We start from the raw sequence: 116,260 nt of genomic DNA, 5'->3' as shown, positions 1-116,260 counted from the left end.
TAGTCAAGCCCGGTGTGACTGTTCCCTGGGGGCGCAACCAGCGTCAAAGGGGCTCTGAGCCCGGGGGGTCCCTGGAAGCGGGGCCCAAAGCGGCATTTGTGTGGGTGCCTGTGCTCCTGGGGGCTGAGCCGGTGCCCAGGCTGGGGAGAGCAGGGAGCTGACCAGCAGGACCAAGCCGTGAGAAGCCCCAGGGCAAGGAGGCGGGTGGCAGTGGCTGTCAGCCCCCCGAGAAGCAGCCCCAAGGGTCGTCCCCAGTTGTGCTGGGGGGCTCAGCCGGTGCTGCTCAGGGCCCTGGTGAGAGCTTCTGCTGGGGGCAGCTGCACGGCCCACCAAGCCCCAGGGGAGCAGAATGGGGGGAAAGGCCAGGGGGGCTCCAGGCAGTTGGGGGAAGGAGGCTGCCCCCTAGGCGCTAGAGCCTGTAGGAGATCCTGGCTGGAGCCATCCCACTGGGCCGTGAGCATCGCCGCTACGTAGGGCAGGCAGGGTAAGGGGTTGATTTGGGGCTCCCAGCGAAGGCCCCCATGGTGCGTGTGCTAGCCAAGGGGGGCAGCAGGCCTGGCTCCTTGGGGCTACCCCAGCCCATTCACCCCTTTCTAGGCTCCCAGCACCCTGCAGCGTGGCTGCCACTGGTGACAGATGGGAAACTGAGGCAGAGCGTGACTTGCTCCAAGTCACACCTGGCTTAGCTGGGAATCGCTCCTGGTCTCGGAGTGCAGGGGAGTCCTCGGGCCCTGCACCCCCAGCCGCTGCCAGAGGGGACTCTCAGGCGGCAGGTAGAAGAGGAGGTTTACTGGGGCCCAGGGACACAGCGCAGCTCAGACTTGTTAGCAGAGGAACCAGGAGGCGTCAGGACGATCCAGCTCGGGGATGGGGGGCCCAGAGTCCTGCCCGGCCCCCCAAGCCAGCTAGACTCCCCCTCGCTAAGCCAGCCGAAAACTCACCCACCCAGCAACTGGTCCCAGCCCCCCCCCCCGGGAGCTTCCCGGGCCCAGGTGGTATCTGACTATCACCGGCTGCATCCTCCCCCTCGGGCCAGGCCGGCCGGGCCATTCCCTACCTGCCTCCCCTTAGGAGTCTCCCCAGATCCCATCCGCCCCTGGGCACTGCGCCCACGCGGAGTCGCTGCAGGGCAGCAGGGATCACACGCAGCACGACAAAGCCTGGCCAGTCCCCACCGCCTCACCCTCCCCTTAACCCAGCTCATGGAGTCACATGGCTGGAGACCTCGGGCACCCAGCGAGTGCAGGGCGATCGGTTCGCAGGGACCCAGCGCGGCCCAGACTGGGCAGCTGGAGACCCTGCCCCTCCCCCCCCATGTGAGACAGACCCACTCCTGGGCCCAGCCCGGCTTCTTCGCCAGCCTCTGTCCAGCTTCCCTGAGCAGGTGTCACGAGGTGCCCCCCTTCCGGCTCAGGTCACAAGGCCTCGGCGGGGGAGGCCGTCACAGCCAAAGTTCCATCCCCTCCAGATGCCGGAGACAGGGGCTCCCCGAAGAGCTGCCAGCAGGCACTTGGACGTCCCTGCACCGCACCTCGGGCCAGGGCACCGGTGCAGCTGTGCGGGGCTCGGGCTGCCAGACTCCGCTTCCCTTGCTCCTCCAGGGCGCTGCTCTTTCGCTCCACCCCAGAGGTGGCTGCATTTTGGGGGAGGGGGGAGAGCTGAAACCCACCACAGGCAAGGCTGGCACAGCTGGGGTGAAGTACCCAGCATGCGGACAGAGGGGCTACTGCTGAGCTGGGGCTTGGAGCCCCAAGAGGGTTATGGGCAAGGTCAGCCAAGGCAGGGGCCAGCTAGTGCTAGCCCCAGTGGGGCCTGACAGTGCCCAGCCCCCTGCGGTGCAGGGACGTGCCAGAGCAGGTTAAGTACAAGCCAGGCCTGGAGGCAAGATAGGCAAATGGTGCTGCTCTATCGCTCCCTGCAGCTGCCGCCCACCCAGGCAGGAAGGAAACCGCAGCAGCCAGGAGGGAGCTCTGGGCCTGGCAGCCGCTGGAGGAGTCGGTTCTATTTTTAAGCAGCTCATGGGGGGGTGGAGTGCACGGAGCAGCCAGACCCTGTGGTCCAGTGTCCTGCCCCTCTTCCCAGCTCTGCCACTGACCTGCTGGCTAACCTCAGGCAAGTCCCTTCCCCTTCTCTTACCTAGAGAGGTTGGGAGCTGGGATGGGGAAGCCCCATGCACACTGGGATCTCTCCTGCCAGGCACTAGTGCTGTCCCAAGGGACTTGTGCCCTGAGGGAAACAGAGACAGGGCAGCGACTTGCAGGCCTGTGGCAGAGCCAGGGAATGCTGATTGTGCTACCAGTGGACACGCTGCCTGCTGCTTCCTCAGGCCCGGCCAAGCTCGTTTTTGGTAATTGGCCGGCAGGAGCCCTGCATCCGGCACCTGCGGCAGAGAGAATCATCAAGTCCAGCCCCCTGCTCTAGGCAGGACCAATCCCAACTAGATCAACCCAGCCAGGGCTTTGTCAAGCCAAGAGAGACCCACTGTGGCCCCACGCCGCCCTGGAGCCAGTCGGAGACACTGGCAGGGCTGGACAGTGAATGGACGTTCTCGCGGCGGAACCCGGCCTCCAGCCGCCGGCAGGTAAAGGGAAGCCCCCTTCCTTAGTGCACCGGTGGTTTGTGAAAGCGAAGGAAAGGGGAGGCCGGCGCAAGGGTTGGGGGAGGGGCTGGGTGGCTCAGGGCAGGGGCATGGGAGGCGCAGGGAGAGGGAGGCGGGTGCCAAAGTCAAGGCAGGTGGGAGGTGCAGGACTCAGGGCTGGGGCTCTGGACATGAAGCGGGGGAGCTTACGGGGGCCCTCTGGCCGCAGGCCCAGTCACACGCGCCGGTGCATGGGGCAAGCGCCCGCTGGGGAGGGAACTCGGCCCTGAGCTCAGGGCTCGGTACAGCCCCAGCTACCCTGGGCTCGGCCCGGAGCAGGGCCCACTTGGGGCATCAGGAGCAACCAGCAGCACGTCCTTCCGCTCCTGCCCCAAGGCTCTGGCGGGCCGGCAGGCACCCTGGCTGTCATGCTTGGCAGGGGCTCCAGCCAGCAGCGACCACACCCCAGCGTGGCGAGGCCGAGGGCCCCTCTCAGTGTGCAGCCTGAGCAGATGGGCTCCCAGGGGCAGCTCCCACCGCTGCTGTCTCGGCTTCCTGGGCGTGGCCTTTTCCTGGCAATAAGCAACTGCTCACCCCCAGGGCTCCCTCTACTGAGCCCCTCCATGTGTGGAATCAATTCTGTTCTATGCACGGAGGCGCATGGTTGTGCACCTCCAGTAGAGACATCTGCTGCCGGCTGTGGGTGCACATAGGGAGCGCAGACACCTGCAAAGAGCTCTCCCAACAGCAGCTTCCCCCTTTCCTGTGAGGGCCCCCGACGGTTCTGAACGGCGCCCTCTGCAAATCTTCATCTGACCACCGGGCTAGAGCCGCCGAGGGCTGGGCTGAGCAGGCTTGAGGGAGACGGACAGTTGCTAAGCGCCAAGCTGATCTGGAGCCAAGGCCACTGCCGAGGGACAGGAACTTCAAGCCAAGCCAGCCCAGCCTGGTAGAGAACGGGATCAGATGTGGCCAGGAGGGGGCATTTTCCAAAGGATTGTTCAGCGCTCGCTGCAGCCGCACACACTAAGAACGAGGGGCTGCTGGAGGCCTACAGAAAGCAACAGCTTTGGTTAAGGATTGATCAATATAGGGCTCCCCGTCTCCACACCCGACACTTAGCTAGCCCGGCCAGAAAAGCTTTTGCAGCAGGGGAGTCAAGTGGCAGCGAAGGCTGGGTGGCCGGGCTCAGATCGGCATGGAGATGACAGGAGCGATTTCTCCAGCACAAAGGAGTTCGCACACTCCAAGCTAAGCAGCTCTGTAAACCAGTTGCCTGTTCGTGGAGCCAGCCTGCAAAGTCCTGGCAGCCGCCATGGAAAGGGAGACAGGGGGCTGAGGTTTCCTGGACACAGTGCATAGCAACGCCAGGGAACCAGACAGAGCTAAACCGTGCCAAGTGCACCCTAGAAACTGGCTGCACCACAGGTCACCAGCTCCAGTGACGAGAGCCATGGCCCAGCCTTGGACAGTGTCAGGGGCCCAGAGCCGCTGCTGCTCTTTCTCCAGAGCAGGGCTGCCGTACAGAACCTGGCTGGACCCAGCCTGTTGCTTGAGGAAATGAGATTTCAGCTCCCCCGGCTAAGGTGGGCAGAAAACTCCAGCGGCTCTGGTGGGAACTGAGACTAAAATTTTCCATTTACATAATCAAACAAGCCCTCGCTGGGAGAGTCCCCGGTGCAGTCGGAGATTTCTTCTCTAGGAAAACGATGAAAATGGGGCGTGTCCCTACTAAGATTCACCACCAGCTGCAAGAAGGTCTCGTGTGTGAGGGGAGCACCCCCATTCCCACAAATCATTGGTTTATTAGAAAGTTTTTCCCCTCATTTTACAGCGTCTCTCTCGTACGTGACAGTTAAATACAGTCCGGTAAGCAACGACAGGTTCATTCTGAGTCAGCCTCCCGCGGCGGCCACTTGTACGGTGCCGGAACACGCGCACTGAATCTAAAAGCTAATGAAGCGCAGCACTGAAACACTCATGCCGGAGCTGCAAAATATTTACAGCAATTAAAAATTGAGTCCCTCTGTTAACAGGTGATTTTTTCCAGTGCTATTGGTTCAAAATGCAGCTCTCTTTCTAAGCGAGAAGCCCCAGGCTCCAATTACTGTGAATTTACCCCTCAGATGTGGCAGTTCCACTGGCTTTCAGGGGAGGACAGGGCAGGGCAGGAATGCTTGTGGCTCCGTCTCTGCTCTGAGGGCAAAGGCCACGTTTCCCATATAGAGCGGGGGGAGAACGGCTGGCTCCCTACTCAGACATTTGAAAAATGAACTACAGCAGAGCGCTTGGCAGGGCTGATGCCGAGGGACCCCACTTCCAGAGCCAGTCCTCTCTAGGCAAGGGGCTGATCCGCAGACCAAGGAAGAAACCCTGGCCAATCCTCAGGTGAGAGGAATCCAATTGAGTTTCCACAGCGCCCCCTCCAGAAAGGAGACGGCCCGGTTCAAAGCCAAGGTCCGTGTGGCCTGGGAAGAGCGAGGGCGACATCTGCAAGTCAGTGGTTCACACCCAGAACAAACATGGACAGTTCTGGGCCATGTGGAACTTAGCCCAATTTCCCGACTCTACCCTCAGGGTCAGGCTCCTAGGAAGCCGGCAGCGCAGCTGTGGACCGTGTGCATGCCACATACGCCGAGGTCTCCTTTGTACAGCGCGTTAGAAACCCCTTCCAGTGCGATGCAATTCATTAGCTGTTAGAGGCACCCATGTCTTCAATGCACTGCATTTATTCCAGCCTCACATTTCCCTTCAGCAAAATGCTAAATGAAGATTTTTTTTTACATTTTATAGTACATAAAAACTTCAAAAATACATGAGTCTGATAAAATATACATGCTTAGTCATTTTGTATCTAGCCGAAATGAGGAGTTTAACCTTTACAAGTGTCTTATTTCAACTACACAGCAAACATATTTACACAAAAGCCACCAGAACATGTACCACTAAAAGAACTGGCTGTAAAAAATATTATTGCAGTATACTACAAATATGTAACCTTTGTATGAGCTACAAAAAGCAGCATTTTTACGTTTACAGAGTTCAGTGCAAGTGTTTACATTTTAAAAATCCTATAAATTAATAAAGAAACATCAATATTACAGAGTAAAGAATACACTTTACATATCCTGGTTAATTTCTCCAGATAGTTATTGGGTTCCAGTCCCCCATACGGCTTCAGCTCTGGAAGGGATTTTCCCTTTCATTCTCAAGCAGATGCCTCTTTCACACACTTTGGGAGACTGGAGCACGAGACCCCTCTCTCAAGAGTCCAGTGGTCAAAGCAGAGACCACAGTCACAAGCCAGCAATCTGAAAGCACCTCTCTGTTTCACACAAAAGGCTTCGGCATACAGTCCTCACCTGGGAGCAGACTGCTAATGCAGGACAGAGACGGGCCCAAGCTTTGAACATAGAGCTCTCTTGTTCAGCAAAACTTTAAAAATTAAATCTCATTTTCACCTTCGCTGCTCACATTAGCAATGTGGTATTGGGCATCAGTTGCCAAGAACTCGTCCACAAATCGGGCACTGCCCTGGCAAGCCGGGATTGGCAATGCCATGCCGGAGAAGTCCTCTTGGCAGGCCACAGGCTGTCAGTTAGTAAATGTTTTACACATGCTGCATCACTGATTACAAGCAGGAGTCAATCATGTAGACCATTTTAATTAGACCTCATTACAAGGGTTTGGGACAGACAGCCATTAGCCACAGTATGAAATACTGTATGTCATTTACAAGAGGGCAGAAGGAAGATGAAGGCAGCCGTAAGAATACAGAAAAAATCTTTCACAAACCATCGTCTGTGAATTTGAGAGGACTCCTCTGGGCCGGGATGCTGCTACAGAAACGTTCTCTCAGACGTGGGCAGGAGAACATCGCGAACAGGAAACAAATGCACAAAAGGGAGCTGCCGCACCGTGTGCACGGCCTTCCAGCCAGGCCCACTTCCTTGCAGGCTAAGAGGGAAAGGAAAAGTGCAGATCTCACCTGGCAGCTGGATCAGCTTCGCCCCCTTTTGGAAAGGCGCGAGTCTCTGTTCTCAGGCCGAGTCACCCTTCATGTGCCATGACTGGGAGGGTGCTGCAAGTCCTGCCCTGAGAAAATGGGGTGCAGCAAGGGGTGAAGATGCAAAGCTGTAGCGGCGGCAGCGGCGGCAGGGCGAGGGGCAAGCAGCGTTGGGTACAGAGCAGCATGGGGAACAGGGTGGAAGGTGAAGGGCCCGGGATGGATCGCCGAGGCGGGGATGATGTGGATGGGGTGGCTGGCGAGGAAGGTGGCAGGGTGCCCTGGGATGATGGAGTGGGTTAGATGGGACAGGGAGATGGGGGTCAAGTGCGGCTGGGGGATGTGGTGCACCTGCGCCAGAGGCTGGGGGTGCGGGTGGGGGTGGATGCCGATGGCGGCGGCGGCCGCGGCGGCGTGGTGCTGCAGGATGGCGTGCTGCACTGTCGTGATGGAGGTGGCGGAGGCGGCCGCGGGCTGCTGAATGTGGATGGGCTGCAGCGCAGGTGCTGCGGGGGCCAGCGCTGCTGACGCTGGGAAGGGCTTGACCTGCTTTGCGAGAAGCTGCTGCTGGATGTGCTGCTGTGCGGCTTGCTGGAGCTTGCTGTACTTCTCCATCTCCTCTGGCGTGAAGGTGATGGGCTGGCTCTCCAACGGCGCTAGGGAAGCGTCCTCTGCGCCGTCCGGGTCTCCGTCCAGGCTCGGCTCCCCACCCTGAGCTACATAAGCCGGGAAGTGTTCCACCTCGGGGACCAAGGGCAGCATGCTGGGCTCTGCAGGGCCAGGCGGGGTCCCGCTCTCCCCCGGCGCCAGGGCGTCGCCCTCCCCGGGCTCAGGGAGATAGCGGGGCGGCACCACCAGCTCGGCAGAGCTGTAGCACTCAGGCAGCACCTGCGGGTCAAGAGGAACAGGCGGGGTTTCCACGACAGGCTCAGCACATTTCTGTTCTTCCAGAGGCTTGTCCTGCAGCAGAACCACCTCTTCTTCCAGCAAGGGAAGGCCGACTAACTGACTGTCCCCGCCGCTCCCCTGGGAAGCGTCCTCCGGCTCCGACACCTCCTGCTCCTCCCCTCTCTCCAGGCCCGCCTCTTCGCAGCGCTTCGCACTTGGCTTTCGGGTTGTAGGCAGCTTCCCAATCAAAGGGAGAACTGGTTTGTTCCCTAGAGAGGGAGGAAGCTTAGGGCCAAAATACCCCTGGGGAGGATCTTTAAGTTTTATCCCCACCTTGCCTGCCCCTGCTGGCCCTTCCTCGTTAGCACCGGGCTTCTTTTCAACCTTCCTGGACTGAACCTTTTCCAGCAGCAGCTTTGCTGTGACCGAGTTCCTTTCCTCCGGAGCACAGTCGCTGTCAGGAGCCTTCCCCAAGCCGGAGCTACAGCTGCTCTGGGGGAGAGCGCTCACTGCCTTTGCCCCCTCCCCTCGGCTCTCTCTTTTCAGAGACCCTTCCCGGCGGCCCGCTCTGAAATAGTGAGGGGACTGGGAGCGGTAGATCTTGGATCTGATGAAGTCTCTTCGGCCAGATCGCCTGTCTTCAGGGCTCTCGTGGTCCCGAGAGCCCTTTCTGGAAAGGGATCTCTGCGAGTGGCTCCTCGTGCTCCGGCTGCGATCTCTGCTGTAGCTCCGGCTCCGTTTCCAACTGCGGCCAGTTCCGCTGCGACTTCTCCTCTTGCTGCGGCTGCGACTGCTGCTCCGTGTTCTACCCCGGCTTCTCGTTCTGGACCTTCCCCTCGGGTGGGTTCGGCTCCTGCTCCGACTTCTCGACCTGCTCCTGCTAAGGCTGTAGTCATCGTCCGAGGAGGAGTACTTGTGCCTTTTCGCTCTGTGCTTGGAGCTGGTGTAGTCAGAATCCTCGGAGTCATGAGACCTCTTGGAATGACACCGTGACCTGTCACTGTAGTCACTATAGCTATCGTCGGAGTAACTTCTCCTGCGACTGTACCGACTGTGGTCTGACGAGGCATCAGAACTCGTGGAGTACGACCTTCGGGAGGACCTGCGAGAAGAATGCCTTCGCCCTGACCTGGAACGGCTTCTGGAGTGGTCGCTACCAGAGTCGTACTCATCACTGTACTGGGACACAGATTTCTGTCGGGAGTCTTTTCGGTGAGAGCCTTCATCGCTGTCGTAGTCCCCACTGCTCTGCCGGCTCCTGTGGCTGGACCTGCCAAGGGAAGGTGCAGAACCCCGCCGCCTCGAGGCACAAGACTGTTGCTGCAGGTCAGTCTTGGGTTTTTTGCTGCTGTGCTCTTGGGAAGAGTTCCCGCTGTCCTCTCTCTTGCTACTTGCCCCTTCTTCTGCAGAAAGCATCTTCCGCTGAGCGCCCTGGAAGCAGGGTTTTTTCTTCTGCAAACGGGTCCCGTCGTCAGGCACATCAGGGTTGAGCCCCCGCTCGGCTTCAGGAAGGACAGAGGGTTTGCTTTTTTTGTGTTTGTGTTTCTTCCGTTTCTTAGGCTTTTCCTCCCTCACGTCTGTTTTGCGGCTTTTCTCTTCTGCTTCTTCCTTGTGTTTACGTTTGTGCTTGCTGGACTTTTTGTGCTTCTTTTTCTTTTTATGTTTGTGGGATTTCCCAACCTTGTCTTTTTTATTGGTTAGAGTTTTACTACTGTCATCTGCTTCTTCCAGCTTGCTAATGCTTGCCAAGTTAGACTCCTGCTTGCTTTGGGTACCACAGGCAGCCACGAGTTTAGTTTCTGGTTTGACAGCAGAACTGTTAGCTATGCTTCCTTTTTCCTTGCTTTTGCTTATGTCACCACATTCCGTGACCTGTAGATTTTCCTTAGACAGACCTAACGCGTCTTTAGGTTTTTCTACCCCTTTTGCTTTAGCATCTTTGTTGCGTGACAGCTTAAAATCGAAATACAAAGGGTTACAGCTATAGGAAACAGATGGCTCTGCCCTGGTGAATATCAGAAGTTCTGAAGGCCACTGCAAAGTAGTGCTTTCATCTTTACTCAACACAGGGAAAAAGGGTCCCATTGGGTGCTTTGGTCCCTCAACAACTTCTTTACCACTTGGGATAGGCTGAGCGGCTTCTTCAGTAGTGTCTTGTTCTGGGGGGTCACTTTCTGTGCACGGCTGGCTTTCCTGTACACTTGCATTTTCTGGAATTTCTTTTGCTTCTGTTTTGGTTCCCTGCTCTGTAAGTTCAGCTGCACTTGGCTCCTCCGGCTGCACAGTGCACTCAGCTGCTTTTTCTAGGTGCTTGGAGGTTCTGGGTTTTGGAGAATTACTCTTTTTACTTTCATGCACAGTTTTTTTACCTCCGTTTCCTGCTTCCATTTGCTCTGTGGACTTCATGAAAAGCAGGAACTGGAAGTTTGGTTTTACTTTACAATGGGCTGGGGGAATATAATGATAATATTCTGGCTCAACTGGCACTGGTCCATCTTCTCTTCTCATCTTTTTTAACTTAGATAATGTAGTGGCAAGAGCACCACTGTCCCGTTCATGCTGGTCATCCTCCTCCACTCTGTTGTCAGGACTGTGTGTGTTCTCGGCTTCACCAGTCTTCTGCAAAGTCCCCTGGTCGGAGGAGGCTCTCTCGTCAGTTTTGGTTCCATCAGTGGGGCTCGATTCCTCCACATGGTCCTTGAAAACAGATGCTATTGACTCAAGCTTTACTGGAGCCTTCTTGGCAAATGAGAACGACACCCCGATCTTCTGCAGTGGAGCGCCCAGATTGTTCTTAATGCCAAAACTGACTGCCTGGGTGGTCTGGAGGGGCATCTGGCTGAACAGCACCGCGCTGCTCGCTTGCCCAGTGCTCAGGACTCCTCTGTCCGTGGCGATTTCTGCGGCCTGGCTAGAAGTTGTGTGGATGGAAGAGCTGCTGTTAGGTGCTGCTGCTGCATCGTCATCATCCCCACCTTCTTCATCCACAGCCACAGTGGTAGGTTTGAACATGGGCCCACTCCCAGGAGCACTACAGAGTTGTTTGAAAGAGGGGAAGGCTGATTAGAGATTCACATCAGAGCCACGGGTGGCCTCAAACCTCCATTTCTCTTAATTATGCTAATAACAGGCATACAGGGAATTAAAAATTAAGTGCACAATAAATACATTAAAACACAGAAACCCGGAGGGGAACACTTTAATCTCCCATATCATTCAATCATGGATTTAAAAGCAGCCATTCTTCTACACCCGGAATTGTATCACCCTCTTGCAAAGGGAGACAGCTGAACTGGAGTTTGATCCCATCAACTTGGGCTTGAACACACTACAAAGGCAATTTCCCCTGCCTCTGACATTTGCATTTCCGTTAGTTCAAACCAAAGGGGGTGGTTCGAACTAACGCGTCCCGGCGCGCACGTCCTGGTTCGAATCTGCTGTGATTCAAACTAGCATGCAGCGAGATCATGCTAATGAAGTGCCGGATATTTATATCCCCGCTTCATTAGTGATTTCAAATGCCTGCATTTGCATCCCTAGTCCGAACTAGGGTGCATGTGTAGACATACTCTAAGGTGCCAGGAACGGCTTACTGATATTAGAGCAATCAGTGCTGCCCAATGTCTTGCATTCTTTCATACTGAAGAGCTGTCATCTCTAGCTGGTAGGGAAGACAAGCGCCCGTTTTGCATAGGGATTAATTTACTCATCTGAACATCAACAGAAAAAAAAGAGAGGCTGAGACAAGGGGACACTCATGTCTGTGCTGTCCAGCTATCGCAGGGGTGGGGAACCTTTTTTGGACAGGGGGCCACTGAGCCACAGAAAAATCAGCTGGGGTCTGCACACAAGTGAGAAACAAAACCAGAGCACCCTCCCTCCCTGATGTGGCCCCCGACTGAGAAGGCGAAAGACCCTCCCCACATTCCCTCACACACCAGAGCCTGGGGGCACCGCCTAGTAGACTGTGTGCTCCAACCTCGCGATGGGGCAGCAGGGGGGCTCCTCGATGCCAGAGGGGGCCCTGAGCTGAGGGGGCCAGATCCAGGCAAGCCAGGGGCTGCACCTGGCCCCCAGCCCTGAGGTTCCCCCTCCCGCCCGAGCTATAGCCACAAATCTCCACCACTCACCATTCAGACTGCTTTCTCTGCTCAGCCAGCTCGTGTAAACGCCGGAGGGCTCTCTCTTGCTTCTTCTCATCTCTACGAGATCTTGAAGAGACATTGCGAGCAAATTCCCTTTGCTTGAGATCTTTCAACCTCTGTGGCAAGTGAAAAGGCAAGTGAATCAGGGCATTAGTGGCTCTCTACTGTAGTACCAGAAAGTGCAGTGTGGTGCCAGCCCCACCAGGCAGTACAAACGTACTGAGCTCAGATGGGACAACAATGTCTTAGCCCACCAAGCCAAACGGGACAGTGCCAGCGCCCAGCAGTGAAATGGAAAAATGCCTGTTCCACCTCATACTTGCTATTCCACTCAGGGGTTACACACTTTAACATGTACAATAAAGTGGATTTCAAAGAAACAAGCAAAGTCTGGGAGAAAAAAAATGACCTGACTCTGCTGTTCTTGCAAGGTTGCAAATATACTCGACAGTGCCTGACAGATGTCTGACAGTAAATGCCAAAGAAAGAAAAGGGATTAGCAAGTGCAGAAAAATTATCCAGAAACATACTTTGAAAAGCAATGTACAAATTACAGTTGGGGGAGGGGAGTTACTACAACTGAACTCATTACGAGAGGGAGTTTACACAACACAGAAGGAATTTGTAGCATAAGCAGTAAGCCACTTAGTAAGTCACTGAAAAAAGACTCCGAGGTGAGCTGGCTACTGGAGCGCCACAGACTTGAAGCTTGCGATGGAAAGGGGACCAGAGCTGCACCCGAGAAGTTTCATATTTTCTTGAAATACGAGTGATTTTTCAAAGCCCTTAGGCGAGCATGAGGGCCACAGCCCATTCACTTGAATAGGGACTGGGCTGTCCAAATCCATGGGGCAGCTTTGAAAATCTCAGGCCTGGTCTACACTGGGAGTCTAGGTCGAACTTAGCCACATTAGGTCGATTTTCTAAACAGCGAGTTCATCCCGCCAAGCCCTTTCCATTGACTTCAAAGGCCGTTCAAGTCGATTTCTCCTGCTCGCCCAAGGAGTAAGTGTTAAATTTGACGCTGCTTGGTCAACTTTGTAACAGTGCAGACGCAGCACTATGAATGTCCATGTTCGTAGCTTCCGGGAGGTGTCCCACAATGCCCCATGGTGACTGCTCTGGCCAGGACTTTCAACTCTACTGCTCTTCAGGTGGACAAGGAAACCCCAGGGAAAATATTAATTTAATTTCCTGTATGGCCAGGTGGCAAGCAGACCTTAGAGCAAGCAGCTCACCCGACCTCCCAGAGTCGCAGATGAGCACTGACATGGAGTGTGCAGGAGAGCCGGGACCTCATTGCTAAGTGGGGAGAGAAATCTGTTCTTGCAGAACTTTGGTCCAGAAAACAAACAACTGATCCCTATGCCAAGACCTCACAGGGCAGGGAGGAGAAAGGCTATGCCAGGGACGCCCAGCAGTGCTGAGTGAAAATCAAGGAGCGGAGGCAATCCTACCCAGAGAGGACGGACAGTCTGGAGCCTTGCTACACACATGCTGCTTCTGGGGGGGAGAGGGGGGGGAAGAGAAGAGGAGGAGGAGTGCTCCCTGAGCTGAAAGCTTGGGCAGCTGCCCAGGAGAAATTCAGGTGCCACCCAGCTCATTAGCAAAGTATCCAGAGCTGCCCACAGCTGGCAACGTGTTTATTGGTGGTGCCCATCTGCACATGCCTCAGTGCCCAGAACAAAATGTATTCCACACAGACAAAAAAAATAGCGGGAGCATTGGGAGGGACCTGACCAGCCTCCCAAGCCTATTCATGGGTGGCTCCCAAGACACCTCTCAGCAGGGCTCCTTGCAGGCCGGGCGCACCTGCGGCCTCTCGGGAGAGATTCCAATGCCGCCCAGCAGAGCGCCCACAGCTGGGTGTTCGTTTCTACTGGGGAGCACGCGCACTTGCCTTGGCGCACAGAACAAATTTATTCTGTACATGGATGGAAAAAAATCCACCCATGGATGAAAAAGATTAGCGGGACCATTGCTTCTCAGGCAGCCTGGTGCAGACGCATGGAGGCGGAGAACGGCTGGCAGGCGAGCGGGGCGACGCTTGTCATCAAGACAATCCCCCCCTCCCAGGGCGGCTGGCGGGTGCTGGTCCTGGGAGCGCACTTCTGGTGAGTTCACGTTAAGGCGATCGGGTGCAATCTGTGGCAGCCACTGGGCCTGCAGCCAGGGAGCTCCTGCAGGAAGAGAGCGCTGCACTCTTCCGGCAAACGGGGGTGCTGGACACAGGCACCACGCGAGCCCCTGCCCTGCCCCCATGTCTGGACACCCCCCGTCCCGCTCTTGTGGGAAGAGAAAGCTGCACTTTTCCAGCAAACAGGGAGGTGCTGAACACATGGACACCACATAAGCCCCTGCCCCACTCTGCTGCCCCTCACAGACTGGTGCCCCAGCCTGTCCCTTACCATGCCTGCCACCAAACCAAACCCATCTGCTCCCTTAGGCGAACCTGCTGCATAGTGGGAGCTTAAAAGCATAACTGTGGCCTTGTACATTACACATCCCCACGGTCTTTAGGCAGATCTGCCTTTTATTCTAACAGATTAGGCTGTGCCCTCTACAGCATCCCTCCTGTAAAGTCTGCCCTTCACTTTTATTCCAGCAGGGAAAGCAGTGAGCCTGTTGCACATCCCCTCACCCCACCAGCTGGCACAAATCCACAGGCGAAACCGGAGCAGGGCGAAACGTGTAAGGAACAAGTGCAGCCTGCCAGCTCAGCAGGGAACATCGCTGGAGGAGATGCGAGCGGAGCGCGTGAACAGACCAGGCAGGGGCTGGAGCGAAGCACCAGGAGAGTGTCTGGTCATCTCTGGGGGACAGGGTGGACTGCATGGCAGCCTACATGGACAGGCACCCCCACTCCTTGGGCACCAATGTTCTGTAGCAGAAGGGTCTTGACTGCCTGGGCCACTTGGATCACAACAGTAGGTTCCCCCAACTCCGAACTGACTTCCAGCTGTCCGGTGCTGCAGGCTTCCGCAGGGCAACTGCCACGTGCTTCTCCACTGTCCGAGCCGGTCTCGGGCTGGTATCCTTGCGCTTCAGGGCAGGGGAAGCAATTCACAAACTTCCATACAAGTGGCTGCATACACTTCCGGAAGTTTTGCAGCCACTGCTGACCGCCCCATACCTGCACCACAACGCAGCCTGGGCTTGCCCGACCGCCCCATAACCACAACGCAGCCTGGGCTTGCCTGTCTGCCCGCCCCAGAAGAGTCTGTTCCTGGCCTCCCGAGATTTTTCCTCATTGTGGTGGGCCCAATACGCTCTGGCCAAACTCCAGCATTAGTCGCACCATGGCGAACATCATCATGGCTTGATGCACAAGGGGACCCACGATGGGTTCCATGCCCATGTAGCTAGCTATAGCCTCTGCGCAGATAACCAAGGGAAACAAGGGTGCGAAAAGACTGTTTGCTGTTGATTTCAAGCTGGGGTGGGGGTGGGGGTGGGGGAAGGCGAGGAGAATGAGTGCATCATGGGACACTGATAACATGTACCCAGAACTCCCCTGCACAGTTTTGGCCCAGTGGGCACTGGGAGAATAACCCAGAGTGCAAAGGGGCACAGGCAATGTGAGAGTTACCCACAGTGCATAGCTCTCAAAGGCGATGGCAGCCTCCCCACTGGGCATGCACCACTTCAACCTGCATCCAATTCTCGCGCACAGTGAGAATATGCACCTTCGACGTCACCAGATGAGGTGTTACAAAGTCAACCTTCATGAATTCGACCTTTTCTCATCGTGCAGACGTAGCCTCAGCTTGCAGACACAGTGAGCGTATGGGCGGCGTCCTGACCCACGCAGACGGTCAGCAAGCAGCTCTGGTTTTCAACATGGACTAGTGAATCTGGCTGCCTGTTTTTTGGGGCCCAAACTGAGACACTTTAAAGGACCCGGCTTTCAGAAAGAGCGGAGCACTCGCCTCTGAAAAACCCATTCTTGTAAGGGGGCTCACGTGGAGCTCCTACAATCCGCAGTCACTTCTGAAAACCCTCGGCCTAAAACTGAAAAACTGTTTAATTCAAAGTAACATTTCCCAAAGGCTGACTCTTGCTTAGAGCAGAGCTACAGAGAGATTCTTCACAGGCTGGGATCTGAAAATCCAAAGGGCTCAAATGTGAGGACGTGATTTGACCCAATGTAAAGTGAACATTGCTTTGTGAAAGAGATGAAGATTTCACAAGACAGGGAAAGGGGTCTCTTACCTAGTAATATTTACTAAGCATGGCTGAGCTTTCAGAAGGGAAGACATGTGCACACACCAAATTAAAAGAAAGAAGTACAGCTACAGACACTAGTAGAAGGACACTCACTCTTGTGATCTGTTCTCCAAAATTAGGATTTGCTTTCAACACATCAGCTGAGAATGTCACATCACAAAGAAAAAAAGAAAGCAAAAATATAAGAAGAGTGGAAAGAGAAAACAAATCAAAGCAAACATTACTACACAAGCTCTCAGTGTCTCTGCAAACTAAACTGAAGCAGCAGCTGTTCCATCAAAGTGAAAAGGCTGTTTTGGGAATAAGAGGAAGGGAAAGCACGTACATACACACACACAGCAACGATCCCACCTGGAATAAAGGCTACTTGGACGAGGGTGAAAAGAACTTAGGGCTTGGGAAGTGGGGGACTATGTTAAATAATGAATAGTAAATTTCTTCCTAGAGGAAGAACAGGCTACACAACGGAATCCGCTTTTTTATCCAATTTAAACTGCTTATCTAAATGCTCCAGGAACGTAAAAGTCGCCAACGGGTGGCAAACCAATTGAACTGGGGTTTGATGCCAAATGTCTGGATTTGTCATCCACTTGGGGAAATGACCCAGCTATTTACAATACAAGAAATCACAACTTTTCACTCTGTACGAGTAGACGGTGAGTGAACACAACTCCCAGAAACCCACCAACATCCCTCAGATGTGGATTTAAACACCCACCTCGAGAAGGAAAGGCAAGCTCCCTAGTCACAGGTTCAAACATGGCTGCCGTTGCCTGGCACATAGCCCTGTTTTTATTACACCGGCAGTTTAGCCAGGCGAGGAACCCGTCCTTTAGCACTGCTCCTTCCCCTCTGTACTAGCACTCTGGATTGGGAAGCGAGCCACGCCATGTCCCCCCCCCACACTAACATACCACACACTAGACAAAGGCGGCACTGACCACTGACCTGGATCTTTACCTGCAATGTGAGCAGACAACAGTAATTCCTGTCTGAGACAAATCAACAGTGTCCCAACAGCTGCGCCTTCAGGAAAACCACCCTGATTTTCTACAGACATGAAGGCGGGCATACAAACTCAGAGTGTGTTCCAGAGGCGCTAGCTATCCATACAAAAGCTTCCCTCTGCTGTCGACTCTCTCAAGCAGTGAGCAAATAGAAGCAAACAGTAGCATAATGGGAATTTCATTTGGCATATGTTCTTGACAACAATGACGTGTGAATACTGGACAATAGGACATGTGGCCTACTTCTTCTAAAACCAACAGACAATACTCAGGTTAAGCTTAACCTAATTCAGCCACCCTGCTCGCTCACTTGCTTTATTGCTTTGCTGGATGGAAAGATGATTTAACTGCTAGCCCGAGCATTTTCAACTCGCCCGTACTGCACCATCAGTCTTCAGGAGTGCACCAAAGGAGATGCAAAAGAAGAAACATTAGATGTAGTCAGTTCCTCCGGCTAACCTAATATGTACTAATAAATTATGACATTTTTCAAGCAAAAACAAAGTTTGGACGTAGCCAAATGCCAGGAAACATGGCTAATTGCTAACACGTTTCATAGACAAGTACAAAAGACAAAACACAAAAGACCAGTTTGCAAGCCTATAAAAACAAATGACAATGAACAGAAGATCCAGAAGTCTTTGTTCGCTGGCAGTTTGGTAAGTGCAGAACAAAGTCCTGACATGAAATGAACACTTAGCCCAAAGGAGGGCAAGAGGCTGCCATCGGATCCAGCCCGCAGCCAGAATCCTTATGCCCATGGTCCCCAACCTGTCGATCACGATCGACTGGTCAATTGCGGGGCGTTCCGGGCCCCCCATTTCCCCCCACTCCCAAGGAGCCCCACTACCTACCTCCAGTGACAACAGAGGTAGCGGCGGCTTCCTGCTGGGTGGATGGAAGTCCTGAGCTGCGCATCACTTCCGGGGGTTCCGGAAATGCGCTGGCTGCTTCCTTGCCCCAGGTCTGTGGTGGAAGGGGTGTGCGTGGGGGTTTCCCTGCTCTGCAGGAGGCTCATGCCAGCCCCAGAGGAGGCACATGATAGGGCTTCCTTCCTCCACAGGTGTGTGTGTGGGGGGGGGGGGGGGCCCAGAGGGGGCGGGCAAGGGTTTCGCCGCACCGCAGGAAGGGGGACTTGGGCCTGGAGGGGGCAGCTTCCCTGCCCTGTGAGAGGCATGCGCCAGCCCCACAGGAGGCATGCGACAGGGCTTCCCTCCTTTGCAGGGGAGAGTCCTGGGAGAAGGCGGGTGCACTGGCACCCTGTCCCCTGCTGCAGAACCCTGTCCCCTTTCCCCTGCTCCAAGCCACAGAACCCTGCCCCCACTGGCACCCTGTCCCCTGCCCCAGCACCCACTAGCACCCTTCCCCAGTACCATGTCCCCTGCTCCCACAAGCACAGTTGGGGCCACATTAGTGAGGCTTGGGGGGTTTTGGAGGAGTTATTCTTTGGCATCTCACTTGTGTGGCCCCAACTGACCTTTCTGTGGGTCAGTGACCCCTGACTCAAAACAGGTTCCCTTCCCTTCTCATAAAGACAATGCAGAAACTTTTTGTTTGACACAGTATTTTATTTAAAAATGAAGCCTGGCTAACAAACCCCCAATTGGGGCCAAGCCCCCATCTGGCCACAGCATCATAACACTCCTGCACCCCCCCTTACCCGCAAACCCTAGATCTGAGCCGATCATACTCTGGAACCCCCTGCCCTGAGCCCCTCATATACTGCAACCCAAATTCCTGCACCCTCACATCCACAAACCAATGGCTTGCTTAGTACCCCAACACTGCCTGGCCTGGAGCCCCCTCCCTGAGCCAGCATCCCCTTCTCCACCTCCTCCTGCATCCAGATTTCCTCCCAGAGCTTGCACCTCACCCCCCTTCCCACCCCCAAATCCCTCACTCCCACCCCAGAGCCTACACATCCTGTTTCAAACCAGGGAGGGTACGGCTAGACTGCAGGAGTTTTCAGGATTCCAGAGATATCCCAGAAAACCTCTTCTGCACCCAGGGTTGCGTTTGTTCTTCCGCTTTTTTTAGTAGAAGAGCAAACATGCTCTTTCGGTCACCCCTATGTTCCTCTTTCCACGAGGAATAAGGGGGCTTCCAAAAGAAGGGGGTTTTCTGACATTTGGTCCAGTCTAGACAGGCCAAATGTTGGACAAACCTCCTCCTACAAAAGGATTGAAAAAAAAAAAAAGAAGCAGCGGTATAAGGGTTGGGGATAGCAAGTGATGGGGAGGAGGAGACTAGAGAGGGCAGGGCCAGGCTTTAAGAACGGGGCAGAGCTTGGGGGAAGGGCGGGGCAGTAGATCTTGGCTTGTTCAGTCATGTGTAAGAAGGTTGGAGACCACTGCCTTAGGCAGAGAACAGCTCACGATTGAAAAAGCCAGCTGCTCTCCGCTCTGGACGGCTGGGGAGGGAGAAAGGAGACTTCTCATGCTCTTCCCACCCCCAGCAAAATATCTCCACTCCCAGCAGCCAGCCTCTCAGTTTCAGGCCAATGGGAGCGGAGGATTTTTGCTGGGAGCAGGGGCAGTGGGGGAAGCCTTCTCCCTCCCTCCCCATCATGCCCAGAGCGGAGCCACAGGGAGCAGCGAGCAGCCTGCAACAGACAGTCTGCCTCAGGTTTCTGCAGGTAAGCGCCTCTCAGCCACAGGCTGCCTCTGGCATCCCACTCCCTCTCTCCCCTCTGACTACCTGCCCCAGGCCACCCCCCACACCCTCTGTATCCCTTTCCCCCTTCCTCCCCGACCCTGCAACCCATTCCTCTGCCTCAGGTCACCACCTAAACCCTCTGTACCCCCCTCACTCAGGTCAACTCCCTCCCAGAACTTGCACTCCCTCTTAGAGCCACTCCCCCAGGCCAAAATCCTCTCCTGCACCGATACCCCCTCCTGGACCATGCACCCCAAGTCCCTGCCCCAGATCACAGCCCCCTTCTTCACCAAAACTCCCCTGACACCTCACCCCCTCCTACACCTCAGTCCCCTACCTCAAGTTCCCTTCTGCACCCCCCCTCCAAACAAGTGCACCCTTAACCACTTGCCAAAATCTTGGAGTGGCCCCCTATTAAAAATTATTGCCTACCCCGAATTAGCCCCTTCTTTCGAAGTCCAGAAGTGAACTAAGTAGCGCACATGAACACAACACCCCCAGTGGAATGCAATACTAATAAAACCACCCACCCAGATAAATGATCGGTAGAGGGACAACCAATGCCATCGAGGCCTAAATCTAGAGGAATCCATGACTGGATGTCAATTTAAACTTTTCAACAAACAAGGCCTCAAAATTTCAGAAAACTAGCCCATAAACAATCTTTGTTATGCTAAAACTACTTTTTCCCCATCTAAAATCCCTAAACAAAAACTCATCATCTAATTCTAAGATCCATAAACTAATCAACAAGAGCACCACTCCTTTCTTAAATACAGATTCATACGAGACTTTTCTGTTATGAGCTTTACTACCTAGTTACCATTTCATGCTGCAAGAAAGTTGAGAGCTCAGGACATATTTTTCCCCTCCAAAAAAGGCAGGGCTTGAGGAACTGTCTTTCCTAGGAAGCCAAAATGCTTTTTAAGGCGCAATAAATAGCAGAAAACCCACAGCATTATCCACCGTTTTCTTACTCAAAATAATAAGCTTGACCTTCTGCTCACAAACAGGGAGGAACTAATAGGGGAAGTGGAGGTGGGTGACAACCTGGGAAGCAGTGATCATGAGATGGTTGATTTCAGGATCCTGACCAAAGGAAAAAAAGAGAGTAGTAAAATACACACCTTGGACTTCAAAAAAGCAGATTTTGACTCCCTCAGAGATCTGATGGGCAGAATCCCCTGGGATGTTAACATGAAGGGGAAAGGAGTCCAGGACAGCTGGCAGTATTTTAAAGAAGCCTTACTGAAGGCACAGAAAGAAACCATCCCGACGCATAGCAAGAGAGGCAAACATGGTAGGAGACCGGATTGGCTTACAGGGGAAATCCTTGGTGAACTTAAGCACAAAAAGGAAGCTTACAAAAAGTGGAAACTTGGACAAATGACCAGGGAGGAGTTTAAAGGTATAGCTCAGGAATGCCGGGGGGTTATCAGGAAGGCGAAAGCGCAAATGGAATTGCGACTGGCTAAGGATGTGAAGGATAACAAGAAAGGTTTCTACAGGCATGTTAACAAGAAGAAGGTGATCAGAGAGGGTGTGCGGCCTCTGATGGATGAAGGAGGTAACCTAGTGACAGAGGATGTGGGGAAAGCTGAAGTACTCAATGTTTTCTTTGCCTCTGTATTCACGGACAAGGTCGGCTCCTGGACTTCTGCGCTAAGTGACCCAAGATGGGATGAAGATGGACAGCCCGTGGTGGGGAAAGAACAGGTTAGGAACTATTTAGAAAAGCTAAACGTACATAAATCCATGGGTCCGGACTGAGTGCATCCGAGGGTACTGAGGGAGTTGGCAAATGTCATTGAGGAGCCTTTGGCTATTATCTTTGAAAAGTCATGGAGATCGGGAGAAATCCCAGATGATTGGAAAAAGGCAAATGTAGTGCCCATCTTCAAAAAAGGGAAGAAGGACGATCCAGGGAACTATAGGCCCGTCAGTCTTACCTCAGTTCCTGGAAAAATCATGGAAGGGATCCTTAAGGAATCCATTTTGAGGCACTTGGTTGAGAGGAAAGTGATTAGGAATAGTCAGCATGGATTCATAAAGGGCAAGTCGTGCTTGACCAATCTGATTAGCTTCTATGATGAGGTAACTGGCTCAGTGGACGTGGGAAAGTCAGTGGGTGTGATGTACCTTGACTTTAGCAAGGCTTTTGATACAGTCTCCTACAATATTCTTGCCAGCAAGTTAAGGGAATGTGGATTGGATAAATGGACGGTAAGATGGATAGAAAGATGGCTAGAAGGCCGGGCCCAGCGGGTAGTGATCAATGGCTCGATGTCAGGATGGCGGTCGGTTTCTAGTGGAGTGCCCCAAGGTTCGGTTCTAGGACCGGTTTTGTTCAATAGCTTTATTAATGATCTGGATGAGGGGATGGATTGCACCCTCAGCAAGTTTGCGGATGACACTAAGCTGGGGCGAGAGGTAGATATGCTTAAGGGCAGAGATAGGGTCCAGTATGACTAGACAAATTGGAGGATTGGGCCACAAGAAATCTGATGAGGTTCAACAAGGGCAAGTGCAGAGTCCTGCACTAGGGACGGAAGAATCCCAAGCATAGTTACAAGCTGGGGACCAACCGGTTAAGTAGTGGTTCTGCAGAAAAGGACCTGGGGGTTACAGTGGATGAGAAACTAGATGAGTCAACAGTGTGCCCTTGTAGCCAAGGCTAATGACATATTAGGTTGCATTAAGAGGAGCATTGCCAGCAGATCCAGAGATGTCATTATTCCCCTTTATTCGGCTTTGGTGAGGCCGCATCTGGAGTAGTGTGTCCAGTTCTGGGCCCCCCACTACAAAAAGGGTGTGGACGCACTGGAGAGGGTCCAGCGGAGGGCAACCAAAATGATTAGGGGGCTGGAGCATATGACTTATGAGGAGAGGCTGAGGAACTTGGATCTGTTTAGTCTGCAGAAGCGAAGAGTGAGGGAGGATTTGATAGCAGCCTTCAACTTCCTGAAGGGAGGTTCCAAAGAGGATGGAGAGAGGCTGTTCTCAGTAGTGACAGATGGTAGAACAAGGAGCAATGGGCTCAAATTGTGGTGGGAGAGGTCCAGGTTGGATATTAGGAAAAACTATTTCCCTAGGCGGGTGGTGAAGCACTGGAATGGGTTACCTAGGGAAGTAGTGGAGTCTCCATCCCTAGAGATGTTTAAGTCTCGGCGTGACAAAGCCCTGGCTGGGTTGATTTAGTTGGAATTGGTCCTGCCTAGAGCAGGGGGCTGGACTTGATGACCTTCTGAGGTCTCTTCCAGTTCTATGATTCTATGATTCAAACTGCAGCAATGGTTATACCAGGGCTACTCAACACGGCCTGTTTGTCTGCGGCCCCCGGTACGGTTTGGGTTTATGCGGAGCTCAACACATGAACACGGCCTCCACTGGGAACACACTCCACAGCAGGGAGGTGTCTCCCGGGCAGGTGAGCACTGAAAGATGCAAGCGGACGGGCTGGGGGGAACAGACGGGTGCGGGGTGTCAGCGTTTCTAGCCCCCAGGGAGGAAGGTGCCGGAAGCACCAGGACATCGTGGGAAGTGCTTTGTATTCATGCCAGTCAGTGTGAAAAGCTATTTGCAGATATAAGCAACCACACAAATTGCAGCCCTCAGCATGTGCTGTGAGTATCATTGTGGCCCCCAGGGCTTCCAAAGTTGAGTAGCCCTGGGTCATACTAAGAGATCTAGCAAGCTGGCCAATTGAGAACACACACACCTCTAAGCCTTGAAATGAATTTTACCAGAATGTGGATGCGACCACTCCAACTGCACTGAGGAGAACACCACAACATGCTTTGAAATCCTCCACTCCATGGAACTGGTGGCATTTTTCTCCACAGCCCCCTACCTCAGCTTGGATGAAGAGTGAGTGTGTTTTCATCTGTGACTAGGTCTTGAGCCTGCACTCAGGGAAGTCAATGGCAAAACTCTTGATCATTTCAAGGGATCATGATCAGGACCCTTCAGAACAGGTTTCCTAGAGATCTATTGTTGCCATAGTAATCTGGTGCATAGCACGGTAAAGGAGTGTCTCTCAGGAGGGCATGAGATGCTGGCATTTATAGCAAATCTCAACTCTCCTACGAAATATGCCCACAGACTTCTCCAACCAGCGACATTCATGCTACATACACGACTCTGGAGATGTGCCCATCACAGACAAACGGTCCAGGCAAAAAGTTGTTCAGTAGCGTGTGTAAGAAGGAATAATAAATCTAGAATGCCGACCCAGTAAGTAACCAAGAGCATTCCGGAGTGAAGTTCACTTTACACCATTTAATCTGGTAGTTATTTTATAAGAGCACAAAGACAGTTGAGTCTGTGGAGGATTTCTTTTCAGGTCACAGCAGGCGGGAGCTGGTGCACACGGATTTTAAGCCGGCTCCCCACACAGCACCGGCTCTTGCAAGCTGCAGATCCCTCTGTATCAGGAGGCACCAGCATGGGTGGAGGTGGTGGAAAGGCAGGAGCCTGTGCTGGCAAAGATCCAGCTTAAAAGCGGTCTTGTATCAGAGGGGTAGCCGTCTTTAGTCTGAATCTGCAAACGTGATGAGGAGTCCTGTGGCACCTTACAGACTAACAGATGTACTGAAAGCTTATGCTCCATGGGCAAAGACACAATTCGTCAGATGCATGTGACGAAGTGGGTCTTTGCCCATGAAAGCTCATGCTCCAATACATCTGTTAGTCTACAAGGTGCTACAGGACTCCTTGTCCCCCTTAAAAGATGGCTACCCAGGTGAGAAGGGAAGGCAGGGGTGCAGCGGCTCTGCCTTTTAAATGTTGTAAGAGCTGCCTGGCTCTTACTACATTCAAAGGCAGAGAGGCAGCGGTCCGGCCCCGGCATGAGCCCGCCTGAAGCAATCCCGGCTCCCCCCTCTGCAGTTTACATGTAGTAGGAGCTGGGCTGCCTGCACACCTGGCTCCTACTACCTGTAAAATGCAGAGCTGCTGCAGCTCATGGACTAATTGTGTACTCGATACAAATAATTAGTCATTTCCTCAATACTTAGCATCTGTACTTGTAACATCCTTATCCTCAATACTGAATGACTTATTAAAATAAGGCTAAGCCAGTGTCCCTCACCCAGTGGTATGAGTACCCTTAGGGATACTTGGGAGAACTCCGGGGGGTACAACACCACAACTGAAATTTGGAGAAAACTGAATTTTTGTTTTAAGTTTTACAGCGCTTTCCTATTTTTGTACTTTTTACACCCAAAAATTTCATCACCTGCCTGGCTATGATTAAGTTGTTTAAACAAATGTGTTGCAACGGTAGAAAAAACATTGTGTCTGAAAACTGTAGGTACTGGGGGTATTTTTTTTTTGTTGAAAAAAGGGGGTACTTTATAAAAAAAAAGGTTGAGAAACACTGGGCTAGTAGGCTCCTAAGGAAAGAGAATATTGCCCATTTTTGCTCCTTAATGTAAGTATTTTTTAGAGACTTGAAAGCCACATGCACCCACCATTTCAAAGTCACATACAACTGGTTTAAATTCAAAAGAGACTGCGATAGCACCACAAATAGAGGGAGAAATCTGCCATGAGGTCTTTGGTGATCTCCCTGGATGCCTAATGGCATGCATTTGAATTGCGGGATTAACTACTGGGGGGAGGGGAGGTTTCTTCTGCTTTCTCAACCTAAGTCAGCTGTTAGCTACCATTTTGAACCTTTACTAAAAGGCTGCCATCGGGATTTCTACAGCGTTAGAACGGGTAGTTCACACAACTGCTGATCTTTACCAAGACCTCATTTAGAAATCTCCATTACAACTACAATAGCTTTCTGGGGTACAAAGCAAAAATCACCTATGGCAATAACACTAACTGCTCTTTGAACGTACGCCAAAAGGGAGAATCTGAGTCATTTCCCCCTTTCAGCATGACATAAGCTGGCTCAAGCTTTTCCTCAGAAGAATGTACTACTCTGAGGATGGAATTGTACTCTTTAAAGCATCTATTAAATGTTAACCTCAGTTTTAAGGACAAAGTGTCAAAGCCTACAAGTGTTATTTCCCAGATATTCTGTTAAAATGTAATTAACTGGCCAATGGGTATTGGCAGCCATAGGACTATGTACGTCACAATTCAAAATCTGAAAAACAGAAATTCCAAATAGAGAATTCGGCAGTGCTACTGGAGAACTCAAATATGTCCCTCATTAGCAAATCCACAGAGCCAGGACTTGCCCTTTAGTTTGAATGTTGACAACTTGGTGGCAGATCAAGTTTACTGGGTAGGGATCACACTTACCTATCTGTCTCTGATTTGCAATAACCCTGAGATCCTTCCTAGAATACAAGAAAGTGTCTTTATATCTCAAGAACAGACGGGGACATAGGGAAGGAAGATCTACTTAATAGGAATAAACTAATGTCCACTGAGCAGTTAAAGAAATAACCAAACTGCCAATTTAAAATATTTAAGAGCAAAGACTAGTCCCTTGCTCTGCAATAATGTAAACTAAAGTTACTGTCTTAAGAATTCTCCCCCTCACACATCTGTATGGTCACTGCTGCCAGATATTGGCACGCATGCCAAACCTCAGGGACTATAGTGGTGTGCCATATTTATCACTGAGGATGATGTGGGGTCTTGTTTCCCCAGCAATAAAGCCAAATGGGAAATACCAGTTCCCAGACTACATCACTCAAGTTTTAGTAGAGAAGAAAAATGGTCCAAAGCAAGTATGAATTAGGAAATCAAGTCTGCAAGTGCTTTATTTAATCTGTCTCCTCTACATGCTGGCAATAGGCAGAGGGTGATTCACCTTAGCTGCATCTTCTTTTCCTACTGGAATCTCTCTCCTTCAGAGAATCAGACAATAAAAAGTCCAACTTGGTTCTAAAGTGTCGTCTATAATCCACCTTTATGACTTCTTTAAAAGGGAACCATCACTGCTGCCTTTTCCTTGAAGACACTGTGCACACCTAAGGAAAAACCTTCTAGAAAATGGGCAGAGCTTTTTTAAAAAAAATTAAAATATTTTCAACGTCAATGAAAGTCCCACAGAACAACTTGCATTTCGTTTACTTTAGCACAAATGGTCCTTCTGGGCTACCTACCCTAATTTACTTTTGATAGTCTCTAAGGTGCCACAGAACTACTCGTTTTTAGAGTTACAGAGTAATTCCCCCTCAGGCTTTTTAACCTACTTTAGTAACTACTTGTATAAGTCAACGTACAGGAAGAAATGTGCTTTTGTCCTTACCTCACTTTGTTTCCTTCACAGCTCAAAGATGCTCCTAGGAAATTCTACTTTCTATTGTCTGACATCAAACTTTCAGATTAGTATTTTAAAACCTATCCTCGTATTTAAGGATAAATTGGTCCCTCAGAAGTGACTCTACCTTCAATTGTAATTAGTAAAGGTAATGGGACATGCTTAGATACTGCAAGGCACTATTTCAATTATTCCCTGGCAGTTTCAAGTTTGCTGTTCAACTCAGATCTTCTACCATGCCCCGACTGCACCTTAACACTACTGCATAGGCTACTCTCCTAAATTCAGCTTGATTTCTTCTGCTCTTAACTTTCTATAGATGACTTCCTGAACTGTTGGTTGGATGATTTCCAGGACTCATTCAATACTGGTGACAGCTGAAAATCATCAAGTGGCATCATACACTCATCAAGTGGCCAACACCAAAGAATTTTTCACCAAAAGCAGAAATCCATTTGTATAGATGAAAAGACTGTGCCAGCATCAACTTTTCCCAAAGCAGCTTTTGCTTCTGCCACCTTTCTCTCGCACAGTGGTGAACAGTCCTTCCACCCACATGAGATTGGCCATGTTCTGCAGGTCATTTTTTCCTTCGTAAGCGCCTCTAAGCAGCAGCTTTGAGAAACATATTGTCAATTCAGTCACTCCACTGTAGATCTAAGAGTTGCCATTAATAGGATTCAGAGGGATAGTTGAGTTTTTGTGTTTTTTCCAGTTATAGACTAACAGTCTTGCAGCACCTTCGAGACTAACAAAACATGTAGATGGCATCATGAGTTTTCATGGGTGCAACCCACTTCTTCAGATGAACCCTTTAATAACCCCATTCATCTGAAGTGGCTGTGCCCACAAAAGCTCACGATGCCATCTACATGTTTTGCTAGTCTCTAAGGTGCTGCAAGTCTGCTGCTGTTGATTAAGTTTTTCCATTAATATGATCTCATCCCACTGAAAGACATGGTTTTAAACAGCCTGTTGCCATACTACTGCATGCCATGCACTCAAATTTCAGCCAAAAGTGATGAAAAGGCCAAATTATATTAAAACAAATGACTGCAACAACTCCACCTATTAGTAGCCCCATGTGTCCAGTGACTAGTCAAAGTAGCCCTCATGTAGCTGTTTTTCATAATACAACAGAAACTCGTTAATTTGTACTTTGCTAATTTGCAATTCTTTGTTTTCAGACAATTAAGGTTTCACATTAAGACATTGTAGTGAGGTTTCACATTAAGACATTGTTTTACTTTTAAAACATGCTCAATACATTGCACAGTATCTAATTCTACACTTAAATGAAAAGATATTTTGCAATGCATTCGCCTTGGTTGTAACACTGTATTTATTGCTCACTTGTGGTTTTACAGAAGTGAGAAATCCACAATACTTCTCCTAGTGCCCAGCACAAATGATGTTCTCTCAGATGTACCGTCACAGAAGACCAGAATCGCCTCTCTGAGAAATGTCTCTAGACAGAGCTGCTGCTGCAGCTGTGTTGGTCCCAGGATAGCAGAAAGTAGGTGGGTGATGTAATTTCTTTTACTGAACCAATATTTGTCAGCGAGAAAGAGGCTTCTGAGCTACACCGAGCTCTCTGCACCAACAGACATTGGTTCAATACAAGATATGACCTCGTCCAGCCACAGATTTCAAACAGAAAGCTAGCTAGTACCTAAAGCTAGGCCATCAGCCCAAAGGGCATTAACAGCAGCCATCTTAGGCCTGAACTGGTAGCATTAAGAATATAGCAAGATGCCTGTAGCTATCACAGCACAGGCCACGATTTGACATCTAATCTGTTTCAACAGAGAATTTTTTAGAACTCGCCAACACAATGGAGCTCCAGGTCTTGGATATTCCTCTGAAACACTCCTCCTTGCTGCCGTAGCCACTCTTGATAAAACCAAGCACGATGGCCAGGTTCACAAGTCTCTACTCCACTGACAGTCTAGTATGTGAAGCCAGATATCCCAATTACTGCAGCCCACCATGGAGAGCCTAGTTTTTGGGCCTCAAATCACATTGCTCATTCAAAGCACTGATGAATTAAGAAGGACCTACCCACCCTCGCTAATCTCCTTTTCAGTCAGACTGCAGCCTGCTCCTGAACAGGGTTAGATTAAAGCTTAACCTTTGGATGCTGACAACAGTCACATTTCTTTCGATGACTATTCCATTATTGGCAACGGGACACATCTCAACCGAGAGCAACAAGAAGCTTCTCCTGGGGATACAGGGACATTCAAGACAAGAACATGCAAGGGCTCTGCAATGAGAATACCATGGTATTTATCTACAATGCCAGCAGCTGTTTACCTGTTTGTGAGCGTGGTCATAAGAGTTTATATGGTTGTCAAACTCTTGATGCTTTTGATACTGTTTGTCACAGAGTTCACAGTAAAAGTTTGCTCGGAGGTCTTCCAGGGCCTTGGCAATTGCCTTTTCTTTGTCGACATAATCCTGCAATATTAATGAAAGTCAGTGTTAAGTTCCTGTACAATAATCAGTGATGCTGAACAATTCCTTTAAGGAAAAAAGCCTTCATACAGAAACCTTAACATGATGCTGGTTAAAATATAAACACTGTTTCAGGGCCACTCAATGGTACAACTATGTCCTTTTACAAACTACAATGTACACAAGTGCTGGGAGGACTTGCACTATAATGCAGGGGTTCCCAAACTTTTTGACACGGGGACCAGTAAATCCATTCACAAACTTTTGGAGGACCGGTAACATTCATTTGCATATTTGCATAGTCATTAATCAAATGATGAATATTCGAATAAGTTGTTTCTGGTCCTCCCAAAGCCCCCAGTGCCAGCTTTAGCAAAGCTTTTGATACAATCACCCACAATATTCTTGCCATCAAGTTAAAGAATATGGACTGGCTAAATGGAGTGCAAGACAGACAGAAAGTTGGTTAGACCAGGGTTTCCCAAACTCTTTACTTTTTTTTTTTCCATACTGTTTTTTGCAGTCCAAAAATATAAACACATAAAAAAAGAAACTGAGAAAATACCAGACACGTGTCTGGTATTTTCTCATTAGGTCCGTTTTATTGTTACTAGATGTATCAGTTTGTAGTTTCGAACTCCCTGGCTGGTAAATGTGCTCAGGCTGCATGAGTGTGTCTACCAGCCAGACAGCTCGCACCTACTCGAGGGGGGTGTGTGTGTAAGGGGGGGGGTGCCACAATAGAATCCCCAGGCCGGACTCACTCGTGCTTTCGGGGGGGGGGGGGGGCAGCGCCCCAAGATCTACATATGGCCGGGGTCAGTCCCGCTTCCCCTGCCGCCTCCCCCCCCCCCCCGCTGCGCCTCTGGCCAGCCCCACTTCCCCCAACCTCCTCCCGGACAGCCAGTTCTCCCCCACTTCTCCTCCCAGTCTCCCTTGGCCAGCCCCGCTGCCCACATCCAGCCCTGCTTCCAGCAGCCGCTTCTCTCCCTCCACCCCCATCTTCCCCAGCCAGCTTCCTATCCCCAACTTTGCGCCCCCCCGTAGCCCTGCTTCTGCCAGCCCCCCAATCTCTCCCGGCCAGCCCTGATGGCCCAGGCAAGCCCTGCTTCCAGCAGCCGCTTCTCCTCCTCCTGATCTCCCGGCCAGCCCTGCTTCCGCCCCCCACAAATCTCCAAAGCCTGCCCTGATTCCCCTGTCCAGTGCTGCTTCCGGTGGCCGGCTCTCCCCTCCTCCTCTTCCCCCGACTTCCCCTAGCTACGCCTCTGCCGGGAGCTGGAACATCGGGCTGCAGGTTATGCCCAGGATGGCCAAGGGCTTGACGGACCCGGTGCCACACGGGCACACTGGGAGCCTGGAACACCCCAGTAGCCGGCAACCATGCTGAGGCCCGGTATTTTTTTCCTGCGGCCCGATAGCGGGCCGCAGCCCATAGTTTGGGAAACACTGCTATAATATATTCTCTTTTTAATGTGCCCTTTAATGTTCCACGTCAGCAGGCAGCATTCCAACAGAGTAATGCATTTGTTATAGCAAGCATGGCCCATGCTCACCACTCTACAGAACAGCACCTTCACAGAGAAACTTGCAATGTACAAGAGGAACTAACATTTGTGATTCTGTAGCTGGAGACTGATAGTAAGTAGAGTACTCAAAGTGTTAAGTCCACCTTATGGATGCAAATAAAGTGTGTCAGATGGTCTGAACCCATGAGAAAAGCAATTCAAATTTCCAAGACAATTAATACAAAATTTAAAAAGTGGCAGCTGCTACTTCACATAGAGCTATGCCCAAAATGCAGATTGGACCTTTTTAAATGCCCAGAGATCAACTTTATTGCCATGGAATAGAAAACTCCATGTGCAAGGCCTGACATTTCTCTCCCCACCCCCCCGGGGGAGGAATAGCTGGCGCTTTTCTAGTTCATCTTCCTTACTGAATGACATGCCAGTAAAAACACATGCACCAGCTAAGAAAAGCAATTTGGTAACGCCTCCAAGATCACGTGCATCCCTGCTGTATTTCTACCAAATTCAATTCTCTCAGGAAAGAGGCAGCCTGGTAGATTTCGTTAAAGCCAACGTATCTGTGCCTACCACAATGATGGCGGCACAAGGAGGCACACAGAAGTTGGACTTAACAGAACTATGCTCTGCAATCTCTCCTGCAAAATCAGCTGACAAACAAATGCACCTGAATTCAACATTCCAATGGTGGAGGAGATTTTGGGGGGCTGAGTCATCAGTTAGCCCCCTTAGAAAAGAGTTATTTTCTGCATAGTGGTAATGCCAAAAGGCTCTGGGTCTCATTCTCTAGTACAAATCCTAATCCAGCCAAGGACACACACAACACAAACACCATTGTTTATCTCCACAGTGCTCCAGTCCGGATCTGCTGGGTACAGCCTATAAAGGTGACTTTCCTACTACACATAAGTGATCTGGACACCAGTTACTCGATGATTAGCCAAAGTGGCTGCTGTATTTATTGTGAAATGTAGTTCTGAGCTGGACCTGCTATAGGAATTGAAAGGCTGCAACTACCTAAAATCCTGGACCTACCCATCCTTCTTCACAAACCAAATTATTCCAGTTGGCACATTAATAACAATACCAAAACCAAGGATGATTAAGTTTTGTCTTTGGGAGACGAGAAAAACATGTTTATTTCAAGCAAGACTGACTGGAAAATGTTGTACTCCCATCCTGAAGAATAGAAAGCACACTGTAGCAACAGTATTACATTGGATATATTAGAATCCTAGAATTGGAAGGGACCTCGAGAGGTTATTGAGTCCAGCCCCCTGCCTTAAGGGAAGGACCAAGCACTTTGCTAGTTTAGACCATATCTGAAAATGCCTATCCAATCTGCTCTTAAATATCTTCAGTGTTGGAGATTCCACAATTGGCCTAGGCAATTTATTCCAGTGTTTAGTCACCCTGACCATTAGAACACTTTTTCGTAATGTCCAACCAAGGGTTATAAAGTTTAGATTAATTAGCTAATCGAATAGTAGATACGATTTGCATCAACTATTCGATTAATCAATAAGGGCACTTCCAGCCTTTGAAGTGAAGCAATAACCCCAGGGCTGTTACTCCACTTCAAAGGTAAAAGCACTGCAGGGAGCACAGAGCCATCTTTCTTAAAATGTGCTGCCCAGAACTGGACACAACACTCCAACTGAGATAATCAGCGCAGAGTAGAGCGGAAGAATGACTCCTCGTGTCTTGCTCACAACACTCCTGTTAACACAGCCCAGAATCATGTTTGCTTTTTGTGCAACAGTGCAACCTAGAGCTTGAATCTATCTAGCTCTTTTCTGAACCCTGTTAAAGTCCTAATCTTCACCACATCCTCTGGCAACGAGTTCCGCAGGTTGACTGTGCACTGAGTGGGAAAAAAAACCTTCCGTTTGTTTGTTTGAAACCTGCTGCCTATTAATTTTGTTTGGTGACCCCTAGTTCTTATATTGTGGGAATAAGTGAATAACTTTTCCTTATTCACTTTTTCCACACTCGTTATGATTTTATAGGCCTCTATCCTATCCCCCTTAGTCTCCTCTTTTCTAAACTGAAAAATCCCAGTCTTTTTAATCTCTCTTCATACGGGACCTGTTCCAAACCCCTAGTCACTTCTGTTGTCCTTTTCTGAACCTTTTCCAATGCCAAGATATCTTTTTTGAGATGAGGCGACCACATCTGTACGCAGTAGTCAAGATGTGGGCATACCATGGTTTTATATACAGGCAATAAGATATTCTCTATCTTATTCTCACACCATTTCTGAGGTAAACAGTGCTTTGACCCAACCTTCAAAGCACTTGCAACTCCTCCCAGCTTGGTATCATCTCCAAACTTTATAAGAGTACTCTGTATGTCATCATCTAAATAGTTGAAGATACTGAACAGAATCCATCCCAAAACAGACCCCTGCGAAACCCCACTTGTTATGCCCTTCCAGCATGATTGTGAACTGTCAATAACTACTCTGAGAATATTTATCCAGCCAGGCATGCACCCACCTTATAGTAGCCCCATCTAGGTTGTATTTGTCTAATTTATTGACAAGGTCACGAGAGACCATGTTAAATGCCTTACTAAAGTTTAGGTATATCACGTCCACTACTTCTCCCTTATCCACATGGCTTGAAATTGTATCAAAGAAAGCGATCAGATTGGTTTGACATGATTCGTTCTTTACAAATCCATGCTGCCTGTTACCATGCTGCCTGTGAAAATGCTCTGTAGCATCTTGGAAATGGCATTTGCAAAAAGTTAAATCAGTATGAAATTAAATTCAGGGTCTAATGCAAATTTCTGTACTCAAGAAGCAATGCTTCATACCACCCAAGATTACTATGTGCTAGCATTTCCAAATATTTTAACTGCTTAAAAATACACAAACAAGAAGGTTACTCACCCTCTGCAGTAACTGACATTCTTCGAGGCGTGTCCCTGTGGATGCTCCACCTTAGGTGTTTTGGTGCTGCAGTGCGCCTGGCCGGAAGATTTTACTAGCAGTGGCTTTGACAGCTAGCTCGCACATGCGCAGAAGCGCTACAGGCTCTAGGCGGCTAATGCGCATGCGCGAGATACAGTCACCTCCGTTCCTTCTGTGCCCTGGAAAAGTATGGCAGTAATACCGAAGCAGAGGGGAGGACGGGTGGGTTGTGGAGCACCCACAGGGACACCCATCTCAAAGAAAGTCCGTTACTGCAGAGGGCAAGTAACCCTCTACTACTCTGAGTGTCCCTGCAGGTGTTCCACTTTAGATGACTATAAGCTGTTTATCCACTGGAGGTGGGAGCTTCAGACGGTGTAGTGTCCTTTTGGACCGAGGTAAGGATTGTGTCCCCGAATGCAGTTTCTCTGGACACGTACGAGTCCAGAGCATAATGAGCAGTGAACGTATGAGTGGAGGAACAGGTAGTCAATTTGCATACATCGGACAGGGAGATGCCCTGTACACAGGCTGTTGACGCTGCCATGGCCCTGGTCGAATGTGCAAAAGTTGTGAAGGTGGTTCTTTACCAAAGGTTGAATATGCTGTTCTTATGCATTCCACTATCCATTTTGAGATCCTCTGGGAGGAGATGGGGAGTCCCTGGGATTGTTCAGTGGTTGATACGAATAGCCTGTGGGTTTCCCAAATTTGCTTGGTTCTTACCAACAGAATGCAGTGGCCCTCCGTAAATCAAGTGTGTGGAGTGTGGCCTCTGTCTGGTTACCATGGGGTTTAGGAAAAAAGACTGATACATTAATAAGTTCGTTACAGTAGATAGAAGAGGGCAACTTCGGCAGGAACTTAGGGTGAGACCGGAGGACTACCTTGTCCTTATGGAAGGTGGTAAAAGGAGGGTCTGCCATGAGAACTGCAATTTCACTGACTCTCCTGGCAAATGTTATTGCCACTAGTAAGGCCACCTTCATGGAAAAGTGGAGTCTGGAGCAGGTCACCATAGGCTCAAACGGTTTAGGAGTTAAGGCCTTCAGAACCAAATTGAGGTCCCAGGCTGGAGCCAGAGGTTTGACTGGTGGATTAAATGTTCTGCAATTCTTTGAGGAACTTTTTGGTCATGGGATGTGTAAATAGCGGCTTACTGTATATTGGCTGATGTAAAGTGGTTATGGCAGAAAGGTTATGGCAGCTCCATCAGGGAGCTGAGTGAAAGCCCCAAATTTTTGAGTTTGGTTATGTATTGTAAGACTGCAGGTAATGGAGTTGAGATCGTGGAAGTGAGACCAGGTGGAGAATCGACACCACTTGTCCAGGTAAGTTTTGCGAGCGGATGTTCTCTGACTGCTAACGAGGATCTGTTGGATTTCATCTGTGCATTCTGCTTCTAGTGAAGACAGACATTGAGGAGCCAGGCCTGAAGGTTCAGGGTGTGGAGATGAAGATGCTGAAGAAAACCGTGACACTGAATGAGGAGATGTGGGAGCTGTGGAAGACGTCATGGGCGATCAGCTGACATTTGTAGTAGGTACATATACTACGGTTGTCTCGGCCAGTCCGGCGCTATCAGTATGACATCAGCATTGTCTAAGCGCACGTTGGTGACTACTCGATGGAGAAGCAGTATGGGGGGAGGGAAGCACATAGTAGGGCTGTCCTCCAGTGTATCGTGAATGCGCCCCCTAGGGATTGTGTTCCAATGCCCGCACGTGAACAGTAGCGTGGACACTTTTCATTGGCACTGGTGGCAAACAAGTCGATCTGCAGGAAGCCCCATTGTGTGACGATTTGATGTAGAATGATGGGGTCTAGTTCCCATTCGTGACTCACAGGAAAGTTCCTGCTGAGGCTGTCTGCAGTTATGTTGTCTTTGCTGGGGTGTATGAGACACAATGAACATGTTGTGAGCTATGCACCAAGTCTATAACCAAACTGCCTCTCTGCAGAGGGGGTAGGACCTGGCCCCTCCCTGCCTGTTTATGTAGAACATTGCAGCTTGGTTATCCGTAAAGATCTGCACTGTGGAGTTGGAAATATGGCTCATAAAATGCCAGCAGGCATAGTATACTGCCCGAAGCTCGAGCTCACTGATGTGCATCGTGATCTCTGTGTGGGTCCACCATGCTTGTGTGGTGAGGGTACCCAAGTGAGCTCCCCAGCCCTGTATGGTGAACGATGGGGCTTGCCTCTGGAAGCGGACCCCAGTGCACATATTTTGTACTCCTGACTGCCATTGGAGGGAGCATTTGACCATGTTTGGAAGTGAGACCAGCTTGTGTAGGCTGTTTACCCAAGGTCTGTATACTGTGCTCAGCCAGTGTTGTAGAAGCCTCACGTGTAATCTGGCATGCGGGACAACTCTCGTCGCTACTGCCATATGGCCTAGTAGCTGGAGACCCAACCTGGCAGGACAGTGTGGAGCTGTGGTTTGAAGTTGTACTAGTTGGGGTAAGGATGCGATAGCACAGATGCAATCGAGTTGAGCTCCTATAGACTCTAGTACTGGGGTTGGTTGGAGCTGCATTTGGTGAGGTTGATTTGGAGGCCAAGTGAACAGAACAGTGACATGGTGGCCATGACTGAGTCCTGAGTTTCCTGGAACGACTTGCCCCTTACGAGGCAGTCATCGAGATACGGATAAATTGACACTCCCTGTCTTCGCAGGTGGGCTGCCACAACTGCCAAGGATCCTGGAAGAGACCCCTGCACTGTGGATAGGCCAAAAGGCAGTGCTGTGTACTGGAAATGTCCCTGCTGTGAATCTTAGGTGCCTCCTGTGCGCAGGGTGCATGGTGTGACGATGCACTGGGGAGCCCTGACCCTGCACCTCCGTCCACAGCCAGCCCATAGAATAGAAGGTCTCTTGGTTCTCAGATACAGCACAGCACGGGCTCGATGAGGACATAGGAGTCAGGGTAGACAGCCTTAGTCCCCTTGGGGAGGAGCGTTTCACAGGCCCTTGAACCCCCCCGTACTCGCCTTAGTCTGCTCCTTTCATGCTTCCCCCAACCAAGACTAAGCAACCCCCAGCAACTGGTCCCTGAGCCCCAGGCAACTCTGCCTCCTGCATTGTCCTGCTCCCAGACCAAAGGTGAATCTTTTGTCATCTGATCCCCAGGAGGTGAGACACTGACATACTTCCACAGAGTCTCATGCCTGGCCTCTTCCTCCCCATGCAGAGAGAGCTGCAAAAGGGGGAGGAGGAGAACTGAGGTACACCCACCCTCCCACCCACCAACAGCACCCCCGCTTTGTCACATATGGGAACATGGAAGTATGCGTCTTGGAGGTCAAGAGTCGCCAGCCAATCGCCTTTGTTGAGGGAAGGCATGATGGTGGAGAGGATAACCATCTTGAAGCATTGGCACAGGACATATCTGTTGAGTGCTCTGAGAACGAGAATGGGTCTCCAGCCCCGACTTCTTCTCTGAGAGAAAATATCAGGAGTAGAAGCTTGTGTTTAGATACTGTTGTGGGATTCTTTCCACTGCATTGATATGGAGCAAGTGGTAGATCACTTGACACAGAATACTCTCATGAGATGTGTCCCTGAAGGGGGATGGGGTGGGTGGTTGGGTTTGGGAGGAGATAGTCTGGGTACTTCCTATCACATCCAGAACCCATTTGTCTGTCGTTACGAGGCATCTCTGATGGTAAAATGGTGCTAATCCGTGGTTGGATAATTGGGTTGGATAAAAGGAGGCTTGGGTGAGGGAAGACGAATCAGATGGCTCTCAAGCAGTCCTTCAGAATCTTGGCCTAGAGTTAGAGGGCTGAGATGGAGTAGGTTGGTCGGCTGGCTGTAGCCTTCTCTCCTTACACTGGCGCTTTTATAGGGTTGTATTGTCTTTGAGAATGACCAAAGAGAGAAGGTCTGTATCTTTGAACATAAGGTTTGTTTTGTTTGCGTTTTGGTGCAGGAGCCAGGATGCCCAGCATTTTAAGTGTGGCCCTGGAATCTTTGAGGGAGTGTAAAGAAACATCTGTGCCATCAGCGAACAGCTTCAGGCCCTCGAACGGAAGGTCCTTCTTTGGGAAACCAGAGAGGTGGAGCCAGAAAGCTCTTTTCATCGCCACAGAGATGACCAGGGCTCATGAAGCTGAGGCAGCTGAGTCCAAAGCAGCTTGGAGAGCTGTTCTGGTGATCAAGAGACCCTCGTTAGTGTTTTCTCTCCTTTGTTCTGTTTTTTCCCCCTCTGGGAGGAACTGAATAAAATCAGCGATTTGCTCAAATATAAGAGGAGTGTATTTCGCCAGCATCACGGTATAATTAGCGCTAAGTAGCTGTAGGGAGGCAGAGTACGACTGTCTGCCCATTATGCCTAGACATTTCTACTCTTTATCCGGAGGCCATGCCCCGCTCACTCTCAGATTCAGTGCCTCAGTCGCTATGGAGTTAGGGGAGGGATGTGAGAATAAAAACTCAGCACCCTGAGGAGTCGTGTAGTATTTCCTATCTGCCTTCTTGCCCACTGGGTGAATGGTGGCGGGTGTTTGCCAAAGTTGCTTGGCGGGATCCATGGGGAGAGCGAGCCTTGTGAATGGAGCGGTCTGGACGATGCTCACACATTTATGCTGGGTCTCCGGCAGTGGTTAACGAGACCTCGAGGACCTCAGCTACCCTCTTGGAAAGCCTTGAAATCATCCCCAGAGGGAGTGTGGAGGCATGCGTGTCCCCTGGGGAGGGAGGAGATAGCTGTGTAAGTGGGTGAGAGGAGTTTAGTGGATTCCTTGTCACTTAGTTGCTGATCTAAGTCTGTCTGGTCCCTTGAGGTGTCAAGGGACGCAGCGGACATAAGCCTGGAGCGAAGCTGAGCAACATGATGCTGTTGCTGCTGAGCCTTGTAAGGTGCCCAGGGGTCCCAGCAGGGCCACTGGCGTAGGTGATGATAGCAGTTTGCCACTGTGGTAAGGCCAGTCATGCACCTCGGCGTAGAGTGTCTGGAAGGAGTTGGGGTCATGATAGAAACCTGATCCTCCTCACCAGATAATGGAGGTATGGAAGTGCCAGGCAGAGACATGGAAAACCCCTCGGAATGGGGAGAGGAATCAGTGCCAAACAAGGGTGTCACGGACACTGAAGAGATCATGCAGTCGTCTGTGGACCTGTAAGGGCAAAAGGGAGGCACAGGTGGTAAAGAATATTGTACCGGTGTATGCTTTGGCTTTGCCAGCAGAGGGGATGGTGCAGGTGATCCAGGGGTGGTAACAGCGCTCTGGTCCCTGCGCTGCCCTTACGTACCGCACTGGTTGGTGCTGGTGGGACCGACAATGCTGTTGCAGCCCTGTGCTGCTCAGCCGTGACAGGCTTGGGCTTAGCAGCATGTTTAGGCACACTCCAGGTCCTTAGACCCCCGGGGCACTGTGGGTGAATGCTGCCCCAGTAAGCGCTTGTCCGGAGACCCAGCTGCGGACAGAGCTGGCTTAGGATTCAGGGATCGCCCTTTCTTATGTGAAGGGGATTCCCTGTTTGCTGCTATATGTGCTCTCTTGTTTGGAAGAGGCAACACTCACAGCTGTCTTATCCCACATTGCCGCCAGTGATAGTAATAGCAGGGACGCGAGGTCCGACGCTGGTCTGAGGGACATCAGGTTGAACTGAAAACCCTCTGGCTCTCCTGGCCCCCGCTGCCAAATTTTCCACTGATGGCAGTAAACTTTGCTGTAATTGTCCAGACAATGTATGCACTGAGTGCGCTAGTCTGGCAAAGTGATTGGCAGTCCGAGAGGAGAAACAGCGTTTAAAACAGAGCCCCCGCTTGGGAGAACGCTGTGAAAAAAGATTAAGAATTTTTTTTTTAAAATCTGTGAAAAAAAAAATCTCAGCCTTGTGTGAGGAGGCTGGAGCTGAAGCTGGGGGGGGGGGGGGGGGGAAGGAACTCCTCAGTGCAGGAGAGGGGAAGCGTGGGGTGCAGAGCTCGCGCCTGTCTCCGTGTCTGAGGGAGACACTCGGTCATTGTCTTTTTTTTGGAAGGATAGTAAAAATGTAATAAAAAGGAAAGGAAAAGGACAAGGACTAGCTGTCTCTGAGGAGAAGTCTGCAGAGCACACTGCGAGTTCCGGCCGATGCCGGCGGCAGAAGAGAAGGAGCTGAGGTGACCGTATCTCGCACATGCGCATTAGCTGTCTAGCACGCGTAGCGCTTCTGTGCATATGCGATCTAGCTCTCAAAGCCACTGCTAGTAAAATCTTCCGGCCAGGCACGCTGCAGCACCAAAACACCTAAGGGGAGCACCCACAGGGACACTCCTCGAAGAACTATTTATCTAGCTACACACCCACCCCTCTCTAGATTTGTCCTGCTTTCAAAGTTAGCATAGTAATCTGTGGGGAAGCAATGGCTGCAGTACGCTAGACTGTTTGGACTTTGCTTTCTGAATTATAACTACCGCACACATTCGTTTGGGCTAGTTAATATATAATAAAGGTCTGAGGCCTCAAGTTAACGTTGGAGCTAGGGAGACTGATGCTCAATCTGGCACTGGATTCCACAAAGGGCTCCAGATAACAAGCCACTTTTCAGCAAGGTAGCAACTACCAGATGCACAAGCAGAAGTATCCATTTTAATTAGGAACAGCAGGCCAAATTCACCCCTGGAATAAGCAGGCGCAGCTCCACTGAAGTTTGATCTGCCAATGCATGTGGCCTTCCAGGGCTCCCACAATTCAAACCATCATGTGACATTTATTCTGGCCCCAGCCTGTGGGGCACTTTGGTCGCCCAGCAAAGCAACTCTCTTTCGTTGTTCTGTTATTTCACCCTCTCAAATCTGTAACTCTTAGGGGTTCTATACACAAATGTATGCAGGCAAGAAGAGGGCCAGGACAGAGATGCAACCCAGTAAAATGCAAATCAAGTCTTACCCTCAAGTGATGTTTATCCATTTGAACCACGTAAGTGACATCACAAAACAGCAGTTTCACTTAAGAGAGCTGATACATTCTCCATTAGCTGTGAACCAGAAAACCAGATAGTCCCTGTATCTAATACAGCACGGGGGATAGATTATTGCGTTTTCCGTCCTGAGCTAATCATGCACCATGTGCTCATGCACATTAGGGGTGTGAAAGGTTAACCCATTAACTGGTAAGCGCTTACCGGGTCTGATTACCCATTAACCGGTGAAGGGGGGAGCAGCTCCCTGCCTGCTGCAGGCAGGGGGCTGCTTTTCCCCCATGGGGCAGCCCACCATGGACAGTGGCTGCTCCTGTAGTCCGGAGCAGCCTCTGTCCACAGGGAGCCTAGGTACTCCGCAGGCTGGGGCTGCTCCAGCAGGGTTGGAACAGAGCTGCCTGCAGTGGGGAGGGAGGAAAGGGGGGCTGGAGCCCGTACTCCCTTTTAATCGGTTAACACATTGAACATAGTGTTTATCTGGTTAACCAGTAAAACCGCGTTTTACATCCACCCCCCCCCCCACACAGAGTCTTTTTTAATCCAGTTTTAAGTATTATGTATAAAAATGACATTAAAGAACTGTAAGGCTGTAACCTTTATTAGGTCCCATTTGATTAAATCTTTATATGACCTAACCCTCAGTCAGTGCAAAGCGAATAGGCAGCTATGCAATACATGGTTTTATTCTCGTTCAGTCTGTCACCCTCAGCCTTATTTATTGCACCACATCCAAACCTACTTTGAGCATAGAATTAACTTCCTCACGGGCTTCTCTTATCACAGCAGTGTGCGAGTTCCTTACCACATTGTAGACTCAGAACTGAAATAACAGAGATTAAGGCCTAACTCAACTGAGCACTAATTTTGGGCATCCAGCATGAGCTGCACAGGGCCTGAATTTTCAGAGCAATTGGATTTTACAGAGCTGCGTGTGCTCGAAGCACAGCTTTCAGCTTGGAAGGGTTATTTACATAAGAACGGCCGTACTGGGTCAGACCAAAGGTCCATGTAGCCCAGTATCCTGTCTGCCAACAGTGGCCAGCACCAGGTGCCCCAGAGAGGGTGGACCGAAGACAATGATCTGCTATTTGTCTCTTGCCATCCCTCTCCAGCCTCTGACAAACAGAGGCCAGGGACACCATTTCTATCCCCTGGCTAATAGCCTTTTATGGACCTCACCTCCATGAAAATTATCTAGCTTCTCTTTAAACATTTATAGTCCTAGCCTTCACAGCCTCCTCTGGCAAGGAGGCCCACAGGTTGACTACACGCTGTGTGAAGAACTTTCTTTTAGTAGTTCTAAACCTGCTACTCAATTTCATTTGGTGTCCTCTAGTTCTTCTATTATGGGAACTAATAAATAACTTTTCTTTATCTGCACTCTCCACACCACTCATGATTTTATAGACCTCTATCATATCCCCCCTCAGTCGCCTCTTTTCTAAACTGAAAAGTCTCAGTCGCTTTAACCTCTCCTCATATGGGACCCGTTCCAAACCCCTGATCATTTTAGTTGCCCTTTTCTGAACCCTTTCCAAGGCCAAAATATCTTTTTTGAGGTGAGACCATCACATCTGTACACAGTATTCAAGATGTGGGCGTACCATAGTTTTATACAGGGGCAGTAAGATATTCTGGGTCTTATTTTCTATCCCTTTCTTAATAATCCCTAGCAACCTATTTGCCTTTTTGACCACCGCTGCACACTGTGTGGAAGTTTTCAGAGAACTATCCACAATAACTCCAAGATCTCTTTCCTAATTTGTCATAGCCAAATTAGCCCCCATCATACTGTACGTCTAGTTGGGGTTATTTTTCCCGATGTGCATTACTTTACACTTATCCACATTACATTTCATTTGCCATTTTGTTGCCCAATCACTCAGTTTGGTGAGATCTTCTTGGAGTCCCTCACAGTCTGCTTCTGTCTTGACTATCCTAAACAGTTTGGTATCATCCGCAAGCTTTACCACCTCACTGCTTACCCCTTTCTCCAGATCATTTATGAATAAGTTGAAAAGGATTGGTCCCAGGACTGACCCTTGGGGGACACCACTAGTTACCCCTCTCCATTCTGAACATTTACCATTTATTCCTACCCTTTGTTTCCTGTCTTTTAATCAGTTCTCAATCCAAGAAAGGACCTTCCCTCTTATCCCATGGCCATGTAATTTACACAAGAGTCTTTGGTGAGGGACCTTGTCAAAGGCTTTTTGAAAGTCTAAGTATACTATATCTACTGGATCCCCCTTGTCTGCATGTTTGTTAACCCCTTCAAAGAACTCTAATAGATTAGTAAGACATGATTTCCCTTTACAGAAACCATGTTGACTTTTGTCCAACAAATTATGTTCTTCTACATGCCTCACAATTTTATTCTTTACTATTGTTTCGACTAATTTGCCCGGTACTGAAGTTAGACTTACCGGTCTGTAATTGCCAGGATCGCCTCTAGAGCCCTTTTTAAATATTGATGTCACGTTGGCTACCTTCCAGTCATTAAGTACGGAAGCCGATTTAAAGGATAGGTTACAAACCACAGATAACAGTTCAGCAATTTCCCATTTGAGTTCTTTTAGAACCGTTGGGTGAATGCCATCCGGCCCCGGAGATTTGTTAACATTAGGTTTTTCTATTTGTTCCAAAACCTTCTCTAATGACACTTCAATTCGGGACAGTTCCTCAGATTCATCACCCACAAAGGACGGTGCAGATTTGGGAATCTCCCTACAGTCTTCACGGTTGAGGACATTAGCAAAGAAATCATTTAGTGTATCCGCAATGGCTTTATCATCCTTGATTGCTCCTTTTATATCTTGATCGTCTAGGGGACCCACAGGTTTTTTAGCAGGCTTCCTGCTTCTAATGTACTTAAACATTTTGTTATTTCTTTTTGAGTTTCTGGCTAGCTGTTCCTCAAAATTTTTTTTTTTTGCTTTTCTTATTGCATTTTTACACTTGATTTGACAGTGTTTATGTTCCTTTCTATTTGTCTCACTAGGATTGGACTTCCACTTCTTAAAAGATGCCTTTTTGTCCCTCACTGCTTCTTTTATATGGTGGTTAAGCCACGGTGACTCTTTTTTAGGTCTCTTGCTATGTTTTTTAATTTGGGGTATACATTTATGTTGGGCCTCTATTATGGTGTCTTTAAAAAGTTTCCATGCAGCTTGCAGGGATTTCGCTCTAGTCACTGTGCCTTTTAATTTCTGTTTAACTAACCTCCTCATTTTTGTGTAATTCCCCATTTTGAAATTAAATGCCAGGGTGCTGGACTGTGAGGTGTTCTTCCCACCACAGGAATGTTGAATGTTATTATATTATAGTCACTATTCCCAAGCGGTCCTGTAACGGTTCTCCTGGACCTGATCCTGCGCTCCAATCGAGAATTGCCTCTCCCCTTGTGGGTTCCTGTACCAGCTGCTCCAAGAAGCAGCCATTTAAGCCATTGAGAAATTTTATGTTCCAGTTGGAGGTTCAAGGTTGAGAAAGGGCTTCTGAACAAAGCCTCCATTCTAAACTACAGCGAGCTTAATGCGGCACACTGGAGCCAGGCATTTATGTGAGAAATGAGCCCTTGTTTCCCCGGAGCTGCTCCGGACCAGCTGCTTGCTGTTGCTCTGAAGTTACAGTTCTCATGGATAACCCCCTGTCTTTCTATCCCAAATCACTGGTTGGGGATGTCATTAAAATAAGCCTATGACCCTTGATGGGGAATAAATATCTGGTTCAGATGAGTTCTGAATCCTCATGCTAATATCCTTAAAGAACAGAAAGGACAGGAAATAGAAAAACTAGCAGTAGTGTACACGCAAAGCTGCTTCTGAATCCACTAGCTAAGATTTGCTCAGAGAAATTAATTGCTTTTTAATGTCTTGACTTCTCATGAGTGTTTTATGGTTTGTTTGTTTTTTTAATGTTAAAGGTGAGCATTACACACTGTAATACAAGATTAAGTTCAAATATTTTTTAGACCACATGGGAAAAATCCTCACTAAGAACTTAGTTACAATATTTTTAAAGAGATTATGAGCAGTTAGGTAAAAATCTATTCTAAGTTCCAGCTGCAAGATGAAGGCTCTGTCTACCATCTAAGGACACTGGCATGAAAAATAAGGGTTTGAGTCTAGAGCTGCTCAATATGAAGACACCAGAGAAGGAAAGCAAAGCAATGTGAGGTTTGGGGAACAACGGCATTCCAACACTTCCTCCTCTGAATCAGTGTTTAGAAAAGGTTAAAAAGCATCCTGTGGCCTAACAATATATTTCTTCAAATAGTCCTGTTTAGAATCTACACCAGAGCAGGAAACTAAACAGTTTTGGGCTTCACTTCTGGTTAGAGCCATCTGAAATCCCTGAGGCCCCATGAATGGGTAATAGCAATGTGGCCACAGTCAGCAATTACATAATGGCTTACTCCAAAGCAGTGAAACAACTGTGCTTGGGGAAAGCTCCACAGATGAATACAGGAATGTAATGGCTAGTGACAAAGCATGCCAACAGCCCTGCCGACGGGGGAGGTGATTCAAACACCGCCAGAGCGCTGCACTGCACACGCCAGGTGTCTGAGGGCTGGGGACAGGGAACACTCTGCGTGGTGCAGAGGGATGGCTGCTTCTGGCCCCACTGTTTTCCACCAGCTCTGTGATTATTGGGGAACCAGAACATGGTCACCTGTCAGCCTTGTGCTCTTGGGGAGTCAGGGAGTGACATTCATGGAAAACCATCCCCCTCCCTCAGGCCTCTGCTAGAATCAAAGACAAAGCAATGACAAGGCCGGGGAAGACACACCTAAACTGCTTCAGACAAGGGTGATAGAATTAAGGAAACACCCCAGCCTCATTTGCATTAAAGATGGAACAGAGGGACATCTCATTAGCATACAGAATGGAGAGCAGCTCTTCCAAGGCAGGAACCGCAGTGAACTAGGGGACACCGAAAGCAGAGAAGCACTGCCTGATGGGAAATCCCTGCTCCAGATGCTAATGAACCTAAGCCTGCTCACACCCAAATTAGTCATTATCAGACCAATTCTAGTAACAATCCTACTGACATCCAAAATACTGACACTGCCTAGTTGCATTGTGAGCTCCTTCAAGGAACATCACCCATAACCAGGGGTGATCAGTCTCTATTGTCTCTCCTCTTTCTCTTTGAACTATCCCTATAAAAACTCCTCTCCTTGCCCCAAGAAAACTGTTCTGATACCTGGACTTAAACTGCATCAGTCCCATTGAGACTTCTTCATCTCCTGTCTGATCGTGCTGGGGGCTCTGTCCTGCTTTTCTCCTGCCCTCTGGACCCCCAGCTACCATCATCATCTGGGAACCCCGATCAGTGCAAGCTCCATGGAGTGGTGAGGTCTCTCTCTCTCTCTCTCTCTCTCTCTCTCTCTCTCAACTATCTCTCTAAGCATAGCCTCCTGACCCTGCCCTGTGTAAACTGTTCTATGGTTACCTAACATTTGTAATCAGTTTCAATTTAGATTTAATATTGTAATTGTTAGATTTAATATTGTAACTGTTTGATATCTATTCACTACTCAGAAATAAATCACTTTCATTGTTAAGCTGGTTGCTTCTCTCTCTTTCTTTCTCTTTTGCTCACTCTTCCTTAAGGGGTGTTGTTTTGGCTTCCCCATTCGCTCTGCAGCAACGCTTCTTGTACCCAAGCAAAAGATCCCTGTAGTGCCCAAAATCCTGTGGGGTTTGCTCATCGTGTGGTTTACCAGTGAATGACTGTGGTGTGAAAGTGGGGATAGGGGGTGCTGAACCTGGGGGCTTATGAGGATGGCAGCTTAAAGTGCTGTTTAATCCAGCCCACGGAGTCCAAAGGCACATGAGGGTGCAGTGTGGCATTGCTGTGAAACCCAGCCAGCTGAGTCCAGGGACATATGAGGGGGTCAGCTTGTGAGTGCTGAGTACCCAGTACTCTCAGGCATGCTCTGTTAGTGGGTGTGAGTGTCTGTGTGTGTTGCCAAGGTGGGAAGAACCCCATCCTGAGGAACCTAGTTCCTGCAGGAGAGCTCCAGTGGGAGGGGGAATTGGCAGCAGGGAGAATTCAGCTCCATATGAGAGCCCAAGTAAGCACCAACAGCACACGGATAGAACTGTTAACCTTCCCCCAGTCCCATAAGGGTAACCCTGATAAATGAGCATATCCCAGAGTATTGGGCAAATCTGGTAACACCACAGAGCTGCCCCCTGCACTGCATCCCTTGCTCTGGGGCCAGCGCAGGCTGTCAGCTTCCCTGTACGCTAGTAAAACAAATCTGTATTTGGAGAAAGTGTCAACCAGTATCTTAAGAACCGCTCTGAACACGAGCACAATGACAGATTTCAAAGAGTTACAAAAGCAATACACACATGCCATTGCATTTGAAAAGATAAAAGGGAAAACCTCAGAGCTCTGCTCTACAGACAGCAGGGCAGAAGACGACAAGACAGCATTACACAAGTCACAGAAGAGAAGGGCTTCCTGCCTCCCAATATTTAATGAAAATATAAAATTGTAGCCTTCAGCTGTTGCTGCCTGCAGATCTTTGGCAGCACAGCTAGAGGTATACTATAGGAAAACCATCAGCAAGGAAAACAAAGTCCAGCTTGTAGTCACACACTGCCGTAGAGCAGCTGATGTCAGCACTAAAACCCTCTTCTTTCGGCAGCATGTGAATGGTTTGTTGGACAGTATGTCACCCCAAAATGAAAGACTATATTGAAGTGGAAGTGTGCCAAAGGGGCAGAAGGAAATACACTATTTACCAAGGCTCCCTGTAAGCTGGGCACTTCTGCGGCTGCCCAGGAGAGAGTCCAATGCTGCCCAGAAGGTCAGCAGAGTGCCCACAGCCAGGTTTTTGTTTCTGCTGGTGGGCACGTTTGCACATGCCTGGGTGCACATACATTTATTCCGCACATAGATGGAAAAAAATCCACCCCTAGAAGAAAAGGACTGGAGGGAACATTGCTGTGTACCACGATCTGCATGTGCCCATTTAAAACATACCCTTTTAAATGAGACAAAAGACACGTTTAACTCCTCAGTTCAGAAGTACAGTAAACTTCCGATAATCCGGCACCTTTAGGACCCAGGGGGTGCCGGATTATCAGATATGACAGACTATTGGAAGGGGGGGCTATGATGGGTCTGGGGTGGGGTGATGCCACCCCAGACTCCTCATAGCCCCCCCTTCCGATAGTCTGGCTCTGTCCCAGCTGTCCCCGATTCAGCCGCTGCTGATCAGTTTCAGCAGCGGCTGAATCGGGGACAGCTGGGGCAGAGCAGCTGGGGTGCTGCCGGGTTGGTCCCATAGCGCCGCCCCTCGGTGCTGCGGGACCAACCCGGCAACACTCCAGCTGCTCTTCCCCAGGTGTCCCCAAGAGCAGCTGGGGTGCTGCCAGGTTGGTCCCGCAGCTGGCGCTATGGGACCAACCTGGCAGCACCCCAGCTGCTCTACCCCCGACTTCCCCAATTCAGCTGCTGGTCAGTTTCAGCAGCGGCTGAATCGGGAAAGCCGGGCACAGAGCAGCTCCAACTGTCCGGCAGCTGGATCACTTCCGGGTTCCTGATGGTGCCGGACCATCAGGAGTGCCGGAGCACTGGATGCCGGACCAATGGAGTTTTACTGTAATAGGTAATTCAAAAAGTAATTAGCCGGTCATGTACTTTTATAACCACCAAATCTCTCAGAAGCTCATGTTAACAGGCAGATTAAGGCCTTAATTTAGTAGGGAAAAGCAAAGTAAAAGGGAGCACAGAGACATTACAGTTGACTAAACTGCTTTCAGTGCAGTGCTCTCTGCACCAGTGCAGTGGTGGGTATTTTATAACTGAAATGGCTTTGTTTTGCTTCAATGACATCGGAAATCTACCACTCCAAAAAGCAACAAGCTTCTGGTAGCTCTGATCCCTTAAATCTTGTATCTGATACTCTTCCGCATCCCCATCAGCCTCTACTAGCCCAGGACAGCGGAACGAGCAAGTTTTGCCATGATGTAACGTGCTTCACGGAAAATGGCTGGTAAGCAAAAGAAGGGATATAGAACAGTGCTCTCCCCTGGAGGCCCCGCACCACGAGTGATGTTGGCCTATACTGCAATGCAGCACGTTCAGTGCCAGTAGGATAGTCCAATTTTACTATTAAGCAGCAGCAGTCCCTTGACTTGCTCAACATAGACTTTTGCAGACTATGTAACAGGAAACTTCTTGCTTCAGAGCGAATACTAGAATACTGTATATTGGAAGCATATACAAATTCTGCTAATTAGATGCATTCAATCTGTGTACAGCAGACCAGTGTGCTACCTTCTTGAAAACCTGCATTTATGCACCATTCCAGTGATGTTCCATGTACTATTCCATTCCCTACTATTCATGTGAGGTTAACATGAATGACACTGCTTGATTCTGCACTAATTAGCCCTCTTGTGGCAGGTTCAGCCGAAAGCCAAGAGCTTGGAAATGGGCCACAGGTCCGGGAGGAAGCCCGGGGAAGAACGCAGTGCTGTGGAAGCCTGCATAGCTGCTGTGCATGCTGTGGCTGTTCTGTGACTACCTGAGAGGTGGTCAATGGGCAACGCCGCAGTGCAGCACATTTCAGCAGCCCAGCATCCGTATTACAGAAAAAGGAGCACAGCAAAGTGCAAGAGTTTATACCATGAATCCTGGAGTTCCATGACCCGATTGCTCTGTTCTATCAGGACTAAGTCTCTCCCATTCAACCCATAGAATCTCAGGCATCAATCTGTCCATTTGCATACCTTGTACTTCTGCCTCAGCTCTTCAGTGTCTTCTTTTTCCACCTCCAGTACACGCCTCCGTTCAGTGGCATCTTCGGCATAATCAAGCTTAGCAATAAGAACAGATGGAATTACTCCTGTAAATTCTTGGTGGCACCCAAATAGCCAAGAAAATGTTATTTATTCCATTGTTCGAACACAGAATCTGTGTGTATTGTGCTTAACTCCCTGCTTCATCATCCCGTCGCCTACAAAATAGTTCATTAATCCTTCCATGCTGCTGCCTTCCATTGCCAGGAAAGGATTTAGCTTCATGAAATCCAACCCCCAAAGCCAAGGAATCAAAGAAAAGTCTCCAGGCCTCAAAAGTCAGTTAGCCATAGGTAACTAACGTATGTGTTGAGGAGAAAAGCTTGTCCTATAGTGCAGATTTAAGGCCAACTGTTTCTCCGGCTTTGCTGCTCAAAGTTCATACTTCTACATCACTCTCCAACTGCACTCTGGGACCCAATGCAAATTAAGGAACATGTTTTAGCATCAGGATCAACTTACCTCCATTTCCATCCGGCCCATGCCCATGACATCATACTTGACGACGATAGGGATGGGATCTGTTCTACCTGTAACAGAAACACCCAAACAAGGTGAGAGGCCAAGTCTGCTCCAGCAGCTCACTTTACACATTACGCTGGGTGGTTAGAGATCTTGCCTTTGAGTGCAGAGACCAGAAAGCTACAGTGAACCAAACACAAGCCATTCTCACAGCTTACATCCAAATGTGCTTCTCAGCTCCAAATCTGTTAGCCCATTGGTGCTTACTACTGGGATTCTCAGAACATTAACAAAAGGTACATTTGGCATCACTGGCTAATGTTCCACCACACTGCCAAGGCTTGGTACCTGGAGAGTCAAAGTTGCTTTCCTTATTCTCCTGACACCATGAGCTTATAACCCTGATCCATCAGTCGAAAGACAAGCACTAACCATGTGTTATTGTACAACCACATTAGTTTACCATCAAATTTTGTATCTTACTAAATTTTAAAAAATTAATGCCATGGCAGGCATGGTAGGCCAGAATTTTCGCATTAAAAATAACTAACTAAATAAAATTTTTAAAAAAGGCACGAGGTCCAGAAGAGATACTTAATCATAACTGGCTTCCTAATGTTCCCACTAAAAACTGCTCTATTACTGACTGTGTAACCTGTAAGCTGTGAAAAGGACTAGTTGCGAAGAAAATTGACTTTGAACTAATCAAACTATGCTGGAGGATTTTTACATATCTTTAATCCACTCATAACCAGCCAAACAAAGCAAAATGGGGCAGACAAGCACTTTACTACCACAGCTTTTTTACATCACAACTTGCGCTGTTTGTTGTGATGTAAGCCCACTGAAAATTACTTACCTTATCCGGAGCATACCTTGAGTAAAAGAACAGAATATTTACTTCCCTTATGATTATTCTTGGGTTGGTTGTGTAAACAATTGTTTTGTTATACACACATACACATATATTATACCTTTGGGCTAAAAGATTTCTTTTTAATCATGCCAAAAATAAAACTATATTAGGACTACTATTTTAATCCACATGCACCAAAAAAAGGCTTAGTTCTTAAGCCATGTCAGAAAAGCCGCCTCTGATTTACATCAAGTTTCTCTGTTCTGCAGGGGAATCTCTTTCTGGTTCTTTCAAAAATTATTAAACCACGGCCCTCCAACTCTATGGGCACATCCAAGGGGACATGTGTATTTTTAATCATTAAACTAGGAAATAAGTATGATGAGTAATTTCCACTTTGGAGAAAGTTAGTTTTATATTTATAACTGCAATTTGTCTTTTTGTACATATGCCCAGAGACCATTTAGATGGGCATACTACAAAGCCAAAGATAAAAATATTCATTAAGCCATCTCAGCCAATCCAAAATAGCTGTTAGCTACTTAGCTGTCATGTTAGGTACTTAACAGTAAAATTTTCACCCAGAATATGCATCTCTGGCGCCCAATGGTATAATAAGTAAGCAGTGACTGCAATCTTTAGCAAAAGGACCAAATGAAAGACAGGTTATAAAAATGACTTCCTAAGTGCAATATCACTTTCATAACGTCTCAGCCAGGGATTTACTGGTAAAAGATAAATCCAATAGAATGATTCAGAACAAATGCAAAAAGAATTTTTGTTTTCCAGTTTTTGTTTTGTTTCTGCAAGAATCATGATCTTTATGTGCAAGTTCATTACCTTGGTAAACCCCTGCATACAAACAATGAATCAGTACTTTTGCCTTCTAAGGCAGTCAGAGTTTTTTAAATTCATAAATTGCAGTAGCAAGTGCTAGTGCCTGTCATGTTGGGGAAATCAAGTTTGGACAGTATTAGAATTTTATGTTTAAACTGATTTTTGGCAGTTCTAACACAAACAGAAACATCCCTTCTTAGCAATACCCTTTAATGAACAAGGATCAGACAAGTGTGCATAAAGAAAGGAAAGGAAATGAAAGACCAAGCAGAAGGATGAAGGCTACAACAGAGAAAGTAAGCCTAACATATTGGTGCACTGATGACAAAAGGAGTAATTCAGTCTGAAAATAAAAAATTACCACTGCTAAGTTTACCATCACCACAACAAGTCCAGGATCAAAATGCTGTAAAAAAGAAACACCATTTGTTAGGCAGAAACCAGTAGGGGCAGACAACAGGCCGTTTGCAGTAGGCAGCCAGAATGAGGCTTCTTCCTCACTCCTCCTACCCAACTGCCACACTTCATCCTGTGGAGTGGGGGCGACCGGAGGTGGTCAGTTTGGAGCAGCTACTGTTTGTTTTCACAACTGCTCTTGCCCACGATTTATGAGACTCGTGAAGAAGTTTAGTTCCTGGTGATGAATCAGTTTTAACAGGTGCTGCATTTTTTCCAAACTCAAAAATGTATGTGTATTTGTTACCAATCAAGATCTTAAGGTCATTAGAAATATGTTAAAGGGCATGAAGTCAAGGAGGCATTCCCTCAGTCTTCATACAAGGAGGGGAAGTTACTTTTTAGCTATTCAGAGTGCCACCTTTGTTTCAAATGTAGCCATTATTATTTCACTGGGAGCTAGCACAGCTGACCCTGGCAGCTGACCAAGCAGCCTGCACAGCCTGGTGTCTGACTGACAAGCACCAGTTCCAGCAGCTCAAGCACAAATTGCAACTACCCGCAGTGGTGACTGCTCTCACCAAAATACTGAAGCATGCCCCAATGGGTGGGGGCACACAACATGCTAGCAAGCAGAAGACCCGAATTTGGGTCCCTGGCTCTGAGCCCACAGAAGCTAGAGTGTGTTGTTTTGTGTCCTAGCAAACTGTTTTGGTGCACTGACTAGCTTTGGAATAAAAACACATCCAACTCGGCTGACTGCCATGTGAAGCCTAGTGGGACAGAGAACAGTCAAAGGGGAAAAGTGAGAGGTCTCTGACGACCAGCGCAGGGAAAAACAAATACTACCATGTGATCGGAAGCATTTGACAAGTAGCCATGGTTTTGGGGTATCTCCTTAGAGCTGTGCTTATCTCCTCCAACTGAACCCTTCCAAGGCAAGCCAGTAGCTCTCAAAAAGTACTGCTGTTGACCTCCCAAGCAAGGCCAGGAACTCAAAGTGCTGGACAGCTAGAGAGAACTGGCACCAACAACCAGTGCATCACAGAGATGGTGACATCTTATTTTTTCTCCAAACAAATCTGAGAAGTTGTACTATCTCCAGGGTCACAATCCCTTTTCTTTCCCGATAGGAGTCACAGCAAGGATGAAGTGACCAATGCCACAAGGGGAGGTGAAGGGGTGGGAAATGTTTTGACTTAGTAGGAATGTCCTGGCCCACATTAGCACACTTTCCAGTGGGGGAAGGAAAAGCAAACAGTGTGTTAAGTTACACTCTAGGACGGTCAATCTCTGAAATTAAATAAATGCAAGGGATTCAATTATTTCTTTGTTTCTAGAATGCAAGTGGCATTTCAGAACAGGTAAGATATACCAAAGATTTATTTCCTCCCTCCTCCAAAAGAAAGCAGGACTACTCTAGGCCTTTTTTGGGTGAGGAGCCGCTGACCCACAGAAAAATCAGTCAGGGACCGTACACAAATGTGGTGGCCCCTGACAGGGAGAAAGACCCTCCCCACATTCCCCTCACACACCAGTGCGGGCTTCCCAATGCTGGGGGGAGCTGCATGCCTTGAGGGGCAGAGCCAGGCAACCCAGAGGCTGCAGCAGGCCTCTAGGCCTTAAGTTCCCACCCCTAGACTTTTGAAAGCTGGTCAGCCTTTAAGCCTGTACTGTAAGTTATATTCCTTACTGAGACACTGTGTCTGCTCAGTGATCTGCAAAGGTCTGAGAGAGAATCCAGCAAGTGGGGAGGAGGGGGGAGAAGATGGAAGGAAGACACCTTGTGGAGCCTCAGAAGGTGTCAGTTCCTCCGAATTGAGTTACTTTTAATCACACATTCATTTCTTAAAAAGGGATAAATAAATGTCACTCACACTATTGGATGCTGTTACTAGCACAATTCAGTTCTTCCCAAATTTTGGAAGGGATATTAAACCTCATGCCTCAGAGTTTAAGACAATCTCTTCACGAACAGTGACCAAGAGGAGAGCTATTGTGAGCAGCAAGCAGATTAGCCCACATCCCATACTGGAGGGTTCCTGCATCTTCCTCTCAAGCATCTGGGGATGGCCACCCGGGGAGACAGGATACTTGTCAAGAGGGCCAGCCTGATCCAGCCTGGCAGCTCCTTTCCTCTGAGGAGGGTATATTTATTTCTAACGGAGACGAAAGGCACTGCAGCTAATGGTGACCAATATCCCCCTCAATGCTCTTCTGACTAGTATTAACCTAGCAGAGGTTCAGGAAAAGAGCGATATCCCACGAGAACTAACTTGGATCCTACCAGGCCTTGCAAATAATTTTTCTAGTAATATGCAATGACTGATGCCTTCGATTTTAAAAACAGGTTTAATATAAAAATCAGAACGTTCCAGCTAACAAACATGAAAACATCAGGAGAGTGATTCATGATCAAATTTTCATGCACTTAAATACATTCTCCTTACTAGAAACCCTTTAATGCCTGATAAGACAACCATATATCCAGCAAAACGTTACCAGCCTAGTCCTGATCACTACATGCCACGCTTAAGTAGACGAGATGTCTGGTAACTACTTGATACCAAGAGTTTGATTTCTGCCACAAAATGCATTAGTGCTTGGGTCTCCTTCAAAACACAACTAGCTTACAGCTACACAGGTTGGACCTGACTGTCCCAAACGAGGGGATTTTCTGGACTAGGGAAGGTCCCTCCCCTCATGGCCGTGCTGCCACTGGGCCAGAGCTCTCGCCTGACCCCGCTGCTGCCTCGGCCCCCCAGGGCTCTCCTTGGCCCCACTACCACGAGGGCCAGAGCACCACAGCCAGAGCTGCACAGCTGGGGCAGAGCTCTGCAGCTGCCTGGCTCAGTGGCTGGGGCCAGAGTTCCCTGGCCACTAGAGTCAGAACATGGCTGGAGTTCTGCGGCCAGGGGTGGGGCCGGAGCTCCCTGGGTGGGGCTGGAGATCCACAGCTGCAGCCAGGTTAGAGCTCCCCCACCGCTGGGACCAGAACTCTCTGCTATGCCACCCATCCTCCCCCCGCCTCCCTATGTTCTGGGCTCCCAGCTGAGTCACTGGTGCCCCTTACGGCATTCCTGTTCTGCCACCAGACCTCTGTGGCCCAGGAACATCCGTGGTCCATGTCAGATCACAGATGTTGCCGAACCAGGGAGTCCCAGTTAAGGGAGATACGACCTGTACTATGAAACAGAAGACGACCTTGAGTGCAGAGGGCTTTTTGATTGGATTGCTATTCTCAAGTCACTAATGGTAGCGAAACTGGAGAGAAGGTGGATTTTTCAAGGGGGTTCTAAATTGGATGTTCTTAAGCACTAAAGCTTGGGAAAATGGTGAAAGCTAAGAAGCAAAAACTAAACTAAAATCGCTCTGAGGAGACAAGTCTGCTTGACAATGGCATTACGTTTTATGTTTGTCTCAATTCATTTGAATGAATCTGCACAACCCACAAGTACACAGTTCTATTGAACTACTCGTTCCACAAGCTCAATCTGGACTCAGTCTCAATAATGCAAGAGCACCAAAAGCAGTTACTCTGTGAGGAGTTAGACTGCTAACTGCTAGACCATTCTGTCTCTGAAGTAGGATTGAAGAGAAGAGGCACCTTTTATTTTCATAGTTTTTTGGATTTCACTCTAAAATGAAGATTTTTTACCAGTGCTCAGACTCACGTGGCAACAAGAGCTATCTGGTCATAAATGTGCTACCAGGTGGGAAATTCCAGATCTCTCCTTCTGCATGCCACTAAGGAGGCAGCACAGTCCATTCCTATTGGCGGGCAAACTTTCAGAAGTTCAACTCCTGCTGCCCACCCAGAAGCAGTACTGATGAGTTTAGAACCATGGTCTCCAACCAGCAAACTAGCCACACTATGGACCAAATAGTCACATTGTTCAAGCCAACTAGCCAGACTCAACCAGACAAATAGAGGCAGCAGTGGGAAGGTGGAGGGGGCATCACAGAGACAGTGCTGGGGGAAACCTGCTTTTGATACAGAAGCAGAAAGGGGTGTGTGGGGAAAATGTGAGTAGACTACAAACCACCAAGAATCCTAGGCTTATCTAGTAGACGACTACTCTCTTACATCCCTACTTCGCATTTGTTCTTATTGATCTTCTTATTTACCTCAGACCATTTCTCCAGTTTGTCCAGATCAGTTTGAATTATGATCCTGTCCTCCAAAGCACTTGCAACCCCTCCCAGCTTGGGATCATTTGCAAACTTAATAATCGTACTCTCTATGCCAATATCTAAATCGTTGATGAAGATATTGAACAGAACCAGTGCCAAAACAGACCCCTGAGGAACTCCACTTGTTATACCCCTCCAGCATGCCTGTGAGCCATTAATAACTACTCTGAGAACAGTTAACCAGCCAGTTACTCATCCACCTTACAGTAGCCCCATCTAGATTGTATTTCCCTAGTTTATTGATAAGGTGGTCATGCAAGACTGTGTCAAACGTCTACCACTTCCCCCTTATGCACAAGGTTTGATATCCTATCAAAGAAAGCTATCAGATTGGTTTGACATGATTTGCTCTTGACAAATCCATGCTGGCTGTTACCTATCACTTCATCATCTTCCAGATGTTTTCAGATAAATTCCTTAATTACTTGCTCCATTAATCTTCCCTGGCGCAGAAGTTAAACCAGCTGGTCTGTAGTTTCCTGGGTTGTTCTTATTTCCCTTTTTATAGATGGACACTAGATTTGATTTGCCCTTTTCCAGTCTTCTGGAATCCTCTCCTGACTTCCATGACTTCTCAAAGATGACAGATCAGCAATTCATCAATTAACCACTCAGCCATCTCATGACCCTTGATGTGGTCATTGCAAAACAAAGAAGATTTTCTAAAAGGCAAGTCTTTTTTAGTAAGGTGTATAGCTGTGATACAGCTCCAGCTCTGGATATCCTGTACAAATCATGAAGCCCTGCAACGAAGGGCAGAACTAGCGAGCCATACCATAGTAAATATGCATGTCTATCTGGACTGCATTGAGCGTTTTTACCTACAGAGCAGCAGGGTTTTCCTGTGTGTCTTGTGCAACAGTGAGCATGGTGATGGTGCCTGGTAAGCAGCTGAATGGATTAGGGAAGTGACAGAGTAGTTGAGTAGTCAATTAAATGACAAGCAAAAGCTCAGTGGTTAATGCTATCAACTACACGCATTCAATGCGAAGCCAGAGGGCGGGACCTACCCCCACTGTGGCTCTGTATTTAAAATGTAGGAGGAGCGGGTGGGCAGACATTCTGGTTCCTACTCCAGGATCCTACATTCACTGCCTCATGGTCCTTTTCTAGGGAGCTCACCACTGTGGTATTTGAGGGCCCACCCCCGCTGTGAGAGGACTGCATTTTCACCTCTCTTACATCCGGACTGACACCACTGAGTGAATCAAGGACAGAGCCAGGACTGGCATTCAGGACCTCGAGACTAATTTCTCCAGACCATGCGACCTTACTGCTAGAGGAAGCAAACATTCATAGTGTCCTTGATTTCAGCTGCTTGAGAGCTCAGAACATCTGTAGATCAATTCCCAGACGTTTCAAAGGTGGGTACCCAGAAAATGAGATTTGCACAATTAGTGGCCACCTACCAAAATTAGGTATTAGTGACCTATGCAGTAGCATATCAGAAGATGGTCAGAGGTAGGGAGAGAACCTAAGCTCTTCTGCAAAGGATTCACTTTTCTTAACCACAAGCCCATCCTTTCCCCTTTCGGTCTCCTGCCTTGCTTTCTATACACCTTTGAACTTCTCATTGGGATGCTTTCCTTTGCTACCATATACCCTGTGCTTTGAAAGAGGAAAGGGTCTGGCACAAAAACAAGGCCTTCTTTATACAAAGTTTTTGAATGGACTTGGTAGCGCTCCTGTAAATAAAAATCCATAATGCATATGCACAAGAGGCAGAAGGTTGCATAAAAGTGCTTGACTTTGGAACCCAAACAACATTCCTTTTAACAGTTGTGTACGCATAATTCACTAAGCTTTTATTAAAGGGTTTTTTTTCCTAACACATCTCCCCACAGCATGCAAAACAAGAAAGGTGTGTACCATGAACCTTCAGCACAACTTGGACCACAGAAATATTAGTTGGGCATGCAAAGGCAATTTCTCTTGCAGAAAGAGCTCATGGCCCCACATGGCGCATCCAAAGAGGAGGACTGGTTACGAGGTGCATATGGTGGATCCGGAAGACTGGGCTATTCAAAAGAGCTCAACATGGTGGCTCTTTCACTCAATCAAAACTGAGGATGAGAGAGAGATTCCCACACCTGAGCTATTCTTTTTAAATGACAAATCTCAGGAACTGTCCCAGATTGAGGTGTCAGAGGAATTTTTGGAACAAATTAATAAAACTAAACAGTAACAAGTCCCCACGACCAGATGACATTCACCCACGAGTTCTGAAAGAACTCAAAATGTGAAACTGTAGAACTACTAACAGTGGTTTGTAACCTATCCTTTAAATCAGCTTCTGTACCTAATGACTGGAAGATAGCTAATGTGATGCGAATCTTTAAAAAAGTTCCAGAGGTGATGCTGGCAATTACAGTCGGGTAAGTCTAACGTCAGTACCTGGCAAACTGGTTAAAACTAGTAAAGAACAGAATAGTCAGACACATAGATGATCATAATTTGTTGGGGAAAGTCAACATGGATTCCATAAAGGGAAATCATGCCTTACTTATCTACTAGAGTTTGAGGGCATCAGCAAGCATGTGGATGAGGGGGATCCAGTGGACATAGTGTACTTAGATTTCCAGAAAGCTTTTGACAAGGTGTTATGGTGGAGTGGGGAGTCTCTGGGCCCTGCACCCCCATCCGCAGCCAGACGTGACTCTCAGCAGAAGGTTTATTTGTTCACAGGGACACAGCGTGGCACATACTTCTTGTTCGCACCGGAACCAGGAGCTGCCAGTACAATCCAGCTTGTGGAGAGGGGGACCCAGAGCCAGTGCCCCGCCCCCCCTCCATGCATCCTAAGCCAACCAAGACTCACTCTCACACTCAGCAACCAGCTCCGCCTGCTCCTTTCTCCCCTTCCTGGGCAAAAGGTGTTATTTGGCTGCACCCCCCACCTAGGCTCAGGTTATAAGAGAGCCTGATGACTACCTTACCCATTACAAAGATAGCTTCCCCAATTATCACCTCTAATACCATTAGCTCACAGACATCTACCTTTCCCCACCTCTAATATCATTAACTCACAGACATTTACCTTCCTTCCCCCCTTCCTCCCCCCGCGTCCCCTTTCTGTTCTGAAATGTGATTTGTCCTTTTCATATGTGTTCATTTTTTTAAAATTGTATCCTTTGGTATATATGGTTGTGACTATTTTCTTCCACTATTTGATCTGAGGAAGTGGGTCTGGCCCACGAAAGCTCATCATCTAATAAACCATCTTAAGTCTTTAAAGTGCTACATAGTCCTGTATTTTGTTTAAGAGAGCCTGAGACATTGTTTACATGATGAGCTGGGCAGCCTGGGGCAGCCTCCCCTCAGTGAGTCACACCCAAAACTCCCATCCCCAGCAGGGCACAGGTGCAGTGCCCAGGGAAACTGAGGCACACACAGAATTATAACAGAACAGGACGGTAGAAATCACATATAGCATATCAAACAGAGTGAACATAACCTCCACTTCGTCACACAAGATTCCCCACCAAATGCTCTAATTAAAGTAAGCTGTCATGGGAAAAGAGGGAAGGTCTTCTCATGGATTGATAACTGGTTAAAAGATAGAAAACAAAGGGTAGGAATAAATGGTCACTTTTTAGAATGGAAAAAGGCAAATCATGGTATCACGCAGGATTAGTCTCAGTATGGAGCCCTATTTAACATATTCATAAATAATCTGGAAAAAGAGGTAAATGGTGAAGTGGCCAAATGTGCAGATGATACTAAACTGCTCAAGATAATTAAGACTAAAGCAGACTGTGAAAAGGTCACAAAACTAGATGACTGGACAACAAAAAGCCAAATGAATTTTAATGTTGATAAATGCAAAGTAATGCATATTGAAAAACATAATCCCAACTATATGTACAAAGTGAGGGGAACTCAATTAGCTATTACCACTCCAGAGAGAGATCTTGGAGCCATTGTGGATAGTTTTCTGAAAACATCCACTTACTGTGCAGCAGCAGTCAAAAACCCAAATCGAATGTTAGGAAGCATTAAGAAAGGGACAGAGAATATTTTCTTGCCTCTCTATAAATCCATGGTACGCCCACATCTTGAATACTGTGTACAGATGTGGTCACCTCATCTCTAAAAAGATATCTTAGCACTGGAAAAAGCTCAGAAAAGGGCAACAAAATGATGAGGGGTTTGAAACGGCTGTCATCTGAAGAGAGATTAAAAAGACTGGGACTTTTCATCTTAGAAGAGAAGACTAAGGGGGATAGGATAGAGGTCTATAAAATCAGGACTGGTGTGGAAAAAGTGAATAAGGAAAAACTATTTACCTGTTACCGAAAAAAGAGCTAGATAGATTCATGGAGGTTAGGTCCATCAATGGCTATTAGCCAAGATGGGTAGGGATGGTGTCCCTAGCTATTCGGTTTGTCAGACGCTGGGAATGGGCAACAGGAGCGGGACTCACCATTATCAGTTCCATTCATTCTCTCTGGGGGCACCTGGCATTGGCCACTGTTGGCAGACAGGACACTAGGCTAAATGGACCTTTGTTCTAATCTGGTATGACCTCTCTTATAGTAACCACAGAGATGCTGTCTGCTCCTGGGATTCCCAGCACAGCATGCTGCTGCTGCTGCTGCTGCTGCTGCTGCTGCGGAGGCAGGTGTGGTGGCCTTTCAGAGTGTCCAGGTTCATGGATTCTGACATGCCATCAAAATGTTGCTGATAACAAGGGCTCAACAAATCACGTAATGTACTCGCATGTGGCTAGTAGATTACAAGCTGGCACAGCTGGTGCCGCGCAATCTGCGCATGTGAGGCTCGCCGCCGCTTGGCGAGCCCTGCTGATAAACAACAACTAAAATGATTTCCTACAGCATCTCAACTAAGCCTGAATGACATTTCATGGGAAACAGAAGTGGGCCAAAGGCCTTCTCCCTGCTGCACAGAAAGGAAGTGTTTGTGCCCTTCTCCCACGTATAACAAGTATTAGGAAACTTAAATATTACTAGTTCCTTAGTGAACTGATTTAAGCAAAGAACCCCGAAGTTATAAGATTGCCACTTTCCTCAACGCTTCTCCCATAATCTCCACACAGTTCAGCTCCTTGAATAACTGACACAAAACAGATACATCACTGGATGTTGCCATGCCACCTTTATGTAAACCACATATTAACACGCATTCTCTGCTTTCTACACAGACATCTCACACAATACCAAATCATTTTTAAGGTATTGTTGCTCCTCTGGCCCAATGGAACTTTCTATAAGAAGGGTAGCATTCACCTGCATGGGAGATGGCACAGTTTGGGGGGAGGCGGGGGGCACTGATCCAATACTGTAAAATGAGCTCTTCCCTCCTTCCCCCAGAACAATGGGCCACCCCAAACCTCACCACCTCCTGTTCTCAGTGCATGGCATTTCCTCAATACTATTTTTTTCTAACAAATACACGGTGAGGCTTATGTTTGAGAAGACACTACCAAAACAAAACACTCTATACAGCACATACTTCTGCTCTAGAGGAGGAAATGATAGAGCAGATAAAACATGACAGATGTTATGTCACTTAATGCTCTATTGGAAGGCACTCCAATACTATGGTGATGAGCAAAGGTAACAAACCATATGGAACAGAAAGTAGCTAAATATTTCCATGGCAACAGTAAAGATCACAAGAGAACTACCTCAGCCACACACAGATCCCCATGCAGATACAAGATTGGTATGTGCATCTTCAAAAATGATCCACAGATGCAGGTCCTCATAGATATAAAGTGGATATCCACAAATTTGCAGGATTCTAAATACAAAAATTGTATCCACATCCGTATCTGCAAAAATGAGTTGTGGATATCGGAATCCGCCTTCACAGATGTGATTATCTACAGATATGCAGGGCTATACTCATGAAGATTTGAGAAGCAAACATACTTAAGCACCCAATTTTTACTGACAAGAACTTACTTTTTAATAAAAAAAACAGACAAAATTAATTGATTCAGCAGAGAAATGTTAACTTACACTAAAGCCACCATTACACTGACAAAGTTAGCAAGATGCTAAATTCTGATTCACATATCTATAAGAGGCCCCAGTTTAATACTTTTTTTGGACAATATATGAGGAAGTCAACAGCTAGAGCTGGTACCTACAATCCAATGGGAACAGTCTAAACCAGGAGTGTCCAAACTTTTTTCAAAGAGGGCCAGATTTGATGAAGTGAACATGCATGAGGGCCAACCATTTTGCCTGACATTCTTTAAACCATTAAAATTAAATGCAAATTAACTATTTTATGCAAAGTTTATTGCAAATGGCATACTTTTCATTTCGTCACATGGATGACAAATCTAAACAGGTGTTAAATCACTCTGCCTTTCATATCTGAAGGCCAGATGAAAAAAAAAATCCAGGAAGCTGAAATATATGTCAGGAACATTGTAAAGTACATTACATATTATTGGTTATAAAGGTTGTCTGTCAACTTTTAAGTTCAAAAAATATGAACAGGAACATAACACCAAGTATACATGTTGTGTCCAAATATATTTATAACTGATTTAGACCAACTGACATTAACTGAGATTTTACAATGTATTCATCTCAATACATATGGATTCGTTGGGGGCCATAAAAGATAGATATTGCCAAATTACCTGTGGGGCCGTATTAAACCGGAACACGGGCCGCAATTGGCCCGCGGGCCGGACTTTGGACATGCCTGGTCTAAACCAACACCACTACAATTTCAGGCATGCTAATTAGTCATATTCCAATACGGTGTGTAAATGTAGATGGTTACTGGTGAAGGGAAGCCTAACATGACTGCAACCTTGAAAATGTATCTTTAAGATACAGATGTCCGTGTTCTGCAGAGAAAGGAGTTAAGAAAATGCATGTGTTTCTATGCTATAAAAAAGTGAATCTACTAAAGAAATGTTGAAAGATCGTTATAACAGTGTGCTCACAAAAGCAACTGGACAATTGCCAAGTTACTCAGTCTGAAAAGAGACAGGTATTTAATGCAAAGTCAGTAAACACTCCTGTGGAACCTGTTCTCAACCTCTTCTATTCCATGATCCCATGTTACTACAGAAAATGTTTTGCAACACCTGAATTAAGTGGTTTTTTCCCCTATCTCAAGCCACTTTTGTGACCCTTCAACAGTGGTCAACCTGTGGCCCGCAGGCCACCCATGACCCATCAGGGTTCTGGATGGGGCCTACAGGATGTTTTATTTACTGTCACCTACATGCAGGGTGGCAAGATTCTCCTTGTTTTCCTACGGGTATTACTAAAGTGGCAGGCACCTCAAGAAAGGTGGGTGCTGGCTGCACACAATCTTGACTGAGAGCTGCATGCTCCCTTGGCATCCAGCCAAAGTGCTGCCAGGGTTCAATCAGCAACCATGCAAGCTCTGGCTACGCAAGCGCAGAACTCCCTCCGGAGACTGACTTGGTTACAACAGTTTTGTGGTCCATTGAGACGGAGGAGGCCCACTCTCTAGTCTAAGGTTGCGCTTTGCTACCCTACAGCTCTAACAGAACAGATTCTGAACTTCGGGAGGCAGCGCACTGTCCTAGTCTGTGTCCTTGCGGGGCGATTAGTCAGCTTCACAGCACCACCACTGAAGACCAGTCTTCCCCCTCTAGATCCTACCAAGGCTCCTCAGTCCTCTTCCGGATCTCTTGCATTCCTTTTCTGGTTCATTCAGAATCTGTGCTTCAACTACATTCAGCACATTTCCAATTAGCGGGAGCCCCTCTCACTCCTCGTCTGTTTCCTTACGGAGATTTGTTCCTACATGGTGTTTACTGACAAGGTATGTACTGATCACAGGTACTGAGTTTTAGTTTTTCTTGAGGGTGCTCCACCCCCACTTCACCCCCAAGAACCTGCTCCTAACTAGGATTGCCAGATGGTTTAACCAAAAATACCGAACACCCCCCTCCAAAAAAAAAACAAAACAAAAAACAAAAAACCAAAGCCACAAAGGAAAAAAATTCTGTTGGAAAAAAAAAAAGGGGGGGGGGGGGAGGCACCAAATTTGTTGAGTTTAGGGAAGAAAAAAAAAGGACCCCGAGAATTAAGGGAAAAAAAATAAAGAAACAAACAAAAACGCAGCAGGGCCCCTTTAAGAGCAGGGGCTGGGCTCTGCTGCTCTTAACATGCTGCCCTGTAGCAGCAGAGGGAGGGCAACAGCAACTCTTACAGAGCAGGCTCAGTTGCACTGCACATGCTCAGTACGCCCTAGGTATGACTTTCTGAGAGGCAGCTGTTTGTGATGCTTCACCCAGGCAGGCAACAGCCATCTTCTCTGCCTTCTCTCCCTGCTCTGGACCAGACAGCTCCCCTGCAGAACCAGGTGGGGGGAGGGGGGGGGGGAAGAAGTGGGTGGGCTGGGCCGGGTTGCTTAGGGTTGCCAGGTGTCCAGTATTGATCTAGAGAGTCCGGTATTTTTGCCCCCCTGGCTGGGGGGGCGGGGGGGGAGTGATGAGAAAATACCGTACATTTTAGGGGTCCAGTATTTTCTGATTTTTTTTTAAAACCGGACAGGAGGCAAAAATACCGGACTGTCTGGGTCAATACTGGACACCTGGCAACCCTACTCCTAACACCCCCCCCACTCCGCCTCTTCCTACCCCAGCACTCTAACCTCTCACAAGTGCCTCCCCATGATCAGCCAAACAGCTGACCAGCAACTGTGGCTGGTGAGTGCTGTGCACCCCCATTGTTTTTCTTGTGGGGGTGTGAGCCCAAAATCACCACAGAGTTGGTGCCAGTGTTCCCTTTAGGCTGTGCAGGTGCTCAGAAGAGATTTGAATGCTGCCCAGCTGAGCTGCAGAGCACCCCAGCAAGATTTTTGTTTTTACTGGTGGTGTATGTTCACACATGCCTCTGTGCACATAAAAAAATATACCACATGGATGGAAAAAGATTAGAGGGAACATTGGTTGGTGTCTCTGCTATTGGTGTCTAACTTCTTTTCAATTAGACCAAGATCCTGAATCATCTTTTATCCAGGCACCCTCACACCCTCCTCTTCCAGAAAAAAAAGGGAAAAGCTGTTTAAAATTATCCTGACAAAAATACCCTTATGCAATCTGAAGCAAAATACCTCCCCCAAGCCACTTTTTACTTTCAATGCTGAAAGTGCTGCTAAGCAACTAATGAACACTACTTTTTTTAAATGTTTGTTGGCTAACATGCTCTGTATAATAATGAAACCTGTTTGCCAAAGATGTGTCAACATGAGAGAGAGATAAAGGGACAAATGCTAGGAGTTAGGAAAGGCTACATTCTAACCCTCTGACAGTCCTCATAGGACAGTGCTCTTCGAACATTAAGCATGTGAATTGTCACTAATTGGGACATCAGACAGATGTGTTTGCTTATACAAGCAACTGTGGATTTCCTAGCAGCATTATATAAACAGCTGCTGAGGTAGAATCACAGGATCATGGAATCCTGGGGCTGAAAGAGACCTCAGGAGTCACTGAGTCCAGTCCCCTTCCCAATGCAGGACCAACCCCAACTCAGTCATCCCAAGGCATCTTGTAATAGCCATATAACATCTCCACTATGTTGTGCTGGTTTAGGAACTTCGTGGAAAATCAGCTACACAGAAGGGTCAGTAGTACAACAGCTATTGTTACGTCTGCCATTGGCCATTGCCAAGTAGAAATTTGGAAACTCCTGGCTACTAGACAAGCAGGGAAGATGCCGAATTATGCACTCTCGAGGTGCTCAATTTCAACCATGTTACAAACACAGACAGCCAACATGCCTAAGACTACATCTACACAGAGGAGTTATTTTGGGATGCCTTTGGTATTCCACGTCTTTAAACGTACCCATTAGTTCAAAATATATTTTGAACTAGCAGGCACACTATTCTGGCATCCCTGCATCCACGTTGCACCCTCAGAGGCACAGCTAGATGGAGGCACAGAAAACTGTTCTTAAAGGAACTCAGGAGGAAGGGCTGGGGGAAAAGAATGTTCTGACACCATTTCAAGAGCTATACCGTTTAACAATGAAAACGAGTAGTCCTGTGCCACCTTCGAGTCTAACAAAAATATAGATCTAGCATCATGAGCTTTCTTGTGCACAGACCACTTCCTCAGATGAGCCTAAGTCATTCAGTGATGGGCGGGGAGAATGAGACATACACCTATTCCCTACTCTTAACCGGAAGTGAGGGAGAAGCCCTTGCACAGCTAAGCAACAAACAGAGGCGCATGTTAAGTATCAACTTTGGAACTTGCAGAAGTCAATCATGTGGCTAGACGCACAGAGTCATCCCAGCAATAACCCATGCAAGGTGAGCCTAACAATATTGTTAGGCTGATTAGTTCTCATGTTGCTTAGACAACATAGAGGCCACTGAGGCTTCATCTACACTGCAGGGGTTTTTTGCAAGCAGCTTTTTGCAGAAGAGATCTTCCGCAAAAACTTCTTGCGCAAAAGTGTGTCCACATCTCAAAAGCGCAGCGCAAAAGCAATGCACTTTTGTGCAAGAGAGCTTCCACACTGCATGGACACTTGTGCAAGAAAGTTCTGATTGCCAGTCAGACGTGCTTTTTCTGATGGGCTCTTTTTGCGCAAGAAACCCCTGTTGAGTGTCCACACACATCTTTTTGCGCAAGAACTGTTGTGCAAAAAAGGAGTTATTCCTCCTAGAAAGGGGTATACCTACAACGCAAAAAGCCCTCTGTTATGCTGTTTTACTGTAAATTTTCTTGCACAAAAATGCACTTAAGGTGTGGACGCTCCACAGCTTTTTGTGCAAAAACCCTGTAGTGTAGACATAGCCAGAAGGTATTTGTTAAGCCCTTTCACAATGTGCTGTTCTGAGCCAAACGTCCTGTGTCACAGGGTAGGATGCCTGTGAGTGACAGGTGTCTGTTCACATAATCCAACCATCATGTTTTAGGTCTCCCAGTGGGTATTTTCACTGTGCTTTCATGGGGTCAAAGTTTAAGAAGATTCTTGCAGGATTTGGTAGTAGGGATGTTAGCAAACATGTTTTCTTATAAACATGTAGGGCAAACAGGAGCCAGGACTCTCAGGGAGCTGGCTTTTAAGCTGGCTCCCCACAAGCACCAGCCCCCACCCACCCTCGCTGCCTCTGATGGAGGCGGGTGGTCATTAGGATTAACCAATGAGCCCAAGCTTATCAGTTAATCATGTAAGCATCTACACACTAACATCCCTACTTGGTAGGTATACAGAGTAGATAACCATACTATTTTAGAGAACGCTGGGAGACCATTTTAGAGAGCAGGATTTGGCAGTACAAGCAAAGTAAATATTCAAAAATCTTTTAAAGGACTGCATCCTTGTAAAAATGTCATTCTGCAGCCCAGGACAGGTGTTAATCTGCACCCGTAACTGCTGCTGGTAAGGGATAGTTAGAGAGGGGCCTTCCTTTGATTAGTTCAGCTTGATCTGAGGATGGCCATAGAATGTCTTTATAATGTTTAGTCCCATTTACAAAATGTTTAATCGGCTTTAATACTGCACTAAGCAAATGGATAAGGTAATCAATGTTCTAGGCTTCTTATTTCTAACATGCTTGGAAATCTGCTTTGCTCATTTTTGTCTGCCTGGTTTTCTAGCAATTCTCTTCCATCTTCAGTGCATACTGACGTGGTTTTACTTCTCAAGTTTACAAAGTAAGCATGAAGGTAAGCCCACTACTTTTCCTGGATGTTCCTATTTAATTTTTGAATCATCTAAAACTTCAGTAAAAACGAAGAAAAAAGACAACTTGACAGTAGGATGAAAATACTCAAAAGAAACAGCGTCAATAGCAGTACTATGGATATTCTGTACAAGTTCTCGTTAGCCATCGCTATGAAGGAGAGACCTTGATACAGGAGGGACACCTTGATACAATCACCATTCCCAGAACAAGCAATACTGGAGCAAAATAGTTCTCCCCTTTGAGCTGCTGTTCATGTTCTCTATAGCTACCTTTACAATTCTAGAGCACTTTTGAGTCACAAATTTCAATATGCTCAGAAATGAATGAATTTAGACTCTAGGCATCTGCTTTTAACCTCAATGACAGTGGGGGAGAGAGGTGTATCTAGCTTCCCCTCTGATCCCTGCTGCTTCTATTTATTTGAGACACACAATGAAGTCTGGGGCATAACAGGAACAGATTTGATCAAAAATGTCCTGTGTGCAGGACACTCCATTCTAATACAGCTGGTTTTTGAACCACAGTGACATCTGTAGTACAAAAGAACTAGATAAATACCCTGCATTAACGAGAGAAAACTGAGTTTAAACTGACACCAGGTTAGAGGAAATGAGAAGTGTTTTGATCACTGGAAGCAGCCTTGTTTATGTACACACACTGGAGAAGTCAGAGCACCTTTCATTTCTACAAGCTCTCGGGCTGCATCTCCACACTTTAAAAGGACTTGATTCCTCTCCAACAGCCTTCTCTCTGGTAGAGTTACTGCAGGGATACAGGTCCAAAATTGCAAATGCCAAGGTCTTTACCAAACTAAGAACCCCCCTATAATGCAAATAAAGTAGTCTGAGCCAATCTTCACACTCAGTTAAACTGGAGCAACCTGCCACACTGAGCTGAGCCAGGCTTCTCTACTACAACTGGTGGAAGAAGTTGGACAAGACAACTAAAGACATTTATTGGTACCAACTAGTACACAAAATGTCTACAACAGATATGCTATAACCATAGCAACTAGGTTGCTTGAGTTATGGAAATTAGTAAAATTCTTGAAGGAAATAACCTTCCCCCATGCACAGAAAACTTCTGCTGCCATTTCAGTCTTCAGTGGCCCTTTTCCTCACGTTCTAATAGCTTCCAAGACCAGAGAAGCCATTGCATCTATATTTTATTTGCAAGTTGCCCTAACACCAAACATCTGCATATTCCAGTCAAACAAATATCCATGTAATTTTAGAAGCTGCACAAGGTAGGCAGTTAATTCCTCTCCCTCCAAAAGCAACAAACAAGGTGATTCACACAAACCTGCATCTCTCACACCTATATATTTAAGGAAGGCAGCAGCTTAGACTTGCAATTTGCTAATTATGAAAAATTCACAGTACACTTGCTTGGATACATTAATAATGGGGGGAGGGGACCTAAATTAGAAAAACAGCAGAAATAATTAAAACACGAATCTGATGGTTCAATCTGTTTCTCAAACATAAACGTTTGAACTTACCCTGGAGTGATTTTCCCAATCCCTGGCCCAGCTTCCACCCATGTTTCTGGAGTAAGCGGTGTCCAATATTATCCTGACAGATAGAACAGAGAAAACAAACCAAAAATATTCCAATAATATATTCTTCCCTTCCCACAGACATTTAAAACACGAGACAAGCAAGAGATTTTCTACATATGTGCATGCAAAAAAAGGCTACTGGAAAGGCAATATATGCCCAATAAAAGGGAAGACAAATGTCAAAAATTTGCTGGCTAGAATTTTTCAAGGGGATCAGGATACAGGGGAGGGTCACTTTCTGATGGTGTGCTGGGCAACTTTTGTGCAGAACATTTAAAATAAAAAAGCAATATGGGAGAAAATAAAAAAAGTGTACCAATAAAAAAAAATTGACATTAAAAAGCATAATCTCGAGTTATTTATACAATCGTATCCATCACCTAGACAGCACCACTTTAAGATTGTTTTTGTAAAGAAAATCTGCATTGTGTTTAGTCATTTTGTTTTGTGCCAGGCTTTTATAATACTGAGTAAGTTGTAAGTGCAAGACTGCCCCACCACTAGAAACCAAAACACAATCATAGCAAAATCCAGGCTAGACTTGATTGGGTTTTTTATATATATGTATATATATAAACTAGCATGCAGCCAATATTAAACTGAAAGAAAAAAAAACCAGTGAGGTTAGTGAAACAAAAAAAAAAAAAATCAAATAAAATGAGTTCAAGCACAGACTGGGTGATGCATTTCACATGTACTCTAACAAAATACTAAGATGTTAGAATGAAACAGGCCTAGCAGTAAGTTAACAGCAAGGAACCATTAGTGCATGTAGGGGAAACAATAAGCATAATGTCTCATCTTCCCAATGAAAAAGAGCTATTTTGTGATAAAGGACGTTGGAAAGCGTTGGTGCAGCAATAAATGTCAGCTTTTGGCTGGGACTAAAGAAAAAGGGTTCGTCACACTTTACAAAAAACAAAAACACAATGAAAAACGTAAGAATGGGCATGTTGCATCAAATCAATGGTCTAGCTGGCCCAACAATCTGCCTCTGCCATGGCCAGTACCACACAGTTCAGGGAAACAAACAGAATGATCCATTCCACGTCAGCCAGAGCAGCTTCTGGAGGTCAGACATTTTAAAAAACTCAAGAGAAGGAAGGAGTCTGGTTCAGTACCTATTTTGGCTAAGAGCCTACATGAACGTATCTAATTATTTTTCAAACCTAGGTATGCCTTCGTCCTTCACAACATCCCCTGGAAGAAGTCCCACAGATTGACTATGTTGTGTGAAGAACTATTTCCTTGCGTTTGTTTTAAATCTGCTATTAATTTCATTGGGTGACCCCTGGTTCGTGTGTGATTTGAAGGGGGGTAAATATTACTTTCTCCTCACAATTCATGATTATGTAAACCTATATAATATCCCTCTTAGAAAATAGACTAACTGAACAGTCCTAGGCTTTTTAACCCTCCTTATATGGAAATTGTGCCAGACCTCTAATCATTCTGTTGCATTTCCCTGAACTTTTTCCAACTTTATATACTCCTCGAGCTGAGACAACCAAAACTGCATGCATTATTCAAGGTATAGGTACACGAAGGGCTTACATAGTGGCATTATGATTTTTTTCATCTAGCTATCCCTTTTTGCCTCATGTTTTGTCCAACATGTTAGCATTTTTATTGCCACAGCATATGGGGGGGGGGGGGGAGATAGCTCAGTGGTTTGAGCACTGACCTACTGAACCCAGGGTTGTGAGCTCAATCCTTGAAGGGGCCATTTAGGGATCTGTAGCAAATCTGTCAGGGATGGTACTTGGCCCTACCCTGAGGGCAGGGGACTGGACTCGATGACCTCTCAAGGTTCCTTCCAGTTCTATGATTGATACACACACACCTCGACAAATATGCTTATCTACTTGCCCGTGGCGAGTAGATTTCAGCCGGTCGCCCGGTTCACCAGTGGTCCATGCATGCACAATGCAGGTCTCACGCATGCATGGTGCGAGCCTGGCAAGTGGTTTTCACCGCAATTGTCAAGCCCTGGGTGTACGTACATTTGTACGTACGTACGTACGTGTGTGTGTAGCAGCAGATGATTTTAGAGAATTCTCCACAATGACTCCAAAATCTCCTTCTAGAACGATCACAGCTGATTAAGATCACATCATTTTTGGATGCGAAGATCAGTGTTGATCAATGTGCATCTACCCTTTTCTAGCCCAATTGCCCAGTGTAGTGAGAGCTCTTCGTAAATTGTTGCAATCAGCTTCGGACTTAATTATCTTGAGTAACTTTTTGTTTTGCCACCTCACTGTTTACCTCCTTTTCCAGATTATCTACGAATGAACTGAATAGCACTGGTCCTAGAACAAATCCTTGGGGGGGGCGGGGGGACCCTATTTGACCTCATTTCTACCCTACGTTTCTGATTTTTTTAATCACTTTCCATGAGATGACTTTCCCTCTTACCCCATGACTGTTTACTTTGCTTAAGAGGCTTTGGTGAGGTGTGTTATCTATGGCTTTCTGAAAGTCCAACTACACTATATCTACTGGCTTATCCTTGTCTATATGCTTGTCAACACTCTCAAAGAATTCTAATAGAGTGGCGAGGAATGATTTCCCTTTATAAAAGCCATGTTGACTATTCCTCAATGTTCATCTGATATCCTGAGTTGCAATGAGTTGTCTGGTTGGAACACTGAATGATAAATTGTATCCAAAAGTCAGCTAATAAAAATGCTATAATTTTCATTTAGCTCAGCAATAAAGTACAGGCGGCCCCCGACTTGCGACGCAATTGATTCCCAAGGAAGAGTTGCAAGTTGGGGTCAGCGTAACTACAACCCTAATTTACGATGGGCGCTGTGTGCTATCATAAATGAAGGCAGAGGACGTAAGATGGGGGGAGGGGTTCAGCCCCTTCAGCCCATACAAAAATGGTTGTAAGTGTAGAGGGTCGTAACTTGGGCAGTCGACAGTTTCCTGTACTATATCCGGTCAGAACAGCAGTATTTTCCACTTATTCCTCATTGATCTAACTGAGAGTGCATCTACATAGCACTTTAAACTCAAAATAAAATTTGCACAAAGCAAATTGCTCATCTTATTTTGGATCTATTTCAAATAGCTTATTTTGAAATTTGGCGCATCTACACAGCGCCAAATTTTGAAATAACATGCTATTTCGAGCCATCCTTTTATCCATCATGCAACAAGGTTTACCAAGATGGCGAATTAGCACGCCCATTACTTTGAAAAATATTTTGAAACAACAAGTGGGTTGTATAGACTTGGAGTTACTACCTCGGGATAAATAGCCATGCAGTGTGGACATACCCTGACTGAATAATGTGCATGCCAATAGTGCATCAGACCCTAAAGAGTTTGAGATTTACAGAGTGTATATATGCATTCACCTTCCTCTGCAAACAACTCTAGTGATTAGAACCCTTTTTCTTCTTTGGTGCTGTGTAAAACAAGACAAGAGAGTGTAAAGCAATGCCCTCCCATGCTATTGGGGTCTCTGCGAAAGAGTAGTTCGTACTACATTGTAAACCAAGGTAGAGGAGTAAGGATATGCCAGGGTAGAAATATTTCAATCAATAGGAGTGAAAGAGAAAAATGAACAATATGGCTTCCAGCTACGAATACCACCGAAGAGTGTTTCAGACTAAGGTTGACAAGAACTTACCTGTGATTGTAACTGCTGCAGACCATTTATGCTTGTGTCACAACTGCATGTTGCTCTTGTAAAATGGGACAACAGACCAATTATTTTGTTGCTATTACACTATGATTGTTCCTTCTACGTTAACATATTAACTGTGTCTGACAAGGATTATGGGAATCAAATTTAAAAAGCTGATGCTGACAAAAATGGCTGCATTTTTTTAAAAAAGGGCAGGAACTACCATACAATCTTTTGTTAAATGGAGATGAGACATTGTGCTGACTGTGTTGTGTTATGAATGCACTAAAATAAACAGACAGATGAAGCAGTATGCTATTTCCAAAAGCAGTGCAAGTGGAGTGAAAGCATTTCCATACGAACCTGGCTTTAAAAACTGGGCTGTCAAAAGAACAGTTAAATGTAACACAAAGTAAGAAACTGTCCAATCACTAATGGTAGTTTTTTCTTTTGCTTTGTTTTCAATTCACTGCTTGCAAGTAATGTATTTATTAAAGAAGAGTGAAAGCATAAAGTAAATGTAACGAGTCAAGACCAGCTGGGAGATTCAAGAGTGGTGTATTGTGACTGACACAGTGAAGGGGGAAACAAAATGTTAAGGGTAAAAAGGAAAAATTCAGAAGAGTTATACACATTCGCACCACTTTTACAAAGCCACTCGAGAGGATGGTCATGTTTTTCAAATTGAAACAAACTTTTACTGCAGATCTCAGTTCCCATGAAAAAAGCAGTATCTTCCCCAATAGTGTTGAACGTATTCTTCTGATGTAAAGTTAGTTACACACCCAATGTCTGGCACTGACCAGGCAGTGAAACTGCTGGTTAGTTAAAAACAGCCAGCTGAAATGGTGTGATACTGTTCCTAAGGGTCAGGTATTAAATTCAAATGGAGCCTACACACTAAAGAGATTAATGATGATCCCCTTCCACTTTCCATCTATCCCTTCATTCCACATCGCTGTGACAGACTGCTGGCTAAGTAAGACTGGCACGAACTCTCTTCAGTTTAAATGCTGCCCTTTCCCAGAGAAGTTGTATTGCTTGGGTCATAAATGGGAAGTGAGGCAGTGTAGTTATTGGCATCTGGAGAGAGGCAACACTAACCAAATCAGAATCTCTCATTCAGAAGGACAAAGCACTGAAACTAGGCTGCGGGCTTGTCATCTTTTTTGTTACTTGGTTAATGTTATTCATGTCTAGGGGGAAATCCCTTTTATTAACAGAGGTCTACTTCTTGGTATCAAGAACTCCAAGTCCTTTTCAATACATCAATCCCATTTTGTAGTAGTTCTCCTCCTAAACAGGTGGGCTGGTTCCCAAATGTGCCACTGGCCAGTCTAAAGAAACAACTTTTTCCTCAGAGTATAGGCCGATATTACTCTTAGAGCTCACTAGCTTTGTCACCACAGAGCTCCTTGCAGCAGAATCACATTAAAAGCTGTCAAGTCAGCCAAGAGACCAAAACGACTCAATATGTTTGACTAAAACGGAGCTGGTCAACCCAGACTGGTCCGGAGGATGAGCCAGCTACGTATGCCAGGGCCATGCTATTTGTCCTCAACAAATTCTGCAGTACCACATCAGTGTCGCAGATCAGAGAATGAATGGTTGATAGTATCCTAACACAGTGGTGGGCAACCTGTGGCCCAAGAGCAGCATGTGGCCCACTGGGGCTCTAGGTGTCGCCTGCAAGACATTTCGTTTACTGTTGCCCACATGCAAGGTTGCCAGCTTCCATTGGTTTCCGTTCTCGTAGGTTTTTTCCTACTGGTATTAAAGTGACATGCACTTAAAACAAGGACACGTGAAATGAGGTGCGTGCTGATTGCAAACAACCCCCCTAACCCAGAAGGCCGCCTTGGTTACCACAATCTTGCAGCACACTTAAATGAAGGGCCACTCATGCAGCCCACTCACTAGTAGGGATGTGAACATATATCCGAGTACATGGTTAACCGATGAGCCTGGGCTCAGGGTACACACATGTACCCTGATACATGTGGGGAGCCGACCCAGAGGCGGCAGCAGATGCAGAGGGCAGGAGCTGGTGCTCATGGGGAGCCAGCTTAAAAGCTAGCTCCTCAAGCCCGGCTTCCTCCTCCCCACTGCATGTAAATGTGTAACTACTGAAAAATTCAGCGGTTCCACATTTACACAAATAAATGCATTTTAACACCCCTACTCACCAGCCTAGGTTGCCCATCCCTGTTTTAGCATATTTTATTGCCGAGGCATTTTAATGCTAAGTTGCCACCTACACAACATACTTCATCCTATTCAACGTGTTAAATATCAGTTAATTGAACAGTCGAGTAACCTCATGAATTTTTATTGGTTAGTCGACTATTCTATAGTCCGCAGGGGTGGGGCTGGCAGCCAGTGTATCCGAGGCAGCAGCGCAGGGTGCCAGGTGGGAGCTGGTCCACAAGGGAAGCTAGTTTAAAAATCATCTCCCCTTGTGGACCTGCTGCCTGTCACCCAGTGCTGTTGCCTCCGATAAAGAGGCAGCAGTGTGGAATGGCAGCAGCCCCTGTCTAAGGTGGGGGGTCTGAGAAGGGCTGCCTGCCCACCTAGCTCCTAACGGCTAAATGCAGTGCCTTGCATGGTGTCAAGTATCAGAGGGGTAGCTGTGTTAATCTGAATCTGCAAAAGCAGCAAGGAGTCCTGTGGCACCTTATAGACTAACTGAAGTGTAGGAGCATAAGCTTTCGTGGGCAAAGACCCACTTCGTTAGATGCACGTGAAGAAGACATCTAAACGAAAGTTTATGCTCCTACACTTCAGTTAGTCTATAAGGTGCCACAGGACTCCTCACCGCTCTAGCTCCTAATACACTTTAAATGCCAAGCCACAGCGGGGATAGGTTCTGGACCTGGCACGAGCCAGAACTGAGCCAGGCTGCTGGCCAGCCTGCTAAAAAATATACTGGCAAGGGAGGGAGGGGGAAGAAGAGAAATGTGTGTAGTCTAAAGCATTGACCTATAAGCTTTTGCTTATAGGTTAATCAGTTAATCGACTCCACTATTACATTCCTGGTCTATCCCAAAATCAGAAAGCATGAACAAAAACATTACCAATGACCTTTTCCTAGACGCTTAAGTGTTACTTAGAGTTAATGGGACTTGGGACTTGGCACTTGGACAAGTCACTTTTTGAAAATTTCATCTCGTGTGACTTGTCCAAGAGGACATGACTAGTCAGGAGAGTCCACAGAACAGAACCCAGACTTCCCAAGGCAGTCTTGTACAATTAACCCCAAACAAGACTGTATTGTGTTACTTTTCACTTGTATTTTATCATGGTTCCTGCAGTGGCCCTGGCAGATGTAAACTGACATGTATACAAGGGAAATTACTCAAAGGGTTCTCATGGCACTGTGTGAGGAATATCATAATTAAGGATTTCAACAAGGAGATACTGAACTGTTCAACTGTTACAAACATGCCAAAGGGTAATTTTGCTTAACAGCCCCTCTCCTCCCAAGGTCCCCTCTCCTGAGCCATTTGTTTGTTACTATTAACCTCATTTCAGCATAGACAAAACCATACACCTCGAGTGGATTGTAAGTTGTGCTGACTGTGTATCAAGTTATCTATAAGCAAGGACTGGATGCCACTGGGTGAACCCATGCAAACAAGAGGTTTTAAAGATTTCCAACACAAACCCTATAGCTCACTACAGATGACACAATGAAAATTGGAGAGAAAAGCCAAACAGTAATGCTACACCATTCAGCTTCAAGACTCACATTATTTATAGTGCTGTCCATTTATGGCCATCGCTAAATGTCAAATCAGCAGTCTTATCAGGTTACACTTTGGAAATAGTGGAGTCCACAGATCTGCACAGATATGCCATGTGGCAAAAGCCAACTTCCCAAGCTATTGTAGGTTTTTAATGAAAGGACTGAACTGTGATCTTCAAGTAACAACTGGAATCTGAATCTCGGGAGTGTTTCAAAGGAGTTATTCAAGCAACTGAACAAAGCCATTCATTAGTTATGACAAGAACAAACTAATAACAGGCTTAGAGTGAGTGAAAGATGTGTTGTCTCCTTTCAACCTGTGACAATGACAACCTGATTTTATTCTGACATTCTACATGTGTATAGTGGGCAAGAACTCTCAGCTCTGCGCAGGTTCCCATACTCCCATCTGGGCTTTCTTGTCAATTTCAAACCTCCAGTATGGGGTCCTGAAATTGACAATACAGTCAGGAGCAGAGGCAGGTAAAGCGGTGCCTACACAGACACTGCATTGCCCTAACTATACAGGCATAACCACCTCCACAAGAGGCAAAGCTAGAGCATATATACTGACAATTACTTCAACACGAGCCGCTTACATTGAACTGTGTAGCACAGAACAGGCCTAATATTACTTCTGAACTCCTGAAATCATATTATCATGACAAAAAACTAAACTCTCTTCAACGTTTTTCTTTAGTAAAACAAAGGACAAGAAAGTTTCTTGTGAATCAGTAGTATTTGATAAGTGCACACATCATAATCTGGACATTGCGCACCTTCCTAGAATGTGTCAAATCAAGTGCGTGCAGCTCATTACAGAACTGAAAAAGCAGACTTATTTCAAAACTTCCATGGGCATCTGATTTGTAACTATGACCAATAACTTACACTTCTGCATAAATCTATATTGGCTATTTTTTCCCCTTTTATGAAATGTAGAATAGTTGGCTCTCATTTAACCAAGGAAAAATTAATTTTTGTTAAAGAACTTTCTCTCATAAAACACCTTTCAAACTATTAAAAGTGTATTTTCTTGTTTTGGTTTGAAGGAACAAAATAAATCTTGATATCATTTCACTAACTTGTAACATTTTGTAATCTGATGTCCTCTTATGGCTTTACCTTTATTGTTCTACCTCTGACTTCCTCTAATTCTGCTTTTTCTAACCCTACCTTTCTGTAAGAAGAAATACCTGGTTTATACTCTCATCATGTCTAAGTCCAGAGGTATGTTTGGTCTCTACTAGCAGCACAATGTAGGCTTTCCACGGACACTAGCTGCTGCAGACTCTTCTTTTAAAAAATATGTAATACAGTCATTCAATACATGGTTAAACAGTGTAATGATCTGTAGACTCCAAAACCTATAAGATTCCGGCCACCTTTGAGCTGCATGCTGTAGCAGTACGGTCAGCATCTCTCTACAGATAATGCTGCAGAGATGGAGCTAAATTCAGCAATGATACTCAAAATGTATGCTCCAAGCAAAGCCACTCTCCCTAGGGATTTCCAAAAGTTGTATACAGTTACTAGGCTTCCGTTTTCGGATTCCCTTGAATATCTGAAAATCTTTTAAAGAGATCCATTTATTTTAGTAGAACGTACTTTAATACTGCTGATTCTCCATAGTAGTCCTAAAATTTACCTGAAAAATGCTATAACATATTCACTGCATAAACCAAGACTTCTTTTTTCTTTTTTAATAAAGACACATAGGGCTTCAGGTGTAGCTTCCACTGCACTGAATGGCAAAATGTTCATTGACTTCAGTGGTGCAGGACTGGGTTCTAAGTACTGCTACCAGCTAAATTTCTTTCTTAAAGGTGAATTGAAATGTTAATAGAATTGCTTAAGATCATAAGTCACTAATAGAACAAATTGGTAAATTTCAATACAGCACGTTTTAAAACTAAATATTTAAAATGATTTCCCACTACTTACCTCTCATGATATCAGTTCATGGTTGTTACTCTCTCTTCTGGGAAAGCCAATGATATAACACACACCCAAAGCAGAGAAAGAATTGTGATGCTCCACGCTGCTTTAGGTATGAGATCCAACTCTTGCAGGAGAACACAGAACCCTAAACTCTGGTTTTAGCAGGTAAAAAGCCTCCTCCCACTTACTTAAAATGTATCTGTAATTTTGCTATTGTAAAGATTACAAATAGAATCTGTTAATTTGGAATCTTAAGCAATTTTTACTCATTTCAGTTTCTGTAAAGTTATATTAGGTTTAATAGCTGTAAACACTAACAACATATTTAGTGGAGAAGACAAAGATGATTCACCTTTTCAAGAAATAAAATTTGATTCCTAACCTAAAACAAAGTTGGTTACCTTTTTCCCTTTTAACTGCCTGTCTCAAAAAAAAAAATTAAATGCCTATCTCCCCAAAAATAAATTACTGGCAATACACAGAGTCCTAGGGAAATGCTGCAATTTTACTATGGCTCCAATTGCAGAATTCTCCCAGGAGTTTTTAATATATATATGACAAATCTATAAAACTATGAGGCTACAGCATCAGACAAGTGGGGATTAAGTATTTTTGGAGAGGTAAATATATTACAAACACACACCTGACTCAACAGATCATAAAACCAAATGTTTTAAAAGTCTGTTCTCTAAGGTTCTCTTTGATGCAACGTAATCCAATTCCTGCATTTCTAAATGTTTAATATTATTTTTAAAACAGCCCCCTATCTTTCTACAGACAGAAGAAAAAAGCGTAACCAATTGGGTTCTAGGGTAGGAGCCGTTTTGGAGTTTTGCCCCCTCCCAGCCCACGTCCAAAAAAGGCAGACCATCTTCTTTTGTCTTCCCCACCAAATTTGTTTTTAAGTATTGTCAATGCTGCTTACAATTGGGTACATGTTATATACACAAACCTTTAAAGTATTTAGATTTGATAACATCCCTATACTTGCACTACAATGTATGCAGGAACAAATACTTCTGGTGTTATTTAACCTAAGGTTTCAGCTGCTATTGAGTCTCCTCAAACTGTAGCTGAATATCACATACACTGTTCACCTAGCAACGTATTGTCCCAGGCATTGTGTATTATATATTTTCTATATAATAATGGCCAGAAGAGATTTAAATTGAAGAGATTTAAATTTTGAACATACATGCAGTGTTTTAATCTGTCACCCACATGCTTTGTTCCTCTATTCTGGAAAAACAAACACTTGCAAAAATAAGATCTTGGTCTAGCCTGTGGATCACATTTGAATAATCTGTCTAACGATCATCCTTAAATGGTATGGAATAGATGGCAACTCTGGCTATTTCTCATGATGTTTACACAGGGAAGTAGGCTTGGCATGTCAGTTAAGATTCTCATGTCACAACACAAAATTGAACTATTCAGCAGAACATCGAATGCAAATTCCCCCCTGCAGCATTATCTCATGCGTCATCAATTACTGCCATGCCTAAATCTAGCATCATGCCAGCACAATAAGACAATAGGTACTGTATGCAGTGTTCACTGGACCAGAAGAACAGAAAAAAAAGGGGAAAGGAAACCCTACAGAAATTAAAAAAGGCAGACCGTGCAATACAAACCAGATCATGGCTGCTTAGCTAATATGGGCCAACTGCTGCGGAAGAAAAATGTCGAACACCCCAAGTTGTGTAAATTTCTGTAAACATCTAAACACGCACACAGACACAGACACACACACACCCCACACTAACCTACATAGGAATGCAAATATATATTGATCCTTTGCTAACACTGCAGTTTACAAAGTGCACACTAAAATGATGAAACTTCATAGTTAAATTTAAGTTTCTTTGGGTTAAATGCTATCTGAAAAGAGCTAATTTTTAATAAAAATCTAGCTTAGATCAGACCACCAGTAAGGTTCCCTTTATTTTTCCATCATGTTTCATGCCACTGAGACTATTAATGAATATTTACATCTAAGCACTATTGTTAAATGCTGGACCTCCTAGAGAAATTTAGACAGCATAAGAAGAAATGTTACTGTACATCTGAGACTAGCACGTGATACTTTGCAAAGACGATGTTAAAAGATTCAGAAGAAGCTTAAAAGAAAAGCTACCCAAAAGTCTATCTTTTCCTACTCTGCAGTTCATCAGCAACTGTTTTACCTAAAAGTAAAATGACATTCTCAAAAGAGCTACACAGGAATGTTGTTTTATGTGAAATATAATTTTATGGGACAAGTTTAACATATCAATTACAATTCAGTTCTCCTCATTGCTACAGTAGTTCTAGCATTTACTGAGCTGTTATACACACTAGTTGATCACTATGTAAGCTAAAAGGATCAAAATACATTTTATTCCTGTTTCATTAGGTTGACAAAAATAAGCTAACTTCTCAACAAAATGTATCAATAATTAGCAAACTAACTTCCCATAAACAATTTTATAATTTCAAATAGGTTTTCAAATATCAAGCTGAACTATTTTTTCAGTAACCTAGATTATAAAAAGTTCTACTTAAAGCCTACGGCCACAGAACATTAACGAAGGACATGCAACTATATTAGAAAAGAATACCCCTAAACTGCTATTTCCACACAATTTGCACCAAATTTAATTGCATTCACATCAAGACCCATCCGATCACTGTCTAATTTGCTGGTGGGCTGAGGATGATGATGATATCTGTATCTTACCGATTCTATTGGCTTGTCTAGAGATGCCTGTTCTATCTCCAAGTGCCCTTCTTCATACTGATCAAAGTGATTACCCTGCAAAAGAAGAATGTGTCTGTTATTTTACTAATGGTAATCAAGACATTTCCCCAACCTATGCAATTTCCATTCTTATCATACACCTTGTGCCCCAAACTTATTGTACATTATATAGATTACACTGCAAAAGAAATTAACTCAATAAGATGCAGATAATTAGGACATAAATTAGGACATAGAAATGACAGACAGATGTAATCCTAGCTATGCTAGACTGATGACCTTCAGAAACTAGGAAAGTCTCAGAATGCCAGACACCACATGCTACTTTCAGTAAAGAAAGTGAAAAAGCTCATCAAACACTGGGCTCGAGGAAATAGCTTAGGATAAAAATCACAGTAAAATTAAAATGACTCTCATATACAACTCATACAGTCCACATAGGCCAGAGATGAGTGCATCACTGAAAGCCACAGCTGGATCAATCTCAGCAAACACAAAAAGTTACAAACATTGTTTCAAATAGAAAATGTGAGCAGAAAACCATCTCCAATATTTGACAATGAGTCACGTCAGAAACCTGACGCTGGTCCTGGTCAAAAGGCTGCTGTTAGAAATTCAGCGATCAGTTATGGTCAAGGCAAGAATTTGCTCTCTCAAGTAAACCACTAGATTAAAGCCATCTCTCTTCCCTTGTGGATCCAACGGCCAGCGTACCTGCCCTTGATGACATCAGGGTCGAATTGCTACAATGTACCTGGAGGGCTACCAAAGACTACAGATAGATCAGAATGACAGCTCAATTACCAGAAAGGCTTCTCTGCCTACCTACCGTTTCCTCCTCTGCGCTGCCTGCCAAGATACAGATAAAGTGTAACATTTTGATTATACAGTGATATAGCCTTTGTGAAATCTAGCCAATTGCAAAAGAACTTCCCTGCCAATCTGAGGCCCTCCAACTATATTTGCCTATCATTAAAAAAGTTCCTCCCCTGCAACTGTGTGAAAGGCCCCTGAGAGCACAGGAAACACTATGCAGAGTTGTGTCAAATGCACCAATCAAACCATATGAAAAAAAAAATAAGTACCTTGAGCTCAACTGCAATAACCCCCTCCCCCCGTTACCTACGAGGGATATAAAAAGTAATTTAAAAATGTAACCACCAGGAACCCCAGCAGTTACACGGGCTGCAGAGCTTTATACTGCAGAGCCTGCTGCGTAAAGTCCCCAGGAGTTTCTATGCAATCACAGAAGGGATCTTGAGAGGCCATCAAGTCCAATCCCCTGCCCTCCCGGCAGGGCCCAGCACCATCTGATCATCCCTGATCGATGTCTGTCTAACATGCTCTAAAATAAAACGAATGAGGCTGGCTCCCCAAGACTACCCCTGCTGGGCCCGCTCCCGAAGAGCCAGTATGTAACCTGCACAGGTAAGTGGGGGGCAGTGGGGGGCAGTTCTGACTGCGGTGCACCACCCATCAGGGTTCTACATGTGGGCCATGAGACATTTTGTTTACCATTGCCCACACCTAGGCTGGACAGACTGTGCTGGTATCACTATAGTGACATTCAGGTGAGGCACCTGCGGACTGCATACAACACTGACAGAGCCGTGTGCGCCCTCTGCATCCAATTAAGCACTGCTAGTTTAAGTGGCACACCTCGCAAACCCTAGGTACCCAAGTGCAGTTATGCCAGGAGACCACCTGGGTTACAACAATCTTGCAGCTCACGGAAATGGAGGTGGCCCACTCATGCATTGCACACTGCTGCCTTAGATATTATGGTGCTTTTGGAGCATGGAGTTAAGAGTAGAAGTAGCTCTGAGTTGGCTGAATATCCTTGGTAGTGACTTCAAGAGGAGGGGAAAATCAACCTCTTGAAGGGTTTTGGAAATAATCAGATTAACATGGCACATTAAACTGGCATATTTTATATTTCTGTTTTTTACTTTATCTAGGATCAGTCACAAATATTGTAGCATGAAATCTGTAATTAAAGTACACATTTAATATACTGTAAACAATTTATACACATGCAGAATAACTGACATTTATGGCAACCTGATTTTAAAAACATTAAACTGACCACAGTTTATGTGGACTCAAGTTGCACCAAAGGAAGCTCTTCTATTTCACAGTGCCAATTCATTATCTCTGATTAAATTTCACTGTAAATGAAAATCACAAAATAAAGGCTGTGTATGAACACAAAGTTACTCCACTCATAGCAACCAACTGGACCAAATACCAAACTTCCTCTTATAAAGATCATTCACCTGAAAATCTAGACACACATTATGGCTCCATTAAAGCAATCATCAACTACAATGGCTCTAGGATTCCACACCTAGAGTTAAACCTTCCTGCAGATGAAATGTCCTACATGCAACTCCTTCTGATCTCTTCTACTGTTTGGCATTTTAATAGACTCGGTTTTTAAGGGCAGAAGGTACCGACTACATATTGGGGGCACAGAATCTCACCTACCCACTCATGCATTATGCTTCTAACCTCTCGTTGAATTACTGAAGTCCTCAAACCATGAGTAAAAGACTTCAATTACCAGAGAACCCACCATTTACTCGAGCTCAAGCCTGCTAGTGACTAAGTGTAAAATCCCATGTACTTAGTTAACTGGTTAAATGTTTAACCAGTTAACCAATTAAATGGGGCTCAGGCATGCCACGAAAGGGGCTGCTCTTGGTGTGTCCAGGCCAGACCTACTGTGTACAAGGGCTGCTCCATCCAGGCTGGAGCACCCTGCCCACGGCGGACCCCATGGGGCTGGAGCAGTTGCCTGCCCTCAGCAAGTGGGTGCTTGCTCCAGCCCTGCCTGTTGACCATAACCGGTAAGCATCACTCAGTAAAGAGTGATGCTTACCAGTTAACCATTCACATCTCTACTAGTGACCTGTGCGCCATGGTGCAGAAGAAAATGAAAAACTCTTACCATCTCTGCCAATCTGTACGAAGGGAAAATTCCTTCCCAACATCAAATATCAGTAGACCACTGGTGGGATTAGGTTTTCCAATGCACACCACTTTGCAGTTATCAACACAGAGTTTCAGCTGCCATTCTCTTCTCACACAGTTTAAAGAGATCTCTTTGTAACTCTTCAGAGTCAGCTTTTGATTTAACTATTTGAGTAATTCTGCATGGTCTGTAAATTTTGCCACCTCACTGTTTAGCCATTTTCCAGATTATCTGTAACTACGTTGAACAGTACTGATCCAGTCCAGATCATTGAGGGACCTTGCTACTGATTTCTCTCCATTGTGAGAGTTGACAATTTATTCCTACCCTTTGTTTCCTACATTTTAACCAATTATTGATCCATGACAAGCTCACACAATACTTGTTTTGCTTAAGAGCCTTTCATGTGGGATCTTGTCAAAGGCAGGGATGTTGATGGGTTACCAGCGTCCGGGAGCAGCGCAAGGTGGGGGGGGGGGGCTGCGCCAGTCCAGCTGTGCCCCCTACCCATGGGATCCCGTTTAACCAGTTAACTGATTAAAAGGGATTTTATATCTCTAGTCAAAGGCTTTCTGAAAATCCAAGTACACTGGTTCAATAGCCACTGGATTATTCTCACTCAGCATTTGACACCCTCAGAGAATTCTAAGAGATTGGGGAGGCATGATTTCCCTTAACAAAATCCTCTCTCAGCATGTTCTCTTCAAGTGTTCATCACATTATTCAAGCGTCAGATATTTCTGTTCTTTTCTCTCATTTCAATCAGTGTGCACAATACTGATATTAGGCTTACTGAAGCCTTTATAAAAAACTGGCTTTACATTAGCTATCCTGGATTAATCTTGCAGAAAGGCCGATTTAAGCAACAGGTTACATACCACAGTTAACAGTTCTGCAATTTCCTAGGAGTTCCTTCAGGACTTTTGGGAGAATATCATCTGTCCTGGTGATTTATTACTGCTTAATTCATCAATTTGTTCCAAAACTCTCTCTATTGACACCTCAATCCAGGATTGTTCCTCACATTTGTCTCCTAAAAAGAACGGCTTGGATGTGAAGGAGATCCCTACACCTACTGCTCTCAGACCTGTTCAACATAATATTTAAGCACATACTCAGTTTTAGCACAAAACCTCTGTGGGTCTAGACACTAATATGATCGGATTTAAACCACCAATTTTAATCAAAATTAAATCAGTGAGGAAACTGTGATTTTAAATCTATTTTTATTAGTTAATTTCTTAAAAAGATGTTAATTCTCATTCCATGTTGGTAACCATTAAAATGCAGATTTGTAACTAAATATAGGTGTTACAGTTGTACTTCTTTCTGACAGAAAGATATGCTATGCCTCTGCACTCTATTTTAACAGTTCCATAGCCTACCATCCATTTATTCGGATTCTTGTGATCTTTGATACATTTCTTATTTACTAGATTTAAAAAAAATTACTTGTGACTCACATTAAAGTTAATTTGAGTGGAAATTCAAATTAAATTAAAAATATACAAACACCAATTTATAATCTATTATTGAAATAATCCTACCTTAAATGTGCTAGACCAAGTTCAGGGCCAGGGCAGGAGTAAGCCTGCATTAACTCCATTGCTCCTTCCCTAGGGGGGCTGTCTGGCCTCTCCCATCCTAAGTCCCAAGGCTGCCAGGTCCACATTGGTTGAGGGTGGGGCTTGAGCAATCCACCTCTAGCTCCCAAGGCTCTTATCCACTGAGCCACTCACCCACCCTCCCTACATTTTGGGCCCCCCAAAAAACCAGTTGTTTTTGGTCACCATGTGCTTCAAGATGTAAAAAATAGTTGCTCTCATCTAATTTTTTGTGTAGATTGAAAAAGCAACAAAGTTTGTTTTCCACTTTTATCTCTAGTTGGTTTCTTCCCTCTGAATGAAATAACCACTGACATTAACAACAAATGGTCTGGTAGCACTTTATAGACTAACAAAAAATGTAGATGGTACCATAAGCTTTCCCACTGGGCTGTGCCCATGAAAGCTCATGGTACCATCTACATGTTTTGTTAGTCTATAAAATGCGAGCAGACCATTTGTTGCTTTTTCCTGTACAGACTAACTTGGCCACCCCATGAAGCCACTGAAATTAACTAACTGAATAAACTGACATGAAGAAAATATTTTCTCTGCACCTGCTGAAGTAGCCACCACTGTCAAAACCTGGTTTAGCACTTCGAACTCTAGTTTTGGGTGTTTAGCCAGTGACTTCTAGCAGTTCAGTGGTTGACTTTCTTTGAAATCTGGCAGAAAATATGTACTGCTTAATATTGTTTTTATTTTCATTTAGATTATTATAATCTTAGGCCTTAATATAGGCTATCAATTTCACATTTAATTTTAAATAGGCTTAACTTCTATTTAATTGATAGTTTATAAAATTGATAATTATTTTTATTGTTGATTTTTATCCATATTTACCCTTATTGGTTTTTGGTGATTATGTCCTATGCATGTGCACAAGGTACTTTGCTGAATGGGGCCTTACTTTGAGTCTCTTCACAGGACCTGAAGTGAGAACTAGGGATGTTAAAATGTGTTTGTGTAAACATGTAGCCACTGATATTTTCAAGCAGATGCATGTTTACATGCGGGGGGGCGGGGGTAGGAGCCGGTGCTCCTCAGGCCTCCCTCCTCCCACACCCCACTGCTGCTTCTGTGGGGAGGCAGCAGTCAGGGGGCAACTCTGTGGAAACCAGCTCCCCACGCACACCAGCTCCTGCCTCCCCTCTCCCACCCACTGACTCTGATATAGTCCCCTTGACAAAGCCTTGGCTGGGATGATTTAGTTGGGATTGAGCTAGATGACCTCCTGAGGTTCTCTTCCAAACCCTAGGATTCTATGTGAAGTTTAACCGGTAAGCCTCACCCTTAGTGGTGGGCCCAGGCAACCTGGCTGCTGCAGCCCCTGCCTGCAGTGTGTGTGTGTGTGTGTGGGGGGGGGGGGGTATCACAAGCAAGAGCTGCTCTGGCCAGCTGGAGCCCTGCCTGCCTGCGGCTGGGAGGGGAAGAGTGTTCCAGCCCTGCGGCAGGGTTCTCCCATTTGTCTCCCTTTAATAGGCTAACCGATTTTACATCCCTAATTGGAAACTACTGAGAATGGCAACAATACTTCAAGGAATATCATCCATAAAAGAGACTTAAAAAACTGGGACTGTTCATCTGAGAAAAGAGTTGACTAAGCTGGAATATAACAGAGGTCTATAAACTTGGAAAATCCATCGACTAGTCGACTGGTTGATTAAACTAAATGTAACATCCCTACTAGAGACTGGGTAACAGGAGATGGATCTGTCTGTACTCTTCTTTTCCTCTAAAGCACTTGGCACTGGCTACTATCAGAAGACTTGATACTTGGCTAGAACCACCACTGGTCTGATACAGTACAGCCACAGTTAAGTTCTTAATGCAAAGCTGGATGAACCACCTTGTGCTGAGCTGGTATCACAGCCGTAACTGATGTTCTACAAATTGCAATGACTTGTCTTCACAGTAATCAGAAGAAAAACCTTTCCCTGCAAAAAACAAACCAATCCTCACTACGCTCATCATTACTATTTCCTAAATTGCACTAGCAACGAACATATAATTGACACTCTATAAATCCGCTACAGAGGAACAAAATGGCAAGAAATGCTGATGGCCTTGGTGAACATGGCTCCTTCCGAACAATTCCCTCCAGACGCTGACCTAGAACAAAAGCACTGGATTCTTAATCGAGTGGCAGATGGGATGGGCAAAGCCTGGTGGCAACATAACCAAGCAGAAGCTGAGCACCTAGGCAAACACACCGGTGCTGCTTGATGCAGTACTCCAGGGCTGGGCAATACTTTTTGGTGGGGGGGCCACTCCAAGATTTTGATAAGTGGTCAAGGGCCACACTTTTCTGAGGAGCGGGTGCAGGGTCTAGGATGGACACACAGGGTAGGGGACTGGGATCTGAGAGGCTGGGTTAAGAATGGGGTTGTGACCTGGGGCAAGGGGATGCAGAGAGCTTAGATGGTGACCTGGGGTGTGGGAGGGGCAGGGACGCCAGAGGCAGGCTCTGGCTGGGAGGCGTTTACCTAAGCATCTTCCAGCCTGCAGCACCCTCAAGGCAGGCTGGGCTCCCTGCCTGCTGCAGCCCCAGACTGCTTGAAAATACAGGCTGTGCCCTCTTGCCCCCCTTGTCTTCCACGCCAATCTCTCAGCTCCAATTGGCTGGGTGGTCGGTGGGCCGGATCTGGCCTCTAGGCCATATTTTGCGCAGCCCTGTAGTACTCCCTTGCAACACCCTGTACTCCTCAGAAACGACTGCAGAAAGCAACAGGGATTACCTGCTGTTGTGAAGCAGTAAGCTAAGATAATGTTGCTAGACAACGTATGCACTAGGGATGTTAAAAAGCAGTTAATTAGGTAACTGTTAAAATCTTAGTGGTTACACGGTGCGGGCTCTGCAGCATAAAGCTTATACTGCAGAGTGCGCAGCGCAGCTGGCTTCCCGGGAGCAGGGCCGGCAACTAGTGCGCACTAGGAGCTGCATCCAGCTTCTGGCCCCACTCTTGGCAAGGCAGCTGCGCTGCAGGCTCTGCGTATAAGATTTATAAGGCAGAGCTCACAGCATGGGGCAACAGCTGGTGATAACTGGAAGCCAGCTCCTATCTGCTGGCCTCACTCCCAGGGAGCCATCTGCTGCCCCGAGCTGCTGCCTCTGCTCCCAGGAAATCGTGCCCCGCACAGAAGCAGTGTAGGGTGACAGCCGGCTCCACGGGAGCCCGAGTGTAACCATTACAGTAACAGATAAGCCAATGCTTATCACAACCATTTAAACAGTTACGCTGTTACTTCCCTAATAAGCCTATACAGGCTGTTCTCACTGTAAGTCCAAGATACATTCCAAAAATACTTGGACTTATAGAGAAATAACTTAAAGTGGGGAATTTTTTTCCCCGTGGCCGACTTTCATTTATGCAAATTGGGAGGGGGGGTTGGTGCAATTTAAGAGTGGGGAATGGGAGGATTTATAACGCATCAGTTCCTAAGGCATCAATGACTTTAGTGTAGAACAGATGTATACCAGGGCAACTTATAGAGGGGGTGCCCTGTATATGGAAAATTAGTGCCCACTGAAAGAGCAAGTACTATTTTTGTAACATAGGTAAAGCCAAAATTTATTGTGCCAGTTCTGCAGATATTTCATGTGTCTACTGCTGCTGCCTAATGTCTCCATCTAGCACCTTAACTCTGCATGTAGAGCATCTGTGGGGCTCCAGCCCAAAAGATTTCACTCTAGTTCACTCTGCACATAGCGCATCAGTGAAGATGGAATGTGTATGAGTTTTTGTAGCAAGCCTCTAACGAGCACTAGTGAGCATTGGCAAATCACATTTTTGAGAGGCCTGTGCTACACTACAAGGTTATGTCGAACTAAGCTGTATTAGGTTGATTTTATAATGAATATGTCTATCCCCCCAGACCTCTTCTGCAGACCTTAAGGGCTTTTAAAATCAACTTCTGTAGTCCACCTTGAGGAGTTGCACGAAATTTGACCTTCTGGGGTCAAATCTGGGGCACTGCAGGACACAGCACTATTCAAATTGGCATTTTTGGACACCAGGAGATGTGCCACAGTACCCCAATGTGATGGCTGTGGCCAGCACTCCCAACTCTGATGCATTCCCAGATACACAGGAAAACCCTGGGGACATTTGAATTTAATTTTCAGTTTGGTAAGAGTGGCAAGCAGGCCATAAATGCCCAGGGTCTCAAATGAGCTTCAGCATGGAGCCTGCAGGAGAGCCTGGACCTGATTGCTGGGTGGGGAATGGAAGCTGTGCAAACAGGACTCTGAACCAGCACACAAAATGCTGATATCTATGCCATATTGCACTAGGCAGTGTGGAAAAAGGATACAGCAGGAACACTCAGCAGTGATGTGTGAAAATAAGGGTGCTCAGACAGAAGACAAAAAAGAGGCAACAGTTGCCCCAGGTCGGCTGGAACTGAGCCACAGACATGCTGTTTCTATGAGCAGCGGCATGGGATTGGGGGGGGGAAGGGGCGACACCCAATCAGCACCCCAGAGCCATCTATGGATACCTCCCAAGCAACTCTTCAGGCAGCCTCAGACAACGAGGACATTGTAGATGAAGAAAAGAAAGAGCAGAATGCTCAGCAGGCAAGCAGAAGATCGATTTTCACAGATAGTCAGGAGCTTTGCCTAATTCTGGAGCCAATCCCTTTAAGGATGTTAAGTATCAATTAATCGATAGGGCACCTCCGCCTTTGAAGTGTAGCAACAGCCCCAGCTGACCCCAGGCTCCATGCAGCGCTGCCGCTTTGAAACGAGCGGACAGGTGGGACCAAATACTTATGCAGCTATAGGAGAACGACCAGTGACTGCAAAACTTTGAAGTTCATGGAAATGTGTAAGGCCGCTTCCATGGGTCTCAAAAAAGTCTCATCTTCCCATAATCTCCTACATTTAGTTTCCCTTTGAGCTTTCGGAATGGTGCTTAGGCGAGGAGCAATGGAGTGTCCTCAAGAGACTGACAAAGAGCAACCATTTTAAAAAGATCCAATAGAAGGGGCCAAAAGATTTCACTCTAGTTCAGAAGGAAAACTGACAGCCAAGGCCTGTGGGTCCAGGAAGGCAACATTGCGGGTTTCCTTCAAAGTGAATTTTCATGTGTGTGTGTTGTCGGGTTCGTTTTCATTTAAACAAATATTTGCACTCTGGTCAACTGCTATCACATCTCACCCAAGTGAAAACTACAAATGAATAACTGCAGCTGACAGCTAGATATCACAGAACAATGGAAACGTCAGGTTGGAAGAAACCTCAAGATTCCATCAAATCCAGTCCCCTGTGCTGAGATTAGGGATGTTAGCATGTAGCTGTTTACATAATTAACCAATAAGCCTGGGCTCATGGGTAAATCCTAATGACTACATGTACCCCATGCCATGCAGCCTATCTCAGAAGCAGCGGAGAGCGGGGGGAGCCAGTGCCCAGAGAGAGCTGGCTTTTAAGCCAGCTCCCGCACAGCTGCCTGCCCACTCCCCACTGCCGCCCTCAGAAGCAGCAGCAAGGCGGGGGGGAGGGGTAAAGGGGCAGGTGGGAGCCAGCTTAAAAGCCAGCTCCCCATGATCACAGGCTCCCGTGGAGCTGCCTCCCCCACCCCACACTGCTGCCTCTGATAGAGAGGAAGTAGCGTGGTAGTAAGGTGGGCAGGCGGGAGCCGATACAAGCAGGAAGCCAGATTTGAAGCTGGGTCCCTGCGAGTACAGGCTCTCCAGAGCCACCAGTGGCTCTCACCCCCCCCCCCCCGGCACAAACACCAGCTCCCGCCTGTCCCCGGCCCCCGCATATAAACGTGTAACCGCTGAAAAATTCAGCAGTTACACATTTACCAAAAAATACATTTGCTAACATCCCTAGCGGAGGCAGATCTAAGTAAACCCAGGCAATCCCTGACAAGCATTTGGCTAGCCTGTCCTTGAACACCTCCAGTGATGGGGGTTTATCATAGAATCAGAGAATACTAGGACTGGAAGGGACCTCGAGAGGTCATCGAGTCCAGTCCCCTGCCCACATGGCAGGACCAAGTACTGACTAGACCATCCCTGATAGCCATTTATCTAACCTACTCTGTGGAATCTCCATCTCTGGAGCTATTTAAATCTCCCTAGGCAATTTATTCCAGTGTTTAACTATCCTGACAGTTAGGAACTTTTTCCTAATGTCCAACCTAAACCTCCCTCGCTGCAGTTTAAGCCCATTGCTTCTTCTATCCTCAGAGGCCAAGATGAACAAGTTTTCCCCCTCTTCTTCATGACACCCTTTTAGATACCTGAAAACTGCTATCATGTCCCCCCTCAATCTTCTCTTTTCTAAACTAAACAAACCCAGTTCTTTCACCTTCCCTCATAGGTCATGTTCTCTAGACCTTTAATCATTCTTGTTGCTCTTCTCTGGAACCTCTCCAATTTCTCCACATCTTTCTTGACACGAAACTGGACACAATACTCCAACTGAGGCCTAACCAGCACAGAGTAGAGCAGAAGAATGAATTCTCGTGTCTTGCTCACATCACAACACACCTGTTATGGCTCCTCCCTTGCATGCCTAGTCCAGAGGGTACCCTCATAGCTAGGGATGTAATAGTGTAGTTGATTAACCAAGAAGCAAAAGCTTATCGGTTAATGCTATAGACTAAACGCACTTCCCCCCCGCCCACCACACTACCCTCCTCCTCTACACTTTTTAGTAGACTGGCCAGCAGCCTGGCTCAGTCCCCAGCTTGCGCCAGGTCTGGGATCTACCCCTACTGCAGCTCTGCATTTAAAGCGTGTTAGGAGCCAGGCGGGCAGGCAACCCAGCTCAGTTCTGGCTCAAGCCAGGTCCAGGAGCTCACCCCTCCCCTCCCCCACGGACAGGGAGAACCATTCAAATGCATCTGAAGGCCATTAACAGGACCCTTTCAGTCATTTTTCTGAAGACTAAACACACCCATCTGTTTTACATTTCTCACAGGCCAGATTTCTTACGCTTTTTATCATTTTTACTGCTCACCTCCAGATTCTCTCCAATTTGTCTGCAACCTTCCTAAAGCGAAGCAGCCAGAACTTGTCACAGCAATGGAGAACACGGGCTTATAATGGAAAGCATTTTATATTCACTGTGGTCCTCTACAAGCTCTATTATATGTGAAGCCCCCGTAAAAGTTTTGGAATGATTTATACATACGGAAGATGGCTAAAACTAGTCAATCATAATTAGTCAGCTCTATATGACAGACACACCAGAATCACAAACTACTGGTTTTACAATTTAATCACAACATCCAGATGATTTGTTAAGTGCAAGCTGTTTAAAATGACTGCCTGCAAACTCAAGGAGTTTTATGCCATTCCTACAAGCTAAATAGGGTTATGATAATGGATGTGGGAAGTGGTATTGGTGTTTCAGAAATGTCACATCTAGAGAAGCATGAAATGATTAACAAAGAAAACAAGATTTAGAAGAGGGTTTTCTGGAACACTCATCTAGTCAGACTAATAGAGATTACTCTGTTTAATTTTTGTTTTTAAAATCTATGAAGGCAAATATATCCAATCCATTACCTACATTAGCACTGTTCTCAATATTTTAAGAAGCCAAATTACTTCTATTGTGATATAGAAAAACAAAATACAAAGACGGCTCTGTGAAAATACCATTGGGACCTGGAAATATTTTGTTAAAACTTAATACTTAGTCCTTCCATGAATACAGGGGACTCGACTAGATCTCTGGAGATCCCTTCCAGTCCTATAATTCTGTGATAAACAGAAAAAGTCTGAGAAGAGGAAAGAAAAAATGTTGATGCGTTAACCCTGCGTTACTGCGATATTTGTTACCCAAGACCCTGCTTCTCCCACTCAAAGGGTCCTGGAAAGCAATCTTTAGAAACACAACCCTTCTGACATCTATCAGTAGATGCTCTGCATACTCAGCTTCTCAACAGAATATTTCCCCTTCCTCCCAGTAACCCCCTTCGTGTTCCTCTGGTCACCTCTTTCCCTCTCTCACTCTCTCAATAACTGGCTGTGATTTCCAGCCAACAGGAGTCTCATAAGACTTTCAAGCCTTGACAGTATTTCTCACATGGATAGTAAGGGTGTTAAGTATCGACTGACTAATCGAATAGTCAATTAATTTTTGCATCGACCATTCGATTAGTCGATAGGGGGGCTCTGCCTCTGAAGCAGAGCAACAGCAGTAGGGCTGTTGCTACACTTCAAAGGCGAAACCTCTGCATGGAGCCCAGTGTCTCCAGCTGATCTGGGGCTCCATGAGGCGCTGCCATTTTGAAACACAGTGGGAAGCCTGATGCCGGGCTCCCTGCAGCATTTGAAAGCGGCAGCACCATGTGGAGCCCAGGGTCTGGCCCAGGCTTCAAGCTTTGAAATACTCCCTCTTTTTGAGGCAGCGGGGAAAGCGGGGGGGGGGGGGGGGGGGGGAGCGACTAGTCGACTATCCTGTCAACTATCCAATAAGCATTTGCTTGTCATCTAGTTCCAGTGTTTCTCAACCTTTTTTTTTATAAACTACCCCTTTAAAAAAAATTATAAGTACCCCGAGTACCTACAGTTTTCAGACACACATTTTTTCTACCGTTGTGACACATTTGTTTAAACAACTTAATCGTAGCCAGGCAGATAATGAAATTTTTGGTTGTAAAAAGTACAAAAATAATAAAGCGCTGTAAAATTTAAAACAAAAATTCAGTTCTCCAAATTTCAGTTGTGTTGATGTCCCCTCCCCGCCGACTTCTCTCAAATACTCGAGGGTACTCGTACTGCTGGTTGAGTAACACTCCAGTCGACTAGTCCTTCACCTCCCTAATGGATACTGTTCAGGTTACTTGCTTGCAAAGCCCTGTGAAGATGAAGAGCACTAAAAGAATTATTCATTTTAAATCTTTTTTAGTCCAACCTCAGGGAGAAAAAGTTTCCACAAAAAAAATTCCACTTATGAGAAAAGAACGTGGCTTAAAAAATAATCAAGCTTTCTGGTCAAATTCCTGCCTAATGTTCTATAAGCAATCTTCAGAGTGAATTCCTACCTTGGTGCCATCTTGCAAAATTGACATGTGAATATCACTGAAATCTACACTATCTGTTTAAGCAGCTTGCGCTGGCCTTTCAGAAAGCGGACTACAAGTGATATTCCCAGATGTGGGAATTTCCCCTCCATCTCACCCACTTAATGAGATGAAAAACACTTTCAGTTCCAAGTTTCCTACTTAACACAGGCACACACAATTCTCCTCACCCCCAATCTGCCCAGGGTGGCAGGAGCAGTGCATAAGTAAAGGCAGCAATGATGCACAAAGTCTATTATGAAGAGATATTAATGAATAGTAGGGATGGTAAAAAGTGGGGTTTTTTTTAAAACAAACGTAAATTTCAGCAGTTAGAGGTTTACACATGGCGGGAGGTGGCTCTTGTGGAGCCGCCTGCCCTCCCTGCTCTCACCGATGAACCTGTTACATGTTTAAACGGTTACACTTTCACATCCCTAATGAATAGAACTTCCACCTAGCCAGGAACTGTTGCTCTTCACTCTGCTTCCAGAGCTTGATGGTGTTACACGTACCAGGGAGTTCTAGGGCATATGTGATTACCTCCTTTCAAGGAGCAAGCAGATCTGTTGAATAACTTGTGTACAGTCTCTCTGGCTAGCGATGTAAGAACAAAGGAAATTGTTGTACAGGAGCACACAGCATTACACAGCCTGCAATTCGGGAGTAAAAAAGGTAGATAACACAGGGAAATTCAATTCACTAAAAATTTCTGCATATGTAAAGCTCTGATGTTGAATAATTTCTGGTGATATGGAAGCATGCTTTGTACTATTGTATTTGGACATATACAGTATCTTCCATGCAAAGAGTGATTCACAGCTGCTAATTAAACCCCTGAACCACCTTTTACTGGAGTGATATACAAATCCAAGTACAAGAAATATTTTTCAGATATAATTACTGCAACAGAGTTGGGCATTCACATGGCTGTCAGCCATAAAATCCTTTTAAGGCACTACCAAGAGGAAGCCAAGTTAGCTAAAACTACCATACGCTTAAATTAAAAAAAAAAAATCAGTGTTGAATGGAGTAAGAGATTGCACCACAGTGGAGGTACATCTTATTGTGACTTTCAGATACAACCACAAAACCCAGCTGGTCAATAGCCCAATCTAAAATAATACCCTTGAACCAAAAACAAAGCAGCTTTAGGGAGAAAAAAAGCAAATCTTTACACAAAATTTTCACTGTTTATAGGACAGTTTTCAAACTTATATTGGTGATCTCTTTCACATGGCAAGCCTCAGAGTGCAACACCCCGCAGGCACTGTCTCCCCACCCCTCGTGGCCTGAGGCAGCAAGGGGGGGAAGGAGTGCAAGCAGTCATTTGAATTAACCGAGGCTTATTGGTTAATTGTTTAAACAACTATATACTAACACCTCCATGCATCCTGTACATTCACACATGCAGGCCCTAGCAGTAGCAGTAAAAAAGAGCATGTTTAAAATCATTTCAATTAAGTCTCAAATGAGTTTTCTTCACTCAGTGCACAGTCAACCTCAGGAACTCCTTGCCAGAGGATGCAGTGAAGGCTAGGACTTTAACAGGGATCAAAAAAGAGCTCGAGTGAGTCATGGAGGTTAGGTCCATCAATGGCTATTAGCCAGGCTGGATAGGAATGTGTCCCTAGCTGCTGTTTTTCTGGAAATGGGTGACAGGGGAAGGATCACTTGAGGATTGCCTGTTGTGTTCCCTCCCTCTGGGGCATCTGGTATTGGCCACTGTTGGCTGACAGGATACTGGGCTAGATGGACCGTTGGTCTGACCCAGTCTGGCCATTCTTGTGTGAATCAGTGTTAGTCAACACCTGCCAAAACAACAAGGAATCCTGTGGCACTTAGAGACTGAAGTGCTACAGGTCCCCTTGATGTTTCAATTAAGAGGTCCTAAGACACAGGGTTTGCACGGTTGAGGTTTGGAGGCTGCACTGCCCTTACACGGGTAACCCAGTGCCCATAACCGGACAATTTCCAACTCCTGTAAAAGGCAGTGGAAGAGGCTGTCACTGGCAAGAATGGGTTTCCTTTTTGCCATCTCCCTGGAGTTGCCCAGATAAGCCTGTTTTGCTGACACTCTTACAGCAGCTTTCTGATTGGAAGGCTTTCTTGCACAATCTAGGGGGCATGCGAACTTCCACACCATCTCCATTCTGAGTTAGGAGGCAGGGTCTCTTCCCATCCCATCCTCCTGGCAGCCATCTTTCAGAAGGAAGTATGGTCTAAGGCAGTAGCTCCCAACCTTTTTTATACTGGGGACCGGCAAAGCCATTCACAAATGGAAGACCAGTGACATTTTATTTGCATATTTTAGGTAAATAATGAACATGCAAATAAAGTATTCCCAGCCTGCAAAAAGCCTCAGCCCCTGGAGCCCACCAGTGCCAGCCCTAACCCCTAAAGCCCTCCACCACTCACCAGCACCAGCCACTGACTCCAGAGACCCCTGTACCCAACACGCTCAGTGCCAGCCTCCCACCCTGCCCCCAGTGTCAGTTCCCATAATCCCCCCAGAACCCTCCCCAGTGCCAGCCTCAGTCTCCCATATTAGCCCCACCCCCAGTCCCCCACACTCCAGCACTCCCCAATGTCAGCCTCCTCCCTCTTGGAACCCCCCAGCAGTAGGCCCATCCCCTGCACTGCCTCCTAGATGCCAGGTGAGTGCTGCTGCCCAGGTCACAGCTGCTCTAAGGCTGTCGTGTTGGGCTTTGCATGGCCCTCCAGCCATGAAGCAAAGCGCTCTTCCACAACCGGGAAGAGATCCCACCTCTGCCCAGTGCCAGTTGGCTGAGAGGTGGGGCAGGACACACCTCTCCCAACAACTGTGGCAGGCGCTGTTACCCCAGTCCTGGCCCGAAGAGCCATGGTAGCTCACAGCAGCAAGCAGTCTGTGGCCCGGCAGCTGGGAACTGCTGGTCTAAGGGATAAAAGTAAGGGAACGGGTATTCCTAAATTTTAGTCAAACCTTCCACAGATTATCTCTGTATCCTTGGCAAAGTCATTTAACTTGGAGCACCATCTCCCAGTTTCTGAAATTAGTAATATTTTGGCTCCATTATCCTTATCCGTCCCCTCTGTTTCATTTCTTGTTTTTTGGCACATTGCACAGTTTTATATCTTATCGTGGGGCCTGCAGCTTTTGCAGAGTTTTCCATGCTAGACTACAAAATACAGACATTACATACTATGAAACATTTTGTGTAGAAATGCAAAAATCAGAATGTAGCCATCTTGGAATTATTTAAATTTCACAATATTCTGAAAAGCTTCTCAGACAGTAGCGTGGGGCAGGGAGCCAGCTCCCCATGGACTCCCATGGGGTGTAAACATTCAACTGCTGAAAATTTCAGCGGTTACACATTTACAAAAATAAACACATTTTCACATCCCTAGGAGAAACAAGCTTTTATATGATGCAATTACCTTGAACACTAAAGATGAGTGCAACTGAGAAACTGTAAACACAACCAAATGTCTTAATATGAAGCTGATATTCCCAGAGGGATATGATTAGAATTAACTACAAGTTGAACCTCTCTAGTCCAGCAATATTCATGGTCCGGCATGATTTTAGTTAGTGAGATGTCCAGTTATGGGTGTGCCAAGTTTCCCGCAGTCCCATAAAGTTTGTTTCTAGTCACCAGTCCTGGCTCTCAGAGTTCTGTGCTATTTAGCTCTCAATTACCACTAAATGACTTCTTAGAGCCCTGTAAGCAGTGGGAGCGGTGGTAATGATGCTAGACAATACTGACTTCCCGTTCAGCAAATTCTCTAGTACAGCACCTGTCAGGTCCCGAGGATGCTGGACTAGAAAAGTTCAACCTGTACTAGGAATCCAGATTCCTGGGCTTTATTTCCCCCTTTGCCACCAATTCAGTGTGACCTTGGCTTTTATCTCATTCCCCTCCCTCCATCAATATAATTTTCTTTTATAGCTGTCCACTTTCGTAGTCTCCATTTTTTGTCATCTCCAGAGACCATACTCTTCCCAAAGGCAATTGATATCCACCCACGCCCACTGAGAGGGAAAACTTTTCCTTCAGCAATTTGTAATTTTTGGGAGAGGCTAGGGAAAAAAGTTCTACTTCAATATAACAACACCACTTTATTTTTTAAGATGCAGCAAAAGTGGCTGGAGCTAGAAACCTAGCATTAATGTAGTCCTCATTAAAGAACAAAGACTTTTCTTAGCTTTGTAGGAACATAACATTTATATTCAATAGTGATCTGAGCATGATTAGCTGATTTTAGCTGAGGACTAATGGAGATCCGCATCCTTTTCAACAGGACATTTTGCCAGTATAACCAGGGAAATGAAGCAGTAAGGAATGTATAAAAATACTCCCTTCACAGGAAAGAAAGAAAATTGCAAGCACAGAAAAAAAAATGTAGAATCCCTAAGTCTGAGCTAGGGATGTAATAGTGTAGTCGATTAAACGATTGACCGATAAGCAGGTGTTTTATCAGTTAATGCTATCGGCTACACGCAGTCCCTCCCTCCTCCCCTCCATGTTGTTCAAGTAAATTTTTTTAGCAGGCTGGCTCATAGGCTAGCTCAGTCCAGACTCAGGCCGGGTCCTGGCAGCAATCCCCGCTGCTGTTCTGCATTATTATGGGACCCAGGAGCCAGCACGTGGGCAGGCTGCCTCAGTACCGGCTCGTGCCAGGTCCCAGCCAACTAATCCTGCTGCAGTAGTTGCTGGGACTGAGCTGGCCTTCTCACGTGCCAGCTCTTGATGTGCTTCTAGTTCAGAGCCACATCAGGGGTAGTTGCAGGAACCCAACTAGAGCAGAGACTGAGCACTTGAAATGCAAACACATACCGATTAATCGTGTAGTCGACAAAATTTTGTCAACTACACAATTAACAAAATACACACGTAACATCCCAAGTTTGAGCAATTTTTTTGGCTGAATTTTGCAATTTTTCATGACCTACACTGTTTTCAACTAAAAAGCCTCCTTGAATGGCAGAAATCAATCCCACCAAGAAATGAACTAGAAAGTCTAATTGGATCATTTATATATAAAGTATTTTTTAAATTGAGGAAAAACAAGGAAATTATGCAAAAAGTCTATGTTAAGGCAGCATTTAAAGCACATGGTTAAAATTCACAAAGCAAAGTCAAGTCACTACATTTGCACAATTTATTTCCCATTCTTATGGTTTCTAGCTAAAAACACATGTTTTATGTAGTAAAACATACATTGTATGACTGAATTACTAGCAGTCCTGTGGCACCTTAGTGACACATTTTTCTTAGTCATTAAGATCATCTCAGCTGAAGAAGTGGGCTTTGCTCACAAGGGCTCATGATACTATATTTGTTAGTCTCCAAGGTGCCACAGGACTAGGTTGTTTTTAAAGTTACAAAAGACTAACACGGCTACTCCTCAAACTGAAATTACTAGTGTATTTCCTGTTTTTTTAATGTGTAATCTGAATGCATTAAGTAGATTTGTGTGGGTTTTGATTGGTCATCTTCAGGCTTAGATGAAAGGCAGTAGTATATAGGTACAAAACATTTCAAGAACCTTCAGTCAACATAAAGATGATCTCATAAGTAAAAGTTAATTAATATATGCCCTCTAATTGACATTGACTTAATAACTGTGTTTTACAATAAAATAGAATCTATCATGCTTCGGCTAGGTAACATGAATTGTCATGCCCTGTAAAACAATAATGCCAATTCCGTTTTTAAATTGATCTTTATTTAAAGTGAATTTTTTAATACAGTTTGAACACCCGGTAGCAAGTGTTAATTTTATGGAAAGAATGAATCAATTTTTATACAAGAATAAAGTATGCACTTTCCCAGTAAGGCAGGGTCTTTAGCACATGCAGCAGACAGCTGGAGAAACATGGATGGTCTTTTTGTTTTCCCCATATAGAAGTGTAAATACCATTCTGTAGGGAAGCAGGAAACTAGCTCAGAACTGGACAAGAACGCGAGATAACCCAGTCAGGAAACTGAAAAGTCTCTCATTAGAAACCCTGATCTGTTGTAGCATTCATCAAGAACAACAGAATCAAAATGATCAAAGAAGAAAGCCAGTGTAGACACATACTGATTTGTTGTTTTTTGAAGGAGAAACCAAGATGAATACATTTCTGAAAAACTTCACTGTCAATATTTAAGTCTTCTTTTCATGGATATTTACCCCTTTGAGTTGTTTCTGTTTCTGCTTGCTACATTCTTTTAAAAAATTCTCAATACTCTTACTCTTGGAATTGGGGCATTTTAAATACGAAGACATAAATTATCTTCCTCCCCTCTGTAATGCTAGGTTTCTGAAGTTCCACTTTACTAAACCCAAGCAAAATGCAGGGCTATGGAGCACTTTAAAGACTAACAAGATGGTTTATTAGGTGATGAGCACAATTAAAAAAAATGAACACGCATGAGAAGGACCAATCACATTGCAGAACAGAAGGGGGGTGCATTTTTTTAATTGTACCCTTTGGTATATCTGGCTGTGACTACTTTCTTCCACTATTGATCTGAGGAAGTGGGTCTGGCCCACGGAAGCTCCTCACCCAATAAACCATCTCGTTAGTCTGCACAGCGCTGCATCGCCCTGCGTTTTGCTCCAGCTGCCCCAGACGAACCGCTTTACCGACCCGCACTCCCCCAGCCCGCCGGGACGAGGCCACTGGCCGTGCGGGCGGGAGGCGGGCTGCGAGCTCGGTCAGTCCCCGCTTACACTTGTGCCACGAGCCCGCGGCCGGGGCTCCCCGGCGAAAGGCCGCGCGGCGGGGCCGGGGCTGTGACCAGGCCGAGGGTTTCCAGCCACCGTCCCCGCCCGCGGGCCGGATGAGGAGCCCCCGGGCCCGGCCCAGCCCGGCAGCGCAGGCCGCGGAGGCCGCGACCCCCCCGGGGAACAGGACCGGGGGGGCTCCCCGCGGGGGGGGTTACCTGGAAGTCCCTGTCCTCGTTGAAGCGGGAGAACCTGTCCGCCATTTTCTGCTGCCGTCTCCGCCGCAGCCGCCCCCGCCGGCCTCGGCCTCTCAGCGCCGCCCGCCCGCGGGAGCGCGCCTCGTCATGCCGCGGGAGCGCGCCGCGCGGCCCCGCCCGCCTCCGCCCGCGCGCAGGCGCACTGGCCTCAGAGCGGTTGCGCCCGGGATTGGGGGAGGCGCGTGAGCGCGGGGCGGGGGAATAGAGAGGGGGGAGGGGCGGGAGGTAGGGGAGCCTGAAGGCCGAGGGGGAGGTGCAGGAGGGATCAGAGGGGTATGGGGGGGAGGATAGATGGGGGAGGAGCACAGGCTGGGGGGCACGGAGGGCATGGGGTGGGGAGAAGCTGAGGGGGGAGGGGCATGGGGGGAGAAGCTGAGGGGGGAGGGGCATGGGGTTGGGAGGAAGCTGAAGGGGGAGGGACATGGGGGGAGAAGCTGAGGGGGGAAGGGCAGAGGGGAATGGGGTGGGGAGAAGCTGAGGGGGGAGGGGCAGAGGGGCGTGGGGAGGAAGCTGAGGGGGAGGGGCATGGGGGAGAAGCTGAGGGGGGAGGGGCAGAGGGGCATGGGGTTGGGAGGAAGCTGAGGGGGGAGGGGCATGGGGTTGGGAGGAAGCTGAGGGGGGAGGGGCATGGGGGAGAAGCTGAGGGGGGAGGGGCAGAGGGGCATGGGGTTGGGAGGAAGCTGAGGGGGGAGGGGCATGGGGTTGGGAGGAAGCTGAGGGGGGAGGGACATGGGGGAGAAGCTGAGGGGGGAGGGGCATGGGGTTGGGAGGAAGCTGAGGGGGGAGGGGCATGGGGGGGGGGAGAAGCTGGGGGGATGGGCAATGTTCCCTCTAAGATTTTCCATCCAGGAGTGGAGTGAGTTTTGTCTTGGGTGCCAGTAGGTCCTGGGTGCTTGCGTGGATGGGTGCCACTGTGACACCCCCCCCCCCGCCCCGGCGCTGCTCCCCAAGAGACTCTCACAGTGCCCAGGTTTGCAGTTGGTGGGGGGGCTTGAGGGGTAGAAGGGGGCAGGACGTGGAAGGGGGCGGGAGGCTCAGGGCCAGAGGGCGGAGAGGGGAGGAAAGACGGTTGCGGGATGCAGGTGGCCCTGGCCCCAGGAGCAGGCACACCGAGCCCGGCTGCTGCTGCAGCCTAGAAGGAACTTAATATGTAACCAAGTCAGTGACAACAAAGGTCTCTAAGGGCTAGTTCCTGATAAGGTGCTATTGGGGGGATACACCTTTCATTAAACTCACACAATCTCTGCCCTTCAGTCACAGCACCCGCTTTCTTGTGGGTCAGTGTAGTTATGCAGGTTGGCAAGGAGGAAGTAAAATATTCAGAGGAAATAGCTGTGACACTGTCCCTTACCAATCCTAATTTGCTGAGGGATGGCTTCCTGCTTCCCCTATTTCCAGCACTATCTAATCACCTATCAAACTCAGTATATTCATAGAACAAAAATACCAATAAGGGGCCTACCAACAGCGACGAGGAGTCCTGTGGCACCTTATAGACTAACTGAAGTGTAGGAGCACTCTGTGAGCACTCTGTGCTCCTACACTTCAGTTAGTCTATAAGGTGCCACAGGACTCCTCGCCGCTTTTGCAGATTCAGACTAACACGGCTACCCCTCTGATACTGGGCCTACCAACGTTATTACAGAATGGCTTATTTTTTTACACTTTTAAAAAAAAACTTGTACAATTTTTAAACTGTCTTCCCCATTTTTTGGATAAATTACTGGCATAGTACTAGAGAGATCAGATAGATCTGTACAATAAAAAGCACATGCCATTACAGACAACTTACCCAGAGTGCAGTGCAGGGGTGAGGTCGGCCAAGGGACCAGCGAGGAGAGGACGCAGGAGGCTGTAGTTCCTTGGTGGTGCTCAGGCAAGGCGATGGGAGAGCGGGGGGCGGGGGGGGCAGCATGAGGTAGCGGTCAAGTAGTGCAGGCAGGGCAGCAGCTTGGGCCACTGGCTCTGGATGTGCTGCCTGCACATGCTGTAGGTCATGGGCAACCTAAACCTGAGAAGGAGCCAGAATTTACCAATGCACATTGCCAAAGAGCCACAGTTCGGTCACCAGCCCTGACCATCTCTCCATGGCCGCTCTCAGCACACCCACCCACGGGCAGTGCCGCCGCCTCCTCTTCCGCCTGCCTCCTGCGATCAGCTCTTTCTCAGTGGGGGACACGGGAGAGGGGAAGCATGGGTGTGACAGGCTCAGTGGAGAAGTTGGGAAGTGGCAGGATCCTAGGGGGAAAGGTGGAGGGGCAGCGCCAAAGGCAGAGCTGGGGGTTGAACAGTGAGCACCCTCTGGCCCAGTGGAAAGTTGGCACCTGTAGCTCCAGGCCTGGATTTGGTACTTATGCAAGGAGCCGCATGTGGCTCTGGAGCCACAGGTTGGCCACCCCTGCTATAGGTGACCAAATTGAGCTGAGCCACCTCCCTGCTGCACTCTGCAGGGCCCTGCCAGCTCTTGGCCTCATTCTCCCTGTTCTGCGCTGCAGCCCCTGCCCGATCCACTGGCCAGCCCTCCACCACCATCAACGCCTTGTTTGTCCTTCCACATGGGGGGTGGGGAGAATGCAACTCCTCCAGTGGCCACTCCACACCTGACACCCTGGCCGCACACCCCCAACCCTGGAGCAGCGTGCCCCCAGCTGCAGCTCCAACTCTGACAGCCACCACACAGCCCACCCCAGGAGCAGCTGGGCAGCCACCACGTCGCCCTGGCCCCAGCTCCAGCTGGCTGCTCCCAGGGTGGGCCATGTGGCAGGTGACTGCCAGGGCTGCAGTGAAGTTGTTCCTGGTCCCAGGGATGCCCTGACCAGAGGAGCAGCCCTGGGCCTCCACACCACGGCTACGTCTACACTGGCCCCTTTTCCGGAAGGGGCATGTAAATTTCATGAGTCGTCGTAGGGAAATCCGCGGGGGATTTAAATATCCCCCGCGGCATTTAAATAAAAATGTCCGCCGCTTTTTTCCGGCTTTTAAAAAAGCCGGAAAAGAGCGTCTAGACTGGCCCCGATCCTCCGGAAAAAGCGCCCTTTTCCGGAGGCTCTTATTCCTAAAAAAGCCGGAAAAGAGCGTCTAGACTGGCCCCGATCCTCCGGAAAAAGCGCCCTTTTCCGGAGGCTCTTATTCCTACTTCAAAGTAGGAATAAGAGCCTCCGGAAAAGGGTGCTTTTTCCGGAGGATCGGGGCCAGTCTAGACGCTCTTTTCCGGCTTTTTTAAAAGCCGGAAAAAAGCGGCGGACATTTTTATTTAAATGCCGCGGGGGATATTTAAATCCCCCGCGGATTTCCCTACGACGACTCATGAAATTTACATGCCCCTTCCGGAAAAGGGGCCAGTGTAGACGTAGCCCACATGTTCTAGCCCCATGTTCTCGTTCTGGCCCCAAGCAGGGCCACCTGCCACATGTGCTGTCTCTGTCCCTGGCTGGGGCCGTCAAAGCAGCCTCCACCTGCCACACAGCCTGCAGCTCCAGCCCTTGGAGAGGGCTAAAGATAGGGCCAGGCCGCATGGTGGCTGCCCTGCTGCTTCTGGAGTGGGGCAGCCACTCACCATATGGCAGCCACTGCACAGCTCTTCTGCAGAGATGGGTGGGCTCAAACGTTTAGTGCCCACCTGCACAGGCACACACCTTAGAGGGAACCCTGATGGGGGTGGGGCCAGAAGGAGAGAGATGGGAGGGGTATGAGGCATGCAGCTCCTGCAGATGATCTATGCCACTGGATTTACCCAGCATTGCTCAGGTTTGTAATTTGGGAGTTTCATCAGGCGTATTTTGTTTCTTCATCTTCGTAAACAAAAACATAGTTTCCAGTAACATTTTCAGTTTAATTTCCAGTAACATTTTCTTCTAGCTTGCAAACCTTCAGCATTGATGTAGCTGTTCCAAAACAGAGCACTGCTCCAAATTAGGGATTTAAGCGAGTAGTCCACGGCCCAGTCAGCCTAGGCTTATTGGGTAGTCAAGTCAATTTCCCCCCTTCCGCCCCTGCACCTTGCTGCCTTTGTATCAGAGGTGTGGGGAGGAGAGCAAGGAGCCAGTGCTGGGGGGTGCCAGCTTAAAAGCCAGTTCCCCCAGCACCATCTCCGCAGTGCCGCCTGCTCCCCCCTCAGTGCTGCCTCTATCAGAAGCAGCAGCGTGGGGCAGGGGAAGCAGCTTCTGCCTGCAGCAGGCCTAGGCTGGACCAGCAGCAGCCCCTCTCTGCGGGGTGGGTCCAGACTCCCTGCTGGGACCCCTCCCCCCACATGGACAGGGGCTGCCCAGGCTCAGTCCTGGCACAAACCCTGCTGCGGCTCCTCAATTTAAGAGGCAGTAGGAGCTGGGAACGTTCGCTCTGTTACGTCACTTTTAGAACTTGTACTTGCTTTGAGGATTGTCTCCTTTCTGTTTGGTTTTATGAGAAGCAAGCCCATCCCACGCTGCGGTGGGGTGATTGCAGAGAGCCTGTGCAGAGCCCTGGCCAATGAGGGAGAGGCTTTTAAGTAACCAATCAGAGTGTAGTTTGTTGGGGGCAGCCCTGTATATAAGGAGCTGCCCAGCAGAGGTACCTTCCTCAGTTAGGTCCTCAGTGGGGAAGGTACCAGGGCTGATTCTTGGAGAAGCACCTTGGTCTGGTCTGCTTTGTTAGGGCAGGCCAGGGCAGGCATGCCTTGGCACAGGGGAGGGGTAGTGGCTAGAGAGGGAAGCTCAGGCCTGGTATGTGCCGTGCTGCTGGTCTTGCCACTAGGGCCAGGAGGATGCCAAGGGGCCCAGGGAACAGAAGGCCACTGTGAAGGGGAGTAGAGGAGGGCAGGACAAGGCTGCTGCCAGAGGGCCCCCATCTTCCCTCTTGCCACCAAGGTGTGGCCCACACAGACTGTGGCTTGCCCCTGAGACAGAGGCACTAGGCTTGGAGACCACAGTGGCAGCAGAGCCAGAGGACTGCTGATAACCCCCCGGCGGGGGGTTGAGAGGTCACTGGAGTGGGCACTGCTGGAGGGCAGTGTCCTGAAGAGGATGCCGTGCTTGGGGAGTGGTGTGGGTCCAGAACTGGAGCGTGTGAGGATGGGGGAAGGGACCAGGCAGAAGGAGGCTTGCTGTGGACTAAAGAGCTAATTCTCCAGAGCTACCAGCAGGAGGCGCTGTGGTGGTGAGTCCCACCCCGTGACACAGGCACATCCCATTTTCCTGGCACAGCCAGACCCTTGCTTGATTTAAGTCTCCAAGGCGGAGCCGTGTTGGTCTGTAGCTGAAAAACACTTAACAAAGGTGCTGCAGCAATGCATCATCTACAGTTTGTGTTAGTCTCTGAGGAGCTGCAGAACCGTTCCTTGCCTCTTGAGACAAGGAAGCTGCACACTGAATTGAGTGGTCCCAGCTCTTACCGTTGCGGAAGAGCTCTTGCTCAGACAAACTCTCCAATACACAGTAGATGACAGCGCTGAATTAACTGCTCTGCTGCAGTACCACTAAATGCTGCACAGTAATAGAGAGGTAGCTGTGTTAGTCTGATCTTGCTAAAATAGAAGGAAAAACTATGTAGCACTTTAAAGACTAACAGGATGGTTTAATAGGTGATGAGCTTTCCTGGGCCAGACCTGCTTCCTCAGATCATATTCTGGAAGAGAATTGGCAGGACCATATATACCAAAGGAATACAATGAAAAATTGAACACATTATTAAACTGACAAATCAGATTTAATATAGAAGGTGGGGTGAGGGGGAGGGAGGGAATAGCTATTTGAGTCTAATCGGGCTAATCGGGGTAATTAGTAGGGAAGCGATCTTTGTAATGTTTAAGGTAATTAGCATCTTTGTTAAGTCCCATTTGTAAAGTGTCAAATTTAAGCATGAAAGAAAGTTCTGAAGTTTCCCTCTGTAATCTGGTGTTAAAGTCTCTTTGAAGTAAGATGCATGTAGTAAGGTCATTAAGACTATGTCCAGGTAGGTTGAAATGAAAAGCAACTGGTTTTTCCTTGTGAAGATGTCTTTATTTGTGGGCATTAATTCTTTGGCAAAGTGTCTGAGAAGTCTGTCCAATATACATAGCAGAAGGACACTGTTGGCACATGATGGCATAAATTATATTTCCGGATGAACAGGAATATGTGTTCTTGATCATATAACTGACATGGGTAGGTCCAGTGAAGGTGTCACCATTGTAAATATGTGGACAAAGTTGGCAATGAGATTTGTTGCAAGAGAGCGTTCCAGGGTTGGTGGTAATGTGGTATGTCCTGTGGTTGTTGGTAAGAATCTTCCTGAGGTTAGGTGGTTGTCTATAGGAGACTATGAATCTGTCCCCCAGAGCTTCTCAGGGTGTAGTGTCCTGTTCCAGGATAGGCTGTAGGTTATTGATAATGCATTGGAGGGGTTTAAGCTGGGGGCTAAATGCTGCGTAGAAGAGAATACATTCCTGCTCCCTGGGTGTGAAAAGTGCAATGCTATCTTAGTGTGCCTTTGTAGTTCAGAGGCCCTGAAACCCTCATCTCTGCCTGGTTAAGGATGTCCCGTGGAACACGGGAGTTGCCAGATTGGATCAGACTTGTGGATTCAATCCAGCGTCCGCTCTGGCAGTTGCCCGCACCAGATATGCCAAAGGAAGGGCCAAGAACCCTGCACTGGGCAGATGTGATAACCTGCCCCCCCCCCCCCCCCCCCCGGTGCTCTCTCAGATCTGCTTAGCCCCTGAAAAACAACTCTCAAGAGCAGGACTGGGCAAAACACGGTGCGAGGGCTGGACACAGCACTGCAAGCCACCAGATCCAGCCCATGAACCACCCTGCTGGGACCCTCAGACACGCCGCAGCTGTGGTTTAAAACCCAGCCCCGGTGTGTCTCTGCTGCGCAGGGAGGGGGCCTTTGTGCCATCTCCCCAGCCCAACCCTCAGCTCCTAGGGGTCAGAAACAGCTGGCCAATAGGAACTGAACCCAGTCAGCCTCTCAGCTCCTATTGCCTGGAAACAGCCAGCCAGTAAGATCTGAGAAATTGGCCTGCAGAATGGGAGCAGTCTTTCCCCGTCCTGGAGCTGAGAGCCAGGTGGAGGGAACAAGCCTGCAGTTTTAAGTGATTTGTGGCTACAGCAGGCAGGGAGCCCAACCTGGTTGGGGGTGCTGCAGGGCTGCTGGCTTAGGTAACCGCCTCCCAGCCAGAGCCTGCCTCTGGCACCCCAGCCCGTGCTACACCCCAACTCCCCAGGTAACCATCCAGACCCTCTGCGCCTCCTTGTCCCAGGTCATAACTCCCACCCAGACCCTGTGCCCTCCCTCCCCCAGGCCAGAATCCTCTCTTGCACCCAAACACCCTCCCAGACCCTGCACCCCATGCCCCTACCCCACGTCACCACCTATAACCTCTGTAGTCTGCAGCCCCTTTTCCCAGGTCATAGCTCAGCTCCCTCTCCCGCACCCATGCCCCCTCCCTGACCCTATACCCCTATCCCCTGACCCAGGTCACAACCCCCTTTTTTGCCCAAACTTCCTCTCAGACCTCACATAGTGCCCTGCACCCCAGTCCCTTACCCTGTGCGCCGTTCTGTGCCCAACCTCCATCCTAGACCCTGTACATCCTCCACAGAAAAGTGCAGCCCTTGACCACATTCCAAAATCTTGGAGCTGCCCCACACCAAAAATTATTGCTCACCCCTGCTCAGGAGGCTAACACTGAGCCTGCCTTAGCCTCTAGTGGGAGCACACGTGATTTTCAGCAAAAGTGGGCGACTCTGGGATTCAAACAGAGAGAGGCACAATTTGACCCAAGTTTAGTCCCATAGAATCCTAAAGTGCTGCACCCAGCTCTTGACGTTGGCCCACTGCACCGACAGATGACACCATCCTATGGTGCAGAGAGGAGCTAGAGAGAAACTGGTTTACTTGCCCTCACCTAAAGAGAGTGCCCCCTGTTGTTTTCCATGCCAGGTGTAGAGGCATTGTGCACAAGGGGTGCACTTGCCCACACCACCCAATAAGCCACTTGGATGGGCGGGCTGTTCTCCCAGATTGGACGTTGTAGCAAATGGCATCTGGTCCAGAGAGTTGGCCACCCTAGCAGGAGCAGGGTGGGGAGCTCGCCTGCAGCCTCCGGGGGAGAGGGGGAGGAGGCGTGGGAGGCAGCGAGCGCAGGCCAGAGGACTCGGGATGAGCACTTTGAAGGGGAAACCGCTGCTTTTCCTGGCTTTGCAGATGCCCCTGCACCTTTGGAGTCCCAGCCCAGGCTCACGCTGCTCACCGCTGCCTTGTGAGCAAGGCTAGGTACAGCTGGCTGGGGGAAGCAGCCAGGGAATGGGGCTAAGGGGCCAGAGCTGGCTCAGCTCCCATGAGCAGGGGGTTTCCTGAGCTGGCACTGAGCCTTGGGGGCCAGGGGATAGGGCTGGCTGCCAGAGCCCATTTGCAGCATCCAGCTACACAGGGCACCATGGCATTTCGGGCAATTTGGTGCCCTATGCTGCTGCCTGTTTTGTGTATCGGAAGGAACCGCCCTGGGACTCTAAGGGAGGTCAAAGGTCATCCTGTGGCACTTAGGGGAGGGAAGAACCCCGACTTTCCCACCTGGTCAGGGGGCCAAGTACGTGGTTTTCGACTGCAACACCTGGTGGAAAGGGGGCCCCAGCGGCACCAATAAACGTCTGATTGGTGGTTTAGTGGGGCTATGGCTGCCTGCTGTCAGGAACTTGGATGGCTCCCGGAAGCAGCCGGCATGTCTCTGCAGCCCCTAAGTGCATGGGGGCCAGGGAGGTTCCGGGTGCTGCCCCTGCCCTGACGCTGGCTCCGTAGTTCCCGTTGGCCAGGAACTGCAGTCACCCCGAGACACTGCACTTGCTCTGCACCGGCGAAGGCAAAAGGGAGCAGCCGTTGGATGCTGGTGGAGTCTTTACCTGAGTGGTCGGCCGTCTGCGGGAGCGGGAGATGAGGACGTAGCCTTTGTAGCTCAGTTTCTTACGCAGGCGCTGAGAAGGGTCTGATCCGTATCTTTCTTGTACCCATTTCTGACTTGCAGGCCTCAGCGCTCGCACTTGTTTCAAATCTCTCTCGACGGTTGTTAAACCGGTTTTATTGCTTGTCGGTCCAGGGTGTCTGTGCAACCAAGCAATGGCAGGGGTGACGCTGCCCCCCTCTACTCTGGATTGTGCCCTAATATGTACCAGACTCTGACCTGAAATCTAAGCCAGCTGCTGTCCCTTGTGAGGGGTGTGGCATAGTGGTGCTGTCTGCTCTGTATTCCAGGGTCCCCCTGTGTTGCGATGTGGTTCCCGTTGACTCGCCCACATGTTGTGATGTACTGTCAGTACCCTGCTGGTTGCTGGCTTGGGCCCAGCAAGAGGGGCCTCAGGACAGTGGCCAGACGGGTTCTACCTGTTAAGGGAGGAGAGGGGACAAAGGGAGTGTGTGCTGGGGGGAGGGTCAGTCTTGGGCTGGATCATGGAGGGACCAGTCTAAGGAGAGGGCTGGAATCCAGGGACCCCATCTCAAGGGGTCTGAGGGATCCTGGCCCAGACTCCTCTAGACACATGACATCTGTGCTGTGCTGTGTCCTGGAGAAGCAATAACCCCCCTTTATTTTACTGGCTGGCGGAGTCTGTTCTTGCTGCTACGGGGGTGCAGGGTCGGGGGGATCCCGACTGCGTCATCACGGGGATTGTCAAGGGGGCTGGGTTCTCTTGCCACCTCTGCCGCTAACTCTCACTGTAACCATGAGCAAGTCACTTGGGCAACAAATAGCCTTGATTTGGGGCGCTTAGCCGGAGAGACTTGCATTTCAGAAATGCTGAGCCCCTCTGGCCAGGCAGGCTGCTGTGCTGGGCATGCACAGAGCTTCAAGAAGGCCTGACCTTGCTGGTGCTGAATGAGACCGTGGCCAGCTTGGGAAACTCTGGCCTGTGACCTCCGCTCCTGGCTGTGTTAGCTGGGGAGAGGGATCCCCAGCCCACGCTGGCTGTGCGGGTCTAGAGATGCATGAAAGGCCCTGCGAGACCCTTGGCTGCACGGTGCTAGAGAAAAGACAGGCCTGTGCTAACAGTGAGAAGAGCCGCCCAGCCCAGTCAGCTCAGATACCGACCCCCAGCTCCCTGGGTCTCACGTGCTCTGCTCTCTCCTCCCTCCTCAGCCAAATGGGATCACCAGATCCCTGCATCTGAGTGCAGGCTGGCCCTCTGCCTACGCACATCTAAGCACGTGACAAAGGGCAGGAAATACAATTGGCCCTTTTACAGGTGGGAGGCCCAAAGCCCGGGGGAGGGACTTGCCTGGGTCATGCCCTGTGTTTGGGGCAAAAGTGGGAAGAGAACTCGGCTCTCCTGGCAACGGGCGCTTGTGCTGCTGCCGCTCGGTGCATCAGCTGGCAGCCCGCGTGCTCTGCGTCCCCTCACCAGGGCTGTGCTCCAACAGGGCGGCTCGAAATCGGCCTGCTGCTCTGCAGTGTCCGGGGGCCATTCCTCCAGGGCCTGTCTCGGGGAGCAGCGCCCGTTCACGTGGCATGTGGCCTGCCCGCTGCTTACGTGGGCAACAGCTGAAATCAGCATGACCCCCATGGTTCCACATGGCCTTTGTGCCCAGCGCAGGTTTCCCGCTGGGCCGGGTGAGCTGGCTTGAGCCCGTGTCCATCCCTGAGTCGGCTGCTTCCTCCTGGAGGCTGGATCTGGTGCCTTTTTCCTCTTGCCCTACCCCAGCCTTGCCTGCTTCCAGCGAGCGCAGGCGGGTGGCGCACAGTGTCTGCCCAAACGCCAGTGCCGAGCGGGCCGGCTGGGGTGTGCAGTGGCCCATCACCGCCTTCCCTGGGATCTGGCTCGGCAGGATCAGCCCACTGGGCTCCAATAACTTGCAAGCCCCTGCACGCTTTTGGGAACAGTTTCCAGCTTCCTGCGCTGAACCTGCACCCAACTCTCCTCCCGCCGCCTACTCCACCAGTTTGCACCAGGCTCCTCTCCTGGGACTTACTGGTGCCTAGGCCTAGCTGAAAGCCGCGGGGCTGGCACCTCGGGTCCCTGTGGCCAGCCGTTTCTCTCCATTGCTGCTTTTCTCCTGTCTGCCCTGCCGCCTCTCCAAAGCAGCACCCCAGAGCAGGGGCTTCACTGTTGAGTGACATGCCCCAAGGACCCCAAACGAGCCTGTAGCTTTCCCTTTGGGGCACAGGCTGAACCCCCTTCATCTGCTATGCTTGGGGCTCCCCCACCCCCAGGGAGGCTGGGGCCAAGGGCCAGTGCAGAACACAGCCACAGTCTGATTTTGACGGGTGTCTCTGGAACCTGAGGAGCTCAGCTCTTCCGAATACCAGGCCCTCAGTCTTCAGCCACAAGTCCTGGTGTCGTTTGGCATGTCTGCGTGTGCGCAGTGAGAGGCTGGGGTAATCTTAGGAGCTGGTTACTCTGCCCTTTGCTTAGTTGGGATCGGTCCTGCCTTGATGACCTCCTGAGGTCTCTTCCAGCTCTATTATTCTATGTGTGGCCATTTGCATCTGCAGTTTCTCCACTTTCACGTGTGGTTACAGTGGTTGTGCAGAGCGCAGGTGCTGCTAAACTGAAACAATAGTAAAGAATAAAGTTGTCAGACACATGGATGATCGGAATTTGTTGGGGAAAGTCACCATGGTTTCTGTAAAGGGAAATCCTGCCTTACTAATCTGCTAGGGTCTGTCTACACTGCCACCCTAGTTCGAACTAGGGTGGCTAATGTCGGCATTCGAAGTTACAAATGAAGCCCGGGATTTAAATATCCCAGGCTTCATTTGCATCTTGCCGGGTGCCACCATTTTTTAAATCCCCCTTAGTGCGGATTCCGTGCCCGCGGCTACACGCAGCACAGAGTAGGTAGTGCTCACTTCTGCTCTGGCCGCTGACTGGAGCAGCAGTCCAGTGGAAACAGGTGTACATGGTGTCACGGCTCTCAGGTGGTGCCCATGCTCAGCCCGTCTGTCCCCGGGCAGGACCCCCCTCTCCAGTGCGGCAGCCCCTTCTCGGGGAGCCCCTCCAGCCCAGCGGCAGTGAGACAGCCCTTTCCCAGGGGCCACTCCAGTGTGGTGACCCTCTCTTGGGGGGCTCCTCTCACCTGGGGGGTCCGCCCCCCCGCCTCTGGCATGGCGCCTCTCAGGGCCTCAGCCGCCTGCCTGCGCCATGAGCCCCTTTGGGGGTTCCCCTCCTTCCGGACCCCCGGGGCCTCCCCTCCCAGAGGGAACAGCGCCCCCCTGTTCTCTAGACCAGAGTGACTCCCAGCCAGCCCCAAACAGGAGGGTCTATTGAGCTTTGAACAGCAACGGATCCCTCTGGCCAGTCGGCCTGGCCTCCCTCCCCCCCCCCCAGCCCTGCACGTCAGTCTCCCCTGCAGCCAGCTGAGTCCTGCCTGCTCTGCCCTCAGTCGCCAAAAAACAACCACCAGTCTCCCAGAAGAGCCTGCAACACCCCCGCAACAGCCCCTCCCCCGGCCATTGTCTTCTCCCAGGTAAGAGGGTCGCCTGGACCCCTCTTCTCTTGGCATTGGTCCTGCCTAGAGCAGGGGGCTGGACTTGATGACCTTCTGAGGTCTCTTCCAGCTCTGTGTTCTATGATTCTGTGTTTTCATTGCTAAGGCGCGGCTTATTACACCGCCTGCAGAGAGTTGCAGTCCCGCTCTTCAGTGATTGCCTTGATCAGACTGTGTCTGGGACATGCCTGGCTCTCCGGGATTTCAAAAGTGCAAGAGCTGTACGCTGTCAATTTCCATATCGGATGGACACTCGGCGTGTGTCTGCTGCTTTGGCCAGGAGCACGATACCGAACCGTGACTCACTGACCAAAGCAAACCAGCAGAACAGGGAAAGCTAGCGATCTCCAGCGTAAGATGATCCAGCTGGAGAAATCATTCCAGTCTGCCTCAGACCCACCTCATAACATGCCACCCAGACATGACTCCGCGGGGACGGAATCTGATGGAGGGGCTCCCTCCCGGTTGGGACCAGGAAAGGGCTCATATGCCACCGTGGAGCTGTAACACTGGTACCAGGAATAACACTCTTTGGGCCTATGGCACCCCCAGTGCCTCAGGGTTGTTTCTCTACAACACCTGCTTCAGCACTACCTTTACTGAGTGATGATGAGGACAAGGAACCGATTCAGACGCATATAACCTGATGACATTTGTGCTGGGCTGTATACTGGGGAAGCAATAAACCACCTCTATTCTACTGGCTGGTGGAGTCTGTTCATGCCATTTCGGGGGTGCAGGAGACGGGGGACCCCAACGCGCCGTCACACTGTGGACGGCTGTGTGAGCAGGGATCAGGCTGGAGGAGGCCCGGGGTGGGTGAACACTCCTGCACCAGGCAAGGATCCCAGGTCTGTCTGGGCCAGCTGGGACTCTGGCTCTGTCCCGCTTGGCTTCCAGGATGGTGCGTTGGATCGGTGGGTGTTGAGATTACGAGGGTGGTCCCCAGGCTGCTGACTAACCCTCATGATCATGACAGTGGGAAAGGCAGGAATGCTTCCCATTGTATGCCGATCGCGTCCCCTAAGGAGTGGCGCTCTGGAGCGGTAGCATGGGCACCGAGGACTGTTGTGGGTGCCAAACGGCTCCACCACCAGGAACCCCTGCTTCTGAAGCAGATGGTCAGTACGGTGGGGTTGATCGCCTGCTCGTGGTTCGATGAGAACTTTCTGCTGAGGCTGTCTGCCGGGACGTTGTCTTGGCCTGGGAGTATGGTCTGTGGAACGCGCCATTCCCACAACCGTCCCGCTTCCCAACAGGGCTGGTAAGAGCGCCCCCCCCCCCCCCGCCGACGGACAGAATCCATTGCCCGCCAGTATTTGTGCGGCTTGCTCGGAACCAGCGGGAGGAAACGTGCACGCATTGCGGGCTGCCCTGAGTTCCAGCAAGCTGGTGTGTTTCTGGCCTTGTCCTGGCCCCACTGGGCTTGGACAATGGTGCTTTGAGCTCCCCACCCCATTAGCGGGGCGTCCATGGTGACTGCCAGCGTTGCTGGGGTTGCTGGAAAGAGACCCCCCCTGCAGCCGCTGTGACGTAGTGTCCACTAAATTTTGCTTGGCGTGGTGAGACGTGTTCATATTGAGCACGCGTGGCCTGTACACTGTCCCTAGCTAGGCCAGCTGTGGCCTCCTATGAAGCCGGGCGTGTGGCACCGCAAATGTGGCTGCGGCCATATAGCCCAGGAGTGGTAGGCAATCATAGAATCATAGGACTGGAAGGGACCTCGAGAGGTCATCGAGTCCAGCCCCCCACCCTCAAGGCAGGACCAAGCTCCGTCTACACCATCCCTGACAGATGTCTATCTAACCTGTTCTTAAATATCTCCAGAGAGGGAGATTCCACCAC

At 47.8% G+C, this 116,260-nt stretch overlaps 1 protein-coding gene across 5 annotated transcripts; it reads right to left on the bottom strand.

Annotated features, from left to right (window-relative positions):
* Positions 1-4,339: 4,339 nt before the first annotated feature.
* Positions 4,340-102,096, bottom strand: GPATCH8 (G-patch domain containing 8). 5 transcript variants are annotated; one of them, XM_075911257.2, is made up of 10 exons: positions 101,942-101,995; positions 81,394-81,468; positions 73,352-73,369; positions 69,289-69,361; positions 51,886-51,930; positions 49,832-49,899; positions 49,301-49,387; positions 29,051-29,194; positions 11,603-11,733; positions 4,340-10,503 (listed from the first exon to the last, which is right to left on the bottom strand). In XM_075911257.2, exons 6-10 carry the CDS (start codon positions 49,856-49,858, stop codon positions 6,636-6,638), a joined length of 4,257 nt encoding a protein of 1,418 aa, XP_075767372.2. In that variant the 5' UTR covers positions 49,859-49,899; positions 51,886-51,930; positions 69,289-69,361; positions 73,352-73,369; positions 81,394-81,468; positions 101,942-101,995; the 3' UTR covers positions 4,340-6,635. The 5 variants fall into 5 exon arrangements, with proteins under 5 accessions (XP_075767372.2, XP_075767371.2, XP_075767369.2 ...); XM_075911256.2 differs by lacking the exon at positions 51,886-51,930; XM_075911254.2 differs by lacking the exons at positions 51,886-51,930; positions 73,352-73,369 and having other exon boundaries at positions 101,942-102,095.
* Positions 102,097-116,260: the final 14,164 nt, after the last annotated feature.

This window comes from Pelodiscus sinensis, chromosome 29, assembly GCF_052426305.1.
Source record: "Pelodiscus sinensis isolate ZL-2025 chromosome 29, ASM5242630v1, whole genome shotgun sequence".
Classification (NCBI taxonomy): Eukaryota; Metazoa; Chordata; order Testudines; family Trionychidae; genus Pelodiscus; species Pelodiscus sinensis.
This window is presented reverse-complemented; position numbering and strand designations above follow the sequence as displayed.

What these genes read in the sequence shown, in the direction of transcription:
- GPATCH8 (XM_075911254.2), bottom strand. Translation starts at nt 101,986, where the DNA reads ATGGCGGACAGGTTCTCCCGCTTCAACGAGGACAGGGACTTCCAG. An exon ending in AGCTGAGGCAGAAGTACAAG is followed by an intron (nt 29,195 to 49,300) that starts GTATGCAAATGG and finishes TTAATATTGCAG; the next exon opens with GATTATGTCGACAAAGAAAA. An exon ending in ATGACCACGCTCACAAACAG is followed by an intron (nt 11,734 to 29,050) that starts GTAAACAGCTGC and finishes CACTTGCCACAG; the next exon opens with AGGTTGAAAGATCTCAAGCA.